Here is a 138496-nt window from a genome sequence, read left to right as displayed (position 1 = left end):
GTGCAACCCCATGCCACTAAGGGTGGAGGTCACTCACAGAGCTCACTGCTGGCATCATGAGGCCGACTGGGATGACTTTTCCAGCTTGCATCCTACAAGTGAGTTTGGTATTCCTGATATAGGATTCACAAAACCAACGATTATGTCAACTGATGACTCTAGAAGGCAGAGCTCTCTAAACTACCCAGCTGTCCTCCTTCACTGATATCCTTGTCTAGTGGCTCCCGAGACCCTTCAGAGCTAGTTTTGGGGATGGCTGCTGTAAGTTCTAACATTCCTTTTCTCTTGAAAGCGCATGAAAGTCCATGTTTGTTATCCAGGGCTGCCGCATTGCAGTACCACAAACTGGGGGGCTTCAGATAAGAGAAATGTACTGTGTCATGCTTCTGGAGAGTTCTCAGTGCTCCCTGCCCTGCATCATGCTGATCTCTGGCTCTGTGATCACATGGCCCTTTCCCTATGTGTCTGTCTTCATGTGGACGTCCTTCCTCTTCTTATAAGGACACGAGTTCTATTGGGTAGGGCCCTCCCTAATAATTGTATCTTAACTGGATTCCATCTGCAAGATCCCATTGCCAAATAAGGTTGCATTCACAGGTACTGGAAGTGAGGAATTCAACCTATTTTTTTTTTTTTGGAGGACACAGTTCATTCTGTAACCATCCATTTTTATTTCAGTTTCCCTTCTGAAGAGCCCAGTGTAGGGATTGCATGTTGAAGGTGATGCATGGTTATAAGAGCTAGAAAAAGAGCAGGTTGGGGAGCAGGGCAGAATGGAAGCAGAGTTGGCTGGCCAGTGGGTCATCTGTCACTTGGTCTAGCAAGATTACTCCAGCTCCATTCTGGGATTCAGTGTGCAGAGGCTGGGGACACCGAGGGAAATGTGTACGTGCCCCCCGGAAAGAAGAGAGAAGCCAGAGCCAGGCCCACAGAAGGAGAAGGGGACAGAGTGGCAGGGGAGTGTGAAGGGATCAAAGGGAAAGGCACATGGAATAGAATCGCTTCCTGAATGTAAGAAGTCTCCATTAAGTTCTGAAAAGAACAGCTAGGCGCCAAGTAGCAGAGAGGAAGCAGGAAGCCATTCCAGACAGGAAGAGTGGCCCAGGGAAGACCACCAGGCTGAGCACAGACAAGAGCTCCCACTAAGTGGGCGGGAAGCCTGGAAGGAGGCAAAACTCTGCCTGACCAGACAACCACATCCTCACCCCACAGACATGGGGGCACGGGCCCTGACACTCCAGGTCTCTTCTCTCCTGCCCTGGGTCTTGACTCTCTCTCTTCTCTTCTGGCAGCTGTGGTCACCTCCACTGTTTCCAGCGGCTACGGCGGCGGCGGCAGCCTTGGAGGCGGAAGTCTGGGTCTCAGTGGGGGCAGCGGCTACTCCTTTACCACCAGCGCTGGGCACAACCTGGGCTCAGGCCTGGGCAGCTCCAGCTTCAGCGCCAGTAGCAGCCGGGGCCTCGGGAACAGTGGCTCCAGTGTCAAGTTTGTCTCTACCACATCCTCCAGCCGGAAGAGCTACAAGCATTAAAAGCAGCCACCCCACTCCCCCATCCCTGCCCGGAAGCCTGCCCACTTGCTGACCTGGCCTGTCTATACTCACAGACACGATACCTGGGTCCTTCTCCTTCTTCTCCCCGGCCCATCTGTGCTGCCAGGAAGCAAGCCTGGCGTCCTGGCTAAACCCCATTCCCCAGCTTAAGCTAGCCTCTGCCCTCCTGACAGTCCCCAGAGTGCCCCCCCACCGCCCTCTCTGTGCCAATGCCCTCCCTCTCTCAACATTTACATATGGCTTATCTTGCGGAGACCACCCCCCTTCAACTCCTCCTTCTTCCTCCCCACCTTCCAGATGCAAAGATGGGGAGTGGGTGTTTCCCAGGCCATCTCAATGCCAGGTTGGCAGCCCACCTGTCCCACGATGCTTATAAGCTACCTGCTGGGAGTGAGAGCTCTCTCTCTTCCCTCCCGGGGATGCGTCTATTAAATGCATGTGTAATGTGTTTGGTGTCCAGCCCTCTGTCTGGCGTGGTTATGCAGCACAGAACGCTTCTCCTCCTCCCCAGGCCACAAAGAGCCCAGGGCACATCAGATCTTCCTCACTTCGCTCAGAATGAAGAATGCTAGGCTGGGGAGATGGAGGGATGGAGGGAGGCCGACTGCCAGCCAGACTCCAGGCTGGTGTTTCTGCCCACTTCCTCTTGCCTCTTGTTGGAATGCCTTCTTTGAGAAGCCCGAGCCCCTGGGCAGCTCTGTCTGTCCTCCCAACTCTGTATGTCATTCAGGGTGATACCATCCCCTCCCAAACACAGACAGTTTTCTAAGGACACTGACGTAGGGTGGGCAGCCCAGCCCTTCTCCAGCAAAGGGGCTGATTGTTCCCTGACAGCTTCAAACTTGCAGACCTGAGCAAAGAAATAACAGGCCAGGAGAGGAGTTAAAAGTCAGCCCTGGGGGCAATGCTTTCAGCAAGCAGAGGAGCCGCTGAGACCCATAATTGCAGGGGGCAGTGAGGCATCCAGGAAGCTCCCACATTCCTGAGTTTATAGTCTCCAGAACCCCTCCCATAAGGCAAGAGCCTGGCATCACCCGGACTGGGGACCGCTCACGTGGGTTTAGAGGAAGTGGGCTCAGCGCTCAGGACCTGGTAGGAACCAGAAACTAGGACCAGGACTCTGAACCATAACCAACCAGATGCCATGCAGGAAGCTAAGTGACAGGCGGGGAGAGGCCATGAACAGAGAGAAGATGAGTATAAAACCAGGGGCTAAAGGCTGGGAGGGGTGGCAGGAAGGAGAGAATTGAAACAGTGGGTAATCATTAAATGCCCCTGGTCCCCAGGGACAAGAGGAATAGAAGGGATAGGAATTTTGAGAAAAATCCTGAGTCTGCCACCCTCAACAAACCACATCTCCTCCACCAGCATCAGGTGCAAAGATCCTGTGGTCAGACCACTGCACCCTAACATCAGCCCAGCACCCACTAGCCATGCGATCGCGGCCAAGTCTCACAACAACTCTATGCCTCAGTAGCTTCATGAGCAAAACAAGAGTAATAATAGCTACATCATGGTGCTGCATGAAGATTAAATGAGAAGACAGGTGAAAAGCAGCTACCTATCATAGCTGCTCAATAAACGTTGACAACTATTACTCTCCTCCTTACCCTCACCAAGTCATTATGTGAATTGAATGACATAATGCTTGCAGCTGACCTGCCTCATGGTCTGGCAAAGACTGAGTCCTCAGTAAATGAGGTTTCTCTTCTTTTCCCAGCAACAGGAAGGGCATAATCCAGTACTTGGGTTCAGAGTCCAAGACCTAGGAATCCAAAGAGAGGAACAGCTTAGGAAGAGTGGGAGTGCCTGCCGTGTGAGCCTGAGAACCTGGGTGGGCGGAGGGCTCAGGACCCACGCCTGCCCCGGGCCCGAATCCCCAGGCCTGGTCCTGTCCTGGGTAGGGTGTTCCCCGTGATGATTAGGGGGCAGGAAAATGGGTGCTGGCCAGACATGCCATTGAGGTGAACTCAACAGAGTGGTCTTTGATCTTCTCCGGCCAAGCCCAGTTCTTGAAAGGGATAAAAGTCAAGGAGAGTCTGGGACAGCTAGACTTGGAAGGCTCCTCATCCCTTTGACACTTGTGCTCCTCTGACTCTCTGACACCAGCTCCCACCATGACCCAACGATCTTCTGTCACCATCAAGTCAGGAGGCACTCGGAACTTCAGTGCTTCCTCGGCCAGCCTCCTCCCAGGCTGCCGGCCAAGCTTCAGCTCTGTCTCTGTGTCCCAGGGTGGGAAGAGCTTTGGGGGCAGCTGTGTGGGTGGCTTCGGGACAAGGAGCCTCCACAGCTTCGGGGGTAGCAAAAGAATCTCCATCAGTGGAGGCTACCGCTGTAGCCGGGCCAGTGGTGGAGGTGCCGGCTATGGGCTGGGGCTTGGAGGCATGGGCTACAGGGCCGGGGGAGCCTTCGGCGGGTATGGATTTGGAGGTGGGATGATGTCTGGCTCCGGGGGCATCCAGGAGGTCACTGTCAACCAAAGCCTCCTGACCCCCCTCCACCTGGAGATCGATCCCTCCCTCCAGCGGGTGCGAAAGGAGGAAAGGGAGCAGATCAAGACCCTCAACAACAAGTTCGCCTCCTTCATTGACAAGGTGAGAGGCAAGTGGGATCCCCACCAGAAAAGCAGCAGGTGATTGGGGTATCTCTACTTTCTGTGCTTTTCTGAGGTCACCTGGGACTTGCCCAGGACCTGTAATCCTGAGGGCTTGAAAGACTGCTGACTTGGTGAAAGGAGTGGTTTCCCACCTTGTTGAGGTGGGAGCAGAAAAATGTTCATCTCCACACTCCAGAGCTGTCTGACCTACTGCAAGGCCATTGCTCTTTTGATGGATAATGAATGTGTACTCAAGTCAGACAGCAAAAAGGGATCATTTTGAAGGCAAAGGAATGAAGGAATGAAAGGTTATGAGAAGCGTGCTGGGGTCACTTTTTCCTGCAGTTAATAGGGGCAAGTCCTCCTGTGGTGACTTCCCTGGTGACTTGGGTATGTCGGGGAAGCTGAGTGGTTGACAAGGGGCCGGCTTTCCCACTTTTCTTCTAGTGAGAGCTGACCTGTGATGTCAGCCCCGAGGACGCCTGTGGAATGACCTTGTCCTCCTAGGGATTTCCCCAGGTCTGGGAAGAGAAGCTTTTCTCTTCTGTTCTGCCACTGGTTCCCCCGTGAGCTTGTTGCTTTGTCTGGGAAGAACAAATTCAATGATATGACTTGTTCTGGCTCCATATATGAGACCTGGAAAGAAGAGTGCTAGACTCTTCCAACCTAGATTCTAGTGCTAGGAGAACATCCCCTAACTTCTTGGGCCTTGGTTGGGTTGGACAGATAGACTCCACGGTGACTCTGCAGGTCTAACAGGCTATGGAATGTCTCATCCATATCTACGAATATGCCAGTCTAACCAAAGGGACCGTTGAGCAACGGGTTCTTCCATTTGATCATCCATGTCACCCCATTTGGCCTGGTATTTGCACCAACAGATGTGAGGTTTCCAGGAGACTGACTCTGAGAGGAAAAGGCAGGCTCTCCTTTGCTTGGTTCATCTGGAAAGGATGTGGGGAAAAGGAGATGTGATAACGAGGGACTTGAGGCCGGGATTACCCCTCTTCTTTTAACAACAGAGAAGAAAGGTAGGCAGGGCAAGAGGGGCATTTGTTAAAGGCCCTCTGGAGGCACACTGCCATCTCCAAAGTTATGGAGGCTCCTTCATTGCTTCATTCGGAGGCTGTGTGTCATTCCAAGGGACCCCAAAAGAAAGAATTTGCATAAGGAGAAAGGTTTTGCATACTCCCAAGGCTGCCTCCCAGATGCAGGAGCAGATAGATGAGTACAACTCAAGCAAACCAGACTAGTAGCACAAGATCACAAGGGACCCAAGAGAGCAGAGGATGCTTCCTAGGTCACACAGCAGGCCAAAGACATGGCTGGCATTGTGGCCAGGTCCCCCAGTGCAACTTTAGAGTGACCCATTTCGGCATTCCTGGACTGTATGGACAACTGAGTCCAGGTTCTAGATCTAGAGAAATCATGTGGGAAAAGAAATGGACAGACTAAATTTTCTGCCAAGAACTTCTTACCCATTTAATGGGAATCAAAATCCCACCCAGCCAGATGACAGTGGAGTGTTTTTTCCATCAGCATTGTTTGGTGGATGCAGATGGTTTCTAGCCCCTCTGGTCCCAGTCCTCCTTAATTCTCCCACCTCCTACTTAAGCCACTGCCTGTCTCCCAGGCCCATTTCATCCACATTTGTGTGGTTCTCTATGTTCCAGGCTCCTTCCAGGATGACGACAAGGGGGAGACTGCCACCTGGGCTCCAAGCTCCTAGAGAGCCTCCCTGCATTGTTGGGGGGCCCTGTGTCGCAGAGCCCTCTGGGAGGCTGCTGCAGGGCAGCCCTCATGGTCTCTCCCCTCCGGTCTGGGCAGGTGCGGTTCCTGGAGCAGCAGAACAAGGTCCTGGAGACCAAATGGAGCCTCCTGCAGGAGCATAAAACCACCAGGGCCAACATCGAGCCCATGTTTGAAGCCTACATCAGCAACCTGAGACGGCAGCTGGACTGCCTGGGTGGCGAGCGGACACGGCTGGAGACGGAGTTGAAGAACATGCAGGACGTGGTGGAAGACTTTAAGAACAAGTGAGTAGACGCTCAGCCAGCTCCGGCAAGGGCCCTGCCCCGAGGGTCCTGGGGAGGCCCTGTTCTCTGAAAGTGTCCAGTCTAGTGGAGCAGTGGGATGCACACTCAGGGCAACGAGGCAGAATCAGATAAAGAACTGGGACCCTGTGGTCAAGAACAATGAGGCTTTGGGGAGAGGTGGGGCTAGAGATGATGATGACCTGCACGGGCACCAAGAGTGGGTTTTGCACAACCACCGTGTGAACTCTGCAGATGGGGGCAGTGAGGCTTGGAGACAGCCCCTGACTTAGCCAACGTTGTGCAGGTGGCAACTCATGAGTTCAGAATCAAACCCATAAACTCTCACTCTCACATCTGTTCAACTCAGCCCCATTGCTAACTCACATGAGGGCACACACTCATCCCAGCCTTGGCCAAGGCCAGGAACAAAGCAAAAGGAGACAGATTTGCTGCCTTCTCTGCGGAACCACACACACACCCAGCCCACTAAACATGATGGCATGCTTTTGCCTATAGATTCAAGCAGCTTCTTACTTCTGTTGTTTTAATTTATGTCTAATGCTCTTGGTCGAAACAAAATAAGGGAGTTGATAAGGAGTTTCGGTTATAGTTTGTATAATGTTATGAGAATTCAGGTTTGAGATTAATTTAAATGGTAGCCACCACACACCTGTGGCTGTTTAAATTTTAATTAATTAAAATTAAATAAAACTTAAACATTAGTTCCTCAGTCACACTAGACCCATTTCAAGGGCTCAGTTGCTACATGTGTCTGATGGGGCCCAGACTGGATATAGATATAGAACATTTCCGTTGCTGCAGGAAGTTCTGTTGGGCAGCACTATGGAATCTTGGCTCCACTACTTACTAACTGAATGACCTCAGACTCCCTGAACCCTAGTTCCTTTGTCTGTTAAAGAGCATATTAATAGTGTCCACCCTGTAGGGTTTGAGAATATTATATCAAAATTTGCATGTGAAATACTTGGTAGGGTGTCCAGTGCCTAGTAATTTTTTAAATAAGTGTTAGCTATTTTTATTATAGGGATGACTGTGTATTTAATGATGCAGACACAGGCAAGAGAAACAAGGATAATTTATAATATGTATGCAACATGGAGTAACAGTGTTTCAGTCTAAGAAGTCTTCCTGGAGGAAGAGACTTAACACTCAAGGTGGAGAAAGACAGAGGCACCAGGGAGGACTATGGGGGGATCAGTTGAAGAGTATGTCCTGGTTAATGGACAGTGATATTCCTGGGGCAGGGACCTTAAAAGACCCATGCAGGAGGAGGGACTGTGAGACAGAAAACACAGAAGGTGAGGACAGTTACATGGAGTTGGGGGAGGAGAAGATTCAGATTTTATTAAAAGGCAGCACAAGGAAACAATAAGGAAAACCACATCTGCTCTGGAGAAGAAACAGTACTGAAGATTCAGTGGCAGGAAAGGGCTTTTCTCGATCCTACTGGACAGTGGAGGCAACACAATATACTTAGTGTATATACTTATATATACACTATGTATATATACCACATATACTTAGTATATATACCACATATACTTAGTGTGGGGTAGTACTTGGTGGTTTAAAAAATAATAATAACAAGCCATTCAGAGGTGAAAAAGAGCCTCTGAAAGGTTAAGCGACCTGACCCAGTTTACTCTCCTGGGAGGAAGAAGAGACAAAGCCCAAATCCCAACCACCCAGAGCTGCTAAGAGGGTAGGACTCGTTGATGCTTAGGAGGGTTGGGGAGGAAATGGGTCACCTAGAGCAGAAGGGAAGCTTCCTTCCCAGAGCTCCGTGAGCAAAAGTGCACCTCCTCATGCCCCTAGGGGGCAGGAGGGGAGAAGGGCTGCTGTCTAGGGGCAAATTAAAGAATGAGAAGCCTGGGCAGAGGGGGAGGGAGGACCCCTATTAGCCTGAGGATGGTTCCCTCTCTATGGTTCGGTTTAGCTAAGACCAGTGCCGCAAGACAATGTGAGGGTACCACGGGGTGCAGGAGCCAGCCAAGGCCTGGGACTGTCTGCCTCGGGCCAGACCACTCCTGTGTTCCTTCCTTCTGTTTGGCTTGGGGTAACACCAGGGGAAAAAGGAAGGCTGCTGGCCCCCTTATGGAGACATCAGCACTCTATGGAGCAAAGCCTTGAGAAAGACAACCTCAGAAGGAATGAGGGTGGTTCTGCTTTACTGTTGTTTTAGGCTTGAGTTGTATTTGGACAGAAATGGTTGTGTGATTGATGGGGCATGGGGGAATACATGTACAGTTGCTCACTTTCCATGGTTTTCCTGGAGACCCACACCGCCTACCCCCCCATGGCCCCCACTGTTGGACCTCACTCCCAGAAACCTGCTCCTAACACCCATCTGCTTTTTTGTATTGATTTATGATTGGCCTACAATAGGAGATTCATTTCAGGTGTCCAACATACTGATTCCATATTTTTATATATTATACAATTATACAATTGACAATCCACTTCTTGATCCTTCCCACAGGTATGAGGAAGAAATCAACAGACGTACAGTGGCAGAGAATGAGTTTGTGGTGCTCAAGAAGGTGAGGTGACAGAGTCGCTCCCTCCTGGCTCCCAGGCCCAAGGAGCCCCTTCTGGGAGTGACGCCACTGAAGCCAGCGACCTGGCACCTTTTAATTCATGTAGTTGATCTTTGAAGCAGGTTTTACTCTAGAAGTGCAAAAACTCAGGTTCAGGGAGGTTAAGTAAGTGGTCCAAGTTTACCCAGAAAATCAGAAGTGAGTCACGATCTGGGACTCCAGAGTCCAGGCTATAAATCATGACACCAACCTCTCCCCACATGGAGTCCCTGCAGGGAGAAATGAGCAAAATGGGCCCTGTGCTGAGCTAAGGCTCAGTCAGGCTCAGAAGGACAGGGGCAGGACAGGGAATGGCTCCATGGAGTGGTGGGCCTTCCTACTGAGCAGGGTCAGGCAGAGGGAGGGGAGAGCAGCTGGGGAGGGAGAACGGAGCAGCCCTGTGTGCAGCCTAGGAAGGGGCTGAGAGTGTGAGGAGGAGGGCCCGGGGAGAGGCTGGGAGAACCCTGGGCAGCCGAAACCCACGGACCCAGGATGGTATTGACCTCACCAGTGCAGGTGACCTAAGATCTATCCATGTAACACGAGCTAGGGAGCAGGTGAGCATTCCCTGACAGCCCTAGTCCCCACATGGTCTTCGCCCCCTTGCAAGTTCCACTCCAAAGCCTGGAACAGAGAAATGCTCTCATCCCATCCCTGGGCGCTAACGTTCTCCAGCCTAGCTCTCAGCCAGATGGGCTGGCTGCCGCATCAGGGATGGGCCTCAGAGTGATAGCATGTTCTGTGCCCAGGATGTGGACGCTGCCTACATGAACAAGGTGGAGCTGGAGGCCAAGGTGGATGCCTTGATGGATGAAATCAACTTCCTGAGAGCTTTCTATGATGCGGTAAGCAGTGTCAGGGGCTGGGGGCCTAGGCTGGGCACACAGGCTGCCGGCTCCTTCCCTCATCTCCTCTCTGCTCCCCACCCTGTCCCCAGGTTGGAATTCATGGAGCATATGCTGTTTTCCCTACCAAGGAACAAAATGAGTTTCCCTAGAGCAGCTGGGGGGTCAGGCAAGATATTCACCTTGACCACTTGGACCATGCATGTGCTATTGGTTAGGCAGAAAACAAAGCAAAACAAAACAACAACAACAAAAACAAAACAAAACAAAAAACTCCTGTTGATGAATTGCACGTGCTTTCCAGAGACATCGCTGGGCATCCTGGCTCACCCAAACCCAGCACAAATTTACCAGATACTCTTCCTAGAGTGGCTGCAGAATGATGCCATTTCACAAACCAAGTGGCAATTAGTGAACCCTCGGGTGCTTTTAAAAGCACCAAGGGCAGATGTCCAGCTCTCCTGAAGACACGTATCATTTGCAACTCCATATGCCAGACACTGTCCTTGGGGCTGCAGGGGCAGTGCTGAGCAGACACAACAAAGTCCCTAAGTTCTTAGAGCTTCTATTACAGTGGAGCAGCACAGAGAGGATGGGATAACTATGCCATTTCAGGCATAGTTGGGCTGATGGAGAGAAACAGGGAACGGTGACAGGCAGGAGGTGGGTGACAGCTGACAAGAAATGGGAAGAAATGAGGATTCAGGAATGCCAAGAGGAGGTCAAGGTGGCTGGAGGAGAGTGGTCAAGATGGCGTGAGAGGTGCATTGTGTGCCCCCCAGTAGGCCTGATAAGGACAGGTGATATGCCCATGCATGGTGTATGTTTGGGGCCCAACAGAAGTGGGTTATGTTCCGGGAGCAGGAGCATGGGCTCCATGGCTTTGGACAGGTGCAGTGACCACCTGCCACCCACATAGGGACAAAAAAAAAAAAAAAAGGCATCATTTTTCTCTGCTTGTTCACTACAAATGCTGACAGCTGTAAGCATGTGGGCTGAGACAACCCCCCAAGTTAGACTAGGTCAGCTACCAGGAAAACTATGTAGGAAAAACACATTGCAAAACAACAACAAAATAATAATTGCTTGAAGCAGGGAATGCATGAACCAATCCTTAATAAACAAAGGAAAGGAATATTTTTACTTAGATTTGTGCTGTGGACCAGGGATTCTCAAGTTTTAAAGTGCGTCAGAATCTTCTAGACCACGTGTTAAAATACCAGTTCTGATTCGGTGAATCTAGGGTAGGAGCCAAAATATTGCACTTCTAACGAGTTCCCAGGTAATGCTATTGCTGTTGCTGGTCTCAGGATCCAGCATCCTTAGTGGTGGAACCGACACCTTAGATGATTCTGGAAAGTGATCAATAACAAATAATTTGTGGTTTACTGTTTCAAAAACAGTGTTATGTAGACATGAATTGGTTTAATCCTTGCAGAAAGCATGTGAAACAGTGCTAGGACCAGCCCCCCTGAGACTCAGAGAAGTGATCTAACCCAGACTCCAATGCTTTGCTCTGGTGCCCTTTCTGCTGTCTTGAGCTGATTTCCATTTCCCATCCCTGAGGAACAGGGAGGAGCCAAGTTGGGAAACAGGATTGAGGTACAGCAGAGCTTTCTGGCTCCTTGTAACTCAGTTTTCTGTCACAAGAGGATTTCTTTATTTGGTGTGAAGGGTTGTGTTTTCTCAGAACCTGAGACAGCCCAGCACTGACAGGTCACAGCAAGGTGCACTCCCTTGATAGCGGCAGTGACTGCTGGAGGATGCCGGCTAGAGTTCCCTGTGCGGCTGCTCCCCACATGCAGATGAGCTGATGATCAAGTCCGGGTGTAAACTCAGTGACCTCCCTAATGTCCTTCCCAGCCCTTTGGGCCAATACAGAGGACTGCACCCCAACAGTGCAAGTAAGGTCCTTGACACCAATGTCTGTTTCCTGGGCCTGGCCACTATCTCCCAATACACACACACACACACACACACACACAAACACACACACACACACACACACACCCTGCTTCAGCTGTTTTGTTTGGCCCCCAACACAGGAGCTGGCTCAGCTTCAGGCCCAGATCTCAGAAACCTCCGTGGTCCTGTCCATGGACAACAACCGCAAGCTGGACCTGGACAGCATCATCTCTGAGGTCAAGGCCCAGTACGAGGATATTGCCAACCGTAGCCGGGCTGAGGCCGAGTCCTGGTACCAGACCAAGGTGAGGTGTCAAGGTCAAGTCCATGGAAGTCTTAGAGAACTGGGATTTCAAGGGCAAATTAGGTAAGAGCCTTGTCCTGTCAGGTGTCCTGTTCAGATGCCCTTTCAAAGGGATATGAGTTCAGCCTGAGTTTACCCTCTGTCAGAAGCACCCCTTGGGCAGCACCATCAGGATCCCGGGGCAGCAACCAGATGAAGTAGGAGGTGGTCAGTCCTCTGCAAGGGGGAGGATGGACACACCTGAAATGCCCTATAGAGGCCAGCAAGGGACAGCTAGACAGCACCAGCCAGCAGGACCCAGAGAGGGAAGGTAGGAACTAGAGCAAGGCTCAGCCTCCTGGATCCGGAGAAGGGAGGTACAGCGGGCAGTGGCTGAGGGGCTGGGAGCAAATCCAGGGTCGACATGGGCTACACAATGAGATTTTCAGATTAGAGAAAACACTCTGAGCGGGGGAGCCACAAATATGAAAGAGCTTAAAAATCAGAGAGTGAAAAGCACCCCTGCGTGCTGCTGAGCTCATGAGGAAAAGATAACCTGATACAGAGGGGGAAGGATGAGAGACCAGACACAGGGCGGGTCCAGCTGTGGGGTAGGGTCAGCGGGCATGGAGGGGGCAGAGCCGAGAGACAGTGCAGATGGAATCTGATGGAAGGCAGCAGTGGGGACAAAGGTAGGCACTTCCAAGCAGCACCCTAGAAGACTGTCGGGCCCTGGGAAGCCACAGCCATCTTGCCTCTGGCCTGACCACGCACTCCCCACCCCACCACGTCCCCCCAGTACGAGGAGCTGCAGCGGTCAGCCGGCCGGCATGGGGATGACCTCCGCACCACCAAGATGGAGATCTCCGAGCTGAACCGTGTGATGCAGAGGCTGCGCTCTGAGATTGATAACCTGAAGAAGCAGGTAGGGCTGAGCTCCCAGCAGACATCCCACCCGTGCCCCTGCCCACTGGCGGACCTGGGCCTGGTCCAAATGCTGCCCATGCAGAAAGAAACCTCCCCAGATGAGGGACCATCCAGGATTGTGACTGTGCTGTCTCCCGCCCTACCAGGGAGGTCAGGACGTTCTTTCTGAAATCTGCCCATCAGTTGCTCCTCAACAGAAGGGTCTGCCCTCTGGGGACATACAAGGCAAAACTATGCAGAGAAGTGCAGCATCAGAAAGGGCCATCCCCCCAAAATCATTTTCTCCCTTATGGTTAAGTCTCAAATTATCCAAGGAGGACAGAAATTAATCTTTTATTTATTTATTTATTTATTTATTTATTTATCTTTATTTGACAGAGAGAGAGATCACAAGTAGGCAGAGAGGCAGGCAGAGGGAGAGGGGGAAGCAGGCTCCCTGCTGAGCAGAGAGCCCAATACGGGACTCAATCCCAGGACCCTGAGATCATGGCCTGAGCTGAAGTTAGAGGCTTAACCCATGAGCCACCCAGGTGCCCTGATTAATCTTATTTTTAAAGATGATGAAACTCCAAGTTCCTTTGCATAAATCCATTTCAGGAAATTCTCCCATATGTTTAACCTTAAATGCACATCTTACTCCGTTCTCTGGGGGCGACCTTACAAAATCCCCTGTGCCCCTGGCAGTGTGCCACTCTCCAGAACGCCATTGCCGATGCGGAGCAGCGCGGGGAGCTGGCCCTCAAGGACGCCAAGAACAAGCTGGCCGAGCTGGAGGACGCCCTGCAGAAGGCCAAGCAGGACATGGCTCGGCAGCTGCGCGAGTACCAGGAGCTCATGAACGTCAAGCTGGCCCTGGACATCGAGATCGCCACCTACCGCAAGCTGCTGGAGGGCGAGGAGTGCAGGTGGGGGGCTTTCCCCGACCATGGCTGCTCAAGAACCTTGGCTCCCACCGTGGCTCAAACAGATGCCACAGACACCAAGAGCCCCAGTGTCAGGCCCCAGAAGAAATTCCAAAGGCAGAAACAGAGTTAAGATGCAGCCTTTCCCCAGAGGCACCCTATAGTCTCAGCCTCTCCCACCAATGCTACTGGACCCGGGGCAGAGGATCGGGGTGATGATGTCAGGCAGAGGTGGCCCAAGACTACTTGGAAGGCCACTGGCAGAGCCATTCCTACCCAGCCCCCAGGCTACACTGGGGATGGGCCACTGGGGCTCTGTGCTTGCTGGAGATGCCTACAATCAAAGTGTCCCTCTCCACCTAGCAAACACGCATCCCTCTCCCCATTTCTATGTATTTTGATTTGGTCTCTCTTCTAGATTCCCCTCGCAGGTTCATATTAGCTAGATGAAAGTGACAGCTGGAGACACAAGAGCCCAGGGCTCTTCAACTTCTCAGCAAATGAAATGTCTCTTTCTCTCCCCTCTTCCCCCCCACAACAGACTCACTGGGGAAGGTGTCGGACCCGTGAATATCTGTGAGTAAATGTCTTGGGATAATAAAAAAGTGGGCATTGAAACAGAAGCAATAGCATCACTAACAACAAGGTGTTGGGGATAGATGTGGGCAGAGATGTCATTAAGACAGAGAGGGGAGGTCAACGAGGCATCTTCGAATGTTTGACAGGCTGTGGGGAGCTGTGTCCCATGGTAGTGAGCTCCCTGTCACTGAATGTAGTTAAGTGGACACTAAAAACCATTGCATCTCGGTGATATGTCAGAACGATTGCAGTTGGGGGACACCCACCCAGGTGACCCTCCGGCCTCTTCCATTATGGGAGCCTATGCTCCTGCCCAGCACACGAGGCCTTGTGCTCCATCCAGTACAAGAACCCTGTACAGCCGAGAAATGGACACAGCAAGTATGACCCTGGACTTGCCACCTGATGTCTCTGCACCCCCATTCTCCCTCTGGAAAGTAGAGGTGATGGTAGTAATGGGTGTTCTCTCGGCCTGATGAGACCAACATGGTCACAGCTGTGAAAGTGCTTTGAAAAGTGCAACATCCTCTACAGACGCTCAGGAGGGGGGGGCAGCATGTCACGGGGATGGCGAGTCCATGCCCACCCTCTCAGACCCCGGCCCCTGGGTCCAGGACATTCCTGTTCTGGGGGCAGGGCGGGGAGCCCCCCCCCAGGGAGGGAGCTCCTGGGGACCCAGAGGAGCCTACCAACATGCCCTGTGCCTTGTCTCCACAGCCGTGGTCTCCTCCAGCGGGGGCACTGGCTACAACTCAGGCGGCGGCCTCTGCATGTCAGGAGGCGGCAGCTACAGCAGCAGCCTGGGCTACAGCTCCGGGGGCGGTTTCAGTTCCACCAGCAGCCGCAACATGAGCGGCAACAGCTCCAGCATGCGCATCATCTCCAAGACGTCGTCCACCAAGAAGAGTTACAGGAGCTAAAGGGCCCCACCCTCCAGGCTCCCGCCTCCAGACTCCCCTGATCCCCCACCCTAAGGCCTGCCGCTTTGCTGATGCCACATGCACAGAATCAACAGCAGGAGGCGTGGGAAGTGGCCTTTGAGTTCTAAGATCATCTTGTCCATCCCTCTGCCTCCAGATGCGTCCCCACAGGGATACCCCCCGCCCTTGCTCCTTATCCCAGGGCCCTCCAGGGGCCCCAGGCATCCACTTCAACTAACGCCCACTCAACTCCTCTGTGCCAAGACCTGGGCTAGGACTTTGCCCGTCGGCAGCTCCCAGAGCTGGAGCACCGTAGGGTCATCCTCCCTACCAGAGCCAGATCCATGCCATCCAAAGTCCTTTATGGGGGAGGAAGGAGCTTAGAATTGACCTTGGTGCCCCCAAAGAGGTTGCGTGTAGTATAGACTAGAGTTCCCACGCATGTGCTCTCTCGCCGCAAACAAGATCCTTTCCTGCAAGCCCCTCCAACCAGGGAAGTCTGCAAATCTAAGCAGGATGTTGTGTCCTCACTTCCTCCCGTCTTGTCCCTTGCTGGGCCCCCAGCCACTTCCCCTGACCACTCTCCCACCATCAGAATATTGGAATAAGGAATCAACACCCTTTGAAATATGACCAACTCAATTATTCATACTAGAATAGAATGATTTTTATCAAGAAGGCAAAAGTTCTCCATGGCCTGGGGCTACACTCCGTGATAGTTCATAGCCGAATTCCTTTCAATTCTGCCTCATTTAGGCCACTATTAGAATTAGCATCCCACGCAGAACCGCCCTACTGCTGAGTGGGAGGGAGGCAGGCTAACCCGGGTGTGGGAAGGTAGCCGGGCAGCAGATGACCGGGAAAAGGAACCCAGTCAGCCTGTGTTAGAATGGCCCTGGGAGAATCCTCCCACAGAAGGATTCAGGAGACTTTCTCCTCGCTCCTTTCTCCTTGCTCTGTGGTAGCCATATCTCTTCTCTGGAAAGTTCTCTTTCCTTCTTACCTTGCTCTTTCTACCTCCCTCCTTGTTCTGCTCCTCCTCCGCAACCCTGTGTGTCTCCTCTCTTCATCCCTCCCCTCTGCTCCTTTATTACTCTCTTTTCTTCCCCTCCCACTCATCCATTTGGCAATATAACCCCTGTTCCCTCTCCCCTGACCTTTCTTTTTCCATCTCCCTGTCTGTGACATGTCTACGGTGTGGATTTGCCTGTGCCCCAGGCCTGGCTAGAACTGCACTCTCAAGGTAGTCCACCAAACCCTATGCCCACAGGGAAGGCCTAAGAGGGCAGACTCGGGAGAGAGACAGTCCTTCCTCTGACATCTTTGCTCGCTCTCAGAGGATGCTTGCTCGGCCCGTGAAGGAAGCAGAGGTAGAGGAGCGGTGGAAGAGGGGAGCTGCATAGGCCCAGAGATCTTTCTAAGACCTGCCTTCACAGAGTGGTTTCCCTACTTGAGGATCTGGGAGCTCTCAAAACACCCGCCATGCACTCAAGACCAAAATGAATTCCAAAGGCAAGCCGGGCCTGGCTGTCAGCTGTGGACATGAAGCCAGGAGAGATATGAAGCCAGAAAAAAAGTCACCCTGCTCTGATTATCTCAAACCTTCCCAAACTGCCTACTTCCCATGCCTGCCTAGTTCCTGAAACCGCTTCAATAAAGTATCACTGAGCTCTTTAGGTCTTGGTAGAGTCTGTGTCTTATCTCACATTCAGAGAGCAGCCTTGGAACCAGTGTTTTCTGGGAGTAGGTGCCTTCTGCCTTCAACAGATCCAGACAACAATCCCCTACTCTCCGATCCCCAGCTCTGGTCCCGGGCTCCCGGGGACCCAACATGTCACTGCACCACGCTCTGGCCTTGGAGTGGTGGGGGACTGCTCTCCGGTCTGGTTTCTTAGTGTCACTATCCACTCTCACACCATCTCCTGGGCCAACTTCTGTGACGCTTACCCCAGGGCAGAATGGGAATCCCCCTCTCCTGCCATCATGCAACAAGACCCACCCCACCTCACCTCTGCCTACCACCATTGCCCTTGGCCTTCTGCAACACCCCTGACCTCCCCAAACCTCAATTTCCCTCCCCAGCATTTTAGGACCCAAAGTCAAGACTAGGAAGAAGGGGACAGTGAAATAGCACAGTTAGACCAAAACTATAGAGCTCCAGGCTCCTAATCTTCAGGTGGAACGGAGAAGACATAATGCATATTGGCGGGAGACTCACAGTCTCAACCAGGCTTCTCTCCACCAGAGCGGCAGAGCATGGTGCTGACAGAAAGAATAGGACCGAACCCCAGTCTACCACGGATGCGCTGTGTGGTTCAGGTTATTTACTTAATCACTCTCATCTATAAAACAGAAACTACATCATGGTGCCGTCAGGCAATTAAATGAGAACGTGGGTGTAGAGCTTGAGGTGGTCCCAGCACTCAGTAAACGCCCAATAAATACTAATATTATTATTATTATTATTATTATTTTGGCTTAATTGTGACCTGGAAAAAAGCAGTATGGCAGGGAAAGACAGTCAGCGACAGCAGAGGTCTCATGGAGGGAACTGATGGAAAGGGAGAGGGAAGAGAATTAGGGGCGGAGGCACTTCAGGCATCTCCAAAGAGCTATGACCTGGGTGCTGGGGAGAAAGCTGGTGTCCCGCATCCATCTGAGCAATTCCTAAGGGCAACAACAGTCCCTGGAAATGTCCTCAGGTTAGAGCAGGCTCTGTCTACCTTGGGGAGGCTGGGGATTGGGTAGGGACAAAAGGCAAAAAGCTAGTGACAAAATAATGTCAACCTAATGGCTATCATCAGCGCATCTTTGGGGGGCCAAGGGGTCCTGGGGAGAACATCTCTTCCTCCCCCTCCTCTTGAGTCCTCTGCAGGCATTTTTGGGCTAAACGGGCCCCAGAGACAAGAGTCCGTGTCGGGAGCCCCAGAGGTACTGAGCCAGAGCCGGCTCCCACCTGGCCTGAGGAGGGGCAGGTCCCAACCTGCTTGTGGGGCCTCTCCCACCTCAAAATCCTCCCTCCCAGGGAGCTTCTAGAAACACCTAGGAGCCTACGGAGGGCCCTTGGATCTGGCACATCTTCAGAAAAGCAGCTTTGGGGGAAAAGAGCATCCCCAAGCATAATTAATTTGGCCTCTAGTCTTGGGCAACCAGGGTGTGTAACTCATGACTCTCTCCTCACCGCAAAATGGCATAAAGTCCTAAATCTCCCTTTCCTTGAGGCTGAGCCACCCAATATGCCAAACGTCTGTCTGGCTGGCCGCTTTCATTGCCCCCATAAACGAGGAAAGAGGACAGCAGCACTGCCCATTGGCTCCCACCCTTTGCTCTTTGCTACCCTAATTATCCACCTTGGTACTTAGCAGCTGCCAATAGACCAAGCTTATAAACCTGTTAATGGTGATTTGGGGTTTTACTCTGCCTGGCCCTCCATCCCCAACGAGATAAAAGGTGGAGAAGCTGGGCTGGCTTGATAACTCGGTCCTCCCGCTGTCCCCGTCAGCCGCCTCTCTGCGTCTCTCCCACCATGTCGTGTCGCTCCTTCCAGCTGGGCTCCCGATGCGGTGGTCGGAGCTTCAGCTCCTGCTCAGCTGTCCTCCCCCGGATGGTCACCCACTATGCCGTGAGCAAGGGGCCGTGCCGGTCCGGGGGTGGGGGGGCCCTCCGCGCCCTGGGCTGCCTGGGCTCCCGGAGCCTGTGCAACGTGGGCTTCGGGAGGCCCCGGGTGGCCTCCAGGTGTGGCCTGCCCGGCTTTGGGTACCGAGTGGGGGCCCCCTGTGGGTCCTCGCCCTGCATCGCCCCTGTCACCATCAATGAGAGCCTGCTGGTCCCGCTCGAGCTGGAGATCGACCCGGCTGTGCAAAGGGTGAAGAGGGATGAGAAGGAGCAAATTAAGTGCCTGAACAACCGCTTTGCATCCTTCATCAACAAGGTAACAGGGAGGAACCATGCTTGGGGCTGGGAGACACAGAGAGCACTTTGCATCAGGGCCAAGGAGAAGTTGGCAGCTGAGAGGCCGCGGTGGATGACGCCCCCAAATCGTAGAAAGCTGCTTAGATCCAGCTCAGTGCTAGACATTTCTTCCTGCTCATTCTTTTTTCACTCTCTTGTCATCTCCCTTTGAATATTAGCTGAGAAAATCACCAGGGCTGTGTGAGGTCAGACTCTAAAAGGAACTTCCAAAGCAATGATAGCTACTGAAAAGAAAAACCAATGAGGCAGAGGAGGCTTTGACAACAGAGTCGCCTTCTGAGGGCCTGAGCTGGGGTGAGAGCATTGGGCCTGGAGGCAGGGATGAGCACTGCAACCCCAGATTTGCCCCTGGAGGAGGCCTGGTGTAAGGAGAAGGTAGAGCAGTCAGCACAGGGAGCACACAGTCGCTGTCACCAAAACCCCAGCTCCGAAAGGCTACAGGGAAGGGTGGTGTGCAGCCTTCGAAAGGCCAGTTGGGAACCCAAGCAGCTGCCTTTGCATCTGTTTCCACACCCCAGGGAGGCTCTTGGGATCAGGGGCTGAGCCAGTGTTTTTGCTGACCCCTGGCTATAGGGCAAAGAATCCAGAGTCAGAAGTCAGGAGGCCTGGGCCCTGGTGTTGGCTCCAGTCCTGGCTGCTCCCCTGAGGTCCTGTGCAAACGTCTCACTTCTCAGCCTCGGGGCTTTTGCTACCTGGTGGGGAAGGGGGCTTTGGTGGTGGGGAGTCAAAAGAAGTAAGATACGTAAAAGGGCTCCAAAAAGAAACTCATTTCAGTAAATGGGAACTGTTCCACTTACAGTTTTATTTTTAAAGCTCGTTAAGTTCTGGGCTCTGACTTTCCACAACATCACACCACCTTCGTGAGGCTGGGAGCCTCTTGGTTATGCGGCCGTTGCCCGGAAATAGGGCAACGTTTCTCCCTCTGCAGATTTCTTTCAAGGATGGGATGCTGGTTTCCTCTGCCGATGGCTAAGAGGGGTGGCCGTGATCAGCTCACTGAGCTTCTCCTCTTCTCGGTTCCTAAGTCACCAAAACGGAAAAGCCAGCCGGGAGCTCTCCATGTTCCCATGATGGGGATGTTTTTTGGACACAGCCTCGCAGGGTGCATCAGAGTCAGGGGAGAGAGCTTAGAGTCTCAGGACCACGCTTTTGATCTGACCTCCCCTGAATGCCCCCAGGCTGGGACCAGAGAAAACCTGAACTCCCAGGCATCACGTCACCCACTTGCATTAATATGAAGAATCCTGAAGAGCTTCCCATGCACAATACAAACCTTAGGAAGCCGAGAGGCTTGAAGGGACAGGATGTGTTGGCCGAGGTTGCAAGGCTCGTGGGAGGCCGACAGGCAGGGCTGGGAGGGGGACCTGTCCCAGACCTCTCGGGACACTACTCCTCCCATGACAACGTGCGACCCCTATGGGAGTAAGTGGGGGTCTTATAAAAGCTCCCCCAGGCAGGGGATTCATGGAGACAAATCCTCCCAGGCCAGTCTACGCAGGGAGACTTACCTGAAAACTTTAGCACATTGACAGCAATGTGTTGGGATTAAGAGCACACGCTGATTCCATTGGCCACCCAGCCCATCACCTGTTATGGTCCCTGGGCTCCCTGCTCTCGGTGACTCCCTGATCTGGATGGCAGGTGCGGTTCCTGGAGCAGAAGAACAAGCTGCTGGAGACCAAGTGGAACTTCATGCAGCAGCAAAGGTGCTGTCAGAGCAACATCGAGCCCATCTTCCAGGCCTACATCTCTGCCCTTCGGCGGCAGCTGGACTGCGTGGCAGGGGACCGGGCCAGGCTGGAGTCCGAGCTCTGCAGCCTCCAGGACGTGCTGGAAAGCTACAAGAAAAAGTGAGTGTGGCCTACTTTCAGCCCACCAGGGAGCCTGGAGCAAGCTCCATCAACAACCTGGGCCTCAGTTTCCCCATCTCTACAGTGGGAGGCCTCCAGCTTCGTCGATCAGGTAGCAGCAACAGTGTGGTGGGGTAACACAAGAGAGCAGCTAGGACACTGCCCGTTGGGCACACGCCAGAAGCTCTGAAATCGTGTATTGATCTTCACCTCCCTTCCTGCCGCCCTCCCTCAATAAGGCCCTGTCCATGTCCCTGCAATACTAGCTCTTTCTCCTGCCATTCCCCGCCCTCCAGGGCTCTGCTTGGCCACCTGGTCTGCTGTAGCTTCTAGCAATCCCCGTTCAGATCCGGAACCATATCTTATTCCCCAAACAGGAGTCCAAACCTTCTTCCCTCCGTGCTTTTCCTCCCACTGTCCCTTCCTCCTGATACACCCCTCTTGGCACCTCCTGGGACTGCATCCAAGCTAACCTGGCCCGCGCTTTTCTCTCACTCCCCGATGCTCAGATCCCGGACCTCAACCTCAGAGTCCACAGCTGGAAGCCATCCCCCTCCCCACGAGCAGGGCTCTACGTCCCCAGCGCTTGTGGTTAAGGTCAGGTAGCCTGCTAGACTTGCCCTCTCCAAGGGAAGCTCCCAGTCTGCCTCCCAGGAGAAGGGAGCCAAAACAGATGTTAACTAGGAGCTTGCTGGCTACTAGGTCTAGCGCCTATAAGAAGCTTGAGGCCAGGATACATTGCCTCACAGGTCCTAGGTGGGTGTCTCTGGTCCAGGGCCCCATGGGAGCACATGTTGGTGGGTGAGGGTTGAGAGAGACACATTTCCACTGACAAGCAGCAGTACAAGTAGGCTCAGAGCCACAGTCCCTAAGGGATGTGCATCAGTGGAATAGAGCCACATGGTGGTCACTCATGCTGCAGGGGTCAGTCCTATGCCTTCCTGATACCAGACACTGTGCCAAGCTGGCTCCCGCCCTCCTAATGCCCCAGTCCTGCACAGACCTCCACGCACACCAGCCAACAGCTACGATGGGGTACGGGGCAGAAGCAGAAAGGAATGCCAGGACAGTGAGGGCACAGACAGGGCCCAGGAAGGCTTCCTGGAGGAGGTGTCATTTTGCTCAGGGCCATGATGAAGTTTCATTCTAGTTGGGCCTTACAAAAGGGGAGTCTAGAGTAGATTCCAGGGAAAGGGAAGGGGTGGGAGCAGGGGACAGGAAGGGCCAGAGTATGCCAAGTCAGAGAGGACCACTCCAGCAGACCACAACAGGTGAGATGTAGTGAGCCTAGCCCTCTCGACCAGAACAGTGCCTTTCTTGGTGGGTAACATACAAGGTGGGCAGGACACATGGTTTGCAGCTCATGATGAGGACTTTGGATTGGGCAAGTGGGGGTAGAAGGATGAGACTAAATGCTGTTTTGATAGTAGCAGCCGATACTTATGAAGCCTCTGCTCCATGCCAGAGGCCCAGTGCTTGGCGGACGCTACCTGTGGCATGTGTTAGCTCACTGCAGCTACATGAGGCTGGACCAGTGTCATTCTCATTCTGTACACAATGAAGCTGAGACACAGAAAAGTCCCCCACCCCGGACCCTTCCCCAAAGTCCCAAGACTAGCACCTGCCCGAGCTGGGATTCCCGCCCAGGCAGAAGTCTCCAGCTCCCAGGGCCCATGCTGAGGCCGAGGTCTGCTGGAATAAGGAAGGATGGGCGTCAGGAAGCGCAGAGAGGCTATTAATGGATCAATAGCACTCATCAGACTGAGTCATCCCCGCCAGACTGGACCCCCTGGCCCTGATTCCATTGCCCAGAGGGACAGGGAGTGGGCGGGGAGCTCCTTCGAAGCCTGGAGGTGGCCAGGCTGTCTCTACAGCTCTGGTGAAGTGGGTAATTGCTACCTCGGCAAATAGAGGCCAGGCTTGGACCTCTCCTGGCGGGGAGGGCAAGGGGCAGGCTGAGGTTCCAGTGTTTGCAGCCAAAACTGAGAACAACTCAGAGAAGGCAGCCAACTCTTTACCACCTTCCCAGAGGAAGCAACTGCATGACGTGGGCTTCCTTAGCAGCAACAAGGAAAGGAGGTGGCCTGGAGAAGGACTTCCCAGAAGATGATAATCACAGGAATGGGCTACCTGGGGTGGGGAGGGAGGTCAACACGTACAGTGGCTAATGAGAGGCTAGGATGACAATCGTTTGTCCTGAGTGGTCAGAGGAGCTACAGGTGTCTGATGATGATGAGGACTGGGCCTGGCGACTCCTTAGGGCATTAAGTTACTGAGAGGCAGGTTTGCTCCCCAGTCTCCCTCCCTTGGGCCACTTCTGAACCCCCAGGCCAGACTAAAATATTTCTTCCTGCCCATCCACTAGGTATGAAGAGGAGCTCTCCCTTCGGCCCTGTGCTGAGAATGAGTTTGTTGCCTTGAAGAAGGTGAGGGAGGGCACAGGGAGAGAGAAGGCCCCCCGAGTTGGCCCAGGTGGCCTCACCACACTCAGACACTGACCAGGTCCAAATGTGTCTGCAGCCCACCCACCCCCGACAGGGCCTCTCGGATCCCAGGGCCAACCTCACCGACCCTGGGAAAGAGGAAAGCCAACCTTCCCCCACTTCTTGCAGAAGGGCAGTGATTGACCTGGCCTCCACCTCCCAACGCATGTGGGCCTGACCTGGTTAGGGTTGTGTCTACACCTGCCCGAGAAGTTGGAGGTAGAGCTAATGCCAAACTGAAGACCAAACAAAAACTCTGACTCTGACACAAAAGAGGAAAACAAGAGCGATGGTTTCTCAGATAAACACCAAGGTATTCTATGGCCTGTGCACCACACAGCGGGCTCTGAGAACCTGCACTCAAGGATCCTTCAAAACCTACTCCAACAGATCCTTCCCCATCAGGGTGCCAGGCCCAGGCATGTGGTCCTGGGGTTGGGGCCCCTCCCCTCCATCCTTGGCTTTGTCACCTTTTCACCTCCACATGCGCCTACACCTAGGTCCCTCAGCTGCCACCAGCTTGCCTGGGAGGGGACCCAATGAGAGGAGAGGGTGGCCTCACCTGTTCCCTGGGCCCCAGATTATGGTTGTCCCTGCTCTGGCCGCAGGATGTGGACACAGCCTTCCTGATGAAGGCTGACCTGGAGACCAACGTGGAGGCTCTGGTCCAGGAGATCGACTTCCTGAAAGGCCTGTATGAGGAGGTACCTACAGCCCCACTGCCCACAGATGCTCGGTCAGGGGCCAGTTCCATGGGCACGATGGAGCGGGAGGGCTTCCACTGGCGGGTATGGTCCAGGGCAAGCTGACTCAAAAGTGAGCATGGGAAGAAATTCTCAGGCAGTGAGACTCCCAGAAGTCAGAGGGCCCAGACGTTGGCTCTTGAGTCTGTGCAACTAGTGGGGGGATGAAGAACAGGTTGGTGATGGAAGACTCAGGACAGCTATGCAAACTCCTATGCAAATCTGCTATGGGAAAGTCAGAGCTGTTTCCGTCCTCCACTCCTCCACTTTGGTCCTCAAAATGCTCACGCATTCCCACGTGCCCCCCACCCAGGAGATCTGCCTGCTCCAGTCTCAGATCTCTGAGACCTCCGTCATTGTGAAGATGGACAACAGCCGGGAGCTGGATGTGGATGGCATCATTGCTGAGATCAAGGCCCAGTATGACGACATTGCCAGCCGCAGCAAAGCTGAAGCCGAGGCCTGGTACCAGAGCCGGGTGAGGACCTGGGCAGGGCCTGGCTGGGACCCCAGACCCGCCTCCCCTAGGGACTGAGTGAGATGATAACAAGGGCTGTGTCACACCACAATCACAGGGAACCCTGTAAACCCTGAGGTCCTGTTGTTTCTGCCAGGTCCCTGCAGAGCATGTGGGAGGGGACCCCACGGACAGCCCAAGCCTGTCATCAGGGTGCTGGGGCTTCCCACCTTTACCCACGCACAGACACTGGAAGTATTCCTTTAGGCTTCGCTCGAGAAGCACTAATTGCCAATGACTGCAAAGAGGGCCCTGGGCTTCAAGGCGTGAAGGAGGCTAATGGTGCAGTGGGCACTAATGGCAGGGCAGGAGCGGTCATTAAGGCGGCCCCAGACTTAGGCAATTAGGGGCTTGCTGGGACAGAGATGGATACCCCCAAGGGCAATTTGATTTTGCAAATATTATCATCTCTGTCTCACCGGTCCTGTCTGTGAAAGGCACCATGCATTCATTCACTCAGTCATTTATTCATCCAACGACTGTTTATTGAGCATCCATCACACTCCAAACACTGTTCTAGTTGCTGGATTCCAGCAGGAGACAGAATAGACAGCAAACCCCGCCTTCCAGTCACTTTCATTCTAGAGGCAGGGTGGGGGAGGGGCGGACGATACACAAGGTATTGAATCAGTAATCTTGGGGTACGCTAGATGGTGATGTGTGCTTTGAATAAAATCGATCAGCATGAAGTGCAGGGAGTGTTGTGGGAATGAGATTTTGAATAGGGTCGCCAGGGAAGGACGATCTTATTGAAATGTGTGGCACCGTGAGGGTACTAAGAGTCACACCATCCCTGTCCTCAAAGAGGTTACAGAAACAGACTGCCCACAGATGATACGGGGGTTCTATGTTCCCATCAGGGACACAGGCTTCTTCTCGCTTTCTGTTCTGCTATCCTTAAAATTGCAGTAATCCTCACGGTTGCCTCATGGCCCAATAAGGCTGCCTTATCACTGATCTCACATGTTCATTCCAAGCAGGAAGAACACAGGGCAAAAGAAACATGCCAACTGGGTCATCCCCCACTTTAAACAGCTTTCCTGGAGTGTTACCCATAGATCTCATTAATGAAAAGTCCAATAAATATTCTCTTATCTGGGCTCACTGCCACCCCAAATAAAAGCAGAGTTCTGTTGGAAGACGAGGAGAGTGTGTATTGCTAAGGCAACTGCAGGCTTTGTCACAACAGCCAAACAACAAAAGAGCCAAAGAGAATGATTTTCTTATCACTTGTTTTGCCTTCTCTATGTGGAAAATCTAAAGTTAGCTACTTGTTTTAATCTATAGATGTAAATTAATAAAACGTTATTCAGAAATTGAATTTGGAGCTGCAAAGGTAGCAAAGTTTTTTTTAAAAATGTTAAGTCAAAGTAGGAAGCAGCATTGCATATTGTTTTCTATTGTTTTGAAGGAGAATGTACGAAGGTACTCACCCTAGTGAGGTAGACATGGTCTGTCCTTACTCCCAGATCTGTCCGGCATCCCAGACTGAGCACAGAAACCCCTTCTAAGATCTGGAGGGAACTCCAAAGGGGAAGGAGCCCTCCAGAGACCCTGGGGCTCTGGGCTTGGGAGAAAAAGATGAGCCACAGAACAGCTAAACAGAGAAAAGGAGAGCTTAGAGGAGCATTTAATAAGCCTGAAGTTTTAGGGTTGGGGAAGGAAATAAGAAGCAGCCCAGAAAAAGACCCCAAAATTGACAAGAAATGGAAAGGGGATGGAGAGTAGAACAAGCATAAGAACCCAGAGAGCCCTGAGCTAGGAAACCATTGGAGGAGAGACCCTGGACGGTGAGAACAGGGGTGGCGAGGCACCGTGGTGCAGGTGCCTGAACCCAGGGCTCTGACCTCCCTGTCCCGGTCCTGGCAGTATGAGGAGCTGCGGCTGACAGCTGGGAACCACTGTGACAACCTCCGCAACCGCAAGAACGAGATCCTGGAAATGAACAAGCTGATTCAGCGGCTTCAGCAAGAAATTGAGAACGTGAAAGCCCAGGTGAGACGAGAAAGCCATGGTCCTGAGGCCCCATCACAGGCTCCTCAACAACTGGTCCTGGGGGTGGGTCCATTCTCCCTGGGAGCACTTGGAAGTGGGAATGAACTTGTGCCCCTTGCTTACGAGGGAACAAACCCTTTCTAAAAACGCTGACCAACAGCGGGAGCAACCTAAGGAAACAGCAAGGTCCCGACAGACACTAGGTCACCTTTGGTCATAGATGAAATAGCAAGGGTACCCCCCTCAATGGGGGCACAGAAACGATGGTTGACATGGTTGACATGGTTCCTTTGGACCCAAAGACTCCAGTCCTGTGATCCTGAAATTCCAGACGACTCCCAGGAGTCCATAAATGCAGACCCACTCTGTTCTCCCAGGCTGATGAAGACCAGCCAGACGCTTCCAATCTATGAGCCCCCAAAGAAATCGCTCAAACCTCCTTGAGCTGTTATAGACAGAAGTTGGTCCGACATCTCAGGAAGAAACAGATGTCACAACCCTGGGCTGAAAGGTTCAGCAGCTTTGAATCTGGCATGGTCCCATGACTGTGAAGGAAATCTCCCTCCTCCTATGTGTTCCCATGAGTGTCACCTTCCTCCCACACTCACAAAGCTGCCCACCCAGGCAATTATACCACCCCAGCTGGTGTCCTACGGTTCAGCTCAACTCAGACACTATCTACCTGGAGAGAGGGTCAGATCCCACTGAGTAAGGGTCCCACCTCACTGCCCCTACTTCACATGCCGACCGCAAGTCCAGGTTGTGACCCCTCAGCTATACATCGGAGGTTCCCGTGATCCCCTCTTCAGGTACGATTAATTCACTAGAATGGCTCACGGAACTCAGGAAACAGCTTACTTACTGTTTAGCAGTTTGTTATAAAAGGCAATGATAAAGAACACAGATGAACACCAAGTTGGAAGAGATGCACAGGGCAGGGTAGGCAGGAAGATCATGGAGCTTCTATGCCACGCTCTGGGCATGTGAGCGTCCCACCACCTCTGCGTGCTCACCAACCTGAAAGCTGTGCAAACCCCAGACTTTGGGATTTTATAGAGACCTCCTCTCCTGGGCATGATCAATGATTAAGTCCATTTCCAGCCCCTCCCCTCTCTCCGGGAATAGGGGGTGGGGCTGAAAACCCCAAGCTTCTAGTCATGACTTGGTCCTTCTGGCGAGCAGCCCTCATCCAGAAGCCATTGGAGACTCAGCCAGAGTCACCTCATTAGAACAAAAGACACTGCTACCATCCAGGAGTCCCAAGGGATCAGAGAACTCTGTGTCAGAACCCAGGGTCAAAGACCAAATATGAAATCAAAGGATGCTCCTAATGCTCTTTATTTATCACTTGTGAAATTACAAGGATTTGGGAGTTCTGTGCCAGGAACTGGGGGCAGAGATCCATATATGTATTTTTTATCATCTCACAATGACCATGTTCTCCCTGCTCTTCTGAGAGTCAGCCTGGCGCTCCTGGGGACTCCAGTAACGCCTTGCTGTGCCCTCTCCCGCAGCGTTGCAAGCTGGAGGCTGCGGTGACCCAGGCGGAGCAGCAGGGTGAGGCGGCCCTCAGTGACGCCAAGTGCAAACTGGTAGGGCTGGAGGAGGCCCTGCAGAAGGCCAAGCAGGACATGGCCTGCCTGCTCAAGGAGTACCAGGAGGTGATGAACTCCAAGCTGGGCCTGGACATCGAGATCGCCACCTACAGGCGGCTGCTGGAGGGCGAGGAACACAGGTGGGTCAGGGCCATCCATGCTCCAAGGGTAAGTTCACCTGCCTCTGGTGGCCTCTGGTCACTGCTGAGGCTGCACTGCGACGGCCCATCCCACAGTCAAGGAAAGTCCCAAAGAGCCAAGAATCCTCAGGCCCTCCTCCTGAACACAGCGGTGGGGGCAGCGGCCTGGGCAGGAGGAGGGGTGCCCCGTGTTTATCGGGCTTGTTCTCTCTGATGCAGTTACCCTGTGTCTTCTTTCCTCTTCCTCCAGGTTGTGCGAAGGCATCGGGCCCGTGAATATCTGTGAGTAGTTGTGTACTCCCCTGGGGCTCTGGGGTCGTGGGGGCTGATCCACCCGACAAGGACAAGACCACAGCACCCTGGCCCAGACTTCCGCATGTTTCCCCCACCCCAAGAAGGAGCTTTGTCTGCCAGGAGCTCCCAGTCAGATGGAGGGGAAGTCAGAATTATGTGAGGAGCAGAGAAGCAACAGGGCCTCAGGGCTGTGGGGCCCCGGAAGCTGCGGGGAACTCTCATGACAAGAGACTGCCTTTCTGGAGAAAGCAGTTTCAAAGCAGATTCAGACAAGTAGAAACTGAGGGCATGAAGCAGAAACCAAGGCTGTGGGGAAAGAGGAGAGCTTCTAAGCACTTTTTGTGGCTAGTGTGGGAAGCGGGTGGCTGGAATGGGGGTATGCTTGTCAGTGAGCGGCAGCAGGTGGGGACACGGTCTGGCTGAGAGGTTTGAGGGCCATGCCCTTCTAGCCACACAGTAAGGGACCCTGAGCCTCACTCCCTGTTTCCACAGCCGTGAGCAGCTCCAAAGGCGCGGTCCTCTACGAGCCCTGTGTGGTCAGCACCCCCGTGCTGAGGACCGAGTACTGCCCGGGGGGCACCAGTGTCCTCAAGACCAACGGGGCCTGCAGCGTCGTGGGCACTGGTGAGGTCTATGTCCCCTGCGAGCCCCAGGGGCTGCTGAGCTGTGTGAGCACGCGGAGTTCCTGCATGAAGCTAGGGGCCGGGAGCAGCTCCTCCCACAAGTATTAGCACAGTCCGGTCCCCGAGGCGGGAAGCCCAGGGACAGGGTGCCAGCACCCCTCCACCCCCAGCCTAGATGTTGTCCCCCGACCAGGGCTGAAGACAAGGATATTCCCAAACCCCACTTTCCTGTATTGACCAAAGCTTTCCCTCAGGTTTTTTGCTGAGAGGCACCCCTCAGGCCTCTCCATGGGTCACCTTTCACTTAGCCATGTGCGGACCCCAAGCTAGGCCCTCGGTGGGGAACACATCAAAGTTCCGCTCTGTGGATTATCCCCTGAAAGTTTTCCCACAAAGCCAGGATCCCACTCCTAACCCCTGAAGTTCCCCACCTCCCTTACGTCTGGCTCTCAAAGCACCTAAGAAAAATGAACTTCTTTTAACATCTGGCTAACACATGCACTATTGCAATGATCAAAAAGAGGTACTCCAAAAATACTATTCTGATTTCCAAAGCCAAGGGCCAGCATTTCAGAATCACTTGAGATCTGTTAAAGGTCCTCTTGATTGGCACGCAGAATCCAGAGGTGGTCTTTGGGAAGTAATTCACCAACTCAAGTGCTGAGCTCACACTATGAAAATACATCTTTTTTCCTGAGCCCCATTGACGGGGAAACACCAAAACAAAGGCAAAGGGACTTGGAATACTTCCTGGATGGAGAGACAATCACAAGCTGATATCATCTGCTCAATGGAACCAAGCTCCTCCCCCACCCTCTGTACATAGCCCTCCCCACCCCCTCCTCGCTCTGGTCCTGCTCCCCCTCCTTTTAGGTCCTCTTGCTTTGGATCTGATGTGAACATGTTTTCCCAGCTACAGTGATGTGGGGCTACCTCCAAACTGGGAGGCTTTGGCTCAGGGGTTGCAGGGAAGGATGTGTGGTGCTGACCCAATCTCCCCAGAGGCTCCTCATGCAACCTCCTGCAGAAACCCCCCACCCCACCCAGGGAGCCACCATCTCTGCCATAAGCCTCTGGTCTTGTCTGTTCCCAATAAACTGACCGTTCACGCGCTGCAGGAGTCAAGATTATTCACTCAGCTCCGTAGGGTACAAGAAGGCTGGAGGGGAACCAATGAGCAGCCTTTGGGAGCTGGGAGCTGGGCGGGCTGGGGAGTGGAAATGAAGGTCATCATCCACATGGAAAAGCTACATATGAATGATTTGCAAACAGCCTGTGGAATAAATGTGGATCCATACAAATTGCATTTAAGACCTGCATACCACACCCCGATAGACAACAAGTCACTCACCATGTTAAAAACCATGGCCTTATACACATGGGTCTCCTCACCACATGGTCCCTTGCACGTGTCCCAGAGAAATCCTGTGGGGCCCCGATCATGTCAGTACTTAGCAGCCTCCAAGCCCCATGTTCTGCCTCCCCATCCTGGACCAGTCTCAGGATAGGTCAGGCGCAGGGGAAAGCTGTGCAGACAGGGAGGAGAACTTTCTAGTCCCCCATCCCTCTTAGGGAGCCCTGAGGCCAGGAGATGAGCCTTGGTAGTAGCAGTTCTGCCCCAAATCCTTCCTGTTGCCTCACTGATCCCCTAGAACACTTCCCCATGACAAACCCCCCTTGTGGCTCCTGTGTGTTGGGGTACAACTTCCCTCTCCCCACAGTCCCATGCAGAGCATTTATTCTGTGCCAACCCCTGCATTAGAACCTGGTGATACAGAGGTGACTAATACCCTCTCTTAACCCCAGAGGGACTTTTGGCCTCCCAGAGGAGTCATAGATAATGAGAGGCAGAGAATATGGGAGCAACCAGAAAAGGCAACTAATGATTATGCCCGGAAAGGGGGTCAGAGCGAGGTTCACTGAGAAGGTTGTAAGGATAGCATCTGGGCGGAAGTCGAGGGCAGTATAAACTGAAAGGGTGCCATTCATTCACCTTTTCATTCATTCACTATGTATTTATCAAGCACCTGGCATGGGTCCGGCCACCCAGAGGCGAGGGACAGTGACAAACAAGACAGCTCCAGTCAAGGCAGAGTTACTCAGACACAGGACCTAGAGCCCACGGTAAGGAGTGTGAAGCGTTGCAGCCACTTTGAAAAACATTCTGCCGGTTCCTCAAAACGTTAAACAGAGAGCTGCCATAGGACCCAGCCGTTCCACTGCTAGGTATACAGCCAGGAGAAATGAAAACATGCGTCCACACAAAAACCTGTATGTGAATGCTCAGAGCAGCGTCATACACAACAGCCAGAAGGTGGAAACCACCCCAGTGTCCCTCAATGGATGAGTGGAAAATCAAAATGTCATAGAGCCCCAAATGGACTACTACTCCATCATGAAAAGGAATGAAGGACTCACACATGGTACCACATGGGTGATCCTTAAGAACACTGTGATAAGTAAGAGAAGCCAGACACAAAGGTCACATATTCTATTATTCCATTCCTATGAAATTCCAGAATAGGGAAATCCCTAGAGGCAGAAAGCAAATTAGTGGTAACTTAGTGCTGGAGGGAGATGACGGAATGGGGGGGGGTGGCAGTAAAAGTTTCCATTTGAAGTGGTGAAAATATTCTAAACTTGACGATGGTGATGGTCGCCTATGTCCAAGCATATACAGGAACCACCAAACTGTACATTTTACTTTACTTTTTTAAAAAAGATTTTATTTATTTATCTGAGAGAGAATGGAGGAGAGAGAGAGGGCATGGAGGGGGTCAGAGGGAGAAGCAGACTCCCTGCTGAGCAGGAAGCCCAATGTGGGACTCGATCCTGGAACTACAGGATCATGACCTGAGCTAAAGGCAGTTGGTTAACCAACTGAGCCACCCAGGAGCCCCCGAACTGTACATTTTAAATGAGCAAATTATATGGGTGTCTGAGTGGCTCAGTTAGTTAAGCATCTGACTGTTGGTTGCAGCTCAGGCCATGATCTCAGGGTCATGGGTGGAGCCCGGAGGCCCACTCTGTCCTCAGCGGGGAATCTGCTTGAGATTCTTTCCCCCTCTGTTTCTCCCCCACCCCACCCCATACTGGCACACTTGCTCTCTTTCTAAAATAAAGAAGTTTTAAAACTTTTTAAGAATAAAAATAAAAAATAATGACCAAATTACATAGCATGTGAACTCTATCTCAACCAAGCTGTTTGTTTGTTTGTTTGTTAAATGGGGCCCTGGCCCCAATCCATACCTCGCAGGGCTTACAGACCTACAACGGGGAATGACTGATGGGAGGATTGCTGTGAATCCAATGTAACTGAGGGTCCCACCTAGTCCCGGGCTTCGGGAAGGTCCCCAGGAGGAGGGGCAGGCCTACTGGATGGCGAAGGGCAGCAGGACTCAGGGGAACAAAGCCTGCTGGGGGTTCCAGGCTGAGGAAACAGCAACCGTGAGTAAGACCGCACTGTGGCCCCGCCCGTGAGAGTCTGGAGTCTAGGCCTGCACAACCACACAGAGGCAAGGAGGGGGCAGGAGAGCAGGGCCTCCCAGCCTCAGTTCCCACCGCAGCCCTGTCACTCTGGACCTGGTCCTAGAGCCAGTTAAGCTCCTTGCTGATGAATATGCAAAGCTCTGAAACTGATAAGAATGCTCTGGCCTGGAGTCAGCAGAAACAGAGATTCTAAGAGACCGCCCACCTCTAGCCCACAGAGAGCTACCTGAGGCCCAGGAAATAGGCCACTGGATTAAATAAGGAAAGGGAGGGGAGATTCCCGACCCTCACTGGGAGGTGGGCTCCGGCTTGCAGAGAAGGCTGTCTGAACATTTCACTAAGCAAAACTCGCCCCCAATAGTAGAGGGACCCAAGCTTGGTCCTGGGCGTGAGCTTGGAGACCTGGGCAACATCCAACATTGGGGGGTCCCTTTCAGTGCTGTGCAACAGCGCCCCATTCTCCCTTCCTCCTCACTAGAAGCTGACTCTAGTCAGATGAAACAAAAGTGCCTCCTAGTGGTGGCCTGGTGGCACATTCCATCCACCAAGGCCAACCTCTTGGAGCTGCCATGGGGGCCAGCCCCATGTGGGGTGCAGGGCGCTAGCTACGATCCAGAGAGGACCGGCTTGGCCCCATGCCCTCAGGAAGGAAGTCAGAGCTTCACCTGCATTCCACTGGGCCTCAGGAGTCCAAATCCTGGCCCCCTCCTGGACACCCCTGTTGGGACAAGAGGGGCACAGCCCCAAGAGGCCTGGGGAGGATGGAAGCACCCAGAATGGAGCTCCTCGTTTCTGCATCTGTCTCTCCAGAATATCTTCCATTTCCTTGTCCCTCTTCTCACCTGGGGCCTCTCTTCTCCCCATAAGGCCCTTCTTGGCCCCACTGCCCCCTCCCTCAGGGGCCCTCTGCCTCCAACCCTCAAAGGCCCTTGTCTTGCCAGAACCCCTTCTTCATCCCAGCCACCTCCGTGGCCCCAGGTGCACCCACCACTGCCACTCTCCAGCCAGGGCTTGAGCTGGGGGCAATGGCTTCAGAAGAGGCACTGTGACCAGAAGAGGGGAAACAGGATCACCGTGTCTGATGGAAGGGGGACAGCTGCGCCCCGGCCACGCCAACAACTAAATGCAATGCCAGGCACACAGCAGCACCCGGCAAGGGTGTAGAAGCAACCTGACCTGTGCACCTTGGAGGACCATCATTTTCACTCTGGACAGGTGACAGCTGCGTGGGCCAGGTGAGAAAATTGAATTACACCTGAAAAAACACTCATCCTGCCTGGAAGAGTGGGGATCCTTGAACAAGAGGGGATGCTCTATTTCTCCTGGGGAGGTGTTTAGCTTCCATCTTAGCATCATTAGTCTGAGAGGGCAGAGAGGTGGAGGCCCTAGGCAGGAGTGGGCTCAGACTCTCCCCACCATCCCCCTCCTTCTGCTGGGGGACTCCTGAGCTTCCCGTCTCACAGCGGCAGGTCTCAGCATGAACGCCTCCCAGTGAGTGTCTCTTTCCAGCACAGACTTGTCTCCAGGCAAAACAGAAACACTCTGAAGATGGCGGCTTTTAGCAAAGCCTCTCAGCACCTGGGATTCCCCCATCTCCCTCCTCCCCTCCCACGCACACACACACGCACATACACACACAGTCCTGTGTGCCCAAGGTTCCCAGACCCTGCTTAGCCACCCAGGACCTGGCCTCTTCCTACCCTACCACGTCAGCAGTTCCGCCCCTCACCCACACCGCACAGACAGCATCTCGGGGAGCCCAGCCCCCAGATGTCCAGATTCCATCCAGCCTGACCCACAGCAGGAAGAAGAAACTGTCAGGGCAGCCAAAACTCCAGTCAGCCCAGAGTTTCCAGGCAACCCCTCCCCTCTTCCTATAGGCCAGCCCCGGGGGAAAAAATGGCTGAGGCTTGTGATATGCATCGTCTGGCGAAATGATGCCTCAAAACTAGAAACTGCTGATGGTGAGAGTTCATCCCAGAACAGGAGTTATGCTTGACTGGTCCCGACTGCCCCGCCTGGTCAGTCAGGCCCCAGGGAAGCAGGGACTTGGGACAGCCCCAGAGCCGCTGGTTGCTGATGAAAGCACCGCTGGGGCGTGGGAGGAGGCGGGTGCTGAACAGGAACCCAGCTGCCTGCCTAGAAGGGAAGGGAGCCTTGTGCAAAAGAAAGGGGAGGGGCGGGAGGGTGGGGGGAATGGATGGCCGTAGCCGCACCATCTGCCACAGCTGCACCCCAGACACTTTCACACTTATCCTTACGATACTGTGAAGGAGAAGCCGGTGTCAGTCCATCTTACAGATATGGAAACTGAGGCTTAGACAGGTTAAGAGATGTCCCCAGGTCACCGGTACCCATGGAGGGGGCATGCTTGCTACCTCCCACTGTTCAGAATGGCCGGTGGACAGTGATAATAAAAAGCAGACTGACTTTCAGTCAGTCGTATTATCATTTTAAGTTCTCGGCAGACAAGCACCCGGAACAGAGCCCTGTCCCCACCCTGGCCCTGGTCCAAGGTCACTCTGCTAGCAGGTGGCAAAACTGGGACTGAACCCAGGTCCATCTGACTCAAGGGCAATGTCAAGTCTCTGTCGTTGGCCTGGCACCCTCAGTGTTCTGGATGCCTCTCCTTCCCCTTTCATCTCCCCAAGGATCTGCCAGTCGCCTTCCCAGTCTCCTGGATCCCCTTGCCTGACCCTTTCCTCCAAACAGCCAGACTCACTGCACAAGAGGCCAGTCTTGAAGGGCAAACTGTGCTGACTTCCTGGTGAGCACTTGGGCTTCTGCACCACTAGCATCTTCGAGGCCGTGCCTGTCCATTTTGGAGCCTGGAGTCTCCTCTTCGTGACCTATCTCCAAAAGCAAACGCTCGAAATCCTCTTCTTTTCACTTCCTGCTCCTTTCTTCTCCCTTTTCTCCTGCTTTGCATCTATGATGTGTATCCATGCATTCTACAGAACAAGCTAGCATTCCCTCCACATGTCCTGCTCTACCAAGCACTGGGGGCACAGAGAACAAAAGACACGAAGTGTCTGCACCCTGGAGCTCATATCCCAGCCTGGGAAGACAGAAGGCAAGCAAGCAAATCCATGCAGGAGAGGACCACTAATGGTGACAACTACTAGGGGAGAAGGGAGAGGGAGGACATGGGGCAGGGAGGTTTAAATAGGGGGTGACCTATAAGCGAAGACCTGGAAGAATTGAGGGACCTAGCCATGCAGCTATTTGAGGAAAACAAGTTTCTGGCAGAGAAAATAGCAAGTGGGAAAGTGTCTGAGGTAGGAGTTTTCCTGCCTATTTGACAGACAACCAGGAGGTCAGGGTGACTGGAGTCTGTTAGGATGGATAGAGGGAAATAAGGTTAGCGAATGTGGGAGAGCAGGCTGTGGAGGGTCCAGGATGCCACTTACTCTGAGTGGAATGGGAAACCATAAGAGCCTAGAAATGACATGATGGAACATGTTGTTAATGGATCACTCTGCACTGTTAAGAAAAGACTGAAGGGGAAAAGGGACACTGGCTGGAGGACACACCAATGGACCCTGTGAGAAGTGATGAGCTTGGGCAACATGGCAGCAGTGGGGTGGTGAGAGCGAGTAGGAGCCCATATACATTCTGAAGGGGGTACTTGCCAATGGATTGAATGAATCCATTCAGTGAATTGAAAAAAAACAAAGGAACCAAGGATGACTCAGAGATTTTTGGCCTGAGCTACTATAAGGATAGTGGGCCTGGCAAGAGAAATGTATTTAGCAGGAACAATTAGGAAAACGGTTTCAGATACGTTAAGTTTGAGATGCCTATTTGATACCCAAATAAAGATGTTGATTAAAATATACGTGTGGATAACAAAAGGTATGTTCACCAGAGTGCTATGCCTTGGCAGTCATCACTGGGGATAGACAGTATTTAAAGACATGAGATTGTGTGATGTCACCAAGGGAATGAGTGAAGATAAAGAAGTGAACAGGTACAAAGATTGGGCCCAAGGATGCTACAGTGTGTAGAGGCTGGGGATACGAGGAGAAACTGGTTAAGAAAACCCAAAAGAACCTGCCAGTAATACGGCATGAAAATCAGGAGAGCATGGAGTCTGGAAACCAAAAGAAGAAAGCGTTTCAAGGAAAGGGGAATGATTGACTATGTCAAACACTGCTGAGAAGCTGAGTGAAGGCTGAGGACAAACCACTGCAGTTATCAACGTGGAGATCACCCACGATCTTCACAAGACGGATTCTCTCATTGTTACTTTCCTGCTCTCTTTAGTCATACACCTGATAGCTGGGTTTATGGAAAATAGCTGTAAACTAGGAACAGAGGGAAACATCCTCAATTTAATAAAGAACATCAACAAAGAACCCACAACTAGCATCCTACCTAATGGTGAAAAACTTGAAGCTTTCCCACTAAAATTAAAAATAAGGCCAAGACTTCTGCTCTCCCCACTGTTTTTAACATCATCCTGGAAGTCCTAGCTAATGCAGTAAGACAAAAGGAAATAAATGCTGTAGAGACTGGAAAGGAAAAAAAAGAGTTAATACCCAAGCCCCATAGCTTAGGTCAAAAGCACACACCCCCTTCCTTCCAAGTAGAATCCAAGCATCCCAAAGGATCCCAAGCATCTAGTCAAGTACAAGTTCCACCAGGCACAAGACAAGTAGGATGAACCATGTCACGCACTAGAATAGAAAAGGCAAACACCTGTCTCCGGGTCCTGAAGTATCTGCCATATGGATAACAATGATAATATCCAGTTGCTTAGAACTTTTCCTTTTCTATCCAGATGCTTATTGCTTTGTCTCTCATTCAAGTACTAACCAGGCCCAACCTTGCTTAGCTCCCAAGATAGATGCGTTCAGGGTGGTATGGCCATAGAACAGATGCTCATTGCTTTGCGTCTCTCTATCCTAATCAAGGATTCATCAGTAATGCAAGAAACCTGCACAAAAGCCTATAGATCAACCTTGATGTGTGTTTTGGGGATTCAAAACCATGTGGTTAACTTTCCACACAGGTACATGATCAAACCATTGGCATGCTTTGGCCTCAAATTACACCCCGGAAGTATTGACCAGAGGAAGTCCTTAAGATAACTCTTCCTCTAGCATAGAGACTGTCTTCTTATCTCTGTACCCTCAGCACCAACCACACTGCCTGGGACAAAGCAGGCAACTGATAATTGTTGAACGAAGTAATGAATTCATGAGTTAATCTCTTCTGAGTGTCTCAAATCAAACATGTGTCTATACTAACCCAAATGAGCTTTACCGAAGATTCGACTTTTAGTTAACAGCCAAACCAGAGCACGGAAGACGGATAAGACAGTACAGAAGGTTTTTGGACTACTTAATCCATCTACAGAGATGCAATAAACCGTATTCTTGCCGTATCATTTCTTAATCAGAGCTGTGCAGAATCTGACCCTTCTGTATATACCCCTCACGCCACCATCTGTTTAGGGGGTTATAGCTGTATGGAATCACCTCTTTTGAGCCTCTGCTAGAGGCTACGTTCCTAACTTTCTGGTGGTTAGCCACACTTGTAGTGAAAAAGTCTATTGGATTTATGACCAAAGCAAATTTATGTCCCCATAATGGCAATTGTGGTGGACTTGTGGGGAAAAAAAGGACCATAATGTTTATGTGTTTATGTGTTTTTAATATTTATAGGTTTGATGTTATAGCCCTGATCCTGAGGAGAATAGGTGTGTCTGAGATTAGCTCATTATTAACAAAGTTACAGGCATGAAGAGTTTCTGCTAACTACCCAAGCTCATAAATGCATCCAAATGGATCTTCTGAGTTTTTATGGGGCCAATCCTCAGATCCCCAGACACATAAAAGGGGGAAAGGGATCCACTAGCCTCAGAGGGACTCTCAGCTCCAGCTCGACCCACTCTGCAATCCCTGCTCTTCACCCAGGAAACCATCATGTCTTGCCACTCCTACCGAGTCAGCTCTGGGTGCCGCATGGGCAACTTCAGCTCTTGCTCTGCAGTGAGCCCCCAGAACCTGAACCGCTTCCGGGCCAGCTCTGTCTCCTGCAGGAGTGGGCCCAGCTTCCAGGGCCTTGGCAGCTTTGGTAGTCGGAGCGTCATTGCTTTTGGATCGTGCTCACCCCGGATAACAGCTGTGGGCCCTCGTCCCATCCGCTGTGGAGTTGGCTTTGGTGCTGGCAGTGGGATGGGCTTTGGCTTCAGTGATGGGAGTGGTGCTGGTCTGGGCTTTGGGTCCAGCAGTTGTGTTGGTCTGGGATTTGGAGCCGGCAGTGGTCTTGGCTATGGCTTTGGCTACAGAGTTGGAGGATTTGGAGTCCCAGCGGCCCCATCTATCACAGCAGTGACTGTTAACCAGAGCCTGCTGACCCCCCTCAACCTGGAGATTGATCCCAATGCCCAGAGGGTGAAGAAGGATGAGAAGGAGCAAATCAAGACCCTCAACAACAAATTTGCCTCCTTCATTGACAAGGTACCTATGACAGCTCAATCTCTGGGTCTGGGATGATGAGAGCTAAAATGCATTGGGGTGTCCTCTCCTTTAAGAAGAAACATCCCAGGCCTGAGGCATTAGCCTTGACCCACATCCTTCAGGCACTGCAGTAAGATTTTTGGGTCACTCTGCTACAAAACAAGGACAATCCTGAGGAAATGCTGCATGGTGGGATAGACAAAGACAGTGGTTGTGTCTTCTGGAGGAAAGAAGAACATCCAGCCAAATATAAGGGCATCTGGACAAACTAAAACCTAGCACCTAGTCACTTAGAAATGTCTCCCAAACAGGCTAGAAACATTAGGACTTTGGGCAGATGTTGACTATGTGTTTAAAGGGTTTTATCCTTTGAGATCTTCCTGCTCTTTTTGAGATTGTCATAGTCTCTCAGACTGGGTAACCACATCTGTTCAGGCTCAGGAATGTAGAGAATGGAACTGAGTAATTTTTGCACAAAAGAAAGAATGTATACTCCTCACATGGAGTACCCAGATTGAGCTGAGTTGCCTAGATTGAGGAAAATAGTAGGAAAGCACCATGGGAAGTCATCTTCAGACTGATGAGAGAAATAGTGATATGGAAATGACATCCCACAAACCATGTCTCCATGGAGCAGGAATCCTCTATATCTGAGAATGGAAACTCACCTCTGTGAGCTTTAGGCTCCTCATTTCTGAAATGGGGGGGCGGAGCTAATGATCCAAGTTCTCCTCCAGCTCTACAATTCTCAGCTGATGGAGTATCGGGTGGTGGATATGACTTATGACCTGAGAATTTCCACTTCCTAATACCTTATCTCCCACCCCAAAATACTTTACTCTGCTCCTCATTCCCTGTGAGGGACGGCCAATTAGTTTTTAGATATAGGCAAATCCCAGCTCAGGTAGAATTAAATTTTCCAACTTCCCAGTGGACTGGCTTACACCTTTCTTGGAGGGTAGAGGGGAAATTGTACCAGAATGTTTTGGTTTAAAAGCTTCTGCAGTCGAGCCTGGCTGAACATGAGGAGGGGGTCACAGACCTAGTCTTCCAGCTTCTACTGAGTTAGAGGAGAAATAAAAGTCAACAGACAAGAGGACAATGTCAGCCTGAAGCTGAGAGTCATCTCTGGCCACCTGAAGAACTTGTTGACATGTAAATGACCTGTCAAGCTCTTCAGGTGTCATTTCTTTGCCCCTGTGGATTTAGGTGCGGTTCTTGGAACAGCAGAATAAGCTCCTAGAGACCAAGTGGAACTTCCTCCAAGAGCAGAAATGTGCCCGGAGCAACCTGGAGCCCCTCTTCGAGAATTATATCACCAACCTGCGGAGGCACCTGGACCTAGCAAACAGTGACCGGGCCCGGTTTGAAGCTGAGAGGAACCACATGCAGGATGTCCTTGAGGGTTTCAAGAAGAAGTAAGTGGCCTCTGGACTGCATAGACCAAGGACAGGCAGGGTTTGGTCCCCAAAGCTGCTGCTATGCTCAAATAACAGCAGCTGGTTAGACCGGGATTGAATGCTGGTTTCAATACTTAGCTTAGAGATAGGAGGAGGAGCGATGATATGTAAGGAAGGAGGAGGTGGTGGAGGCCCTCTGTGGGTCCTGAGTAAATAGAAGTCTTGGAATTGAGCATGTGTTGTCCCTACTCTTGTCTGTGGGAATGGGCAGTGAACTGCAGAAACAGCCCTCGGTTCTGAGAATAGTGTTCAGGCTCAGCAGTGAGTTGGCTCCTATTTTCTCTATGTTCAAGTGAAATGACTCCAAGTCTTTTCTAGCAGAGGAGCATAGCAATGGTCCACGTTTTCAGACCCCAAATTTAATTTGAGAAAGTAAAAGGGATTTGGAAAACTTAGGGCCACCGGCTCATAAAACGTCTTAAAGTAGAGTTACAAAGTAGATGAAAATATGTAGGTGGCAATAGGGACCCATGCTCCTGGATGTAGCAGAGATATCTTAAGAAGCTTACTGGAGAGTTGGGAGTAATTGCCTGCCAGTTCAGGTAAGAACTCACCCTCTCAATCCTTTTCATCCAGGTATGAAGAGGAGGTGGGATTCCGGGCCAATGCTGAGAATGAGTTTGTGGCTCTGAAGAAGGTAAGGGAAAGCAACAGGTCCAAGCAAGCTTCTCCTCCAGACAAAAAAAGGTTCCCAAGACAAAACCCACCCCCGAACCCCCACCTGAAACTGCCCAGGCAGCCCCATGGAATCTGGGGCCACTCAACAGAGTGGAACCTCTAAGGTCATAACAGGTTCCCTCTGGAGTTCTGATTATTTAGGATTGGGTCTTCACCAGAGCAGAGCTCTGAAGAGATGACTTTTTAAGAGTCTCAGATTTTTTTTATTAATTTCTTTTCAGCGTAACAGAATTCATTGTTTATGCACCACACCCAGTGCTCCATGCCATATGTGCCCTCCATAATACCTACCACCTGAATCCCCCAACCTCCCACCCCCCACCCCTTCAAAACCCTCAGATTGTTTTTCAGAGTCTATAGTCTCTCATGGTTCATCTCCCTTTCCAATTTCCCTCAACTCCCTTCTCCTCTCCATCTACCTATGTCCTCCATATTATTTGTTATGCTCCACGAATAAGTGAAACCATATGATAATTGACTCTCTCTGCTTGACTTATTTCACTCAGCATAATCTCTTCCAGTCCCGTCCATGTTGCTACAAAAGTTGGGTATTCATCCTTTCTGATAGAGGCATAATATTCCATAGTGTATATGGACCACATCTTCCTTATCCATTCGTCCGTTGAAGGGCATCTTGGTTCTTTCCACAGTTTGGCGACTGTGGCCATTGCTGCTATAAACATTGGGGGACAGATGGCCCTTCTTTTCACTAGATCTGTATCTTTGGGGTAAATACCCAGTAGTGCAATTGCAGGGTCATAGGGAAGCTCTATTTTTAATTTCTTGAGGAATCTCCACACTGTTCTTCAAAGTGGCTGCACTAACTTGCATTCCCACCAACAGTGTAAGAGGGTTCCCCTTTCTCCACGTCCTCTCCAACACACGTTGTTTCCTGTCTTGCTAATTTTGGCCATTCTAACTGGTGTAAGGTGGTATCTCAATGTGATTTTAATTTGAGTCTCCCTGATGGCTAGTGATGATGAACATTTTTTCAAGAGTCTCAGATTTTAAAAGGGTGGAGATCTTAGATTATCCATATTCTCCTTGCTTATAAATAGGCATTCAAAAATGTCCAGGAGCCCCCAAAAGAGTTTTCATGTTATAGTAGGAAGAAGAACAATCATCACTAAAGTGCATTCCAAGGACACTCCCACTAATCCCAAAGCCTGGCCTGGCCCTGTGGGGATTGGCCTGATATTTCCACCCACCTCCAGACCCTGCCAAGTTTAAACAGAGCATAAGTAATGACCATTTTCACTTCTCTCTTTTATACAGGATGTGGATACAGCTTTCTTAAATAAGTCTGATCTAGAAACCAATGTGGATACCCTAACTCAGGAAATTGACTTTCTGAAAACTCTATACATGGCGGTAAGAATTCATCCCCTCTGAGACAAACAAGGAGATCAATGCTTGGCCTGGACTCTGGGGGGCTTCGTCTGGACTAGCATAATTTCTAACGTTTAGTATTGTACATCTTCTTCCCATTCCAATCTACTACCCTGTATATGATGTATCTACAAATAGAGAAAGGAAGGTAAGCATGTAGGCTTCTCAGCAGGTCTATGAATAAACTCCTTAGATCTATGATCCAACTCCTCGTTGACCAATCCAAAGAGGGGTCTAAGAGCATCACTTCCTCTCTACCAATCAGAAGACTCTGGAAAACTGATTTGCTAGTAGGTGTAAGAAAAACTGTGTTTTACCTAATTAGCTAAGTGAACTAGTTATCTTTGGTAAGTGGTCTGTTTGGTCTGGTACAGAGCCCACCAGAGCTAATGTCTGGCTTTGAGCAGAAAGGCATCAGAAAGTTCCCTCTGGAGCCCCTGGTTCTATTAAGGACTTGAGACAGAGGAATTCCTAGACCATCATGTTCTAGAATATTATCAACTCTCAATGATCCATGACCAGCACAGTCACTTTGTGGATAAGCCAAGGAAAACTTCAACCCTAGCATGGTTCTCATTCTCCTCTGCCAAGTTCCTAGGCCCCACATATTCACCTAAGCAAATAAGGAGTTAAAGGACTGTCTTCGAGTATATAACAAGGGTTTCAATTCACACTGAAATGGTTCTCGGTTCATGTCTTTTTCTTTGTCCTCGGTTTGGATGGACAGCTCCATCACTTTGCTCTGAACAAATGAGCAATGCTCGCTGCTCCTAAAGACACTCCTGGGGCCTCTCTGGCACAGTCCTGGCCACTGATGGGACTCTGAGCCCAACTGTCTTGCTCATCTTCCAATACAGGAAATCCAGTTGCTGCAGTCACACATCTCAGAGACATCAGTCATTGTGAAGATGGACAACAGCCGGGACCTGAATGTTGATGGAATCATCGATGAAATCAAAGCCCAATATGAAGAGGTTGCCAGGCGCAGTCGGGCTGATGCTGAGGCCTGGTATCAGAGCAAGGTGGGAAGAGGTTTGGGGGGCTAAGGAAGGGGTATAGGCAGCTCTAGAGTAAGACTCTTGGATGACAGAATAGACCCAGTGGAAGTTGAAGGCCACCAAGTCAGTTGGGGCTGTGGTCTTCACTCAAACTTTGGACCCTCCTAACATCTCCGTCCCCCACCCACAGTATGAGGAGATGCGGGTGACAGCTGGCCAACACTGTGACAACCTGCGCAACACACGGGATGAAATCAATGAGCTGACCCGCCTGATCCAGAGACTGAAGGCAGAGATCGAGCACGCCAAAGCTCAGGTAGGCGAAGGAGAGGAGAGAAAGCCCCAGAGGGAGGAGAGGTGGCTGTGTTTCTAGCCCCAACCAGGGATCCCCAGTCCCTGCCAAAGCCCACCTGCATGCCACCCTTCCTGCAGCGAGCCAAACTGGAGGCTGCAGTGGCCGAGGCAGAGCAGCAGGGCGAGGCGGCCCTCAATGATGCCAAGTGCAAGCTGGCGGATCTAGAGGGCGCCTTGCAGCAGGCCAAGCAGGACATGGCCCGGCAGCTGCGCGAGTACCAGGAGCTCATGAACATCAAGCTGGCCCTGGACATCGAGATCGCCACCTACAGGCGCCTGCTGGAAGGCGAGGAGATCCGGTGAGAGCTCTCAGGGCAGCCAGAGGGAATGAGGTCAGATGTGGGCATCAAGAATAACTAAATTGGGGAGGGGGCCAGGTGAAGAACTGCCAGCTTGAGCCATCTCTAGAGGTAGTAGTACCTTCTCTGCAAACATTACTCAGGTTGCCCTTCCCAGGGAATCAGAAGATGGTTCTAGGTTTTTGCCTCCAAAAAAAAAGTTTGTAGACAGGCTTCACCAGAATCAAAGGATATTTTGCATGATTGGTTGTCTGTTTAAAAACAATAATAAAACCACATTTCCTCCAATATTTTGATTCAACAGTTTGGGGGCAGAGTCTAGGAATGTGTGTTTTTTCAAAGCTCCCAGGATGCTTGTAAGCTAGGGGTAAGAACCAGCAGTCCACTCTGCCAAGAAGTCCCTTCTTATAGCACCAGATTTTCAGGGAATGACACTGCTTGTGATCTTACTTATTTCTTTCTCTCCCCAGAATCTGCGAAGGTGTTGGACCAGTAAACATATGTAAGAAACTTAATCTTTTTCCTCTTCACATTCCTCTCCTCGGGCTCTGTAGATTTCCTTTAAACTCAGGCTCGTGTTGGGATCAAGAGCCCATGCTGGGCTTGCTAGCCATGACAGTCAAGGGAGCAAGGACCATCTAGCCCCTGGTCTGGGAACATCCCTTAGCTAAGGTCTGAGATCTCCCCCAGAGCCTTCATTTCCTAGAGAAAACAATCACAAAGGTTTATAGGGCAAAATAGAGGGAAGAGAGTTCCAGAAGAAAGTCAGATATTTTCCTTTAAGTGGTCTTGTCCTTCAGGGACAAAGGCCAAAGAAGGAATGAAAAGACCTGTGCCGAGGAGTTACCCCCACACCCATGACAGGGGATGGGACAAGGATGAGTAGAAGTCTCCCTTGCTGCTCCCTTGCTGCCAGACAAAATATTGTTTGTGCCCAAAGCATGCAGGAGATTATGCTGAGCACTGAGGGACATGGGGTGGGGGTGGGGTGGAGCTAGGCACAAGGAAGGCAAGACCAGCCCCTGCTCTCTAGAATTAAAATCATCTTGAGGTGAGCCCTATCTATTGTCAACCTATCCCTCAAAGCCCTGAAGAGAGGAATAAGCATTAGCACCCCCTTTAAAGCTCACGTAGAGAAAATAGCTTGTTTACCAGAAGTCCCAAAGCTAGTCAGTGGCACAGTCAGAATTCAAATGCAGCCATCTGGTCCAAAAGTACAAATCTACACGATGCATGGTGCAGCTGTGTACCATGGTGGTACATAGTGGGCCAGGCAGTCAAAGCTACTCATCCTCGGATGACCTGCCCTCAGAGAGGGGGAAGCTGCAGGGAGTGGCTTTCTGCATGAGATCAAGCTTGAGTGGAGGTCACAGATGGTAGAAAGGATTCTGGTAAGAGGAGAGGGAAGGACAGGGGGACCCTCCACAGACAGGGCTGGTCTAAGCAAGCTTTAGTGGGATTGGCTTCCTGGGGTATGGAGGTATGCCCAGTGGATACCAGAGGGCTACAGAACAGAGACATCAATGGGTCAGGAGAGAACGGGCAAGGGACTCCTTTTGGAGGGACAATATGGGGACCCCCAAGGAGCATGATATGATCAGAAGAGAGAAGCCCCATGGCTTCATTGGGGCTACCACTCCAGTTGCCTGGGTAATCCAGCTCACCGCCCAACCTGACTTCAGCCATATATAAATGACAGTCAAATATGACTATATGCGACCTGGGGAATTGGCCAAATTCTTCCATTTTCATCTGAATGTTTAACTTTAGTGGAGTCACGGCCTTTGAGTGACCCAGACAAGAGAAGGGAAAAGTGGGTGTTGTCTGTGTAGGCAATAGGAACCACTTCCCCTGGTGACACCAGTCCTGTCCCCTCCACCCCTGCTGCCAGCAGTGAGCATGGAAGATTGGCCCCCAGGTGTGGGCAGCCTGCCTCACTGACTGTTTCCTCTCCCTCCTGCAGCCGTGAGCAGTTCCCGGGGTGGTATAGTGTGCGGGCCTGAGCCCCTGGTCGCCAGCTCCACCCTCTCCCGCTGTGGAGTCACCTTCTCAGGCAGCAGTGGCATCCGGCCCAGCGGCACCTGCAGCTCCAGCCTGGGTGGGGCCCGGGTCATCAAGGCCAGTGGGGACCTGCTGAGTGCAGGCTCCCAGGGTGGCTCGGTGCTCATGGGCGAGGCCCCCAGCATCCCCTGCCCGCTGCCCACCGAGAGGAATTTCAGCAGCTGCAGTGGGGGCCGAAGTAGCCGCAGCTCCAGCGTCCGCTTCGTGTCCACCACCACCTCCCATCGGACCAAGTACTGAAAGGCCAGCATCAGTGAGCCACCGCCCAAGGAAGAGCCATCTCAGTGTCACCTGCTTCTGTCCCAGAGACGTCTAGACTCTGGGCCAAAGGGAGATCCAGCTACCACACCTGTCAGGAAGGCAGTGCAGCTCTCCCCAGGGATGGATCTGCCTGTCCCCTGTCCTTAGGGGGATTTTTTTGCCACCTAGATGCTCTGTCTGCAGCCCCAGTAGACTGGCTTCTCCCTGACTCCACATTTCTGCTCCTTGGGTCACTCTTCACCGTTCTTGAACAGCCTGAAGAAAGGTACATTCCATACAGTTGCACAAATCAGTGCACCAGGGAGAAAAAGAACAGTTCAAAGCCAAAAAGAATGTGCTTGGGCTCCATTGCCATCCATGGCTTTGGATTAATTTGGAGAATGGAGAGTTGACTGCCTACACTGCAGGTGTCTTTAGCCCTTGCCTTTTGCTTCCTTCTTCCTTTCCCTGACGGGAGAAGATTCTTTCCTTTTCTTCCTCACCCAAAAGGATCCACAGTCCTTGGTGGCCCAAGGAATCCCTAAATCCTGTGAGATGGTTCTTCTCTGAGTGGCAAATGTCCTTGTTGCTTCTTTTCCTGCATTTTTGGTTTAGTGTGCATGTGGGTTCACAGTACATGTGGGGCTGGGGAGCAGATGGAGCATGAGCTCTGCTCTGCTGCATGGACCCTGTCCCTGTGGTGGTATAAAGGAGGCCTGACCCTGTCCACTGCAGGGGGGTTTATGTCTGCAAGCTCCAGTGAGGTCTGGGTGGGCAGGGTGCCTGTTTGTACTGTTCTTTGCATTGCTAGGTTTTCAATAAACTTGTCAAGCTAACATCACTAGGACTCTGGCTTCTCCTTCTGGTTCACACTGCCCATAGGAGAGATTGCCTTCAAGACTCCACCAGCCAACCAGCTCATCCCCCCACCCCATCCTGCCAGTGACTTGCCAAGGGCAGAGACTGGACAAAGGGGAGGCACGAAGTGCTCAGGCCCTTCCCTGCAGGGGCTCTCAGCTCAGTGGGGGAGAGGAGAAATGCGGCAAAGGCCTTGAGAACAAGGACGCTGCAGCCCACTCCTCTCCAAGTGTTACCCCATACCAGTTGACCAACACTCATCCTTCTACCAGTTCCCTAGGTCCTTCCCTAACCCAGCTTCCTCTGGGACCATTGCAGGATACTCATCCTTCTGCCCTCAGACTTGTCTCCATCCAGCAGACTCACCATGATGCTGTTAGAAAGGCCTTACATAGAAAACTGATCATGGCTCTCCCCTACCTGTAACCTTCAGTGGCTCCCCATTGACTTCCAGAAGAACCCAAATTTCTTAACATGGCATACAAGCCCTGAGTGATCTGCCCATATACTTCTACCCCATGACATCCCTCCATGCACCCCACTGTGGCCTCTCATACTTTACTCATTCACTCATTTCATTGTGAAATGCTTACTATATACCAGGTATGATGCTGGGAAAACATCAGTGAACAAAACTTGGTCCTTGCCATCCAAGAGCTTACAGTCCAGACTTGACAGATGGATAGTTAGACAAGCACTTACGTCCTGATATGCTAAGTACTGTGTTAAGAGTAAAATTGATATAGCAATGCATAGAGGAGAGGCCCAACCTAGACTTGAAGCATCATTAAGAGCTTCCTGTAGGATGTCATGTCACAGCAGAGACGGGAAGGATGATGAATTAGCCACACTAAGAAGGAGGCAGTGCTCCAATCAGAGGATACAGTTTGTGCAAAACCAAAGAGGCTGGAGAGAGCATGCCCAGTTTCGGGATCTCGCTGGGGCTGAATATAACATAGCTTCCAAATGATAGCTCATATGGGGGTAGGAATCAGCCAAGGGGTGCTCTCGACCAGCACCCAGGGCACTGCTCCGTCAGGGCACATGTCTCACACAGCAACTGTCTGCCGCTCTGCTTCACCTCTAGAGTCCTCCTCAGAGAGCAAGAAGCACACCTTTCATCTTTATGGATTCTGCCTTGCCCACACATCAGCCTGAGAATTTACAGGTTTCTCTGCTCACAGCCTGAGGCCTGCCCGACCCTGGACTCACTCACTCACTCCTGCTTCTGGGAGCTCCACACTAGCCACCTTATCTGCCATATGTGAAGTCACACACACCCCTCTAGTGGCAGCAACGTCAAGGCAGCCCCTGTCTGGCCTCGGTGCCTCTCCACAGCCAGACTTACATCTATCCTGTGCCGGTTATCAATTTATTGCCTTAGTTCCAAATTCACCCTTATTGCTTCCCCTGTGAAAACAGATCTCATCCTTCTAGATATTTTCCTTTGCTAGCTGGCAGATGCTAATTAAACCTCGTCGGTAGGCATTTCCCAGGATGATGGAGAGACACTGCAGGAGTAGGATTTTCCTTCCATTGAGCTCTCTCAGCAGTGTCTCTACTGCCAGATTCCTGCAGCACAGACAACTTCTATAATATCAGGCCCCCACAATGCACACAGCAGCACCCAACAGCACCCAGCAGCCAGCAGCTTCCCCAACACCCCTCTTGGGCAATTTCATAGTGCGTGCCTCCAGCAAATATCTCTTTGTGAAGTGCTTTCTCCAGCATTCTAAAGGGTGGATTTCTGGTAAGCTCTGGATGGGAGGTTCCAGCAAGTCCACTGATGCAGCATCACAGTGATTTCTCTGGAATCCAGTGAGCAATGCTGTGCCCTGTCCAGTGAGACTGGGACCTTAGTCCTGTCTCTTCCTTGGGCCTTAGAGGTAGGGACTGTCCCTTATTATCTGTCATTCTATACTCTTTAGAGTTCTCTGGACTTCTTACTCACCAACCTTTCATGACTCCAACCCCAATATTAACTGTATTAAACTTTCCCTGTTCATTCGCTGTGTTCTATTATCACCTGTCAGACCCTGACTGACACATACCACTTGGGCAGCATTGCTTCCAGCCTCTAGGGTTAGACAGCAAGCCAACACTGGAACTCTTCAGGCTCCAGTCATTAGTTTCTCTTCTCTCTTTGTCCTACCCCATAGGTGATCTCACTCAATCAGTGTTATGGCTTTACATGTCATCCATAGGTCGATGACTCCTGAGTTTGTTTCTCCAGCCCAGACCTTCCATTAACTGCAGACTGGTATATACAGACACAGATCATTGACATCTCCATTTGTAAAGCTAATGGGCATCTCAAACTAAACATGTCCAGAAGCAAATTCTTCACCTTTCTTCTTCCCCATCTATGCTACTCCTTCCGTATTAAGGGCATCTCCATTCAATTGTGTAACCCAAAAAAACACTTCAGAATCATTTTTAAAGATTTTATTTATTTATTTGACAGAGATCATAAGCAGGCAGAGGCAGGCAGAGAGAGAGAGAGAGAGGAGGAAGCAGGCTCCCTGCTGAGCAGAGAGCCCGGTGCGGGGCTCGATCCCAGGACCCTGGGATCATGACCCAAGCCGAAGGCAGAGGCTTCAACCCACCAGGCACCCCGCTTCAGAATCATTTTTAAACCTTCTCTCATCTCACAGCCCCATATTTAATCCATCAGCAAATCTCATTGGGTTAACCTTCAAATAATATCTAGAATCCAACCGCGTCTCACCACCTCTATGACTACTGCCGGGGTTCAAACCACTACCACCCCTGCCTGGACTGCTGCAGTAGCTTCCTATCTGGACCCTCTACTTTCCTCTTACCCTCCCTGAGCATGTTTTAAAAAAACAGCCATAGTGATCCTGTTAAAACTAAGTTGACTTCCAGTTGCATCCATGATGGAATAAGCTTATTATAGCCTGTCCCTCCCACTGATTGCAATGAAAAACTCTGCATAAAATCCAGCACAACCTAATATTAGAGGACTCTAAAAAGTAAGTAACAGCTGGTAGATCATGATGGGAAGAAAAAGCTTGAAGAAGCAACCATGTATTTCTGTTCCCTCTGCTCACACAACAGGCTCCATGATAAGGCTGTGAGCCGTCAACATGATCAACTAGAACTCTAATAAAAATCCCATTTTTCTAACCAGAGGCAGCAGGAAAGGGGGCCCCAGTGGGCTGGAAAATATAGGCAGGGAATCCTCATGTTTTTCTCTTTTCTTTCATGGCTTTGCCCCGAGAGCAAATCCCAGTCACAAAGCTATGCAGCAGCCATGATATGGCAGCAGAAATTTCAAGACAAACATGATCTTTCTCAGGAGGAGCCAGAAAAAGAGACACCCCCACCCCATGAGGGAAGGAATGAGAGAGAAAAGTGGAGGGGCAGATTCCTCTGTGTGTAAATCCACACACGTACAAGTCCTGGGCTCTCCCTTGAGCCACGCATGCATGAGAGACCCAAATAGCATGCCAAAGCTTTGAAAACTGAAGTAACGTTTAAGTCACTACCCACGTTACAGAAAAACCCTAAGTGGAATAGACACAGGACAGACAAAAATCACAAGGAAAGAAAGGCTTGAAAATTGAAATTGAACTAAGTTTCCCACAGACAAAGAATTTTCAGTCTGAACCTAATTAAGCAGATTCCCTATTAGGCAAACAAAACAAAACAAAAAATTCTTCAGAGGATTTTAGCAGGACCAAGAGTTTATATGTCATAATATTTTAAATGTCCAAGATACTATCTAAAATGATTTTGACATCAAGGAATCAGGAAAATGTGATCAATTTTCCGGGGTAAAGAATATCAACAGATGCCAGCCCCAAGATGTTACAGATGTTGGAGTTATCACACAAAGATTTTAAATCACTATTAGTATTAAATCACTATTACAATCATGTTCCATAGGATAAAGGTAAGAACATTTGAAGTGAATTAAAAGGTAGCACCTCTCAGCAGAAAATAAAAACTATAAAACCAGAACCAAATGGGAATTTAGGAACTAAAAAAATACATTTAAAATTTAAAAGTCATTAATGTGCTCTATAGCAAAAAGGAAAGGACAAAAGAAAGACAAAAACTTGAAGACAGAGCAATAGAAATTGAAGAATAAAGAGAAAACCTGAAGAATAAAGAGAAAAAAAATTGAAAAGAATATTTGAAGATAGAGAAAAATGATACATTATGTATATGTATACCAGATTTTTCATCAGAAACTATAAAAGGCTGGGAGCACCTGGGTGGCTCAGTCAGTTAAGCATCTGCCTTTGGTTCAGGTCATGGTCTCAGGGTCCTGGGACTGAACCCCAAGTCAGGCTCCCTGCTCAGCGGGGAATCTGCTTCTCCCTCTCCCTCTGCCATCCCATTCATGCTCATGCACACTCTGTCTCTCAAGTAAATAAATAAAAGTTTTTTAAACAGAAACTATAAAAGGCTAAAGAAAATGAGCAACTTCTTTAAAGTGCTGAGGGGAAGGTTTGGGGAGAGGAGGATTGCCAACCCAGAATTCTATAGCCAACAAAAGTATTCTTAAGAAGTATGGAGAGGGGGGGAATAGAAAGACATTCTCAGATGGAAGAAAACTGAGGGAATTTGCCATCTGCAAACCTGCTCTAAAAGTAAGGCTAAAACTCTTCAGTATGAAATGGAATGGGGCACCTGGGTGACTCAGTCAGTAAGGTGTCTGCCTTTGGCTCAGGTCATGATCTCAGGGCCCTAAGATTGAGCCCTGCCTCAGACTCCCTGTTCAGTGGGGAGCCTGTTTCTCCTTTTCCCTCTCCCTCTGCCCTCTCACCTCCCCTCATGCTCTCTCTATCTCAAATAAATAAATAAAATCTAGAAGAAAGGAAAGAAGGAAGGAAGGAGGGGGGAGGGAAGGAAGGAAGGAGGAAGGAAGGAAAGAAGGAAATGATACCAGAGAGAAACATAGAACTTCAGGAATAAAGGAAGAGCAACAGAAATGGTAAATACTGGATAAATATAAGACTATTTTCCTTCTCTTATATTCTTTAAAATATATATCTGACTCTTAAAAACAAAAATTATAACATTGTCTGGTGGAGTTTCAGTGTATACAGATGAATATCTGCAACAACTATAAAATTTTTCATGAAGTAACAAAATATTCACTCTAGGTAGACTGTGAAACATTAGATTATTTACATGGTAATCTCTAGAATAACCACTAAAAAAAAATACGAAGAGAAATACTCTTAAAGAGTAAAAAAAAAACAAGGAATACTGCCATCAGTAAAAAGATATTATATGGTTAAAGGGGTCAATTCAACAAGAAGACCTAACAATTCTAAATGTGTATGAACCTAACAACAGAGCTTCAAAATACATGAAGCACAAAGTGATAGAACTGAAAGGCAAAACGGACAAATCCACAATCATACTCGATTTAAACACTTTTTTCTTAGTAATCAACAGAACAGGTAGACAGAAAACAATAGGAATACCTGAACAGAAGACCTGAACAACACTGTCAGTGAACCTGACAACTGACATTTATAGAACATTCCACCCAAAAACAGAAAAATTCACATTTTTCTCAAGTGACAAGAGGGAACATTCACCAAAATAGGTCATTTCTGGGCCACAAAACAAATCTTAACAAGTTTAAAAAACTCAACCCCATATGAAACATGTTCTGTGACCATAATGGTACTAAATTATGAACCAATATCAGAACACTACCTGGAGAATATCCCTAAATACTTAAAAATCAAGCAACATACTTCTAAATAACAAACAGATCAAGAGTAATCACAAGGGAAGTTAGAAAATATTTTAATTGAGTCAAGTGAAAACACCGCATATCAAAATTTCAGGATGCAGCTAACAGGTATTAGAGGGAAATTTATCACATTGGATACTTAACTTAGAATGGAAGGAAGGTCTCAGATCAATTATTTAAGCTTCCCTTTTAAGAAATCAGGAAAAGAGGGGTCCCTGGGTGCCTCAGTTGATTAGGTGTCTGACTCTTGATTTCAGCTCAGGTCATGATCTCAGGGTTGTGAGACTGAGCCCAACGCCAGGCTCCACGCTGGGCATGGAGTCTGGTTGGGATTCTCTCTCTCCCTCTGACCCTCCCCCCACCTCTCTCAAAAGGAAGAAAGGAAGGAAGGAAGGAAGGAAACAAAATGAAACTAGGAAACAAATAGCAAGGTAAACACAAGGCAAGCAGAGGAAAGGAGATAATAAAGAAAAGAGCAGAAAACAATGACATTAAAAGCAGACAGACAAAGCAACACAACTGAAAACTGCTTCTTTCAGAAGACTGATAAAATGGGTAAACCTCTAGCCAAACTGAACAAGGGGTGGGGAAAGAGAAGGCAAAAATTAACACCAGCAAGAGCGAAAGAGGGACATCTCTACGGACACGGCAGATATTAAAAGGATAATAAAGGAATACTACAAACAGCTTTATGCAAAAAAATCTGGGAACTTAGAGGAAATGGATTAATTCCTTGAAAAACACAAATTACCAAAGCTTGTTCAAGAAAAAAAAAAATAACCCCCCCCAAAAAAAGAAAAAAATAACCCAAATACAGGGCCGGCTTTATGGGCATGTGTGATACTGTGATTTGTAATCAGAAATAGATATTCGGTTTTCGTCCTCTTCCTGGCACAGGGGTCCTAAAACCCTTGTAATTTCCTAAGTGGGGAGAGTGATAAAGTTGTCTTTCGTTATATTAATAAGCTGACTTTTAGACTGTACCTAAGGGGAGAGGCTAGTTGGGGGTAGGGAGAGAGGGACACACCTAACCAGTGATTAGAGGGCTAGAACTTCCCAGAGAGGGGAGAAGGGCTGGAGGTTGAACGGATCAATCATGACTACATACCGAAGCCTCCGTCAAAACCCAAAGGGACTGGGTTCAGAGCGCTTCTGGGTTGGTGAACACATGGAGATGTGGGGAGATTGGCAAGTCTAGAGAGGGCCTGGAAGCCACACACCCTTCCCCACACCTCTTCCTGGGTTACATCCTTTTATAATAAACCAGTAATCTAGTAAGCAAAGCATTTCTCTGAGTTCTGTGAGCTGCTGTAGCCAACAGATAGGATCCAGAGAAGGGGTCTTTGGAAGCTCCAATCTATAGCTGGTAGCTCAGCAGTCCAGGTGACAACCAGGGGGTGCGGGTGGCACGGAGCAGGTTCTAAAGGACTGAAGCCTTAACTCATGGAATCCGATGTTATCTCCGGGTAGATAATGTCAGCATTGAGTTGAATTGCAGGACATTCAGCTGCTGTCCAAGAATTGCTTGTTGGTGTGGGAACCCCCTGCGCGCACACACATCAGAATTGTGACCAGAACTCTTAGTGTGTGTCCTGTGCAAAATCACCCAGGGTCCTACGCCACAGAATGCCCCACACATGGTTTACTGACTACTATCATTAAAATCTTGAAATCTGAAATTTTTGAAAATGCTGAAAATTCTTAATTTTCAACAACAGGTCACCCTGAGCCCCATAAATTGTGTAACCAGTCCTACCTGAACGGCTGTAGGTCTACTAAAGGAATTGAATGTATAGTTTCAAATCTCACAACAAAAAAGTCAGGCCCAGTTAAGCATCTGCCTTCAGCTCAGGTCATGGTCCCAGCGTCCCGGGATCAAGCCCCGCATCGTGCTCCCTGCTCAGCAGGGAGCCTGCTTCTCCCTCTGCCTGCCATTCCCCCTGCTTGTGCATGTGTGTGCTCTCTCTCGCTCTCTCTCTCTCTGTCAAATAATAAGTAAATAAAACTTCAAACTAAATAAATAACATGCTTTAAGTATTACTTACAATAGCACCCCAAAAGTGACACCCTTCGGTGTAAGCCTTCACCAAGTGTAGGAAGGACCCCGGTGCTGAAAACCACAAGCAACAATGAAAGAAGTCAAAGAAGATGAAGAAATAGAGAAGACTCTTTTCAGGAACTGGAAGATTCAATATTGTTAGGAGGTCAACTGCCCCCCACCAGAAACCCACCCCCAGTCACAACATGGGGTTCAAACCCAAGGGCTCCGGTGTGGGCAGAACCCCATCAGATCCCTGGCCCTCAGCTTACTAGTCCTGAGACCAGAGGTCATAAAGCCTAAGCAGCCATGTTTCATGCTATAACTCACTTGCTTCTTTCAATGACCGTATGCAAGAGGTACTTTTATTCTTCCCTCTTAAGAGTCCTTTATTATTAACTTGACAGATGATGAAACCAAGGCCCAGAGAGGCTGAGTGGTGGAAGCAGCGGCATTCAGACTCCAGTGTCTTACTTCATCCCTTCATCTCACTAAGCCTCTTACCTGTCAAGTGGGGAAATCGCTCCTACGTCAAAGAGTCGCTGTGGAGATGACACACAGTGACATAACCCAGGTGCTCAAGGCCCAGCGCAGTGCCCAGTTGGGTACGCAAATGTCTGCTATTGATTTGGTCATGGCAACGGTGGTTCTAGTGTTTCGGCTGATGCAGACGAGCTGTGTTCGGCAGCCCCACCCGTCCAGCAGCAAACAGGGGCGGATGCTGAAGTGTCTGCAGACTGTTTCTGGTATCTTCCTCCCCAGTCCTGAGCACTGCATCTGGGGCCACCCGGCCAGCGGTGGGGGTCTGCTGCCCCCTGCTGGCCGCCGGCTTCCCGGAAGGCCCTACCCAGAATTTTCCAAGTACACGGACTGATGCTGCCGACAGCTTAGAGACTTTTAAACCAATTTTTTCTCCAAAATTGTGCTCAAGATACAAACATTGTAACAACGAATAGAAAATTTGAAAGAAAAACCCTCTGTCTCACCAGACCCAACACAGCCCTGTTTCCACCGTTCTGGGTTTCCATCGGGCTTCGTTCCCACAGAGGCTCCCCAAACCACCACCCTCACACAGGAAAAAGCTGCGGTGGGCTCTGAGTCCCGAGGGCTTGAAACTGGGTGTGCTCCTAGGGGCCTGGGCCCAGTCTTCCCACAAGGTGACATTTTCTGCCAACATTAAATATCTAAACTGTCGGAGATTTCCACTCACTTACACATGTAGTCACAAACAAATATTTACTAAGCATTCCCTACATTCCCAGTACTGTCCTAAGTGCTTGGGAACCATCAATGAACAAGGCAGACAGGATCACTGCTCCTGTGGGGTTTTATTTCATTTTGGTTTAATTGGATGGGGAAAAGAGGAAAGACTGACAATAATCAATAAAAAGAATAAATAAGTCAATTATAGAGTATGTTAGAAGGTGTTAAGTGCTAAGGGGGGAAAAAAAAAGATCAGAGCAGGATAGACCAGTTGAAGAATGCCCTGGGAATGGGAGGCCAGATTGCCATTTTAAAAAGAAGGGTCAGGGAGCCTCTTTGAAGGTGAGAAAAGACCCAGAGGCAGTGATGGAGCCAGCCATGTGGCCGAGGGAAGAGCATGCTGGATAGAAGGGACAGCCAGTGCAAAGGCCCTGAGTCAGGAGTGTTGCAGGTGTGTCCGAAGTGCAATGGGAGGCCAGTTTAGATAGCTGCTTTTCTCCTGAGATTCAGGGAAATGGTCCTAGTGCTTAAAAAAAGACAGGAAGAAAAAAGCTTCCAAACCATTACTAAGGTACAATTCTGAAATTGGATGCCCTGTATTAACTGATCCATTGCTCTGACCCAGAGATGCCACAGACAACAGCAAAGCCACCAGGGAAAAGTGCCTGCAGGAAGGTGGACAAGTAGTGTTCAGGGAGAAACCAGAGACCTTCTAACAGTTCCTGGTGGGGAACCCCATGAGAGCAGAGGTGGTGGGGCCAGATAACAACTTGGCTGACTGCAGGGGGCCCTGCCCCACATGCACTGGGGGCAGCCCAGGTGTTCATCCAGCTCCTGCCTGTTGCTCAGACCTCACTCCTCTTTCATAGGGTCATGAGTCATGCCCAAGTTTTATGAAAGCCAAAGAAAGGGTCACAGGGCTGTAAGACCCTTAAAGAGCTGTGTCCCAGCCCCAGGACGTGGTGTAGATTCAAAAACGAAGAAGCATGGAGAAGATCAGCTGAGATGATGGGTGCTGCTCAAGTTGAATGAGCTGTGCGGGAAGCCACCGAGGCCCTCTCAGGACAGGTCTTGTCCATGGAGAGTCCATCAGGGCTGATTCTGGAGAAGCAGTCAGCCAGGAAGGATGGAGAAATGGTCCATGAGAGCTTAGACAGATACAAATACGAACCCGCAAGAGTCGGCAGTCAGAAGGATGGGAGGGGGTCAGCGCACCTTTATCTCTGGACAAATCCAAAAAACCTTCCTAGAAACAGGGAAATTTTAAGCAGAGTAGAGAGATCAGAAGGGAAGGGAGGTAGAGAGCCCTGGGCTGGGGAAAGAGCAGGTGTGCCCAGCAGGCATCCCATAGGTAGCACGCAGGAGAAGGATGGCCCATCTGTGGGGAAGTATGTGGGTGACAGATCTCTGGGGAAGCCTGAGGAGATGGCAACCAGGAAGGAAGCAGAGTCAGATGGAGCCGTCACAGCTGCCTGGGTCTCCAGGGTTGGGGGAAGAATCTCTCTCAGTCTGGGGTGCCCGGATGGCTCAGTGGGTTTGGAGTCCAACTCTTGATTTCATCTCAGGTCGTGGTCTCAGGGTCATGAGATTGAGCCCCACAGAGGACTCCATGTTGACCAGAGTCTGCTTGGGATTCTCTCCTTCCTCTCCCTCTGTCCCTCTTCCTGCTTGCTCTCTCTCTCTTTCAAATAAATAAATCTTTAAAAAAAATTCTCTCTCACTCAATTAGCTCTTGAAGGCTTCCTGGACAAAGTGCCCTCTTGGGAACATTGTACATCTCAGGAGGGACGTGGGTTCTTCAGCGCACATTCCCAACACAGGGCGTGGCCTTCAAAAGATACGGGGGCAGGAGGGGACGGCACCAAAGTGGGTGATGGATGACAGCACCCGGGATAAGAGGGTGTGGAAAGAGATAATTGGAGTTACCTGGGAAGCCCCGGAAAGGACATTTTATGAGCTGCCTGCTGAGACAAAGGAGGAGAAATCACAGCCTCCCTCTGACTAGTTCACAAAGGCTTCCTGGAAGAGGTGGCCAGCCATTCAGGTACATTCCAGGCAAAGGTGTGCCCAGAGAGGAGGCTTGGGCGTAAGGAGAGGGGTGTGGGGAACCTATAGGGCCTAGTGGCAATAAATGAGGAGGAGGCCAGGAAAGAAAGGTCAGGCTCCCACCCAAGAGTTGGTCCCATGAGCAGAGGGGTGGGTAATGAGTAGAGCCAGGCATGGGGCTATGGGTTCCCTGTCTCCTTCTTCGGTAGGACTAGGCAGCAAAGGCCCAGTTCCTGTGCATCTACACAGATCCTCCAGGGCAGCTGCGTCAGACTGGCCTGGTCTGTGAGTTTCTAACCTGCCCTGCACAACCTGGGAACAGCCTCATGAAGGACTTAGCCTCCCTCTCCAGCCCAGCCCCTCCCATCCAATGCACCATGCGGACAGCCTTCCTGAGCAGCTACCACTAGCCCTGGGCGCGACCACCATTTGCCACCGATGTAAACATCACCCAGCTCCCATGAGCCCACTCTGTGCCAGGTTGGGGCCCTCACTTTTGCCCACTCAAGCCCTTGTTTCCCCAGGTTTCCTGAGTCCCCTAGCATCATCTTCCCCACCCTCAGTGCCCAAGCCCATGCCCAAGCCCGATTCGAGGTAGAGGTTTAGGAGGGTGTGTGTGTGTATGCGCACGTGTGTGCACGTGTGTGCACGTGTGTGTGTATTGGAGGCAAGGAGAACAAGTAACTCAGAAGCCTCTCTCTGGGATGAAGCCTCCACTCCCTCCTGCCCCCAAGGAGAAGCAGAATCAGATCCAGCTCCAGCCTCTTCAGCAAGCTGAAGGAGAGCAGAGGCTGATGGGAGCTGAGGAGAGGAGGTCTGTGGGCAAAGGGCGCACCCATCTTCTCTTCCCATGCTCACCCGGTCTCTTCCCCCTGCCATGTTCAAAGGGCCCAAATCCCTTTTGGTCCCCAGCACACAAGCACCGGGCCCACACAACAGGCTGTCAGGAGCTCACTGTCCAAGGCGCCAGGAGACATGCCTGGACCCAGGCCAACGGCACCCCCACTAAGGAGTGGGTGCTGGGAACCCAGCCCCCGCACTCCTAAGCCTACTCTCTCCACCCCCAGACTCCACCCCAAATTTTTATACTAGTGAAATCAGGTTAAAGGAAACATTAAAAGCAGTCTTAAAAGGGTAAAGAAGTCATAAATGTGCAGAGGATGTGAAGACCACGGGTGGGGCAGGGAGTACACCCACTCCCTGCTAGGAGAGCGCTGTAAGGTGTGGTAGAGGCGTTTCTAATCAGAAACAAGAATCCCTTTCCTTTATACAGAGTGTTCTGGTCCCCAAAGCACAGCTTGTGTATTACCCACATAATCCTCTCAATAATCCGGGAAGGCAAGGATGAATTCCACACCACAGGCAAGCACACAAAAGCTCAGAGAGGCAAGAGCGTTCCCCAGAGTCACACAGCCAGGAAGCATCGGAGCGGGCCCACGGACCAGGTCTTCTGACTTTGATTCCATTGCCCAGCTTGACTGTGATCTGAAGATCCTTCGAGGCCAGCTGGTGAGGCTGCCTGCTTCTCCTCACCAGCCGCCCAAAGTCTCCCTGCTCCCCTGCCTTGGAAGAACACATGTGGAGTGTGGAGACAGAAACCAACCAGCCTGCTTCTGGGTGAAGAGCTGCAGGGGGCCCAGCCACGGAGAGGAGGGCAGAAGCAGGATAGAACATCAGGCGCGGGAGGAAGGATTCAGGCTGTGGCCCCACAGTGGCAGTGTTTGATTCTGGAAGGCTCCCCAGAGGGTCTGTCCCCCTCGGAGGATGCTCCTCTGCTCTTCTTCCCTTCTCGAAGTTCCTAACACCTTGGGTGTCTGGTTAGCCTCCCTGGAGGCAGAGACCACATCTCCCAGCTTTGTGCTCAATGACCATTAAAAGAATAGCAATCATTATCCTAATAAGTAGCTCCAGGACACACGGGGAAGCAGGGACATTCTGAGGAGCCAAACCCCCAGAACCCCCGGGAGCCAGAAATCACAGCATCCTCAGACAAGAAAAAGCCACTTTCCCACCCCCGTCTCTAAATGTTCCTCTAGTGGAGACAGTTTGGGGGCCGGAGATATGCCCCTCCTCTGGCTGGTTGTCTTGGAAGGAAGAGAGACAAACAGAACCTATTTCTTCTTTAAGAGCAGAGGGAAAGTGCCCAGAGCAAGTTCACAGCAGCTAGGTTATCCCAGGATTCAGTTCTTCCATCCTTGCAGCCCAGTGGGAGAAAGTGGTTAAAGGGGGAGGCTTCCCATTATCCTCAAGTAGCCATTATTGTGGCCACTGAGAGTGGAGTGGTTTGCAATTTTGCTGGGTGAGAAATGAAAGCTCCAAAACAGAGCCTCTGGGCTGGAATCCAGAAGGTTCTAAGATCCCATGTGCTCCAGCCCTCTGTCCTGCCGGGAGCATGGTCAGAATGGTCCCACGGACCGGAACCACCTTCCAGGCCACGGTGCCTGGCTGGATCTGGACTTGCCTGATCCATCAGCCTCTGAAATATGATAACTTACTTGAGAATATCTCTTGCACGAAGCCAGGAGGACAGAGGTAATGCACTCTCGGGGTCTTGCCCAACCCGGGACCCCAGAGCTTCCCCCGCGAGACAGTGGCCCAGCCTCTACCGCGACCCCAGCCAGCTCAGACTGTTGCGGAGTTCAAATCCATCTCTGGCTGTGGGTTGGGGCCATCCTACAGGGAGACTGCGAGAAAATTAATTGCTTAATGTATGTAAACGAGCTTTGAAGATGAAAAGTGCAAACACAGTGTCCCTAATAATATCTTCAATACCTTTACGGAGGCCCCGAGTCGCCGCTGAGCTCACCTTTAAGACGAGTCTTTGGGGAGTTGCTGGCAAACTCCCCAAGCCAATAAACAACATAAAATGGCTTTTCACTCCTTTTATGCGGCCAACCCCAGCTCTCCTCACCCTTAAAAGGACCAGGGAGGATCAGAGAGGCCAGAGGATCCTAAGCAGCGCACCTGAAGCCTTCACTTACTCCTGCCGCACTCAGCCTCTGCTCAGACCCGCACGATGTCCTGCCGCTCCTACAGGATCAGCTCAGGCTGTGGGGTCACCAGGACCTTCAGCTCCTGCTCAGCTGTGGCCCCCAAAACTGGCAACCGCTGCTGCATCAGTGCCGCTCCCTACCGAGGGGTGTCCTGCTACCGGGGGCTGACGGGCTTCGGCAGCCGCAGCCTCTCCAACCTGGGCTCCTGCGGACCTCGCATGGCCATGGGCGGCTTCCGCGCCGGCTCCTGCGGCCGCAGCTTTGGCTACCGCTCCGGCGGCATGTGCGGGCCCAGCCCGCCCTGCATCACCACCGTGTCCGTCAACGAGAGCCTCCTCACGCCCCTCAACCTGGAGATCGACCCCAATGCGCAGTGCGTGAAGCATGAGGAGAAGGAGCAGATCAAGTGTTTGAACAACAGGTTCGCTGCCTTCATCGACAAGGTCAGTGAGGCCTGGGATGGTCCGGAGAAGGCCCCGGCCAGCCTTCCCCTCAGGAAGGTCCCGGTGTGTTGGGGAGACAGCATGGAGCCAGGCCTGAGACAGCACAGGGAGAGAAACACAGGCTAACATAGGCAGAGGATCCGTTTCCATCTTTTAATTCCAGCAAAGTGCACAGAGGGCCCCGTATGGTCCAGAAATGGAGTCTGTGGTCTAAAGGGTGTGTGTGCTTCTGGAGACAACACAGGAATATCAGAGGTGCCCCTGGAAAACTGGATTGGGCACTGGGAGCTACAAGAGTGGGCCATAATGGGAAGAGTAAAAGGCTCGTGGCTCCCAGCCAGGCAGCTTGGGGAAGTGGGTGGGCACGGCTCAGAGCCACGCTGCCTCCCTATCATTGTTCTGCCCCTGGGCAGCGTGAGACCTTGGGCATGTCACTTGTCTGGATAACAGAACCCGCCTCATATATGCGTCGCAAACATGGATGGATTCATGCTTGAAAAATGCTGGCACACAGTAAATGCTCAATGAATGTTCACTGTCAGCATGATTCTCCCAGGGCAATAGTGTGACAGGAGGTGTGACAGTAAACAACCCATGGCCAGCACAGCCGCCTTCATGGACGGAGGGCTGGGAATGGGGAAGGGGGAGGCCAGGCTGGGGGTAGAAACCCAGGGATGGAGACCCCCACACACACGGTGGGTCTGCCTCCCAGGCCCCCAGTACCCTCCCTGCATGTCCACGAGGCCTCGCTCTGGCAGAATAGATAGATCTGGCCTCTGGGCTTGGGTTCAGGAGTTTTGTTACCATTTTCTTGTTAGTGAGTTTGGTTCATCCTCAAAATGACCCAATGGGGGAGACATTAGTATTTCCATTTTTTTACTATCAAATTGAAGCTGAGTTTAGATGAGCTGCTTAGACGTACCGCCGTGGGCAGGCGAAGGGGACTCAGGGGACATCAGATCCCAAATCTCACCAACTATTTGTGTGACAATGAACAAGTCATCTCAGTTTCCCCCTCTGTGCTATGAGGGAAATGATACCGTCCCCCACCGGAGGGTTAAGAGAATGGACTGGGACTGATACGTGGGCAGAGACAAAGGGATAAAAATAGAGATACACAGTTCACCCTTGAACAACACGGGTTGGAGATGAGCAAATCCACATCTACAAGGACTTTTTTCAATATATACAGTACTATAAATGTATTTTCTCTTCCTTATGATTTTCTTAATAACATATTTTCTCTAACTTACTTTGTTGTACAAATACAATACTCAATGCCTAGAACATACAAAATGTATGCTACTCGACTGTTTAGGTTATCAACGAGGCTTCCAGTCAAGGGTAGGCTATTAGCAATTAAGTTTTGGAGGAGTCAAAAGTTATATGGCGATTTTCAAATGCGTGGGTTAGGGGTGGGGGAGGGGGGAGGCGTCAGTGCTCCTCACCCCCGCATTTTTCAAGAGTCAGCTGTAGAAATAGATAGATGTGTGTGTATCTTAGCACGGGCCCTCATAGCACACAGTAAGGTTTCAGTAAGTGTCCCGTGGATTAAAAAATGAGGAACTGCTAATTATTGTCATAGTTAAATTTGTCAAGCATTGACCATGTGTCGGAGATGTCCTAAGCATTTTCCATGTATTAACTTGTGCAATCTTTACAACTCTAAGGGAGGCACTATTTTCATCTCTGGTTCAGAAATGAGCACCCAAAGGTTAGACAGCTTACCTGCTCCAAGTGGCAGAACTGGACTTGAACCCAGACCTCTGGACTTAAGCCCAGGGCGCTTTCCCCCACAGCCACACTGCCTCCTAGAGGACTGGCAGCAAGGTCCCTTGCAGCACAGACACTCTCAGCCCCATGCTCCTGCCTTGGTGGGCCCAGCTCCTCGGTGAGCGCCCAGGACAGAGAGGGATCTGGAGGAAAGGCTCCTCCCGGGTTCCCTGCCCCCCCCCCCCGCCCAGTCTCACCCTCCCACCCTGAACGCAGGTGCGCTTCCTGGAGCAGCAGAACAAGCTGCTGGAGACCAAGTGGCAGTTCTACCAGAACCAGCGTTGCTGCGAGAGCAACATGGAGCCCCTGTTCAATGGCTACATCGAGACTCTGAGGCGGGAGGCTGAGTGCGTGGAGGCTGACAGCGGGAGGCTGGCGTCGGAGCTCAACCACGTGCAGGAGGTGCTGGAGGGCTACAAGAAGAAGTGAGTGTGGCCAGACGCAGGGCACACAGGGATCATGGGAAAGCTCCGCCCTCAACCTTCTTAAAGCAGCTGAAGTTTCCTGCCTGTCTAGGAGCAGGGGCTGCCTGGAACCCAGCGGCTACCTGGGGCTGGGCCTAGATGTCTTAGATTCTTTGGCCCCACTCTCCCTCTTGGAGGCCCTGTGGGTCTTAGAGTTGCTTTCGCGGGGAATGAGGAAAGGCAACCCAGTGGAGTTCCAGAGCACTCTGTGGTCCTACCCGTCCATCTCAGCTCACTTTATGATGCTCACTCTGTGTTTTTGCCACCGAGGGCACTGGCTCTTTTTGGATCTGGGATGCACAGAGGACTTTTGATTTGGGGAACAGAGCGTGCATTCCCTGATCTCATTCCAGAGGCAGCGGGACCAGGGTGGCCTAAGCCAGGCTGAGGCAAGGGCTAGGCCAAGAATAATGCACAGACTAGACCACAGAGAGGACAAGATAAGAATCGTAGGGACTCCATTCCTTTGGACCCCTGGGAAGGCTGGCTCAAAAGCTGGGATGATGTCCAAGCCCCCACCTCTCAGCTGCAACCTCTCTCTCCCCGCAACCCAGGTATGAAGAGGAAGTGGCTCTGAGAGCCACGGCAGAGAATGAGTTCGTGGTTCTAAAGAAGGTGAGGGGGCTGCTCATGGGGCAGGAAGGGAAGGGTACCCACCCAGACAGCCTCCAGTGGGGGCCATCACCACGTGGACCACAGAGGCCTCCTCCCACCCCACACGCTCTCCTCTTCCCTCCACTGTCAGGACGTGGACTGCGCCTACCTACGGAAATCCGACCTGGAGGCCAATGTGGAGGCACTGGTGGAGGAGTCTAGCTTCCTGAAGCGTCTCTATGACGAGGTGAGGGGCTGCCCCTGGCCAACCAGGGCAGGGAGAGGGGAGGCGTGAGGACCTGAGCAAGAGGGGAGGGACTGTGTTGTGTGTACATGTTTGCCCGTGTGTGCAGTGTGTGCATGTTTTCTCATATTGCACGACTGTGTTAGACACAAGAGGGTCAGTTGCACAACTGTGATAGACAAACATAGGTAGGTGCCCAGGGAGAGCCTGGCGTGCTTGTTCGAGGACCGTGGAGCGTGGCTGTGGTTCTCCATGTCCATGAGTGCCTGTGTATGTTGCAGTGTGTGTGTGGCTGGTCTGGGGATGTGTCAGTCTGTACCTGGGTCAAAGGTTGGGGCCAGGGTGAGTCTCTGGTTAGAGAGGGGTCTTAATTAATGGACACATCACTAGTCCTGGCATTCAAACCCCAGCTCCACTGCTAGGTGACTTGGAGAAAACCTAGCATGAGGTTGAGTCTTCCCATTTGTTCATTCAGAGACCCCTTCTGGCTTTCTTATTTTATGATGTACCTATGTGTGAGCGAAGGGGGAAATGGAGCAGGTGGAGCAGGGGTCATGTGACATGATAACCAGCGCCCATCCAGGGAGGGGATACTGCCTCTAAAGGTGGAGCCCATGGCCCAGACCAGGCACCAGACCCAAATGCATTGGCTCTTGGCCCCCAGGAGCTCCAGGTGCTCCACGCCCACATCTCAGACACCTCGGTCATCGTCAAGATGGACAACAGCCGGGACCTGAACATGGACTGCGTTGTGGCTGAGATCAAGGCTCAATACGATGACATCGCCAGCCGCAGCCGGGCTGAGGCTGAGTCCTGGTACCGCAGCAAGGTGAGGGGTGTAGGACACCTGCCTCTTAGACATGGCAGTTGGAGGGAAGCCAGGTGTATATTAAAGAAGGCCTCTTTTGTCTGGGGATTTTGATTAGTAGGGATGGAAAGAGGACAGACAGCTCTCAGTCTGGGTGGTAGAGCAGGGCTGCCATGTATAGTTGCACAGGCTGAGCACTGTACAACCTGCAAATCCTCTGTGATGTCCAAATGGGTGGGAAACTGCATCTTGAGCCTCAGAAACATCTCTGCTCCCTGCCCCCACAAAGTGTGAGGAGATGAAGGCCACAGTGATCCGGCATGGGGAGACCCTGCGCCGCACCAAGGAGGAGATCAACGAGCTCAACCGCATGATCCAGAGGCTGACTGCTGAGATCGAGAATGCCAAGTGCCAGGTAGGGTACGGGGAGGGGTTTGAATGCCCAGCACAAGCAGACTCTTTGCCCCCAGGAGGGCAAAGGCCTGGCCCCCATCGGGCTTCACAGTGTGCCTGTGAGGAAGCAGGGACCCAAACAACTCACACAGCCCTTGAAGTAGGATGTACCATAGCACCAATGTCACTCCTGGGCCACCCTATGACAACCACCAAGGAGAGACAGTGAAAGCCCCCATCTCCTCCCTCATCTTCAAGGTCTCATTAAATACCTGGTCCTACATAGTTAACCTAACTTCTCCCTGGAGCCCTCTCTCCCTGGCCCAGCTCCATGAGCTCAGATGAGCCAAGCTGCACCTTCTTTCTCTCATCCTTGCTCTCACATCCCCTTCCTCATAGCGGGCCAAGCTGGAGGCTGCCGTGGCTGAAGCAGAACAGCAGGGCGAGGCAGCCCTGACCGATGCCCGCTGCAAGCTTGCGGAGCTGGAGGCCGCCCTGCAGAAGGCCAAGCAGGACATGGCCTGCCTGCTCAAGGAGTACCAGGAGGTGATGAATTCCAAGCTGGGCCTGGACATCGAGATCGCCACCTACAGGCGGCTGCTGGAGGGCGAGGAGCACAGGTGGGGCTAAGGAGCATCTCCCTTTGTGTAGAAGGAGGCCCTGGTCCTCTGGGACTGTGTTTCCCTGAGCCCCAGTGTGAGCTAAGTCTCTAAGCACGGCTAGTGCAGGTTAAGCTTCAATAATAGTCATAATTTATCAAATACTTACAGGTTTGACCTGCACTGAGCACTCATTTTAATCCTCACAATCCAATGAGGTCGGGTCTCATTTTTCACAACCAAAGATGAGGAAGTAAGGCTCGGCTTACAGTGACTTTCTCGTGGCCTCAGTTAATAAGTGCAAGAGGCACAACGTGTCCCCCAGTACTTTCTTCTGGTACCTCCTCCCCACCCCCCACTCCCTAACCCCAGGAGGCTGCAGCTTGACCTGCCACACCAGATCCCTTGTGCCCTGTGAGGACGGTGTGCCCCATATATGCCAGCCCCTCCACACTCTCGTTTCTCTGAGCCCGACCAGCGAGACCTAGGCCACGGGGTCACTCAGATGGGCAGGAGCTCAGCCATGCGTGCCACCTCTGCTTAAAGTCAGAAGGCTTTCTCTGGTCAGAGAATGGTTAGAGAAAGGCGACCATGTAACCCAGACTTTGGGGCATACCCCTCCCACCTTTTGGGGGGAGGAGCTATACACAGAAGGGCCCTCTCTGTCGCCAAGCAACAACCTGCTTCGGGGATCTGGCTGGGTTGTCCAGAGCTAACAGAGCTTTCTTTTCCCACAGGCTGTGTGAAGGTGTGGGCTCCGTGAATGTCTGTAAGTGTCTGCTTAAACAACGGCCTCTCCCCCTAAAAAATGGCTTTGTTGGTGGGTAAAGCTGAACCTGGAATGCTTCCGAACAGAAGGCCTTTCCTCCTCCCCTGGCTCCTCACTGGAAAACACCATCGGGTTTAGGGATGGTGGTGTTGAGCGCCCTCCACTGGTGGTGATGGGAACTGCAGACTTTGCTCTGCCCCCTCTGGGGGAGGGTCTTCACTTCCTTCCTATCTTTGTCCCCTGGAAGGACTGAGATGCTGGGAGGAACAGGGCCTGAATTCTTAATCACTAAACCCCTTTCAGGAGGAGGAAGCTTCTGCTAGTCAAAAGCCCCTTGGGGATTATCACAAGGTTGGGGAGATCAGGGCAGGCCACCTACCCACTTTGTCCCCTCTCTCCCCCTACAGGTGTCAGCAGCTCCCGCGGGGGAGTCGCCTGTGGGGGCCTCACATGCAGCACGACTCCTGGGCGCCAGATTGCCTCTGGCCCTGTAGCCACCGGTGGCAGCATCACGGTGATGGCGCCTGACTCTTGTGCCCCCTGCCAGCCCCGCTCGTCCAGCTTCAGCTGCGGGAGCAGCAGGTCCGTCCGCTTTGCCTAGAGTCCCAGGCCACCTGTGTCCCCGTCCCCAGAGCACGGAATGGTGTGTGAATGGAAATCGTGTGCTTGCTTCCGGAATCTTCCACGTGTTCCTACAGAGGGAAAGACCCTCGGCCACGCTCTGGCACCTTCTCATTCTAGGGAGTTGTTTCCTGGTTCTCCTCTGGGCTTCAGTTAGAGAGGCATTCCCAGTCCTTCACCTAACTCCGGTTTGACTCCAAAAGACCGTGGCCAGTTTGTATCATTCTCCAAGCTGTCTGGAACACTACCGGTCACCCAGGGTGGCTGGACATCATGGGAGCTTGGCCTTCCCGGGAGACAAGGAGTGAGCCTAACTCCCCGCCAGGTCTCCTACAGGCTGAGAGTCTGAGAGGAAATCCTCCCTCCCAGCAGCAGTCCTCCCTCTCTCCTGGCTGGGAGTTCTGCAGGAAGCATTGGCCCAGGGTTATTCTTGTTTGTGTTTTGCTTGTCTCTCTAACTGACTGCCTTCTTTGGGTTAACCTGTCCCAGCCAAACTCCTCATGTGAACTCCCAGTTGAGGGGCTCATTACGGAGGGGAATCCTTTTGACTTGGCACAGGTCTTGCTATTCATTGCACCTTTATACATTTCAAAGAAAACTCCAAGGTTGCTCCAGACCTCCCCCTGCGGGTGCAGGTGGGGTGTGTCCAATGTGAGCCAGTGGGATGGAGAAGGTTAGGCCACTTCCTGAGTCTCCCTCTTGTTACGACTGTCTGTGGGTGCCTTGCCTTCTGGGTTGTCTCAGTCTGTGTTTCAATAAATGCTGCTTTGATGCAAGGATATGTGGTCTTGTGAATGACAATGTCTCTGCCCCTTCCCATTGCCTTATGTACAACCCTCAGCCCCATCCCCAGCTGGCAACACTTAACCAGATCCAGGCGGTGTTTCCCTAATCCTCCAGTGATTGTACCTCTTCTTGTCCGCTTTATCGCCTGATTCCAGCTCAGCTCTCCTCAGTCCAGTCTGGCCTGGACCACAGCTCCAGCCCCCCCAATGACCTTTTATTCCCTACCTCCATGCACCCCAAGCAGCCTAAAATCCCACCCCCAGATCACTCTCAGCCCCTACGACCTAGTTCAAACCAGTTTCCAGCATGTGCCTGTGTTCCTGATGCCAGTCACCAGCCTCCCTCCATCTCCTCCTTCCCCACCAGCTCCTCAGCCCTGTGCAACCACCCTCTATCCAGTGCCGATCTTCCCAGATGCAGACTCCACCCCATGGAGAGAAGCCCACCCTCTAAGCCCCAGGACCATCCCACAGGGACACATAAGCCATCCCACATCTCTCCTCCATTTGCCCTTACCCAGTGCTCTCTCGGTTCTTCCTACCTACACTCCTTCCCACATGCACAGTCCCCCAACCCCTGCCCCACCCTGTCTCCAACCCTGAGGATCTCAGGTTCTAACTTTGTGGCTCAGGGCTCAGGATGTGGCTGGGTGTGTATGGAGCCTGGATCAAGCTAGAAATTCCTTGGGAGCAGAGGTATCTCCTCCTGGCTCTGAACACCTCCCCGCCCCCCCCCCCCACACACACCTCACACCCAGGATGGAGCTGTAGGACATGTCAGGCCTGGGATGGTTGGATGAACTCAGGCAGCTGTAGAACAGGAGGAGTAGATATCAGCCCTGTTGGACTCCCCTCCTTTTCTCCACTGGGAAAACAGACCTGCTGTCACCATTCTAGGTGGACATCCACCTGCCAGCCCCCTCTGCTGCCCCATCCCCCAGCCTTTCCCTGAGAAGAGAAGTGAAGGCTCTGTGCGTTCTGATGAATCCTTGCTTTAGACCCAAAGGGTTGCAGCTCCAATGGAGGGGGTGGGGGTTGGGCTGCCGCTGGCCTCTTCTGGGAACTCCAGCTGCTGCTGTTTGAGCTTTGCTGGCTGCCAGTAGGCAGGTCTGCTCTAAATTTCCCACCCACCTCCCTCCTTTCACTCACCTCTCTGCGCCTCAAGGGTATGGTCTTAATTGCAATAGGACAAAGTTTATACATTTTTATTTATTTTATTTTATTTTTATTTTTTATTTGACAAAGAGAGAGATCACAAGTAGGCAGAGAGGCAGGCTGGGGGTGGGGGGGAAACAGGCTCCCTGCTGAGCAGAGAGCCCAATGTAGGGCTGATCCCAGGACCTTGAGATCATGACCTGAGCCAAAGGCAGTGGCTTAACCCCACTGAGCCACCCAGGTGCCCCCAAAGTTTAATTTAGGACACATCATTCGTCCACAGGAAAGGTTAAAAGTCAGGGACTGAAAATCAAAACCTGAGCATGAGCTCTGCCATGTCTCAGTAAGTCATGGGGCAGGAAGTGGCCTTCACACTTTTTACATCAACCTGGGGATCTGTGAGCTGAGCGTTCCTCAGCTCTGCTACCTCCCGTGGTTCTGGGTTGCTGGAGTGAGTCTGTGGGGGAAACACCTAGATGTTGCCATGGGTCTGGGCCACGCACAACTAAGACGCCAAATCTGGTATCCCCAAAATAGGACATGATGGACTGAAAAGTCAAAGAGCCACAAGCTGGGAGATAATAATAAGTTTTTAATGAGTTTCCATGCTTTGTGCACAAAGACCAGTCAACGGACTGGGCCAAGCAGAGGTGTCATAAGGATGAGATCTCCCCTCCTCCGTCCTCCCTGCTGCCAACAGGGGAAATGCAGCGTAATCTCCTCCAGTTCAAAGGATCCTGGGGCTCCAGGGCCCTCTCCTGATGCAAGAACTACTCTCCACACAAAGCAAAAGATATAATCCAAGGACAATGGAGGATTAAAGTTTAATTAGAACAAAAATTTTAAGGAGAAGTCACGTGGTCTGAAATCAAGAGATCAGGTAAATTCTAGAGCAAGTGACCCAAACAATAAAGTTGGCCCATGTGGGTGATTCCAGAGTTCTTTCCTGGGCTCCTTTTCTCTCGAAACTCCACATGCCAAATAAGACCTCCATCAGAGAAAAATCAGACCTTCTGTTTGTATTCTACCCTTATTCAAATATTCACTCCCCCCAAAATACAAGGGTCTCCAAAGGATGTGGGAAGTATGGATTATAGTCCTTTTTTAAAAAATCAGGTCAGGCTAGGCGTTGGCATCTTCTCTTTCTTCTCTGAGGCCACAAGCTCCCCTTCACCGAGTCTCAAATACCTTCCGTCTGGACCATCCTCATAAACACCCACTCCCAGCCCAGCCCCTTCAACCCGCCCAGTGTCGCCAACATCCCTGCTTCAGTCTTTGGGATCCCAGGAAACGCGGATGGGTACCATTACTCACCTGAACCAAGCACAGTGAGAAGTGTAAACTAACCACATGAGCAAGGAAATCACAAAGCATATTGCTCTTTGGAATAGACAAAGACACTAGAAATGGCAATCGGGGATTACCCCATCTGCATATGCAAGCCACTGACACTCTCTGGGAACATGACTATTAAGAACAGGTTGCATTGAGAGTTTTGTTCATTGAAAGGTAGAGCAGTGAGGACACATGAACAAGGTGGTGCTCTCTTAGGTGAGGGGGACTTGCACTGGGGAGTGGCTGAGTTCTCAAATGCCTCACACCACTCACCTGCCCCTCCCCTGACTGTTACCAGATGCCCTTTGTGCCCCTTGGAAATCCCTGCCCACTTCCACTTTGTTCAAAAACAAAAGGTTCTCCAAAGTGCCCACTCTTATTCTCTTGGTGCTATTGGACAGGAGTGGTGGGAGGTGAGTAGCCAAGGAATGAGTGAGGTGAAGGTAGTGCACAGACGATGAGATTTTTTGAGAGAGAGAGAGAAATAGCAAATGGCAGGGGGCAGGGAGGGGCAGAGGGAGAGAAAGAATATCAAGCAGGCTCCACGCTCAGCATGGAGCCCAACACGGGCCTTGATCTCATGACCCTGAGATCCTAACCTGAACTGAAATCAAGAGTTGGATGTTCAATGGACTAAGTGCCCCAAAGATGAGCTTTTGCATTAAAAATGAAGAAAACACCAGAGACACAAAAATATGTCTCCACACCCTCCAACACCACCATCAGAAAGGAAGGGCAGACCCTCCTTCATTTCATCCGCTGTTCTGCCGTAGGGCAGCAGGTGCCCAGTAGGTCTCCCTTCCCTCCTCAGAGCAGATCCAATGGCCCTTCGACTTGGTTTTACCTCCACTCAAACTCGGTGGGATCCTGACTGTGGTGTGCCCAGCATGCAACTCCTGTGGGACCCTCCAAGGCCAGGAGGCAGAGACTAGGGGAGTAATATACTAAGAAAGATCTTGGTCCTCTCAGGGTCACAGGGGAATAATATCCCCACTGCAGACACATTCTGAAAGCATCAGAAGGACTGCATTGCCCGAAGAACTGCTCATAGCTTTTCTTATGCCTTGAGATCAAATATGCATTCTCATGACAAAATAGCTTCCACCCATTTAGGTTGTTTTTGAATCTTTTTTTTTAATCCAAAAAAAAATTAGTAAATAAAGTGGAAGAAGTGGAGTTCTTCCCATAAATCAAATGAAAGAAACTTGTCCATCAGAAACCCCTCTCTCCACCTCAGCAGGGAGACACCCCTTGCCTCAGAGGGGACTCCAAACAGATTTCTCCAGGTGGGACTTCTTGGGGAATATCAGTTCAGGAATAGGGCAGAGGCAGAGTTCCCCAATCAATTGCCCGGTCCAGGCCATCAGGGAAAATGTCCTCCAACTAGAAGTCTGGGTTTTACTTCTGCGATAATGCATAATTGGCCTATATTAACTGTCCCATAAGAAGATCTGTCCAAGATTCTTAGAGAGCTGAGACTATGGGAGTTGTTTCTACAATAGTTCGAGAAGGTCCCTTTGTGTCATCTTCCGTGTCTTATTCTGAAGTGTCTGACTAGCAAGCAGGGTCAGTTAGAACCCCTCCTCCAGAGACAGTCCGATGAGCCAGGATGTTTAGTCTGAAGGAACAATTGGGGTAAGACAGTGGAAAGTATGTGAACTTTGGCATTCCCTAAACCTCAGTTGGAATGCTGGATTAGCTGTGTGACCTCAGTAAAGGTACTTAACTTCTTTGGGCCTGGACTTCCTTATCTATAAAATGAAGATAATAATGTCACTGCTGTGAACAAAGAATGAAATACACACACAGAGTCCCTGACACTTAGCAGGTACTTGTGAATACAGATTCCTGTCCCTTACCCTCTTCCACCTTCGCCTCCACCCCACCCAGGTGTGGGGGGCCCAGACTGGCTCTGACCTTTTGGCAAAGTCAAAAGAGAAATGCAAAGAGATGAACCTGATCCTGTGAGAGTCAGAGAGGAAGTCAGTTCCACGGTCAGAATTACCTGACCCTCCTATTCCCCCTGCCCACATAAGCCAATGGTTCTCAGCTTTAGTTCCTCTAGGAATCACATGGGAGCTTGTTTAAACTCAGATTCCTGGGCTCATCCCTGGAACTTCTGCTTCAGTAGTTCTGGATGGAGTCCAGGATCTACCTATTTAAGAAGTCCCCTCCACCTCCCATCCCTAGGGACCCTGATTTGGTGGTGATCCATGGAACTACACTTGCAGAAGCTTTGAGACGGTCAGGGCTTGGGGAAGGGTGGGGGGTGGGGGCTGGGGAAAACCACAGAGGAGGCAGGCATTCATTTGTTTACTAGAGAAAACTTTTGTCATCAATATTTAATCACACACACCCAAAGAGAAAAGGAGCCATAACAGGAATCATCCAAATACAAAATACAAAACAAAAACAAAAACAAAACAAAACAAAACCCAACCACCACCATAAGCACCTCAGCCATTAGCTTCAGTCAGCCTTTCCATCTGGACATATGAAGAGCTGGGGACAGTCGGGGAATGCATAGTCTCTCAGATCAGTGAGGGGCCTCCTGGACCTCTGGTCCATTCCCCTACCGCGCCCTCAAGTGCTGAGGTGACATACCCCCACCCCATATCTGAGGGCAAAGCAGAGGTTGCCTACCCATCCCCATTCCCTGACCCAGCTCCTTTCCCAGAAGGCCTGGCACACGGTCAGTGTTTAGTAAATGTCTGCTAACTTGAAGCTAGTTGGGGAAGAAAGTGGCTGAGCAGCTTCTATCAAAAAGCTGGACCACTGGCAAGAGACACTCAATGGAGGTGGCAGTCCTGCCATCCCCAGGGTTTGCCCTTGAAGGGTAAGTCATAACCGCAGTAAGGAGGAAACTGGAGAGTTAGTCTGGGTTTGCAGCCAGGGGAAACTCTTACACTGACACTAGGATCTGAGAGAGCAAAGATTTTCCCTCCTGTCCCCACCCCTGCGCCCAACAGACCCACGCCTGTTACACAAACCGCACCGATCTGACACTGGAACAGGTCCCCACTACGGAAGGGGAACAGAGGAGGGCACTGCTGGTGGGACCACGAGGGACAGTGGCACTGAGGTCCCCACAGACCATGCCGCCCTGGGAACGGCTCACACCTGTGGAAGGAGACACTGAATCATAATTCTCTTCCATTCCCAACATGACATGACCCAGAATTTCTTGGAACCAATGGTTTACTTTCCTCACATTCAGAGGGACCAGCAACATTAATCTTTACAACTCCAGGCAAATTCAAACCCTGGATTTGCCTCTGGGCAAATGTGCTTCTGGAAGGAGTGTGTTTAGCCAACAGGACACCTAACTCTACTTAAACCAGACTAATGTTGAGATGTGTTTATAGAGTCTTTGAGCAAAAACTGATGGTCACAGTGGAGGAATCATCTAGAAATATGGTTGCTGCAAAGATGAGAAGAATGGACACCTAGCCCAGGAACTACATACACATTGGATTATTAAAGGTAAAGACTTAAGAGTTGCCTGCAGTGGCCCCAAATGATCAGAATAAACATCTCATGTTTCTTATCAAAACCTTGTGCCATTTGAGGAACATTCTGTGCGTAACTGAAAAACTTGGGCTATTTTTGCAGAACCAATTAGTGGGGCAGAACTTGTCACCATCATTAGCTCAGGTTTCACGCATGTTCCAGATGGATCTGCATGGGGGCCAAATATTCTTGACCATCCCTTTGTCCAGATCCCAGAGACCTCAGCCCCCTTCTCCCCCACCCAGTGCCCCACAGACAGAGATTCAATCACCCATTAGATGCAACCCAATATTAACACCCAAAAGAACAATGCCCATGACAGACACCCAACTTACAGATATTGACGGAGCCCACGCCTTCACACAAGCTGCAGGGGGGAGAGAGAGAGAAAGAGAGAGAAAGAGAGAGTGAACATTTAGAAGGGAGCTCCCTGCTCCTTCTCAATTAGGTCTATTCTGCTCCATCCTGAGCAAGGGGACCAGAGCTGAAGGGCTGAAGGCATGCTTCCTACCCACTGCAGAGAGCATCAGTAATGTCCCTGCTCCCAGGGATCCCGAAAGAACAGGGAAATGTTATGTTGCAGGACCTAAAAGGCCACTTTATGCCTTGTTTGGTTTTTGCCCATGGGAAGCTGGTATACTGAAAGGGGGACATGGGTTACAGTGAGTGTTATCCTCCTTGTCCCCTGGCTGGAAATTCCAACATGGCCAAGTAAGAGATGGGAACAACCACTACCTAACTGGCCACCTCTAGGTACCAAAAAGCTTGCCTCCCTTCTAATAGATCCATTTTCATCCCATGAGTTTACATGCTACCCCAAATATCCACCTGACTTGATAAAGGCAGAGGGAGGCAGGAGGGTATGGTGGTTAAGAGCCTGGACTCTTGGGCACAAATCTGGCTGAGCCATTTACTAGCTGGGTGACCTTGGACAAGTCACCCAGGTTTTCTGTGCCTCCGTCTCCTCATTTCTGAAACAGAGATGATCATACAGACTTTCCAGGATTGTGGTAAGCTCTATATTGCCAAGCACCTACAAATAGAGCCTGGTACCCAGTAAATTCACTGTGTTTGCTATTAACATTAGAAACATCTCGTTGATGGTGGGACACTTACATCAATGCAGTGGGCCCCCTTCTCCCTCAGGGCCACCTGCACTTTCTGCTCTATGTCGCCCTCTTTGTTAATCCCCAGCCTCAAACCTGACCCTCCAGTAAAGCTCTAGTCTGAACCCTTCTGCCCGACATGGAGCACTTGTAGACATCTATGCTTTGGGCTCACTTTCCAGCCACATGACTCTGACTCTACCACAGCCTTGGAACTGTGCCCTTCCAGAAGATTCTACCCATTATACTGCCTGTGGGACCACATTGCTAGCAGCAGCTGTCTCTGAGTTGAGTGATGATGGTTGCTTTTATTTTCTTGTTTTCTGCAATGAGAATTACTGGTGTAGTCCAATTAAACTTGTTAAATGCCAAGAAGAGAAGATCGTTAAAAGGTCAATGGCCATGATAGGCAAGATGCCACACACTAAACCATCCTTTAAAATCTCATGTGTTGGAGACAGTGCCTCATTCGTTATATGGTGGGGTTATTAATACACTAACGATGATGATGATTACAATGAAAGTAAGTTTCACTGCACAAATGCCCAGTGCTTCACTGAGTGTAAATGAGTGGGTTGGGGGCGTAAGTGTACAAAGAAGGAGGCAGACTCTGGTGGGCTGAGGACATGGACAGAAAAGTTGACCCGCTTTGGTCATGCATGGCACAAATCCAGCAGCGTGCCAGCTGCCTTGGGTGTCACACACGTCAGATTTCTAAAACTAACCTGGTTAATAAGGAACCTCTCCATTGTCCAGCCCTGCATGGCCACCTAGAGAGACAGATTCTTATTCTAATCGTAACCTGCTCCTACTTGTGCTTACTATGCACATTAACTCATTTAATCCAACATCTTAAAGTGATGGGTTTTATGATTATCTGTTTTACAGATTAGGAGGCTGAAGCATAGGGGTTCAGAGCTAGTAAGGGGTAGAGCTGGTATTTGAGCCCAAGTGGTTTGTCTCCCAGCCTGTGATCTTAACCTTTATATTCTACTTCCCCAGTCTAGCCTGCTTACCAGTGATGGGACCCAACTAGGAGGCCATAATGATGTGGCCACCTCTAGGCTAGGGGCCCCATCACTACCCCGTGTGTAAATCCACATTGCTCCTCCCTTATTTACTTCAGTGCCCCGATTCTTGGCTCAAACTGTCAGCACAGCTTGATGTCTCCTGTCCCTTTCCCACGCCATCAGCTCTTCTACCTCCTCTTCTGAGAAGCCTCCAACAGCCTCCCTGGGACACTAACCCTGGTCACCTGGAAGATGAATATATGTCCAATCCTGTCTTCCCCTGCTAAGTAAGGACACTGAGCTGCTCATTTCCATTTATTGGTCCTGAACATGGGACTACAGGGCTTCTTGCCTGTGTACCCCAAATCAAATGACCTTTAACAAACCACTGGAATGATTCCAGCTTCTGCAATCCACTGAGATGTGATTGCAGAAACATCCTTTCAGCCAATGGGATAAAGCAGTTGTCTTGGTACAAGCTTGATGTGCAGCCAGAGGGACGTGTAAAAGGGCAAAGATCACTGGAACACTAACCAGCAGGAGATCGATGTAAGCAAAGACACTACCTAGCTGTGACCTTGAACAAGTTCCTTCTCCTCTCTAGGCCTTAGTTTCCCCATCTGAAAATGGAGAATTGGCTGGACTCCATGATTTCTAGAGTCTTTCTTGAGTCTTTCCCAGTTTGAATGCTCTCTGCTTAGAGGATTATAGTTGAGCAAGGCAGTCTTCAAGCCCTCAGTGGGGATGAGAAGTGACCCTGAACCCCATCCTCACCGGCTCTCCTCGCCCTCCAGCAGCTTGCGGTAAGTGGCGATCTCCACGTCCAGGCCCAGCTTGGAGTTCATCACTTCCTGGTACTCCTTGAGCAGGCAGGCCATGTCCTGCTTGGCCTTCTGCAGGGCCTCCTCCAGCTCCGCAAGCTTGCAGCGGGCATCCCTGAGGGCCGCCTCGCCCTGCTGCTCCGCCTCCACCACAGAGCCCTCGAGCTTGCAGCGCTATCAGGGAGGAGAGGAGGGAAGGGTTTAGAAGGGGTTGCAGGCTGTGGGAATCCTGGTGAGTCCCCCATGGCCTCAGTCAACCCCATTCAAATTGGTCAACTTGCAAATTAATGAGGCAGGGAAATAATGGCGCTTTGGGGCTTTCTTGCTCCATTTTTGTACCACTTTATTATAAAATTCAAGTCCCTGGTGAGCCGTTAGGGAGCAATGGAACAGGGCTGGTAATAAGTGGTGATACTATCTGATGTCTGTTTACCGTTGTTAGTTTACAAGGTACTTTCACAGATCTACCTTACCCGCCTACAGTTACTCTGTGAGCTTGTCAGAACAGGCATGGTTATTCCCATTATGCAGATGAAGAAACTGAGACTCAGAAAAGCTGTGACTTGCCCTAAGCTACCAGTGTAATTAGTGTCAAGCCCAGGTTTTCATAGGCCATTCTCTGACCCACTGAGATCAGCATGCTAGAAGAAGTCCCCACCTAACCACCCACCGTACTAACTGCAGCCCCTCCCTTCTACCCCACTTAAAACAGAAGGAACTCCCACAACTCAATAGTAAAAGCAAAAACAAAAACAACCCTAATAATTGGATTTTCAAAATGGGCTAAGAACTTAAAGAGACATTTCTCTGAAGAAGACATATAAATTAAATGTCTTGCAGGTACAGAAGAAAATGCTCAACAACATCCTTTTCAAGGAATGGCAAATCAACACCACCATGAGAATCATCTCACACCTGCCTGGTGGGCTATTATCAAAAAAATAAGGTCAGTGTTAATCAGGATGTGGAGAAACTGAACCCCTTGCAAACTGTTGGTGGGGATGCAAAAGGGTGCAGCCACTATGGAAAACAGTGTGGAGGTTCCTCAACAAATTAGAAATAGAACTGCCCTATGATCCAGCAAACCCACTTCTGAGTATTTATCCAAAATTATTAAAATCAGGATCTTGAAGAAATATTAACATTCCCATGTTCATTGCAGCACAATTCACCAAAGCCAAGTCATGGGAACAACTTAAGTGTCCATCTACAGATGAACAGATAAAGAAAACGTGGTATAAACATACAGTGGAATGCTATTCAGCCTTTTATTTAAAAAAAGGAAATTCTGCATTATACCACAACATGGATGAACCTTGAATACATTATGCTGAGTCTAATAAGGCAGATACAGAAAGACAAACTGCCTGATTCCACTTATGAAGTATCTAAAATAGTAAAATTTTTTAAAATTTAAATTAAAATTAAAAAGTCAAATTTATAGACTCAAGCAGTGGGATGGTGGCTGCCAAGGACTGGAAGGAGGGAAAATACGGAGTTACTAATCAATGGCCACAAAGTCTCAGTTAAGCAGGATGAATGAGTTCTAGAGATCCGCTGTACCACACTGTCCACAATCATGTATTGTACACCTAAAGATGCACTAAGAGGGTGGATCTCATATTAAGAGTTCTTACCACAATGAAATAAATATTCTTTAAAAGCATATTAGCATGCAAGCGAGGATAACTTCCAATCTTTTCTAATTTCACTTCCAGTACCATTCTCCTATTTTATTACCTCAGCTATGAATAGCAATAAATTAATTGTGATACATCTTACACAGTGTTTAAGAACCACGACACAGAAGGGAGAGGACAGAAATCGAGCCACAGATATGTGAAAACTCAGGGTTGGGGCAGAGGTAGTATCACAAACCAGTGGGTAAGAAACAGATTACATGATCCATTCTCTTCCTACCCATAGAAACAAATTAGCCTAAACCTTACTCCTTGCATATACAAAAAATAAAGTTCTGACAGGTTAAAGACCTAAATGTGAGAGGTAAAACTATAAAACTAGTCGAAGACAAGAATGCAAGAGGATACCTCTGTGACCTCAAACCTTCATAAGTATAAACCATTAAGGGAAGAGCTGAAGGGTGTGGCCACATCCAGGTTAAAGATTTCCTTTCAGGAAAGCAAACAAACAAGGTACAGCCTGAGAGGAGCTGAGCTGCAACAGGCAGAACTGACAAAGGGTTCCCATCTAGACATAGTGGACAAGGAACTGGGGCAAACTGTCAAGAAAAAAGACAGGAATCACCATACAAAAATGAGTGGATGATAGGACTAGGCAGTTCTCAGAATGGGAAATGCAAATGAGTAAGTAAGCCTATGAGGAGACGTTCGACATCACTAGTTAACCAGAGAAATGAAAATTTAAAAAACAACTTGTTACTAGTTTACACCTATTAGATCCACAAGAATTGGGGTCTGATCATAGCGAGTTTGAGCCGAAGCTGCCACCTGCCTACGGTGGGACTGTGTGCGAGCACAGGGCTCTGAGTGTTCTTATGGGAAGTAATTCAGTGAATATCCTACAACTCAACAATTCCATTTCTTGCTTTATACCTTCAAAACATCTCTCATGGAGATGTATATGGAAGCACACACACATGTATAAAAACATTAAAAATGTTCATGATACAACTGGTGGCATAGCAAAGACTTGGAGGCCAACAGAGGGGACATCCATAGGGGAATGAACAGGAAACTCTGGTTTATGAATATTAATGCATTCAATGCACAGAAAAGATAAAACAGATCATTTAGAGCAACATGCATGGATGTCAATGACTTTGAACTGGCAACAGGAAGAATCAGATGAGATTAATGGCATAATGTCACGATGTAAATCTAAAACACTAAGAAGGGGTGCCTGGGTGGCTCAGTGGGTTAAAGCCTCTGCCTTCAGCTCAGGTCATGATCTCAGGGTCCTGGGATTGAGCCCCACATCGGGCTCTCTGCTCCGCAGGGAGCCTGCTTCCTCCTCTCTCTCTGCCTGCCTCTCTGCCTACTTGTGATCTCTGTCAAGTAAATAAATAAAATCTTTAAAAAAAAAACAAAAAACACTAAGAAATCTATATGAATTTATTTTGAAGGATGCATATGTATCTATGTATGTAAATATATGTGTGCAAGAGGGATGTATATTAGCTGCATGAGAATGAATCTGGGGATGGAGGAGAATGGAATGAAGATGAAGGAAAACCCATGCTCAGTTGCAGAGATGCACAGATGGTGGTAGTGAATGGCACTTTGAGCAGAGTGGCGTTGGGTCAGTTCAGGTCTGTGCACCTCAAGTCCATCCAGAGAGGCGGGGAGAGAGACAGCAGGACACAACCTGCCCTAGACCACGTTGTCTATGTTTAAAGGAGAGAAATGGTAAAGGGAGAAGAAGGGAAATAAGAGCAGAATTCAGAGAAGGTAGACAGACCAACCCTCCCTCCCCCTAAAATGTTTTGTGCAAACTTCAGAGGCAGGTGGTTAAACTGTAAGCCTCTCCAAAAAGAGCAGCAGTCCGTCCAGGTAGGAGGGAAGCAGAGAGAAGATCAGAAGCAGCAGGTACACGGGTGAGGTCTCAGCGCCCCCTGACCTGCTGCTTGGCATTCTCCACCTCCGCTGTGAGCCTCTGCATCAGGCGGTTCAGCTCGTTGAGCTCATCCTTGGTTCTGCGGAGGTTCTCGCCCTGCTGGCTCACGGTGGCTTTCATCTCCTCACACTGTGGGTTGGGGGACCAATACTGAGAAACAGCCAATGGTTGCAACATTGCGGGAGAGGATGCTGGGAAGAACCCTCTGTTCTTCCATGGTCCCACCTCCCACCCCTGCTCTGCTTGGGTTTGTGCTGTGGCCCCTCTCAGTGCATGGGCACCTGTCCCAGGAAGCTCTGGGTTCCAGCTATCATCCTTGCCCAATGGGCAGCCTGGCCCTCCAGATCACCTTGGTTTGGTACCAGGACTCAGCCTCGGCCCGGCTGCGGCTGGCAACATCGTCATACTGAGCCTTGATCTCGGCCACAACCGAGTCCATGTTGAGCTCCCGGCTGTTGTCCATCTTGACTACCACCGAGGTGTCCGAGATTTGTGACTGAAGAAGGTAGATTTCCTGTGGGTGATAGCAACCAGTGTCCTCAGCTCCAAATCCCCCTCCAATTCCCATTGCTGGAGGTAAAAAAACAGTCCCCATCTGAAGCTTCAGGAAGTAAACAGGAGAATTTCAGAGGGGATTTTAAGAGAAAAGGGCTGGAATCTGGACCATGGCCTCAAGGCAAAGAGCAAGGTGGAATTCCATTAAAGCCTGGATCATCCGAGGCTAATTTCTAGGGATAGAGACAAAGGGGGTTACTCCACCTGGGGCCCCAACTATCCATATCAGCTCTAGTTATCTGCATAAACGTAATCAACCAGATAATGAGTTTTCTAATTAAGTTTTCATACTACCTGAATTAATAAGATATTATTATCTCTATATATCTATATCTATATTCTCAAATCTCTACTTCATGTTGTACTGTGTAGACAGGCAACGAAACATAGTCTTTCGAATCATTTTAAAGGAAGGACATCATCCGTTTCCATTTTTCAAGGAGGCCTGAGCAAGAGAAATCTCCTCTGGTCACAGAAGGTGGTTAGGCCCTAAAAGAGTTAGGGATGGACAACCCTCTCTAGAGCCAAAGGGCCAAGACGAGCCACAACCCAAAAAGCCCTCCATCCTCTCCTCCCTCACTTGCTCTTCTGGAGATGGGAAAGAAAACTCACCTCCTCATAGAGGGCCTGCAAGAAGCCCATTTCATCTCTCAGCGCCTCCACGTTGGCCTCCAGGTCAGCCTTGCGCAGGTAGGCACAGTCTATGTCCTGGTGGACACACACAGGAAAGGAGGAAACATGGGGTCGCTCAGTGCCACTGGACATCAGCACTCTATAGGGGGCCTTGAGGCCATGTTGTGGCCCACTCTTCTCCCATCACAGGAACATCCATGGAACCAACTAGGAATAGGGAGTGGAGAGAAATCTGACCCCTTACAGACTTTTTTCTGATTCCTCCAGGATTGGAAATCTTCCTGAAGTGGGTAGCTTAGAATCACAGCCCAAAATGTCAGACTGCTACCACTGAGCCAGACTGGCTGATGGAGCATGACCATGTGGTGGCCACAGAGCCTTGAGTATACACCCCAGCAGGTCATCCTTGGCACCCAGGTCAGGTGCCACCTAAGCAGCTGGCTCTCATGCCTGAGACCTCATGGTGCTGCTGTCCAGCTCTCTGCAGATGCTCTGATCAGTTCCCATGGTCACTTGTAAATCAATTTCACTCTCACAGGGACATTGCCAACTAATTGGCCTCCATCTGTTAGGGGACTCGAGTGCCTGGCCATGACCACTAGACTGACATAAACTTGGCCTCCAGCATCCAAGATTTCATTCCTCTCCGTGTGGGAAGAGTCACTCACCTTCTTCAGCACCACAAACTCATTCTCAGCTGTGGTCCTGAGAGCCACCTCCTCTTCATACCTGAGGAGACACAGCACAGGTGGAAAGGCCCTTGAGGAGGAGGGCTTTGGGCTGGCCAGAGAGCCTGAGGATTTCAAAACTCCTTGGTTCTACCCTTCACTTGCTGCATGCTTTGCAAGAAGAGGCGTGGCCTCTCTGGGCTTCTATTCTTCGGTCACAAGGAACACACCAAGAAGATACTGGACACGGAGTTCAAGTCCCTGGTTTCTGGTCCAAGCTTGGACTGAAGTGGCTGCAAAACTCAGGCAAGTCATTGAATCTCTCTGCATCTTGGGTTAAATTGACTGGTGTGCAGGAAGTTTCTCTGGACTTATTTGTGGAATGAATGGAAGACGGATGCTCCTGGGGCAGGGTCTTTCAGCCCCAAAATTGTACAAAACATAAAGCTCCCTGAAGCCATCCCCGGAACGTTCTCTTCCCCTCCCCCAACATCCAAGGACTTGACATTCTGGAAGCACTCCACTGTGCCCAGACTGCTGGGGGACATTTCCACCCACCTCTCCACCTGCTGGCACATCGTCCTACTCCTGTCCATGAGGTCATTCCTGCAGCAGCCTGGCCCAGCCAGCAGGAGAACCAGAGTTCTCACGGCACGCTTTCCACAACTTTTTAATAACAGAGTAATTTGGGCTTCTATAAACTCTGAGCTGTGTAATTACCGGCCCTCACACTCACAGAGACTGGGAGACAGACGTTGCCACCTGCAGAGTTGTGCCTGCCTCTGCAGTTACTTCCAGTTAGTATTACCAGGACTGATTATGTCAGAATCGCCCTTCTCTCTGTCCATATCTGCCAGATATGGACAGAGGGGCAAATTAGCAGTGACCCAGTGAATTTTAACAAGGTAATGGCCAAAACAAACAAGTCAGGTTAAAATGGAAGATTTACATGGACCTTTGAATTGCAGAGCCTTGCAGAACAAGAGCCCAGTGATTTATCTACTGAGTAAATAAAGGAATTATCTGAGCTCATCAGATACCTTGAATGGCATTGGCCAGATCATCGTTGAGCTATATCTATCTCCCCAGGGACATTTCCTTTCTTCCCATCCTAGCGCTGACTGCTCCCAAGTTCTTCCCTCCAGCCCCGTGATCTCTACCCTCCTATTTCATCATTTCTTTCTCTGGATCTCCCCAGGACAGGGCCCACAAGGGCCGGGAGTGGAGACCAGGTGGAGTCAGCTGAGGAAACAGAACCATCTGAGTGGTCGCTTGAAATGACCCTGACCTTCAGCCATCTCTACCTCCAGGATAGTTGGGGGGGGAGGGGCAAAACCTGCTCCATACCCATAAGTACGCCCGGCCAGGCTGCACTCACTTCTTCTTGTAGCCCTCCATCACCTCCTGCACGTGGTTGAGCTCCGAGGCCAGCCTCCCGCTGTCAGCCTCCACACACTCGGCCTCCCGCCTCAGTGTCTCGATGTAGCCCTCGAACAGGGGCTCCAGGTTGCTCTCACAACACTTGCGGTCCTGGTAGAACTGCCACTTGGTCTCCAGCAGCTTGTTCTGCTGCTCCAGGAAGCGCACCTGCAACCCGGGGGGGGGGCAGGAAAAAGTCTCAGGGGGAGCCCAGGGTCCCGGAGCCCTCACTGCCCTTGGGGAGAGCCCCTGACCTGCAGCAGCCTGTGACCTTCCCCCAAAGTCCAAATCATTTGGCAAAGCCTGGAAGCGCAGGTCACAGCTCTTTCCCCAGTCGTGTTCCCTCACCCTATCCCCATCTCCCCGTAGAGGAGTGTGATGTGGTTTTCTGCGCAGAACGAAGTAACATCTGATCCTGCAAAAATACCCCGGGCCAGGATGGGGGCGAGGGCGCTAAATCAAAGAAGGTCACGTCCTAATCCATGGAACCTGGGAATAGGTTACGCTACATGACCAAAGGGACCGTGTACTTGGAATTTAGGTATGGCGTTGAAGATCAGGAGATCTGGAATTATCCAGATGGCCTCGAGGGACCAAATGGGCCTTTTTTAAAGTGGACAAGGAAACAGAGAGTGGAGAGGGTCACGGAAGGAGGAGGTGGACGAGAGATTCAGAACCTGAGACAGCCACCACCGCGGTCACCAGCTTTGGAGGTGGAGGGAGAAAGGGCCTGAGCCAGCGAATGCCAGTGGCCTTTAGAAACAGAAGCAGCTCTGGCAGCAAGCAGCAACGGAATGGGGACCTCAGTCTTACGATCACGAGGAACTCAATTCTGCCAAAAGCCTGCACGTCCCTGAAAACAGGTCTCCCCTAGGGCCAACAGCTTGATGTCGGCCTCAGGAGATAAGAAATTCGTGTTGTTTTAAGCTACTCAGTTTGTGGGCATTCTTAGGGCATTTAAATATGCATCCACCATACTCTTCCTCACTCTGATCCTGGGGTGTGAGAGCCCAGCTGCGGGGGCCCTGGACCGGGAGTTAGGAGACCTCCCACAGGCTGACTCTGCCCCTAACCAGGTCCCTGTGCCTCCTTCTCTCTGAGCTTCACGGTAAACTGAGACAGCGGCCGTACATCAGCAAGATCACACAGGGAGGCCCCAGGCCCTTTCTGCCCTGCCCATGCATTTTATCTGACCGGCAACCTGTTTTATAGAAATTGAATTCATTGCCAACATTTAATAACTGAGTAATTTCAGGCGAGAGTCTGGATCTCCGTGACCTTAACAGACCAGAGGCTCAGGTGTGCTGGGCGTGGGTCTGAAGGTGGGTCTCAGCGGCTCCCCCTCCAGCAGGCATGCATCTCAGCTTGGCTTCATTCGGGTCCTACCAGGCCCCATGCCCTTGCCAGCCCTACACTAGGTGATCTCCTCCCAAGCCGTAATCTTCTGGGGGCACAAACCTGGAAGAAAGCACCCCTCAACTGCCTATTATTGTGGGAAAAGAAACCAAACCTTAATTAACCAAAGGCACCTGCCCTGAGTGGCCCCATGCAGACCCACTCTCTGGCTTGCCCACTCTGCAGGCTTAAACCACCCTGGGCAATACACTTTGCATACCCAGAGCTCATTATGAAAAGGAGGGGGGGCTGTCGGCCACCTCAGGGGAGGGAAAGCCAGCCTGGGGAGGGAGTGTGACTGGAACGGACTGCTTACAACTGAGACTGCACAGCTGGGTGCTGCTGCCCAGAAGGCCGTGAGCAAATGTCCGTGCGTGCTCAGGGCCCTCACTGTGCTTTTGAGCAAAGTAGGCAAGGAGGCCGCTCCAGGCAGATGCAGCCTCCTGCCAGGGTACACAGCCCAGTGAGCAGAGCATGGGCTGGATTTCAAGTCCCCCCACCACCCCACACCCTTGGTGTATGTCCTTGTGAAGTGAAGACCCTGCATGATGTGCTGATAACAGGGGAGAGCCGGCAGTGTGTTAAGAATAGATGTAGGGGGCGCCTGGGTGCTCAGAGGGTTGAGCCTCTGCCTTCAGCTCAGGTCATGATCTCAGGGTCTTGGGATTGAGCCCCACATCAGGCTCTCTGCTCAGCAGGGATCCTGCTTCCTCCTCTCTCTCTGCCTGCCTCTCTGCCTACTTGTGATCTCTGTCAAATAAATAAATAAAATCTTCAAAAAAAAAAAAAAAGAATAGATTTGGGGCCCCTTTGCTTACAGAGATGCCCATTCCTGATGGTGGCATTTGTCTGAAAGCAAAGCTCCCACGCACCATCACCCTGTGTGCGTCCACCTACGAAGTCCCTGGCATAGACGGGCACACCATTCAGCCCCAGAAGATGAGCCTTTCCTCCCCAGGACTTCAGTGGCTGCCCTCCCACAGAGAGGCTCTTAGAGCACCACCGAGTCAGAGGAAACCAGAGCCCGGCATCCAACCAGAAAGTGGGCTCAGAGAGTGCACCATCAGGAAAGCACAATTCCACAGCCCCTGCTGGGGCTTCCCCTGAAGTTTCTCAAGTCACTGTCTTTAATCTGTGTCCGTATTAGGTGGGGAAGGGCACCCAGGGCAGAAGTCATGGAACTCACAGCCTGCCTACCCTGTCCCCACTGGAAGGAGCAGGAGATGAGCTTCTGGCTCCTCCTCTTCCTGGCTCCCCTGTCCACCCTGGAAGTAGCGGCATCTCCTCTAGGAGGGGGGTCAGACCCCAGCCTAGCAGACATGCCCCCCACGCCTACCACTGTGTGATGGTTGAGATCCAAGAGATGGGGCCACGGACATACTCTCAGGTCTTGCTGGGCAAGGAAGCAGCTTCAGTGGAAACCAAGAGCCCGATTCAGTCATGCTCTCAAGGCCACCTGCTGATGGGTAGCAGGCCTGGGGCACAGAGTGAACCCAGCTCATCTCTGGGCTCCAAGTCCTTTGCCCATTCCCATGGCACTTCCCCAGGGTGCAGCCCGCAGACCCACCTTGTCGATGAAGGCAGCGAACTTGTTGTTAAGATTCTTGATCTGCTCCTTCTCCTCGTGCTTCACACACTGCGCATTGGGGTCGATCTCCAGGTTGAGGGGTGTGAGGAGGCTCTCGTTGACAGACACGCTGGTGATGCAGGGCAGGCTGGGTCCGAAGAGGCCCCCCACCCGGTAGCCGAAGCAGCTCCCACTGCGCAGGGGCCATCCACAGCTCACTGCTGTCCTCGGGGACCCCATAGCACACAGGCTCCGGCTGCCGAAGCCCCCCAGGCGCCTGTAGCTGGGACCTCCAGGACTGCCCCCGCGGGAGGCCAGGACACCCGTGCAGCTACGGGCCGAGGGCTTGGACACGACCACAGAGCAGGAGCTGAAGTTCCTGACCCCGGAGCCGGAGCCGAGACGGTAGGAACGGCTCGCCATGCCTCCGCCGTGCAAGGCAGTGCGGGGAAGGTGGAGAGGATGGAAGCGCTCAGGTCTCACGCTGGAGACCTGTCAATGCCCCTGCCTTTTATGGGGTAGATGACAGGCCTCCCAACAACATAAAAGGCGGGAGAAAGTTATTAATCCCATTTATGAGCGTGGGAATCTCCCGCTAGGCAGACCAAGAAGGAAAGCTGAAACTTGTCTCCTTTAATAAGCATGTGGAGGAGACCCCGTGTCACAGTAAACCTGCCCCTTGCTGCCTTTTCCACCCCACAGGCCTAGACACGGCTCTTCAGCCCCTAATTCCCCTCCTACCCTGTGAGTCCACTGCTGTCATTATCCCACATGGGCAATTGGGGGCTTGGGCAGATAGACATTCCTGAGACGCCAAGGGTCCCGTGTCCCATAAAGTCGACGGATCCATCCTCCCAGCAGATTACACGTTTCCCTCCAAGAGGCCACGAGGATGCCTGGCTGATCTTTCCAGGGTGAGCCTGTGTGGAGTGAACCCTTCCAGCCTTTCCTGTTACTGCATTTCCTACATTCTCAGAGTCTAGTCACTGGGGCTGGTACAGCCCCTTGGTGCAGAAAGCATGCCTTATCAACATCCATAGCCTTCACGGCAACCAACACATACTAGGTCCGCAGGAAGCGTTGTTGCAATTGAATAGACTGGACACAGGAAGGAAGGGCCAATATCTGGAGAGTGTCTTCATCTAGTCCACAAATACTAATTGACCCCTCCACTGTGTGCCATGCCCAGGAGCTGTCCCCAAGGAGGTGCCTTCACTCACAGGCAAGTGCTTAGGTCCCACCAGAACAAGGCCCTAATCTAGATGCCAAGCACACTGGAGCTGGACGGAACTTGCCCTTGAAGAACCTGGTCTCCTGGGGACACCAGATAGAGGCAGGAAAGATCCAGACAAAAGAAGGAAAGACAACCAGTCAGGTGAAGGGAATGTTCTTGGCTTTCTAAAGGAGGCCTCTCATGGCAGGTGGAACATCACAAAGGAGGTGGGACCTGAGGTGGGGCCTAGAAGATGACAGGACGTGGCAGAGAGAATAGAAGTGGGGGTGCCAGGAGAGCTACTGAGCCCGAGAGAGATTGCCTGGCTCCTGAGATCCTCTGCCAAACCAAGCTTTCAGCCAGAGCAGCTCACCCAGATGTCACACCCCGGAAGGGCAGGATGGAAAAGGGACCCAGGGGGAAAGCCCCTCCCTGCAGTCCCGACTCTCATGATGCCTAAGCCTCCAGCAACCCAGTCCTCGGAGTGAAGCTCTCATTACAGAGAACCTCTGCGTACAAAGACAAGAACAATGGTCTTCCAGAACACCCTCTTGGGGGAAGAGGCTTGGGAAAGGGGCATAAGAAAAGAGCCACACAGAACAAGAGAGAATGGGGAGGGTCCTTCTGCTTGCTCACTCATTCTCTCTCTCATGCACCCACGCACACACACACACACACACCTCATAGCAGGAGGACAAGGAGGATAGAATCGCACTCTACGTGGGGAGCGTAAGGATGGATAGAGGGAGCAGGACCTGCCCCAGGAGCACCAGTCTGAGAAGAGGCCCTTGTTCCTGCACCCGGAGGACAGAGCTGCAAGGCTGAACCAAGTCACGCGGTGGGCTGGGGAGAGACCCCATCAACCGATTTTCTGCAGAACCAACTTGCCCCAGCCTTTTACTCTTGTGGCCACAGACGCACACACTAACCCTAACTGGCAGGAAGGGGAGCTGGGTGTGCTGAAAGCTGAGAGGGCCCCTCCATGGTGGGCAGGCAGAACAAGAGAAGCAAAACAGAAACCAGACCTCAAAACCAATGCTCTGGAAGGGCCTGCCTCACTCTGGGCTCTATTTGTTTTTTTTTTTCTTCATTCAGCAAGTACTAACTGAGTACCTGTTCCACGAACTTGGCATACATCAGGGAATAAAACATACAAAGGTGTACGTTTTCTTAAGCTCCCATTCCAGTGGGAGAGATCGACCATAAACTTGGGGAGGGAGTCAATTATCTATTTGATGGTGAAACATGTCAGAAGAAGAAAAAACTGAACAAGGAAGGGGGACTCAGGAGAAGTGGGAGCGCGATGGGGTCCAATTTTAACAAGATGGTCTCCGTCAGCTGCCCCGAGAAGGGGATGTTGAGCAAAGGTTTTGATGAGGTGAGAGGATGAGCCAGTGCAAAGGCCTGAGGTGAGAACAGGCCCAGTCTGAGTAGGGAGGCCCTGTGGGGTTTGAGCAGAGACAATGAGAGGGAGTCTCGAGTACAGTGAGTTTGGGGGATACAGAGAGGGAGGGGAGAGCGCTGTTGGGCCCTGTGGGATGAAGCCTATTCCTCACTGTGTTCTATTGCTTACCTGGGTGCGCCTGAGCTACTTCCGGTCCCAAGCATTGTGTGGGGAAAATAAAAAGCAAACCTACTTTGGTGCCTTTGGAATTGAAGTTACGCAGCCCACCTTCACATGGGGTCATTCCAGAACGTCCGGGAACTCACGGCAGAAGCCTTCCCACTGCCAAGGACTGGAAGCCTCTCTGGTGACCAAGGTGTGGTATCACCTCAGGAATGGTTCCTGCTGCCTTCTCTGAGGGGACTTCCTACGGATATTCCCCAAGATAGAGAACTGGGGTGGGCTCGTTCATCAGCACCCCATTTGGAGCACACCTGTTGGGCAGTCCCTCAACAAGTCTGGCTCACTCCCCAATATCCAGGCTGGCTTTGGGTACCTTTGGCCCAAATATGAATGTCTGGCCTAATCTCGCTAATCTTGAGGCCAGGGTACAGGGCACAAAGGCAAGCTCCAGGGACCTCCTTCCCCAGAGGGGCCAACGTTCTGGATGGGCAGAACTTCCAGGCTTACTAAATGTGTTCTTGTATTCCAGTATCATAAAGTATGCTAAAGCTTTCAAAAGAAAACAGTGTAATGGCTCTAGTGAGGTGGGGGCACCGAGCAGGCTGGGGGAGCTGATGGGGAAGAGGACTTTATCACTGACATTATTTAGAATCGCTCCTGCTAGGTGACCATAAAAACAAACTGATTTCTAGTCTGCTTTATTGTTTTTAAATTCTCTACCAAAAAATGCATCCCTAGGGCCCCTACCCAGGGCAGACCGGTCCCACTGCCCCCCGACCCTTTCCCATACATCACTGAATGGCTCAAATACAGCCAAAGGTTATTTCCTGCTCATGGAACACTGCGGAAGGGGTACATCAGTGCGTAGGACAGCTTTCCTCTGCGCAGTTACCCAGGGACCAAGGTGCTGATAACTGCTGTGATCCCCCATCCTGCTTGGTATACATAGAGCTAGCCTCTAGGATGCTAGATGAATCACCAAAGGAAAACTGGGGATCTCCTGTTCTGGGCTCTGGAGAGTAGGAGATGTACTAAATGGTTTTTCTATTTTGCTTCCAGCTCAAGGACGATTGTTTTTCTTACCGATACCACCAACATTATGAAGTTGTCCAAAAAAAAATCCAGAAAGGAGGATCTCGGCTTGAGTCTTCTGCTGTGCCCAGCTCCTGAAGGAGAATTGGCAATTCCTGGCCAGAATCTTCAGCTGGAAAACCACCAGGGCCGGGAGTGTGGGGGAGACCCCTGAAAACAGAGAATAGGGCTGTGGAGGGAGCCCTGCTCTCAGCCAGCCCAGGCTGCCCTGCCTGCATCTGTCTTTGGCCACAAGACTTTCCTGAGCACCTACATGCATCTGGTGAAGGCATCATGACCGTGCTAGCTGATGCTCTGGGGACCAGGGGGTGGGGGTGCAGGGTGGCCATTGAATACCCATCCCCCCCCCCCCAGTCTGTGGGTCCCTGGCCCAGCACACCCACTCATCCACTTGTTCAGCAATTGCTTATCAAGCACCTGAGGGTCATGCATTGTGCTAGGTGCTGGTGACACCAAGCTGGGCAAAAGCCTGGCCGTGCCTTCCAGAGGCTCACAGCCTACCAGTCACAGTGGGAAGCCAGGCTTCTACAGCACAGAATGGTAACAGACATGTGCAAAGATGCCACACTCCTTTTAAAGGAAATGGTCCCTGAACCAAGTGTGGAGATGCTCAAAGCCAGGGGACAGTGTGTGTGAAGGTATGGAGGGACACCCACCCGGCTGAGTGTGGCTAGAGGGCAGGGCCTCCCCTGCGGGGTGATGAGGAAGCAGGAGGAGGAGGAAGGAGGGTCCAGGAGTTTCCCCCATCCTGTCAGCAGCAGAGTTTCCTCTGGCTTAGAGAGGCAGGTGGGTGGGACTGCGTGGTGATGGATGGAGTGAGTGGGTGGGTGGGAGGAAGGTGGCTGGATGTACATTGGGATCAATCGAGAAGCAGGGCGAAGAACAGATTGTGAGAACATGATAAAAGGCAGCAAATCCAGCTAGCAAGCTATGGCATGAAACAAAACGAGAAATAACACAGCCGGAGCTCAAACCGCATTGGAGGGGATGGAGAAGAAACGGAAGGACCACGAAGAGTCAGAAGGTCTTAGTAACTGGTTGGATGTGGTATAAGCAAAATAAACGTCAGGATGGCCAAGAGCAAGGAGCCCTACCGCCCCCCTCAGCCGGGCATCAAGATGCACATGAGCCCAGACCTGCCTGAGTGTGTGGAGAAAATTAACAGAGACAGTCTCCAAGAGCACTTAGCACAGCCAGTGGCTCACTCTCGACACTCAGCCATGGTCACTCTGGCTTTTCATCCCCCCTTGGGATCCCGAGCCAGTGTGTACTAGAAAATAGCACAGCCCATGGGGCCTGTCAGTGCAGGGACAGACGGCTGTGCACATCACACGGTGTCCATGTGTCAAACTTGGGGTTGTTGTGCAGGTCACATTAAATACAGTATAAATCCACAACGTGCCCCGTGGAGCCCTGCCTCAAGGAGCACAGTTACTATTCGGCTGCAAGCATGAGGCAGGGACATGCCAAGGGCAGAGGGCCAGCCTCACGGCCAGGAGGGGGACTTCCCCTTCCATCTCAGCCTTGAGCTGGCCATGGGGCATGAGGACAGGAGGGGCTGTTCCTATAACCCTGAGCCCCTAAGTCAGCTTCACATCATGTCTGATGCACTTTGCTGCAGCAGGAATGTCAGGGACAGACTCTAGAAATATTTCTGTACATGTGGAAGTCTGGGGTCAAACTTCAAGTATTAAAAATTTTACTAAGAGTGACACCTCTTTCCCTCATGATTCCAGACTAGTAGAAGGTTCCGGCCCCAGGATTAGATCCCTGCTTCTAAGATGCTCTCAGGCTAAGTGAGGGAAGAGGACAGACAGCCCAGCGCAGAATAAGAACCTGGAGCAGGACAAGAGGACAAGAAGGGCAGGGATGCAGTTGTAGCTAGGCACAGGGGAGACAGAAACAGGATTTCTGGGGCGTGGGGTCATCAGGAGAGCATATGCATCATCAAGGGAGATGTAGGGGAATTTGGAGAGAACAGCTTTGGGTCTCCTGCATCTGACAGGGGAGGGAAACTCAGGCTCTTGTGATTTCTGGGGTGAAGTAGCCACTAAAAAACCATGAGACTGATGTACAATAAACTAAGATATTCACTGTGGTGAATGGAAATCTGGCAGATTTTTCCTGTGGTCCCAGAATGACAGCCAAGTCCCAAAACTGAGCACAAAAGGGCATCAGTCCCCCAAGTTCTAAGAACCTATACACCGTAAATGGCCACCACCTGTCATGGTGACCAGCTTTGGTGGGAGGAGAGCTGAGATGGAAGGGTCGGCCTTGCCAGTGTCTGGTAGCGGGCAAGCCAACATGTGGCCAAGCATCACAAGGCAGCACCGTGTGTGGGGACCTCACGGGAACCAACCCTTGAACAAATAGGCACATGAAGCCACCACCCCCATGGTGGCCATGGAGTGCCCCCCGCCTCCATCAGCTGTCACCTAGACAGAGCCCTGCTTGATGGTGACCCCTCTGACACATGTTGGAAATCTTCAAAAAGAAGGAGGTAATGAAAAGACGAACCAAGACATAAACACACGAGCTAAACCCAGGCTTAGGGGCAGAGAGAGAGAAGAGGCTTGAGCAGACTTTAAGACTAAAATTGTATCGGGGCTCCTGGGTGGCTCAGTCGGTTAAGCGTCTACCTTTGGCTCAGGTCATGATTCTGGGGTCCTGGGATCAAGCCCCACATTGGGCTCCCTGCTTAGGGGGAAGCCTGCTTCTCCCTCTGCCTGCCATTCTCCCTGCTTGTGCAATCCCTCTCTTTGACAAATAGATAGATAAGATTTTTTTAAAGGTTAAAAAAAGCTGAACTTGTATCATGAATGCAGGACATCTTCAATTCTGGAATAAGATGATTCTAATGAGCAAGTGGTCACAAACTATGACATCTAGCCAAGATGTCTGTCCCCGTAACTGCAGCTGTGTCATAAACCACCCTGCAACTTAGCAGCTTTAAAAAGCAACATTCAGGGGCGCCTGAGTGGCTCAGTGGGTTGAGCCTCTGCCTTTGGCTCAGATTGTGGTCTTGGGGTCCTGGGATCGAGCCCCACGTCGGGCTCTCTGCTCAGCAGGGAGCCTGCTTCCCCCTCTCTCTGCCTGCCTCTCTGCCTGCTTGTGATCTCTGTCTGTCAAGTAGATTAAAAAAAAAAAAAAAGCAACATTCATTTTACTCAAGAATCTGCAATCTGGGCAGGGACAGATTGGATCTGCAATCCAGAGGGACAGCTCATTCTTCTGTCCCAAGGAGCTCCTGCCCTATCAGGCATCACCTATGGACACACGGAGCCCAGGGCAGGGAGCGCTCCCGCCCTCTGCGGCGCAGACCATGTAAGCGGGAGAGTAAGCAGTCCGAGCCCCCTTGAAGTGCTGACCAAGACACACCTGGGGGTGTTCAGGCACCCAGGGCCCAGAGACCCAGCCCTGTGTGAGTCTTGAAGAAGAGGAGGTTGTCTGTTGGGGTGGCGGGAAGAGTGGCGGGCACGTGTGAGGCAGCTGTACCCACAGACACCGAGTAAGGCTGCCAGGAGGCAGGGCTAATGTCACAGGATGCTCAGAGAGGACCATCAGAGGGCTGCCGTGACAGGGACTCAGCTTTGGGCTCTATTTAAGGGCCATTCCCAGAGCTTCCTAATACCGTCCACGGAACAGGGAGGTAGCTACCTGCCTGGAGGGCGCGGTAGGACACAGTGCCCTCCAGAGTCCACGAACTCCAACAGCTCAGAAGCCTTGCCAGAGAAGGACTTTCAGGAGACAAACAGGAAGAAAACTTGGCCCACAGACACCTATAATTACCCCTTTCCTGTGTTCTTCCAGGAGCTCATCCAACGGCATCACACCCACACAACGTGCAACCCATTTCACAAACCAAAACCCTGAGCGCTGAGGCTCAGAGGAGCCTGTCAGGCTGTGTGAATCACCCCTCTGCCTCAGAGGCACCTCAGAAAAGATGCTCCCGGACTGCCTGAATTGCCACGCTGTTCCACTGGAGGGCACCCTAGCCTGGCCACAGAAAGCACCTCAGCCTGGCACGTGGAAAGCCTCATTCCTCCAGGAAGCCTTCCTAGGTTGATCAACACAAAAGTGTGGTTTCCTTGGCTCTTCCCTGCCTGGATTTTTCACTCTCCCAGCAGCTTCCCTGAGAGCGCTCGGCACACCATGCTGTACCCTCCCTGGGTGGCCGGCAGCTACCACCCCACCGTGTGTTCACTTCCTCACAGATCTATGTACCAGGCTTCCCTCCTGCAATTTATTGTATGCCTTGATGGTCTTTGCTCCCTAAAAATCTGCTTCCAAGACACATCTGCCAGGTCACCAAAAGCTGAGAGGAAGGCATCAGAAGGTTCCTCAGCCCAGCCTCCAGCAGGCCCCGCAAAGCCCATCTAGCCCATCTCCTAGGCCCTCCCTACTCTCTTTATTGTATCTTCTGTTTTTCTTTCCAACCTCTTGGGCAGAGAGCTGAGTCTGTCACATGCTCCAGTTCTTGGCGCAGTGTTCCCATGAGCCCACAGAAGCCACTCTCTGTTTTGCTCCTCTGTTCCCTTCATTTTGTACTCCTCCTGTCCCTCTCCTCAGCTCAGCCAACGCATGTGAAAATCCTCACACGGGCACTCACGCCTGGAAGCAGCAGTGTTCAGGGAGTGTGTCTGTTTTATCTACTGACACGGTATGGTTTTGACAGGTTCTAACTCGACACTATGTCATCTATAAGTATGACACCGACTGTGTGGCTTCCAAGTGCCTTAATCTGCTTTCATCCTCTTCTCCCTGTCTCTGTCCAGTCTGTCACCTGGCTTGCCCCAGCTTCCTCCTGCAGCACACAAGGCCACCATGAACTGTCTTGTCCTTGCAGGAGAATGGCTTTCAGGAGGAGGACTGGGGGCTCACAGGGTTTCCACCCACCTAAATTCACTGTGTAATGCTTTGCTACATTCCAGAACATCTTTCCATCCCCTGTGCACGGGACACCACCCTCCCACCCCACCCCCTCCCCTCAAACCCGGTGCATGGGACCCCACTTTCCCATACCCTATGCACAGGACCCCACCCTCCCACCCCCATGTGCATGGGACCCCACTGTCCCACCTCCCTGTGGAAGAGGTCCCTGTCCCCCCAGCTGCCCACCCACAGTCAGTAACACCCACGGTCTGATCTTCACCATCCCGATGATAGAGAGGCACCTCACGGCTCACGGTTTTCGTTTTCGTCTGCAAGCTTCTAAGAACGGGCAGGGCTCATTCCCGGCTCCCGTGCTCATTGGCCGCTAGGTCTTTCCCTTGGCAGGCTGCTCAGGCTCAAGCTGGCTCCCTGCTGGGCCTCCTGCAAGTCCCCTGCTGTCCCATAGGGTAGATGCTGTGCTTTTCCCAGGCTGTCGGTCATCTGTTCCTGTTTCCTCCTGCAGTGAACTGGAATTCTTCATTTTGATGTGTTCATGTCAATCCTTTTTTTTTTTTTTTTTTTTTTTTTTACCTTGTGGTTTCAGCTTTTAGCATTTGCTTGAGAATTCTTTCTCCGGCTCTTAGTTACAAGGAAGTTCTCTCACACGTTCTTCTGTGTGGTTCCTGTCCAGGCCTTCCGATTGCTGGGGGTGTCCCACTCCAGCTGTCCACTTTCCATGCAGTGAGTCTCGCCAACTGAAGAAATGGCCCTTTGCTTGTTGCCATGACCTTTAGCAAATACCAAGTTTGGGGGTGCCTGGGTGGCTCAGTGGGTTAAGCCTCTGCCTTCGGCTCAGGTCATGATCCCGGGGTCCTGGAATCGAGCCCCACATGGGGCTCTCTGCTCAGCAGGGAGCCTGCTCCCCACCCCCCCACCCGCCTGCCTCTCTGCCTACTTGTAATCTCTGTCAAATAAATAAATAAATAAATAAATAATCTTTTTTTAAAAAATAAAAACAAAAGTAAAAAACAAATACCAAGTTTACCTTTTATTAAAGGGGCTGTTTTGCGCTCTCTGTTCTGTTCCAGGGGCCCCTTTACCCATTCCTGTGTAAGTATTACACGTTTTTATTACTGTGGCTCTCTGATCCTCAGACATCTTTGCTTTCCTCTCTCACAACAGACTTTACGATCAGTGGATTTTATTCCTTCGTATAAATTTGAGATTGGTTTTATCAAGCCCCTCAAACGAAATCCAGCTTGAGTTTTTATTGGGTTTGCCTTGCACTTATAAATAAACTTAGAGGGAATTTGTATCTTTGGACTCAGGTCCAGTTACTCCTGAGTATGATATAATTCCACTTAATCAGATGTTCTCGTATGTTTTTCTCATAATAGAGTCTTACCTACACTGCTCTCCAAGATGATCTTGTGAATATTTTGTTGTTCTATCGTAAATCCTTCACTGTTTTTTAGCACTCTTGGAAATGGCATATCTCCACTTTTTCTGGTTTTTTCTAACTGATTAGCACCAATCCAGAAAAACACTTGGGATCACTGTAAGTTGACCTTGAAATTAATTGGCTGCTCATCCCATCTTGTTATTGGGATAGTTTATCAGTTGATTTTGTTTGGTCTTCTATGTAGCTGTGCAAACAATCCCAATTCTCGTCTCATGCTTACGCATATTTTTGTCCTGAGCCGGGAATTCCAGTACGTGAGGCATGGCATGGACAGCAGGCATCCTTGTCTTGTTCCCGGCTTTCTGAGCGTGTGTCCGACACTCATCCTTTAGGTGCGACACCCCGCCCCCCGCCCACAAACTCCCCCGGTGCTCACCCACTGGCCCTTGAATATTCCTGGACTCTTCTGCCATCCTCGGCCTGGCACCGCCTCCACCTTCCTGACTTTCCTAAGCCCTTCCCATCTTTCAAAGTCCGGCTCAAGGCTGACCTTTTCCATGGTCTTCCCGGTTGCACTGGCTCACAGAGAGCTCCTCCCTGGGCGCCCGAGATAAGACCCACTATGTCCGTTGACAGTCCTTCATGAACTGCCCTGGAAACTGTATCTACTACCTATTGAACTTGTGCCTATTTACAGATCTACCTGACTAAGCAGTCAGCTCCTCGAGGACAGGGGTGTATATTAAATTCTTCTTTATACCCAGAAGCACAGAGCACTTGTCTAATAAATAGTTCTAGACCCCACGAAGCAGCCACATTTCATTGGCTCCTGCTCACAGACCTGTGTGCTGTGAGTTCAAGGCCAGAAGGCAGAGCTGGAGGCAGGAAGGTTGGAGGACAAGGGCAAGCAAAGGCACAGGAGGTGCCCCACCCCGGCTAGGAGGTGGGTACGCTCTCAGCCTCCGCCTCCTGTGTGCCTACAGGTGCGCCCCCTTACTTGGTCTTCATGGGGCCCAGGAAGCCGATATTCCAAACGTGCTTTGCCGATGACGAGACACAGGACACAGAGATGAGCTAACTTGTCACACAGCTAGTGGATGTCATTGGCACCCACACTTCCCGGCTTCCAAGTCCTACTACTTCCAGAAGCAGCCTCCCCACAGAAATACTACGTCCACAGCCAGACAAGCAACAAGCCAGGCACAACCCAGGCCAGGACAGTCTCCCTGGATCCACGAATCTCACCTCCAGGAATTTATGTTAAAGACATTAGTAGAGATGGGCGTTGAGATGTATCTTATAAACGTTCATCACGAAGTCATATATCCAAACTCCATTAAGAAAGGACAGGGGCACCCAAGTGGCTCAGTCCGTTGAGCAGTCCATTGAACATCTGACTCCTGACTCTCAGTTTTGGCTCAGGTCAGGATCTCAGGGTCCCAGGATCGAATCCCATGTCGGACTCCAGCCTCAGCAGGAAGTCTGCCTGAGGTTTCTCTCTCTCCCTCTCCTTCCACTTGTGCTTGCACGTGCTCTTTCCCTCTCTCTATACATATATATTAAATAAATAAATAGATAGATATTTTTAATAAAAATCCATTAAGAAGTAGCGCCTGGGTGGCTCAGTAGGTTAAAGCCTCTGCCTTCAGCTCAGGTCATGATCCCAGAGTACTGGGATCGAGCCCCGCATCAGGCTCTCCGCTCAGCGGGAAGCCTGCTTCTCTTCCTCTCTTCCTTCCTTCCTCCCTTCCTTCCTTCCTTCTCTTCCCCTCTCTCTCTCTGCCTACTGTGATAGATCTCTGTCTGTTAAATAAATAAATAGGAAAAAAAATCCATTAAGAAGGGACCAAAATTAAAAGGCCCTTCCATATGAAGGCAAAAAGACAGGACAAGAGAATCAGCGGGTCAGCATCCAAGCATACGGCCAGCGCCCACCAGGAAACCACCATGATGAATAAGGCCAAGGGACACTGGCAGTCCCAGCAAGGCAGGCAGGAAACTAAGGACCAGAACAACAGGGCAATCAGTCCCTCCAGGCAGCAAGGATAAGGCAGCCCCCAGGCCGACCCAGGCCAGCCGCGTGAAGGGCAGGCTCAGGGTGCAGGCCTTGGCAACGGACCCAACTTGGGGCTCAACCAGAGCCTTTATAGCCCACGGTTGGGGTGGGAGCCAATCCAGCCTGGAGCCCAGGTGGAAGGAAGCAGGATATTGGGCTGCTGAACCCTTTGTCAGCTTCCTGTCTAAGTGTGTTTTCAAGGGCTCACCCAGTTTGCCATTCTCTTTGTTCTCAGCCACTTACAAATAGGTGCTCTAATTAAGGCTTTCTGATGTGGCCGTGATTGCCTTGTAAAGCTGTTGGGCTGTTTTCTGCTTACTAAGAATGGTACTGCCCAGCCTGTGCACACTGTCCCTCTGCAAGGCTCTGAGGATCCAAGACCAGTCACCTGGTTAGTATGGGGTGAAGGGAGTGCATCTCCCCCTCCAGGCACCCACCCACTGAATCCTCCCAACAGCTCAGCAAGGCATGGTTTGCCATGCATAGAGTACAAGTAGGGAAACTGAGGAAACAAGACTTGCCCAAGGTCACAAAGCTGGTCAGTGGCAGAGCCGGGCTTCAAACCACACCTTTTTATCTCCAGAGTCTCCACTAGCATCATCTCCCATCAGGACAGGGCCCTGGGCATGCTCACAGCATCCCTGACCCAAGGAAGTGGCCATATCTACACAGAGACCCTCAGTGAAGCATGCAATTTGATACTGTGCCCATTGGGTTGTGACAGGTGAGCAAGGACAGAGGGCAGAGGGCAATGACCAGCAGGGTAACAGAGAAATGATTCCTGAAGATTCACCACCTTTCATCCCTCAGCGTTTTACCAAGAAATAAATCCCATGTGATCTTTGGACAACCCATTGAGAACCTTCCAGGTGCTCACCAGTCCCAGCTGAGACAAGAGGAGAGAAAGAGTTGGTTCTTTCTTGGCTGGCTGGCAGATATATGACCCAGGAAACACTCAGCCATGCCTCCCACAGAAACACTCCAAAATCCCACCAGCCGCTCAGCAGGAATCAGCCCCTCCCTCGCCTGCCGACTTTGCTCACCCCAGAGGTCCCTATCCCACAGCCCATACCCACAGAGCTCCCACTCCACACATAAGAGTCTGTGAAAATTTATTCACAGGGCCCAAGTGGAGGGGCTGGAAATGTCCCCTGCCCTCCCAGAAAGGACGGGCCCTCTCTCACCCTGGGATGTAAGTGGCTCACTCACCCTGAGAGGAGTAAAGAGGGCAAAAGGTGAGGCCCAGGGAGGGTGCATGGAGGGCTATTTTTAGCCCAGATTGGGTCAGCATCTGCTTGTGGCTGGTTAGTAAACAGGACCATCAAAGGAGTCATCCTTAAGTACAAAGGCAGTCAAGAGACTTGTTCTTGGAAGGAAGGGTTTACAGGCTCAGCTCCACAGGTTCGAGGCACCTCCTAACTAGGTCCCACTGTCTACCTCCCACAGTTATCCCTGGTCCTAGCCCAAAAAGAGGAGGGGGAAAATCACAACAGCTTGGCTGTGGGAATGACCATGTGAGCTCCCCATCTCCTCTCACAGCGTGGATCCTCAGAGTGGAGGAAGCAATGTCATTTCAAAAACTGGTGACCTCCCTCCCCTCATCTCCAGCACCTCTCATCCTTCCTGGTGGGTGGGCACACACCAATATTCATCATTCAGCTTCCCCGCTGGGACACTAAAGGATGGCACATTCCCATATCAGATCCCGACTCAGCCTAGGCATCTTGGGACCTTTTCTCCACCTGTGGCTTCTCCCCCTTGCCCACTGGCCAAATTTTGGCACCCCTTTGTGCACACCACCCTCTCCTAACCTCCAAACACCTCAGGTCTCTGCTGGATTCGCAGAACCCAGCAATGCACAGTTGGGACGTGGTAAGAATTTTCTGAATGAATGAGAAAACGCATGATTACATAAACTGGCCTCCAAATCAGAGCAGACTCCTTTCTCATCTCCTCCCAACCCTATCCGCAACCTACCCCAGTCCAGCTTCAACCCACCTCCAAGCAGTCTTCCCTGATTCATCTCTGTAGCTCTGGGTTATTCCACACTCCTGATCCTTCCCCCGAAGTCTCCCAGCAACGAGGCCCAGAACTCTGGAGAATAGCCCCGGTTCTCTCATGAACTCTCTGACTTAGTTTCTCCCATGTCCCATCTAGTGTCCCATAGCTTGTCTTCCTAGGAATACCCAAAGTGCGGAGACGACGCTCCCTCCCAATTCCTTACCCCCACTACCATCCCTGACTAGGCTCTGGGTAGGAACAGGCCAGGAAAGGCTGACACTGACAATGAGAAAGGGACATGCTTTAGAGAGACAGGGGAAGGCAGAGAAGCCTCCTAGAATAACAGATTGTTTGGAACACAGCTCACTGGTTGGAACCAGCAAGCCATCCACCCTGAGGCCAGGTCATGGGTCTGGGACCCATAACCCGGGGATGCCCCTTCCAGAAAAAGATTCCGAGGGTAGGCTCCACCCCAGGTCGCTGCACCCCATTCCCAGTAGTGAGTGCGCGGAGCCCAACTGATGCTTCCAGGACCCCTTCCCTTTCTCCGCTTCCAGCAGCAATGGGAAGGGGAGAGGCAATGAGGAAGCTTGTTAATAGCTTTGAAGATGAAACAGGCCTGTGGCTGCAGATTGTTGACACAGCTACCCTGAAGAGGCAAGCTGGGTTGGCTCTTAAGAGGCCGGGATGATGCCAAGCCAATAAAATGCAGCTATTGTCACTCTGCTGCGCCTTTTAATGCCAGCTGCCCCTGGTGCATAAAAGGGCCTGCCACAGCCCAGGGAGCACAAGCTTCCGACTCCGTCCTCGGCCAGCTTCTCCACTGTCCAGACACCTTCCTATCTCCAAAATGACCTGTGGCTTCAGCACCGTGGGCTGCGGATTCGGCCCCAGGAACTTCAGCTGCGCCTCAGCCTGCGGACCCCGGCCAGGCCGCTGCTGCATCACGGCCGCCCCCTACCGCGGAGTCTCCTGCTACCGCGGCCTCACTGGGGGCTTCGGCAGCCGCAGTGTCTGCGGGGGCTTCCGCGCTGGCTCCTGTGGCCGCAGCTTCGGCTACCGCTCCGGAGGCGTGTGTGGACCCAGCCCACCCTGCATCACCACGGTGTCTGTCAACGAGAGCCTCCTCACGCCCCTCAACCTGGAGATCGACCCCAATGCACAGTGTGTGAAGCATGAGGAGAAGGAGCAGATCAAGTGCCTCAACAGCAGGTTCGCTGCCTTCATCGACAAGGTGGGTGCCCTTGATCACACCTTTCCTGAATTCCTTCCATGTTCAGAACTCAGGCTGGGCACTGAGGAGGGAGTCGGAGGCCAGCATTGATTTGCCCACAGAAGCCACTAGTCCATTCCAAAAGGAGAAGCAGCCATACCTCTAGGACACAGACAGAAACAAGATAGCATAAGGAGCTGCCAATCTGATGGGGAAGACAAAAGGAAAACCTAGAAGCAGGAAGTAGAGGCAGAAACCTTAGTGCTGAGAGCTAACATCTCTTCATGAACACAGGGCTGCCAAGTGGGTATTCAATGCCTTTGAAGTCAAATAGATACTGACATGGGAAGGTGGTGCTCCCTATGTCAAGGGCAGGCCCATGAGTGTAACATTGGAACAACGCCACAGATCACACAGAGCTGTTTCTCTGCCAGGTGGTTCCTTGGCTGCTGAGCAGCAGCCAGAGTGCTTGGTCCAAGTCTGGGCCTCAGGATCCAGGGATGAACAATAGCTACAGTTCCCACTCTCTGGGCCTTGTGAGGAGACAAGGTCTGGACACAGCATAAGCCCTCTGCCCTTGGCAGTTTCTGGCTCAAGTCTTCAGCCCTCTTCCCCATTGGATTCAGTGGCAGGAGCACGAGGGGACAAGTGAAAAGACTTCAACCAGGAAGTGGCTCTGGGTCTGGCAAGGGCTCTCTCTCTCTCTCCAGAGCCAGCCTTGAAAGAAGTCACACTAGAGAGATACCCACCAGGAAGGACCAAAAAAAGTCTGCAACTCCTAACAACATGAAACACCAAGGCTAGCATAGGAAAGGACTTACCAGGGTTGTGGTGAAGTTTCTAGACAAGGGGATCTGAATGAGGACACAGGTCAGCCAGGCCAGCCTTGTGGCGGGAGAGGGACGAGCAATTCTCCTGAGGCCCAATAGTCTCTCATCATTACAGTGAGAGACGAGGCCCCCCGTGGAGCAGAGGCTCAGAGTTTGAGTCTTTGCTCTACCACTGTGAGCTCTCAGGCAGTCAGGTACCAACCCTAGGCCTTCAATTCCATATCTATAAAATGAAAGGGCTAGAGCACAGAGCATGCCTGCTAATATCCCAGGTGACTATTATTCTAATTGCATTGTTGTTGTAAGGTTTTAATAATTGGCACAGACTTCATTTTTCACCTTTTGCACTCTGCCTTTCTAAAATGGTCAGCTTGCTCATTTGCACACTGACAATCACACCTGACTTGGTATAGTAGCTATCCAGCACGCGGGCGCCCTTTCGTGCCAGGGCTCATTGAGCCCTCTTCGTGAGGCGAGCATTAACCTCCCACTTCACGAGGGAGTGACACGCTATGCCCAAGGACATGTTATTAACAAGCAGCAGCAGAATCTGGACTCAGCATAGTTTAGCCCTTTCTGTGGCACCAAGTAATTGCCTAGAAAAGACTATAGCGAGCTCTCAGGAAGGACTTCCAGGGGACCCGATTAAGCCCTGGTATGGTTTTGACATAACACCCACCAGGGAGGACTCTGGGTCTGAGAGTTGAAGACCTGCAGGCCCTGGTGCTGGGACCACCACCACCTACCCCCGGCCCCCACCTCTTGCCTCTGATCCTGTAAGAAGAGATTCTAAGGCTCTGCCTCTGTGCGGTAGGTGCGCTTCCTGGAGCAGCAGAACAAGCTGCTGGAGACCAAGTGGCAGTTCTACCAGAACCGCAAGTGCTGCGAGAGCAACCTGGAGCCCCTGTTCGAGGGCTACATCGAGACTCTGAGGCGGGAGGCTGAGTGCGTGGAGGCCGACAGCGGGAGGCTGGCCTCGGAGCTCAACCACGTGCAGGAGGTGATGGAAGGCTACAAGAAGAAGTGAGTGCCAGAAGGTGCTGGCTCAGGAAAGTGCTTGAAGGAAGCTCCCAGGACAGGGGCGTGTCTGGGTCTGTGTCTGGGACTCTGCCTGGAGATGGGGAAGGACCTGTGGGTGGGTCCTGGCCCCTGGGGGATAGAGTCCACCTCGCCTTCCCATCAGCAGGTGAAGGGAATGATGTTCTCTCCATCCACCACACCCTTCTCTTAGGCTCCCAGAAAAATTACCACTCCTGGTCCCTTTGACTCTAGCCTTCAAAGTCCTGGACATTCTTCTCAAGTTTACTTCTTTACTCAACTCACAGTTTCTAAGTGCCCTACTGGGCACTAGCCAGGGACCAAAAAGGGCTAGCGATCCAGCACCAAAGTGTAGATGTCATGCTTGTCCCTGGGGGGCTCCCAGTCCACTGCGAAGCAGGCATGGCCCAGTCACAGACACAGGCCATCAGTTTTAAAGTGTGACCCACGTTGTGGAGAGTGCCCCAGGGTCCTATAGGAAGCTGGTGTCAAGGGGTAGCCAGCCTCCTTCAATAACACTCAGCCATGAACTTCCCAGGCCGCCATACTCCCGGCTCTGGCTCTGAGCTGGTCTGCCCACGAAGCAGGAGGAAGTAGCAGACTTAACTCCTGTTGGCTGAGTCCAGGAAGGGAATGACAGAGAGGGAACCCCACCACACATAGCAAAGCCAGGGGCAAGGGGCAAGGGGCAGAAGAAAGGAAAATGCAGACCAGAGTGCAAAAAACAAGCACCTCCCACTCCCCTACCCTATGCACACACAAGCATGCGCGCAAACACACACACACATGCACACGCTGAACTTCCAGATCCCGCCTTCCCATCGGCACTGAGAAGCTCAGGGGTGATGTGAGAGTGGGTTCTTCAGCTCTCCGGGGTATCTCAGTAGGCCTGGACAGGCAGCCTGATTTGGTCCTGCCCCATTTCGTTTGGATGCAAGGGGACAAGCAGGGAGAGGGTCAAGCTCATTTGCATGCATGCTTCACGGCCAAGTTGAGAGAGGCTCAGGCACGGTCTTGTCCTTCCCACCTACTTCAGGTATGAAGAAGAGGTCGCACTTCGGGCCACAGCAGAGAACGAGTTTGTGGCTCTAAAGAAGGTGAGTGCCCGAGGCCCAGCCCCACCCTGAGTCCCTGGCCACCCCGTCCTCACTGCCCCACCACACTCCAGCCAAGCTCTCACAATGTCCTGAGGACAGCCAGCCTCACAGCCCCTTGAACCCCACACAGGAGGTGGACTGCGCCTACCTCCGCAAGTCAGACCTGGAGGCCAACGCGGAGGCCCTGACTGAGGAAATTGACTTCCTGCGGCGCCTGTATGAGGAGGTGAGGGGGCTCTCGACTCTGGTGGGCATCCCCAACCCCCTGCCTAGGCCCCCAGAGGCCTGCTGACATGGGGACCCAGGCTCGAGGATGGAGGATTGCAGGAGAGCAAGGAGAGGGAAGAAGGGAGGCAGAGGAATGGAGAACTGAAAAAAGCCAAGAGAGCACAATCCCCAGGACAGCTGTGGCTTGGGAGCGAAGCCCACACAAAGCATCACATAGCCTCAAACTGCTTTCTCTGGCAGCCAACAGACTTCCTTCCTGGGGTCTGGTCAGGAGAATGTGAAACAGACCTGATGCAGGGTCTGGGCCCTCAGGAAGCACCCACAGCGAGCTGGTGGTGGGGGCACAGCCTAGGCTCACCTGGGCCTAAATATCCCAGAAGCAAACATTTGAAAAGTGATTGTGTCTTCCTCTAGAAGGAATTTCTTATCTGTACATAAAGTCACACAATTTCATCAGAGAATTATCTGCTCCACACCTGAGACTTCGGCTCCAAATGGGCTAAAGAGATTATAGGCATCAGCATGGGAATGTGAGGAAAAGCCCAGATAATGTGCTGTTTCTTCTTCCCCTACTCTCACAGGAGATCCGCGTTCTCCATGCCCATATCTCAGACACCTCAGTCATCGTCAAGATGGACAACAGCCGCGACCTGAACATGGACTGCATTGTGGCCGAGATCAAGGCTCAGTACGACGACATCGCCAGCCGCAGTCGGGCTGAAGCAGAGTCCTGGTACCGCAGCAAGGTGAGGGGCCCAGCTCCCTCTTCCCAGGATCCCAGCACGAGGGAGGCTAAAACGGCTGTGGTCTTTGTCTAAGTGGGATGGACAAGAGAAGGACAGGCAGCTGTCAGGACATGATAGCAGATGTGCAAGTTGTGGGAAGCAGTGGGATAACATGTCCTGAGTCTCAGGAGCATCTCTGTTTCCCCCCAGTGTGAGGAGATGAAGGCCACGGTGATCCGGCACGGGGAGACGCTGCGCCGCACCAAGGAGGAGATCAATGAGCTCAACCGCATGATCCAGAGGCTGACGGCTGAGGTTGAGAATGCCAAGTGCCAGGTAAGAGTCACCTGGGGCCTCCCCAGGTTATACAGGCCATGTGTGTCCCCAGTGGATCTCACTATTCATGCTCCAGCCCATCTGCGCGACCACGTCCCTGGTTGTGGTCCCTGGGGGAGACTCAGCTGATGAAAGGGAGAGGCCTGCTCTTGGGGTGTTCCCAGCTGGGGGAGGGCTGAGACAGGAAATGGACAGAGAGACCTGGGCCATAACCCACCTTGTTCTCCTCTGGGTCCCCAGAACACCAAGCTGGAGGCCGCAGTGACCCAGGCTGAGCAACAAGGCGAGACGGCTCTGAGCGATGCCCGCTGCAAGCTTGCGGAGCTGGAGGCCGCCCTGCAGAAGGCCAAGCAGGACATGGCCTGCCTGGTCAAGGAGTACCAGGAGGTGATGAACTCCAAGCTGGGCCTGGACATCGAGATCGCCACCTACAGGCGGCTGCTGGAAGGCGAAGAACAGAGGTGGGGGCCCAACCCTGCTGCCCTAGGAATTATACTTGCATAGATCTGCCCACTTTTGATTCCTCCATATCTTAGTCAGTCCTCAGAACTGACCTCAAGCTAGACTCTGGGGTCTTGGAATCCCAGATCTCAAAAGAATGGAACTTGGACATAGTATACAGAGGAAAAAAATGAAGGTCAGTGTCACTGTGAGGTCTAGAGTTGCAGAGAACCCAGGTCCTTGCTAGGATAGAACCTGGACACCCATTCTCTCAGTTTAGAACATCCTCAAGTCATTCCATCCCCAAGTCTTGCAAGATACACTCCCTGCCTGGTTTCTAGGAGGTCACCTTGCCCAAAGATAGAGTTGCTAACCAAACTGTGACCTGGCCTCGTGTGACTGCCCAAGACTGCCCTTCCTAAAGCTGAACCTATCCAAGTATGCCACGTGTGGCTGTTCAGGCTGGACACTGCACAAAGGCAGCCACCTGAGGAGCAAATAAGAGGTGAAATACAGCCCATACTCTTCTTGCCAAATAGGGTGGCCTGGCATTGTTGCAATAGCCAGAAAGGAACTTTTTAAAGTTATGCAAAGGCATAAATATAGGCCAGAAATACACCTGAGATGATCCATTCCAGCATAAAGGAAATCTGAGAATCTCATTCTGACTTCTTATCTCTTCCCCTTTCTTACCTTTTTCCCCACTCAGGCTGTGTGAAGGTGTTGGAGCTGTGAATGTCTGTAAGTATCTTGAGCCCTGAAAAGGAAAATTTTATGTTGGGCAACAAGAATTTTCTGGCTATGAGTGTATAGAAACACTGTGTGTGTGGAGCGGGGGGCGGGGGGGGCAATAATTCCTCCAGTAAATGGGAGTAGGTTGGTCATGCAGCAGGAGAGACTGAGTTTAGCTCTCAGGAACAACTGGACAGCATAAAGGGGGTTAGAAGAGGAGAAAGAATAACAGATCTCTCCAGGAAGGACCCTGGGCTGTCAAGCTGAGGCCACGAAAGAGGAAGGGGCTTGCCCAAGGTCTAGCCTCAGAACCCAGGGTTCCTGGCTCTCAGGCTACGGTTCCTTCATGCCTTCAGAACTACAGCTGAAGGCCCTTTGTGTCCTTTCCCGGAGGCTTACGCGGAGCAGGGAGGCCAAAGGAAGGAGCTCGAATGCGGCGGCCAGCAGCCAGCCCTCCTGACTCTGCCCTTGTTTCTACAGGTGTCAGCAGCTCCCGAGGCGGGGTCGTCTGCGGGGACCTCTGCGTGTCGGGCTCCCGGCCGGTGACCGGCAGCGTGTGCAGCGCCCCCTGCAGTGGGAACCTGGCGGTGAGCACGGGCATGTGCGCCCCTTGCGGCCCTCTCAACACCACCTGTGGAGGGGGTTCCTGCGGCCTGGGGAGGTGTTAGGCAGCCCCAAGAGAGAGCCAGAGAAGCCCTTCTGCCTGCCAGACGCGCCACCGTCCCCACCTCCAGCTGAGAACAGCGGTGCCTCGGTAGCTCTTGCCCTCGTGTTCTGAGAATACACCATATGCGGCTCATTCCCATCAGCCCCTCCTCGGCTCCTCTTGTCCTACTGGAAGCGGCTGCTGCCTGGGACTGGACCCTCCCCTTCCTCTGTGTTGGCCTCTGGCCCCTCCCACGGAGAAGGGCCCTCCTTCCCCGGAAGGGGCGCTGCTGGATGCCTCCCCCACCTCTCTGGTCTTTCGTCTCCTGTTTTCCCAATAAACTGGGGGACCCGCTTTCTGTGCCGTAATGCTTGCTTTCTCGGAATGAGCCCATGTCCCCCGACCGCTGAGCACCAGCAGCCCAGCGAGATGAACCGAGGACTGGGACGGTTCTGGCTGGTCTCAGCCCGGACACCTGCCGGGCCCATCCCCACATAGTGCCATCATCTCCTGGCCCAGCAGTGCTGACCACGCTCATGGTGCCTGGCACCTGAGTCATGCCTGCCAGTCTGAGGTCGTCTGGGACTTACTCCTCTGACTGGTTCTGAAGGGACCCAAAGGAGGTTGCGGGGTCTTCTGGAAGGCAGTGTGTGCATGTGTGTGGTTTTAGCCTCCTTCCCTCACACGTACACCCCATTTTCTCGGCACACCTTCCCTCTGTCCCCTCCCCACCACCACGTATGGACCACAGTAACGACTGCCAAAAGCGCCCACAGCCCCCTCAGTGGGCATCCTGTGTCAGTCTGGACCCCACCCCATCCCCTGCCCACTGCTGCCCATCAAACAAGGGGGGATGAGATCCCTGACACCCACCTCTTGCCCATCCTTCCGCCCCCCCGGAAGGCACTCCTGGGATAGCCTACTCGAAAGCCTTGTAGCAGGTAAAAGGATACCCTCTACTCACTTTCTCAGGTCTTCCACCGCACTGCCCTCATCCTCAGACACCGCAGAGCTTCAATCCCAGGGCTGAAAAGGCTTCCCTGGCCCCTGTATGGCCTGAGCTCTCCTGCGCAGTTAACTCCCTTCTCACTGACCCTCTTCTCCTCTCCCTCTGCCCCAGCCCTACTCAACCCCCATGCTGACCCCCCATCCTCCAGGCCCTGCTCCTTCCCACCCATCTCCCCAAGCCGTCGTAGGAGGATCTGCTACCTTCCCTCACTTCTTCCTAGAATCTCTAGGGAGCTCTCAGCTCCTTGCCCTCACCCAAGCCCCCTCGGCTCCCTGTGACCCTCTGTCCCTCCCCATTCCTGAGCCCTGAGTCTTGGGCCTTCCACAGCCTTGTTCTGCTTTGTTTGGCCTTGTTCTGGGTTCTCAGCTGCTCCCAGGCCATCCTGCTCCCTGCTTATTTCCTTCACCCAGGCAACCTCGCCCTTGAAAGTTCAAGTGCCTTGGGGCCCTTCTCTCACCTCTCTGCACACACCGCCCAGGCAATAACATCAGTCTCTGGCCTTTGGTTTCCACCACAGTTAATGGCCTTCCTGGTTAAAACCCTCCAACCTCACTTTCGAGCCTGATGACTGTCGGGATGCTTGACCTCACCCCCCAGCTTCAGACCCACTTGCCCCAGTTCCTACACAGCGTCCCCACTTGGCCGTCCTGGAGACTCTTCTAATCCAACAGACTGTCCTGTTGAACTCACCCTCCCACGCTCTCTCTACCGGAGCCTCCTCTTTGTCCCCTGGCAAGATCATCACCCAGGTCCATGGTCTCCCCACGCCTGCACCCCCATCCTCAACACTAATGCTTTCCTTTCCTACCTCCTTAGTACCCCCCTAATCCGACTCTTTCCTCTTTCTCTGCGACCAACACCCACATCCCGGCCACCACCATCTTGCCTGGAGAGCTGTTCTTCTCCCTTTCCAACCCATGCAACATGGCAGGTGGAGGTCTTTAAAAGACACAAATCTGACCTTTCAGCGGGTCCCCACTGCCCTCAGGATGAAGCCTGGACTCTTGAATATAGCATCCCAGTACCATATATCTGGCTCTGGTTGGTCTCTGCCTCTCCCCACTCCCCACCCCCTCCACCATCCTCCCACCTCTGTCTCAAGGCTCCCTGAATGCATGTCCAAGGAGGGCTGGCCCAAGGGCTCCACACCTTTCCATCCTGACCCTCTTGGGCAGTGACTCTGAGCTTGGCTCCGGAATCGCCATGCTCCCTGCCAGCCTTAGGAGGTCATCCAGGTGCCACCAGGGAACCCCAGGGAGATTCCATGCCTCTGTACGTGGTGCACCTTCCTTCCACCCTACCAGCTTGAGGCACCAGGCAGGACTGAGGCTGCATACTCTCCAACTATTAGATCCTCGTTTCTGAGTCCCTGAGCCCCACCTGCTCGGCCTCCACAGCCGCCTCTCCATCAACAAGAGGTGCAGCCACCAAGAGGTCTGGGCCTCGGTACTAGGAGTAAAGGAGAAGTGTGGTTGGAGAATTCTTAACCAGGGCAAGCTGGTTACCTCCTGAAGGAACTAATACTGAAGCTGAGGCCTAAAGGAAGATCAGGAGTTGATTTATTCAATCAACAAATAATTATTGAGCCTCTGACCTGTATCAGGTACTGGTACATAAGCCTGAGTTCATATAAGTGAAGGAAATAATCACAGATGCCTGTCCTACAGGACGTTTATATTTTATGGCAAAAAAATAACATAACTAAGGAGCTAACAAGGAGGAAGAGATGTACTCTGGACAAGGGGAAGAGCATATGAAGAGGTGGGGTGGAGCATATGAAGAGGTGGGGTGGAGCAGGAGCATGGAAACCTCCAGGAACTCTGTTAAGTCCTAAGGCTGACGGGGAGGAGGGGGACTGCTCTCCAGTGCCCTCGAGAAGCTTAAGATGAGCCCTTCCTAACTATACTCTCCTACCCCCAACCCCAACTCCACCTCCAGAAAAGCTTTCCGCACCTGTGGTCAGGCAGTCCTCATTCCTGCTTCCTTCCAGGCACTTTCCCCAGCATCCTGCAGAGGTAGACGGTCTGGCCCAATTTCAGGCTCCAGGGAGAGCCACGTGCCTCCTCTCTAGAAGGTTCCCATTGATTGCGAGGAACATGAGTGATCTGGATGTCAGATCCCCGTGGGCCAACAAGCCTGAGGCAAGGTAGGTATGGGTCATGACCATCCCCAGAGTAACAGTCCCTCACCGTCTGCCCAGCACTGCCTGACAGCAGATTCAGTTATCATCGCAAAACATGGAGAAACTGGGGTTCCCAGAGCTGCAGGGCCTTTACCACGCACTTTTGGTGACCAAACCAGGACAAGAACCCAAAAGTCCAGACTTTCAATACCCATCCTTCTTCTAACCACCCCCTACCCACTCCCAGCTATTTCGACACTTGGAACGCTGTGCGGTTATGATACCACAGTCATAGTAATAACAATCATAATAGCAGCTTCTGAATATGAGTTATGTGCCACACTATAAACTTTTATCTGTAGGGTCTCATTTGATGCTCCTGTGGTAGCTGTCTTCAGATGCGGCCCCCAGCCATCCCTGTCTGTGCGTGCCACTCTTCACCTCCGAGATGAAGCCCATTTCCCCTGGGTCTGGGCCAGGCCTTAGGAGGACTGGCAGCACCTGGAGAGAACAGAGCCTCCTGGCCTTCAGCCCCAGCTGAGCTCTCAGCCAGCGGCCAACACCAAATGCCCCCCAGGAGAGCGAAGCCGTTGTGGACCTATGGGAGTCACAGCCAATAACATGAAACAGAAGAACCATCCCTCCAAACTACACGATCGAGAAAAATAGTGTTGTTTGAAGCCGCTAAGTTTTGGGCTAATGTTTGTATGGCAACAAACTAGTGTAGAAATCAGTACCTAGAAAGAGCCGCTACTGTAAGCAAACCTAAAACCTGTGACATCGTGAAACCATGCCCCGCAGAGTTCACGAGATTGAAACACACCAGAAATGTAAAGCCTGTTTTTCAGAGAACAGTTTCTCCCTAATCAGCTACTGTGTCTTTACAGACCTTACTGACAAATCCACTAGCTGTCCTTACAGAAACCTGGTCAACAGATATGGTTCCAGCCCGGAAACAAAGCAGGGGCCTGCCTTCCTTGCAGAAGACAAGGAGTCCATCCAGTATGAACCGGCTGGCAAGGCAAGCCCATAGACCCTCCTCCTTGTCCCAAGATAACTGCTTAACGCTTAATGGGGGGGCAGAATTTTGCCTTCTTTGGATATTAAGTGTCCGCCCCAAAGTGAACATAGTATGTTTGTTACGAATATGTTTGCTCAGTGCACGTACGCCACCTGTTTTCCTGAATGCTCGTAAGTTTCCCTGCCCTTTCCATGAAGATATTTATAATATCAACTCCTGTGACTGTAAACAAACTTGTTCTCTCCCCTTAGAAAAGGGGGATTGGAGACTTACCATCCTGTCTCCTCATTTGGCTGCCTCTCGAATAAACCTTTTCCTTGCTGCATACTCGATGTCTCAAATGATCAGTTTTGCTGCACGTCGGGCAAACAACTTGGATTTGGTTACAACTGATTTGGGGACCAGGCATCAAGCAGAGTCTAAACGTCCTCAAGGAGGCCATTAGTGAAGGCAGGAAGGACAATGAGGAAGTTATTAGTAGATGCTGTAAGAGGTGACCTGTATTATGCAGTGGTGACAAGTTCGGCAGGACTATCACCTGTGGCGACAAGGAAGACAAAAAGGACGTCTAATGGATTTGTGGACCTGGCTGAGGTTTCCAGTTAGAAGGATGAAAATGCCACTGGCTTCTCCTAGCAGCTTATGATAAATACAAGAGGAGAGAAATGGACTAGGGAAGGAAATGTTCGGGTTTTTAGCACAATCCAGAAGAGATAGGGACCGTCTTTCCAGTCAGCAAAAGGTTCTCCAATTAAGAAATGGCCTCAGAGCAAAGATCAAACGCAAAGCACTGCTAGTAAACCATGCTCTCAAGTAGAAGTCATATGAAGACCACAGCTGTTAGACCCTTTACTGAGATCTCAGATTTAACTCAGAGTCTCTTAGACTCACTCAGCTAACCAAAGGTATTCTAAGAATCTTAAAGGCAACTTCATAGTTGTCTTTAAGCAGCGATTCCAAGAATCTTCAGTGTTGTCCCAGAGCATAATGACTCACAGCCCAAGGGTGGGAGGAGCCTGTCCCAAAGATATTTATAGGGATAGCTTTTGTCTAACAAAGTCCATTATCATCTGATACACCAAAAACATTTTAAAAAGAATTATAGCAGTTCTCACTAAAAGGAATAGAGATGGTTCAAAATGAAAATGGCCTCTGGGCCCCTGACCACCCACAAACAGGAAGCAGGCTAAGAAAACATGGGTTATTTATCACAAAAAAGAAATAACAACCTTGAAAACGGAACCAAGATCCCAAAGGATAGCGCCAAGAACAGAGGAGAACCACTTCTAGGGAGTAAAAGTGGGCCCCAAAGAAACACACCCACTGCCTCGACCATGGGAAGAGTTAGCCTGCCTGACTGTACTTGGAATTGTTTTGACTCAGTGACTTCTAAATGCTCCCAATTTTTCCTCCCCCTGTGGAAGTGCCTGTTGTGGCTATCCTGTCCCTAACTCGTCATTGCATGACAGGTGTGTGGTGGGCATAAAAACACAGGTCTTCTGAGTGAGGTAAACCATGATGGGTTTACCCGTGGGGGAGCTGCCAAAAAGGAACCAGGTCCCAAGCCTTGTGCATACTTGGATCTGATCCAAATAGTGAGATCCTGAACTTCAAGCTGATATCATGAAGCGATGAAATTCTGAGGTGTTTTGGGAGGGGAGAGCGCATGTTCTTTGGCAGGAGATGCATGAATTGTTGTGGCCAGCAAGGGCACATTTGGACCAACAATCCTTTCCTCTCGGTACGTGAATCCATCAAGAGAAGGAGCCCGATTCTCCTTCTCTGGAATCAGAGTTGGCCCTGTGACAGGTTTAGTCAGGAGAATACGGCAAAAGTGACCTTCTGAGGTCAGGCCTAAAGAGGACTGGCAGGTTCTTCCTCCTTCCTTCATTCTTCTTAGAATGTCCTGAAAAACCTGCCACCAGGTTGTTGAGAAAGTCCAAGCAGCCACGTGAGAGAGGCTCATATGGAAGATAACCAAGTCTCTGTATGCCACTTATCAATTTATTATCTCTGACCTCCAGCTTTATATCCATCATTGCCTGCTCTGTGAAAATTTAGAGGGGCCCTTTAAATGTTTGTCTGCTAACGCAATACTGAGTTTTGTCAGTAGAGGGCGGTGGAGAGATATTGCAGGAGAAAGGGGCTTTCCCTCCTGGTTCCCGTGTCCTCTTGGCAGATTCCTGTAGCACCACCGTTCTCCAGAGCTCAGTTCTTGCATAGTGATCAGCACCATTCTGTGGACAGCAGCCTCTGGTGTCCTTCTTGGGTGGCTTTGAGGTGGTGACATGTATTCATGAGCATCTCTCCCTACCAGCATAGAAGGCAGAACTCCAGCAAGTTCAAAAGGGTAGATTTCCAGCAAGTCCTACCAGTATAGCACTGTTATGTTCTATGAATCTTCGACTAGATCTGGACCTCCGCCACAGGGTGTCCCCTTCCATGGATGCACTTTCTCAGGACTGAGGGTAGGGGCTGTCCCTTCTATCTGCAGCTCCTGGACGCTTTAGATTTCTTGCTTTTCACTAGTCAATCTCTCATCACTCTAATCCCCTGTTATAATTAATAATTCTTTATATTAAACTTTACCTGGTCACTTTATTATCTCCTGGTTAGACCCTGACTGGTATGCCCTGACCAGCGCTCTAGCTGGTCTCCCATGTGAAATAAGCCTGTTTTGGACCTCACAGACACCCTAGCGCCCATACAACATCACAGAAAGTAGAGAAACTTCTCCCTAAGCCCACAGAATCATAACCAATGGAGAAAAACAGGTTTCCCTGCTATCCGAACATAGAGCATTCCTATGAAATATTTCATAAGCTGATATGCCATTAAGTGAAGAAGTGTTTACCATTAATTTATAAGGAAAAATTTTGTGAGCATCCCAGGCTCAAAAAACATCTCCTCTTAGTCTTTTCTGCTACCTTAGGACACATCTTCCTAAGAGCACAGAAAATAAATAGAGAGAAGACACAGACGGTCCCAGAAGCCGTTCAAGGCTCTGGCAGCTCCATGTTGAGATGCTGAGTGTAGTTCCCAGGGAAAGCACTTGGAGGCGCCACTCTCACTGCTGGACTGTGGGGTGTCTCTGTAACAGCGGGCTGCCAAACAGATGCTGACTGCTCTATTGGCTTTTCACCTCTTTTAGTAAAAGGGAAAACCCTCTTTTGATTTCTTTCCATCAATGAAAACGGGTACTACAGTCTGTGTCTTTTGTAAAAACCAAAGTGGTGTAACGCACACTTTCAAAAAGCAGAGGATACCTGTATTGTTTTAAGCCTCTAAATTTTGGAGTAGTTTGTTACAAGCAATAAATATCTGACTACAACCCAGTAGACGCTGTTATTCCATTTACAGATGAAAAATCTAAAGCCGAGTGAGAATTAGCTCCTTGCCCCATTACAGGGGAAGTGAATGGCTGACCCAGCATTCAAACATAGGTTTGTAGTAACAGCACCCTTTTAAATACATAATCTCACTTAGGAAGCCAGAAGGGACCTTAATTATCCAACCTCCTTCACTCCATACCCGAAGAAACTGAAGCTCAGACCAAGGAAGGAGTTGGCCCTAAGTCACACATCTGGGAAATGAGAGGGTCCGGGCTCTGAATTAGAAGCAGCGGACTCCTGACTCTAAGCCCAAGGCCCTTCCTCTCCCCCACATTGCTTGTCTCACACTCTTTCCTTCCATTCTCATCTTCGCACCTTTCCTCATGCTTCTTCCCCTCCAGGTTTGACCCTGGGGGGCAAAAATCACCCTGGTCCAGACTGCCTACAGCATATTTGGTCTTTTCTAGAGACATCTTTGGTTGTCACAATTTGGGGCATCTGGTGGGCAGGGTCCCGTGATGCAGTTAGTGTCCTGCAATGCACAGGACAGCCCCCAACAAAGAAGGCTCCAGCCCAAAACATCAATGCTGTTGAAACTAAGACACCTTGGTCTAGAGAAATCCATGACCACACAAGATCTCCTGCGTCCATGGGTCCTCTTTTGCTTTCCCAAGGCTGAGGTTGCTCAAGGCCAGCAGGACAACACCTACCACCGTGGTCCTAACTGGGGGCGGGGGCGGGGGCGGGGGGGGGGAGTGGGGGGGCGTTCCTGAGGAAATCTGTGGCAGGGACCCCCTATCAGAGGATGGCCCCAGCATTTTCAAGACTCTGAGGCACCAGGCTTGATAAGCTACAATTAGTTTATTGGAAACACAGAATGAAACAAAGGCAAAGAAACAGACTGGCAGTTGAGCCTTGGGCTTTGTCGAAGCCTCTGCAGGCAGCGCTGGAAGGAGGTGCTCTTCCCTTCCACCGCTCATGTCCCTCACAGAGTTTCAGGAAAGCCACCATCATTGTCCCCCACCTAAGTTCCACAGGTAGGAGCGCACTGGCGCATTCCCAGGAAGTGCAGGACAGCGGGGATTCTGGGGCTCGCCCTGTCCCTGCAAGCTGGGGTGAAGGGGTCAGTCAGGACGCACGAATCCAGCGGAAAAAACAGAAGGCAGAAGAAAGGATGAATCCTGAAGACAACAAAGCCACTACTAGGAAAGGCTACGGAGAGAGGCCTAGGGGCCGCCCCAACCTCCCCGGGGCTCAGGGCGCCTGGGGGACGGCACACGGGAGAGGGAGCAGGTAGGGAGGATGCGCAGAGTGCGCACACCTAGCCACCGGCTGGGGGCGGGAGGGGGGGCCGGCAGCTGGCGGTCGTGGAGCGGTGGCGGCGACAGCGGGGCGTTCGGGGTGCGGGAGGTCCTGGCCGGAGGGTGACGCGGCTGCGCGCTGGTGGCGGCGGCGTTCCCCTAGCACTTCTTACAGCTCCCGCCGCAGGTGCTGGCCCCCGAGCACGGGGCGCAGCAGCTAGTGCCCACCACCATGTTGCCGCTGCAGGGGGCGCTGCAGACTCTGCTGGTGACAGCAGGGGCAGCACCGGAGGCGCAGAGATCGCCACAGACGACGCCACCGCGGGAGCTGCTGACGCCTGAATGGGGGACAAAACACATCAGGCGCGGCCACAGCGGGCGGCTCTGGGGTTGGGGGGTGTCAGCCAAACCCGCCCTCCCCCAAGACAGGGGCCCGCCCCAGGTGGAGAAGGGGAAGGCTCCGACTACTTACACACATTCACTGCGCCAACGCCCTCACACAGCCTGTTAAGAAAGGAAAAGAGAGAGGTCGGTGCCGCTGGCCAGCCGCGGAGCCCACGGAGCCAAGGTGAAGGGGAGGACCGTGCCCTCCTCCGGGGCACTTGCTGAGGGGAAGGGGTGGAAAACGGCCCGTCTGGAAGCGGGAGACACAAAGTCCCATGTGCCCCGCCTCCCTCCTTAGCCCTGCAACCTCAGATTTGCCCTGCCTGGCTCGACCTCCCTGCTCTCCGGAGTATCTAGAGACCCCGTGGGCATGGAATCCATGACCCATGTAGGGGCTTAGTGCCTGCCACAAGGCAAGTGCACTTCACACCTGTCGGCTACTGCTATTTCTTTTTTTTTAATATTTTATTTATTTATTTGACAGACAGAGATCACAAGTAGGCAGAGAGGCAGGCAGAGAGAGAGAGGAGGAAGCAGGCTCCCTGCTGAGCAGAGAGCCCGTTGTGAGGCTCCATCCCAGAACCCTGGGATCATGACCCGAGCTGAAGGCAGAGGCTTTAACCCACTGAGCCACCCGCCCCGGCTACTGCTATTTCTGCTGGTTCTGATAGACTTGTAAACACACATTTCGGGGGTGCAGATTTGACTTCCTAAATCTGGCCTAATCGGGGTCACTAAAACCTGGGCTTCAGAAGGGGAAACCTTTCCATCTTGCTTTTTCCCCCGCGCGGGGTAACTAATTGCCTAAAACAATGTTTGTCTCCACAAATAACTTAGAACCCATTTAGAACAGGCTCAGAGACTGTCTCCACGAGTTCCCTCATTTGACAAATGGAGAAACTGAGGCCCAGAGAGAGGAAATACCCAGTGACAGAGGCGGAGCTGTAATTTAGAGCACCTAACTCCACGCAGCAGCCCTCACACCCCTTCCCACACAACACATCTCTGAGGGACGTGAGTCCGTCTGATAGCACTGAGGCGAAGGGTTGAAAGCACCAGCTTCAGACACGAGGACAATCCACAGCCCACATGTACTCATCCCACGCCCGGGGTTCACAGGTAACCTGCACCAAAGCTCCTGAGTTCACCCCAGGGGCCCTATGTGGCATAGGGGTGGGCCGCTCAGTTTCCAGTGCTATCTCCTGGCATCTCTTGAACTTACAAACACAGTCTTGAAAAATTCTTCATTCTGGAGGTCTCCGCTAATGAAACTCCCCAGGCTCAGTGAGCCACAGGGCCTCCGAACTCTCCAAAGCAATTACCTGAGGCTGTGGCAAGTCTCACCATGGGACCATTTTGATTCCAACTATCAAACCTGTGTCCCCATCTCCCCACTGCCCAGAATGCTCCCTGTGGCTCCCTCTGCCTCCTCACCCTGCACTCTCTTCTGCTTAAGAGGAGGGGCTTAGCTTTACACAAGACAAGGGAGGCTCAAGGAGTGAGCATCTGACCAAGCCAGGGTCAACATTCTGGAGGGGTTGTCCTCATAGGAGACCATCAGCTGCCCTCCAGCCATGCATGGGACTGGGTCTTCCCCACCATGTCCAAAACTAGCAATTAGCAAAAATGCTAGAACGGGACACAGGTGCCTCAAGGGACATGTCTCTGTTGCCTGTCTACCCTCAGTCCTACCTGCTGCGATGGCAGACCACTTAGGGGGACCCACAGTAGTTGGAACATATAAGAGTGAGTTGATAAAATTCCCTGTGGAGCCAGTCATTGTGGGATAAATACGAACTGCCAGGGCTGGGCCCATGGCCAGCCTTGAGAAGAGAGCTAGAGCCTGGGTTATGTGCAACAGGGGCCAGGAAGGGGAAAGCACTTCCAGAGGAAGGTGGTTACAAGCCCAGGCTAAGGTCCTCAGAAACAACAATTCCTATGGCCCGACTCCTGGCTCTCAGGGGCAGGTTTCCAAAAGGTTCCAATCCCATTTTAGCACATAGGTGGGCATGACTAACTCAAAGAGGGCTAGAAACATACCGAAAGGACTTACTCATTACCTGGAAATGCAGGATGGGGAGATTTGGAAATGGGAGTCCAGTGATGCCAGGAGGCACATGGCACGCTGGGAACCCAGGCAAGGCTGGGAGAGAAAATAAGCTACAGTACCCACCTCTGCTCCTCGCCTTCCAGCAGCCGCCTGTAGGTGGCGATCTCGATGTCCAGGCCCAGCTTGGAGTTCATCACCTCCTGGTACTCCTTGACCAGGCAGGCCATGTCCTGCTTGGCCTTCTGCAGGGCGGCCTCCAGCTCCGCAAGCTTGCAGCGGGCATCGCTCAGAGCCGTCTCGCCTTGTTGCTCAGCCTGGGTCACTGCAGCCTCCAGCTTGGTGTTCTGGGGACCCAGAGAAGAACAAGGTGGGTTATGGCCTGGGTCTCTCTGTCCATTTCCTGTTTCAACCCTCTTCCAGCTGGGAACACCCCGAGAGCAAACCTCTCCCTTTCATCAGCTGAGTCTCCCCCAGGGACCACAACCAGGGACGCTGATCATGCTGATGGCCTGGAGTATGAATGGTGAGATACACTGGGGACACACATGCCTCTGTGACCTGGGATGCCCCAAGTGACACTTACCTGGCACTTGGCATTCTCAACCTCGGCCGTCAGCCTCTGGATCATGCGGTTGAGCTCGTTGATCTCCTCCTTGGTGCGGCGCAGGGTCTCCCCGTGCCGGATCACCGTGGCCTTCATCTCCTCACACTGGGAGGGAAACAGATGCTCCTGAGGCTCAGGATGCAGTCTCCCACCCACTCAGACACCACAGACCATTGCAGGTTGTACAGTGCTCAGCCTGTGTGACTATACATGGCAGCCCTGCCCAGAATCTATAACCTGAGAGCTGTCTGCTCTTTTGTTACCATCCAAGGGATCAGAATCCATGGACAAAAGAGGCCTCGTTATTAGACACCCGCCTTCCTTCCTACTGCCATGTCTAGGAGGCAGGTGCCTCCTCACCTTGCTGCGGTACCAGGACTCAGCCTCAGCCCGGCTGCGGCTGGCGATGTCGTCGTACTGAGCCTTGATCTCAGCCACAATGCAATCCATGTTCAGGTCCCGGCTGTTGTCCATCTTGACGATCACCGAGGTGTCTGAGATGTGGGCGTTGAGAACGCGGATCTCCTGCAGATTGTGGGGGGTGAGAAGATGGAAGGATCTTATTTACATCCCAGCCTCACTCACCAATCATCCCCGGTCTCCAGACCCTGCTCGCATGACAGGCTCATGGACTACAGTGCCCAACCCAAATCCCTGGCCAACTCTTCATCTAGGCTAGAGCCCCACTTCCAGGCCAGCTGCTTCTTTCTGCCTGGACCACAGCCCCTCACCTCCTCATACAGGCGCCGCAGGAAGTCGATCTCCTCGGTCAGGGCCTCTGCATTGGCCTCCAGGTCTGACTTGCGGAGGTAGGCGCAGTCCACATCCTGGAAAGATGGGGTGTCTTTGAGCGAAGAAGACCCATGGTAGTCATCACTCCAAACTCCTCTCTTCTCCCCCATCCATGGAGGCCAGGGGGAAGGATTCCCAGCATTCCTAATCCCATCTCATCTCCATACCCTTCTGGCCTACCCAGGATGGGCTTCACAACCTCTTGCTCTTCTGAGAATAAACCCCTTTGTGCTTGGAGATGGGCCACCAGCCTCTCCTCCTCTTACAATCCCAGCTCTCTTTTTTACTCTCCCTATTCCAAGAAGCCCATCAGATGGACTCCCTGCTTGGCCACCTCAACCCCTCCCAGGTCTTCCCGCAGTCCTCCCACACTCCACCTGGCCACTCCTGGTTCTGGTCCATCCTCCCCCACACCCTGAGGCTGTACCCCTCCTTTTGGTCAGACTTCCCACAATTATAGACAGGTCACTGTCCCTCAACAAAGAGACTGTAGCTATTCTGCCTCCCTGGGACCCCCAAGAGAGACCACGACCTCTGAAGCAGAACAAGACATCCAGAGGTCAGCCCAGCCATCCCCCTGCCCCAGGGCAGGGTGTTACTGGACATCCCAAGGTTATTGCCCTTCATCAGCAATCTGAATAAGACTTTCATGATCTGATCTCTAGGGTTTCCCATCCCAATGTTGTCAAGTCATGTACCCCACACTGAGGTTGAGACCCTCTGGGTCTCCCCAGGAAGAGTCTGTCATTCCAAGATCCCTGGTGGCTTTGCTTCCAGATCCCATGTTACTCACCTTCTTCAGGGCCACAAATTCATTCTCAGCTGTTGCTCTCAGAGAAACTTCCTCCTCATACCTGAGGCAGAAGAGGACAGAGAAGGAGGTCAGGGAAGGGCAGGTCTCCCCAGAGGCCGTCACCACTTCATATCAGTGATATCAGGAACTTTCCAGCAGCTGGGACCCCCACAGCTCTGCTGGATCCTTTCTTTCTGATTGGATCTGGAAGATGTCTGGGATTCTCTCTCCACTTTGAACTGAGGGGTCTAGAGAGCCTATGTCCGGGACCCCATAGTCCATTCCCAAAGCTGCCATGAGGTCCCCTCAGGACCCAAATAATGACTCAGCATACAGGCCCGGGCTAGGATTGCACAGCAGCTCCACTGGGACACTGTGGCACCAGTATCCCTCCCATGGGTGTCCATCCTAGCACAGGCTGGGGGCCTATCCCACCCATTACTCACCTGCACTCAGTACCCTAGGCAGCGGGACACCCAGAGCCCCAGGGCCCATCAGCCTCAAGGGACCAGATACTCAGGTATTATAGGCGGGAACTGAAAGGTCAGCGGAAAAAGGCCTGAAGCCTGCAGAAGCCCCCTGTCCCCTGCCCACTGGGCCCAAAGTGGGCCTCCAAGAAGGGAAGACCAAAGTTGGAGAGACATGTGTGCTGGGGGAGTCCTGGGTTGGCATTCAGGCAGGCCTCTGGGCACCAGTGGCACAGATGATAAGATCCTTCTGCACACTACCATCCCCTCCCCGGCCGGCATGGGCACTGGCCCTTCTGGAAAATTCTTCTTAAGCCTATCCAATGGGCTCCAAGTCAAGTCCATTTCCTGTGCCCAACGTTGCTCCCAGCCACACTCACTTCTTCTTGTAGCCCTCCAGCACCTCCTGCACGTGGTTGAGCTCCGATGCCAGCCTCCCGCTGTCGGCCTCCACGCACTCAGCCTCCCGCCTCAGCGTCTCGATGTAGCCCTCGAACAGGGGCTCCAGGTTGCTCTCGCAGCACTTGCGGTTCTGGTAGAACTGCCACTTGGTCTCCAGCAGCTTGTTCTGCTGCTCCAGGAAGCGCACCTGCGTTCAGGGTGGTAGGAGCTTGTCAGGTGGCTCCTGGTGTCCCAAGGCCAGTTTGGGGGTGGGCCCGACTGCTTTAGGGTAAAGTCCCAAGCCTGCAGCTCAGCAGAGATTTGGCAGAGAAGGGCAGTGGGAGACAAGGTGACTTCCGGCCTTCCTGACTGTCATGCGTGTCTGCAGTGTCCAATGCAGGGATGGGAGCCAGGGTTGGGGAAGGTCAGTCCCTGCTCTCACGGAAATGGACTGATCTGGACCTGGTGAGTCCAGGTGGCATGTGGGCTGAAGCCAGCCAGAGGTGTCTATTTTGCCTCTGAATCCGTGCCCAGCCTGGGTCCTGAGCATGGGTGGAGTACAGGAAGGGTGTGGCTCAGGACACCTACCTAGAGGATACCCCTGTGGTCCTCTTCCTAGTTCTTCTGTTCATTCTTGTGTCTGTGTGTGCAGACTGCCCTCTTGCTCTGGCCTGACAGTTCCAAGCCTGTCCCTGTCTCTGTGGGGACCTGCCTGAGTGGAGGTCTCCTGTACTAGCAACACTGTGAAATCAGGAACCTCTGCTCTACGTACTGTTGTCTTTGGTCCACATGGACCCTGGGTGTGCATCCCTCTCCTCCATCAGACTGGGAGCTCCCCTGGGCCACATGTCTCCTGACCTCAACCCTCCTGAGTGCCTAGCCCAGGACCCAGAGGTTCAGGAAGGGTGTGATCAAGGGCACCCACCTTGTCGATGAAGGCAGCAAACCTGCTGTTGAGGCACTTGATCTGCTCCTTCTCCTCATGCTTCACGCACTGAGCATTGGGGTCGATCTCTAGGTTGAGGGGCGTGAGGAGGCTCTCGTTGACAGACACGCTGGTGATGCAGGGTGGGCTGGGTCCACACACGCCTCCGGAGCGGTAGCCGAAGCTGCGGCCACAGGAGCCAGCGCGGAAGCCCCCGCAGACGCTGTGGCTGCCAAAGCCCCCAGTGAGGCCACGGTAGCAGGAGACTCCGCGGTAGGGGGCAGCTGTGATGCAGCAGCGGCCTGGCCGGGGCCCGCAGGCAGACATGCAGCTGAAGGAGGGGCCAGCACAGTAAGATCCACAAGTCATGGTGTTTCTTGGGGCAAGGGAAGCTCTGAGGAGGGAGTCGTACTAATGGAAGGCACAGTGGCTGAAGTGTCTGTGTGTCGGACATCTTTGGGCCTTTTATATATACGGAGAGCCTAATGCGTCCATGGATTAGGGGCAATTAGATGTTTTTATTGGCTTGGGTTGTTTAGCTGCCTTGGCTCCTCCCTTAATGTGCTTAATTGGGGGCCAGATGTGGCCAAATATTTATGGCCTTTTACCCTAAAATCCACAATGTTTATCTTCAAAAGCCCAGCTCACCTCCCCCACACGCTCCCCACAGGCTCTCCCATACACATGTGGCGGAACTCAGGGATTCGAGGATGGGGGGAAGCAATGACTCATTAGAATGGAGGGAAGAGAAAGGCGGGGCTAGGGCTCCTCTACCGGCCCAATTTAAGACGTTTATGCTGCTGTCCGTGGTGCTGATAGTACCAGCCTTGGGACCCTGGGAGACTATGAGATTAACAGATGATTTGAAACGGGGTGTGCCTGATGGTTTCCCACACACCCTTAGCGCATTTCTCCACCGCCAAAGCTCCAACACCCCACACCTGCCCAAAACCCTCACCCACACCTATCAACATACTCTTTCTTTATGACTCTCCCTCTCTCTCTCTTTGTCTCACACACACACATACACACACGCCATGCATTCACATACTGGCCCTCCCACCCACAATCTCACACACACATACTCACCTTCTCATGTGCATTCTCACCTACCTTGATTTGCACACAGACCAGTCCCTAGGCGAACTTATTAGACAGTCCTGGACAGCCTATGCTGAGAAGAGGCATTCCCTTCCTAAGACTCTTCCATGGGGCCTAAGGGGGCACATAGTGGTTTCACTGGCTTCAGGAATGCCCAGCTTGGGTGCCTAGGTGGCTCAGTTGGTTGAGCTACTGCCTTCAGCTCATGATCCTGGAGTCCCGGGATTGAGTCCTGTTTCGGGCTCCCTGCTTAGTGGAGAGTCTGCTTTTCCCTCTGACCCTCTTCCCTCTCAAGCTCTCTCTCTCATTCTCTCTCTCAAATAAATAAGTAAAATTTTTTAAAAAAAAAGGAATGCCCAACTATTTCCAACAAGGCCCCAAGAAAAGATAGCATGTCTGGATTTCATCTCAAACGTCCACTTTCTTCCTGGGTCCAGAAAGCTTGGAGTAGACACTACTGTTATGAGTCTGGATAGCATTTAGCTCAGAATACAATATAGACAGAGAATAGAGATAGATACAGAATACATTTAGCTCAGAATAAAGCTAGATAGAGCCATGAGGAAGGTATCCTGCCCCTTGCCACCACCTCCCCCTACCTCAGATCTGTGCCGTTTCCTGCGCTATACCAATCCTATAACCCCCTTCCCTTTACAGCAATCTGTCAGTAACCTTGGCAGATGTCAAAAGAGATCACAGACCCATATGGGTGTGTGCCACCCGTAGTGTGTATAGTGTGGGCCTTGAACTCAAAAGGTTGGATGGGAGTCTGCCATGAATAGCTCTGTGTGATATGAGGGCAAGGCACTTCATTCCTTTGGGAAGTATATTAAGTCTTTCCTTTGGGAAAATTACAGAGATGTCCACATGCTCAGTAAACTCCAGAGCGCAGTGCAGATGTTCTTTGTTCAAATAATTAAGAAGCTGTGGTGCTTTTTTAAAAAATTTTCTTTTTCAGAGTTCACATTGATTTTTTTTTTATTTGACAGACAGAGATCACAAGTAGGCAGAGAGGCAGGCAGAGAGAGATGGGGAAGCAGGCTCCCCGCTGAGCAGAGAGCCTGATGCGGGGCTCAATCCCAGGACCCTTGGATCATGACCTGAGCCAAAGGCAGAGGCTTTAACCCATTGAGCCACCCAGGTGCCCCTCACATTGAATTTTTAAAATTTTTAAATTTTTAATATTTTAAAATATTTTTTAAAAATTTTAAAGACTTTATTTACTTCTTTGAAAGAAAGAGAGAGCACATGAGAGAGAGAGTGCACTCACAAGCAAGGGGTAGGGGTAGAGGGAGAAGCAGACTCCTGACTGAGCAGGAACCCCCACGTGGGATTTGATCTCAGGATCCTGGGATCATGAACTGAGCTGAAAGCTCAACCGACTGAACCACCCAAGCACCCAGAAGAAAACAGAATTTTAATGAAATAGATTAAAACAAAATCAAGTAGAGTAGAATAGAAAATAGAATAGAGTGCATTATATGTAGTAAAAATAAGATACCATTTCCTTTTTGTTTCAATTGTATGTGGTATGTGTGTATGTGTGTACCTTGTCACTACACAAAATTATTTCTTAATATGATTGAGAATAAAAAAGTTTAAATACACAGCATATCAGTTAAGAACACAGACCCAGATTCCAAACTGCCTAGTTTCAAAGTCCAGCCCTGCCACTTTCTAGCTATGTAATCGCAGATAATTACTTAACCTCTCTGTACCTCATGTCATGATTTATAAAATGAGGATAATAGTATCCACCTCATAAAGTTGTTGTAAGGATTAAAAGACTTAATCCGTGTAAAGCACTTAGAACAGAGCCTGACACACTCTAATTATGTAATCATATTAGTAGTTGTTATTGCTGCTAATGCTGCTGCTGTAGATATACCAGTAGGTTTGATGGAATATACCTACCCACATTCCTAAACCACCTATGTAAAACTCCCATTGATGGTGTCTATCTAAAAGGACTAGTAAAAGGATTAGATTAAATACATGGATAATGCTTAACACAGTACCCGGGACGTAGCAAGTGCTCAGGAAATGCTATGTACTTTTATTCTACCATGGGGTCAGTCTAAGGAACAGGGAGGACCTGAGACCTTTGGCCATGGTCACTTCTTGTATCCTGGAAAAGAATCCAAAACCAAATGTCCCTCCTTCAATCCCCACTCTAGCCCAACAGTCCCCAGGGAAGGTCCAGTGATATCTCTCCTCTTAGGCAAAGGGAAAATGTCACCAGTCCTTGGACAACTGCACTACTGGATAAAAAGAGAAACTTGGACAGTCCAAAAAGTCTGTTATCTATTAATAATTCATAAATTTGTATTTCTTCTTTGGCCTTAACAGACCACCAGAAATCTTCAAGCATTAATCAATGACATACTCATTTTTCTTGCTTTTTGCCTGATCCTAAAACCTCCTGATTTGTCAGTAGCCCAAGGATATCACGAAGTTGAAGGCAGGGGATATGCCATCCATCCAGGTACAATGGAACTCCAAAGAGAACAAGAGAAGTCAGATTTCACTACAGCTGGACAGGTGGAAGTTGGAATTGAGGAGAACTTCCCAGAAGGAGAGCAGGTAGTCATTGTTTCCTAAAGGAACTTGCATTATGCCTCCCATTTAGGGAAGCTTTATGTAAGAGGGAAAATTGTTTATTCTGGAGCAGCCACCATGTTTTCGGAAACAGGGTAAATGAAAAAACCTTCAGCAATGAACCCTCACAGCCTGGAGGAGGTGCAGAGTTTGAACCTAATTAGTGGGATGGACTTCACCCACTGACTCAGACTGACTTAGACTGACTCAGAACAAAAAAAAAAACAAAAACAAAAACAAAAACAAAAACAAAAACAAAAAACAAAAAAAACCTTGCTGATCTGGGGTTACAACCTCCTTTTTTAGCCTAAGTGGATCTTGGTTCAAGGGACACCCGAAAAGAAGGGGCAAATCTGGTGGTTTTAACATTAGGAAGCTCTTGTTCACACCTCCCTTCAGTCCATCCTTCTCCTGTGAAGAATGTTATAAGGCAGATTCCCCCAAATGGGTGGTGGGTTAGATGAGATAACATCTTGTTGGGGAATTCAGTGATTATGTGATGGCTATATCCCTGCCATATGCTGAAGCCTGTCTTAATTTTGGAAAAAGGGAGGAAGGTGCTAAAAGGAGGAAGGAGACACAGATTCTGGAACTCCCAATCTGACAGGGAAGACAGACCCACATTCATGAGAAAGTCCAGACGTCTGAAGAGGGCTGCTTTTCAGTTATATCATCAGTTGCTCAGGAATGCAGTGCCTTCTGATAGTGCCCATTCTGGGGTGATGTAGAATGCAACTAATCTGATGGGAAAGGTAAGAAAGGCTCCCTGGAAAGGGTGAGAACAGACATCTGTAATGAAGTAGGTGGGGCAGTATTGGTGAAAAGGTGTGCACAGAGGTATTTCAGAGAGTGGACAGTAGGGAAACCTGAGCACCCTTGCAGGAGAGGCTGGAACTGTGAGATGTTGTGATAGTGGAGAACCAGTTGAGGCAGGGACCTCAGAGGCAGGGAGTATTGTCTCTGGGATTCTGTTTCAAAGCTACAGGGTGGGAGGAAGCCTGTGGACTCTATATTTGAGGGTACCAAAACATCTACACACTAGGCTTGCAGGTATCCAAAGGACTGTGCCCTTTCTAACCTTGCAGCTCATGCTTTCTATTCACAGAAAGCAGATGCAGGGCAGGTTTCAGTGAGGGGAGTTGATGGGAGAAGGAGAGGCTATTTATAGAACACTCAGGCTGTTGAGGGAGTTGACCCTAGGCCAGCTAACAGGCAGGACAACTAGATTCATGAGTTGAGAGATCCAAGTCAGAGCCCAGCCTCCTCAGCCAAGACAGCCTGGGACAGTGGCCAATTAAGCATGAGAATTCACCAGAGGAAGGAGGGGCCAAAGGCCTTTGTGGGTAGCCTGGGGGAAGAAGGGAAGTGGATGAAGACTGACTCAGAAGCTCTGCCTTTGGCGAGGTCCATCCCACTAATCAGGTTCAAATTCTGCACCTCCTCCAGGCTGTGAGGGTTCATTGCTGAAAAGCCGAAGCCAAGATTGCCCACCTCTTCAGATATGTCCATACCTTGCCCTCAGTGCTGCCATCCCCCCCCCCCCCATCAACCTCCTTTTCCTGTTCTTCCACCCCTGGAGTGTCCCCCCACCATTCTCCCATGGGTCTTCTAGTTTTTCCTCCATTCTCCTCCACTTCCCTCCCCTTCCCGCCATCTCCCCCAATCTCCCCTCCCTTCCGTTCTCTTTGCCCCTCCCCCAGATGGTCTTTGTCCTTCCAAATAGCTCTAGAGAGTACTAGTCTAAGACCAAGCATCTTCTCCCTTTTTTTTCCCTAGAAATCTACCTCCCATCCACTTCTCTTTTTCCTTCCTCAGTCCTGCCCTCAGTTTCTACTTTTCCCATGGCCTTCAGGATTCTTGGTCTTGTTGGCTGGCTTTCCCTACCACTCCTGTCATCATTCAGGTCAAGGACTTCACTTTGGTCAAGGAAACATCTACTCACTTCATCCCTCCTTCAGGCCTCAGCCAGGAATGTCTCCCTACCCAGCCCCCACTCCCAGGAATGGCTGCCCTCTGGTCTGCTTCATCTGATCATCACCCCAACCTACCAGAAAGCTTTGCACAATTAACCACCAAGCTTTGATGGCTCCATTACTCAGCATTTAATATACAGTCGGTATTCATTTTATTCATTCAACAAATATTTATTGAGCACCTACTATGTGCCAAGCCCTTGGAATATATCCATGAACCAAACATTTGCGTTCATTGGTATGTTGTGAGGTTTGTATTTTTTGTTCACAATCTAGGTGTGCGTGTCCAGCTTTTCTCTTATAACTGGATGCTTACCACAAATAAGGATGAGCTCCCCTCCACACTCTGGTCCTGAACCCTGAGAGCACTGTAAAGGGCCATGAAGAGGATGGGGGGGGGGCTGTTAGTGAGAGTGTGTGTTAACATGCTATATATAAACACTATCTACTGTGTGATACTTCTAATGATGGCAGATGGTGGATAGATAGGAGTGCAATGAGATAAACTCATCCCTTCCACTGGGATCAAACACACCAGCAGACTCTGAGCACCAGATTTGCCACTAGCTATACAACCTACAAAACTTTTAACCTTCTAGGCCTCAGTGTCCTCACCTGACACCTGCCTCAGAGGCTAATTATAAAAATTAAAATTAATGCATGTTGGGCAATTAACATAGTATCTAGTATGAAGAAAGATTATGTTTTTTAAATTTAGAAGAATTCTCATAAAATGGTTTTCTACACTGAGCGTATATTACTTGCATAATTTTTTTTAAATAACCACACACCCTAGAAAAAGTCTTGTGCAAATATACCTGAAGACATGGAAAAGAATGCTCATGACAACTCTGTTCATAATACAAACTCTAGAAACAACCCTGAGGCCATCAGTGTGGAGAGATAAATTGTGGCATTGTACAGTAAGTACAATTCACTGTGAAAATGAACATTAATGCAGCTACAGGAAGCCACACTGAACAAAGTTAACTAGACACAAAAGAATACACATAATATAATCCCATTTATATGAACTTCTAAAACTGGAACATGAGGGGCACCTGGGTGGCTCACTCAGTTCAGTGTCTGCCTTCAACTCAGGTCATGATTCTGCGATGGACCCCTCACTGGGCTCCCTGCTCAACAGGGAGCCTGCTTCTCTCTCTCCCTCTGCTACACCCCTGCTTATGCTCTCTTGCTCCTTCTGTCAAATAAATAAATAAAATCTTTTTTTTTTTAAACTAGAAAACTGGGGCGTGTGGGTGGCTCAGTGGGTTAGGCCTCTGTCTTCAGCTCAGGTAATGGTCTCAGGGTCCTGGGATCGAGCCCCGCATCAGGCTCTCTGCTCAACAGGGAGCCTGCTTCCCTTCCTCTCTCTCTGCCTGTCTCTCTGCCTACTTGTGATCTGTCAAATAAATAAATAAAATCTTTAAAAAAAAACTGGAAAGCTAAATAATTTATGTTTTAGAGAGGCTTACATTGGTTCTAAAACTGCAGAGGAAAGCAAGGGAATGAGTCAACAAAAATCCTAGAGAGGAGTTGTCCCTAGGCCAGAAAGAAAGGAAGAACAATCAGAATGAGGCTCCTAGGAAGCTCTTAAGTTACACATTTGTGTTCTTTCTTCCTATAGGTGGTAGGTTCATCCTTATACATTCTTTTGTGTGGGTGACCTATAGCACAATTTTACTTCCTATAAATCTCTTATAGCCAGAGCAAAAACTACAGTGGGGATTTGGCCAACCCTCCTCCCTTCTCTCTTCCCCCTCCCCCTCCACAAGTCTTTTTACTCCAATTAAACATACAGATTGAATGTCCTTTTAGGTCTCCAAAATATTTCAGCTTGCAGTTTAGCAAAATTTTGTCACCTTTGAATTTTTTTGTATCTTGTTTCTTTAAAATTGTTGAGGAAGGGCCAGCCATTAGTAATTAGCTCATGTTTATGCATATCATTTTTTTATAAAGAGCTACACTGGGGCAGAAGGGAACACATGTGTGAGATGTACCTTGACTCATGGCGCTTCTCCTCAGGTCACCAGCTGACTTGCAGGGAGCACTGGGGCTCAATTGTGGGCAGTGCCCAGAACTGTGATGAGGGTATAAAGGGTCTCAGAAGTGTTGGCCCAGCTCCCCAAACACATAAAGTGACACCAGGTGCCACACCCTCCTCTGGATGGCCGGATGGCTGACACAGTCCCTGGGCCCATGTTTGTCCTGTCACAAGGCCTCACCCCTGAATGTTTCACACAGGCACCCCTCCCCCAAGCCCTGGTCTGCTCTCCTACCTTCCCTTTTCCCATCCACCCCACCCCTTCCTCCTTCCCTAAGCCACCCAGCCTGCCTTTACCCCTAAGATACAGCAGCTTCAGGGGGCTTCCAGCCCCATCGTTTCACACTTCTCTTTTCTTCTCTTTGACTTAATGCGGATCTCTGTACTTCGTGAGCTCATTTTTCGAGACCTGTTCTATTGGAGTGGGGTGCTTCATAGGTAAGGAGAACACAGTACTCTCTGTCAAGACACCAACAGTACACCAGATGTGTACAAATAACTACACCTGCTCTTTTCTGGGGACGCCCGGGTGACTCAGTCGATTAAGCATTTGCTTTCGGCTCAGGTCTTGGTCTCAGGGTCCTAGGATCAAACCCCGCACCAGACTCCCGGCTCATGGCAGAGTCTGTTTCTCCCTCTCCTTCCCTCTCTCTCTCTCTTTCAAATAAATAAATAAATCTTTTAAAAAAAAATTTAGGGACGCCTGGGTGGCTCAGTGGGTTAAACCACTGCCTTCGTCTCAGGTCATGATCCCAGGGTCCTGGGATCTAGTCCCGCATCGGGCTCCTTGCTCGGCAGGGAGCCTGCCTCTCTCTCTACCTCTGCCTGCCTCTCTGCCTGCTTGTGTGCTTTCTCTCTCTCTCTTTCTGACAAATGAATAAATAAATAAAATCTAAAAAAAAAATTTAAGCTGCCTTTTTCTGTCCTTTCCTTCAGTTCTCAGCCACGTGTCCTACAGACACCTCCAGCGCCAGCCTCACATTGTCCCTGTGCTACACTCCCACCCCCCCGAGCCCCTCCCAATTCTAACCATCCCAACCCCCTGTGACTCTGTCCAGTTCCTTAGACTGATTCTCCTCAGTCATAAATCCACAGATATCCCTCCTAAACAACTTTCTCTACCCTCTTGAAATTTTCCAGAGATTAGGAAATCCATGTGTTGTCATAGCTTGTAGGTGAGAAGGCATGGCATCTCCTGGGCTCCAAAAAATTCAAAGGTAACTAGCTAGGAGACACTGGGCAAGTTACTTAAGCTCGCTGAGACTCAGTTTCCTTTCTTATAAAATGGGGATGATGATACGTACTTCATAGGGTTAATGGAAGAATTGGAGATTGTTTATGGCATGTATGATATCATATAGTAAGTGGCAAAAAAAAAAAAGGAGAAAGAAAAGAAAAGAAAATATCCTCTTATCAGAATAGGACCTATGTTTTCCTAGGGTGTTCTAATTATAAATGGGAAATGTGTGCAAGTGATCCGATTTAGCATCACGGATGATGGAACAAGCTGATAATTTGTGCTTCATGGGGTGGTATAATAAGAGTATAGCATTAGTTCTGAAGTAGTCTGCCCAAAAATGCTTAAGTCGAACCCAATCAAACCTCCAGACCAGCACTATCCAGCAATGCTGTTGTGATGGGGGAAATGTTCCTTATCGGCTCTGTCAAAAAGTTAATCGGTGGCTGTGTGGCCATGTGGCTCATGCAATGGGGGAACTCCATTCTGCGCTTATTTAATTTTAACCAATTCAAATTTAAATAGCCACATACACCTACAGGCTACCTTATGAACAGCCCAACTCTAGTGTTAACTTCCAGTTTAAAACACGAGGGACAGAGCCACAAGTTAAGTCACATAAAACCGATTAAAAAAAAAAAAAAACTCTTGAGACTACTAGGAAAATTGAAAATGGAATGGCTAGTCAATGATTCTTTGGAAATATTAATTTTCTTGAATGTGCAATGGGTATGGTCCCGATTTCTGTACGTGTCATACTTCCTGTAACTGTCAAATAGGCAGGCAAGGATGGCACCGTGTTAACCGCAGTTGAATCCAGATAACTAAGGGGGAACATTTCAGGGTGTTTGTTATGCTCTGCTTTCAACTTTTCTATATGTTCGGAAACTCTCATAGTGAATGTTGAAGAAGAATGTTGAAGCAGATATTTAATAATCTGGCAGCTGCTGGCTGCTGGCTTGGTAGGAGAAAAGGGTTGTATTTTAGTAGCCTACCAGACAGATGGAGAATGCAGATATGGGTTACAAATGCACTTCGGCCACTACTACTGAGATAGAAACTTCTAGATGTTATTTGTTAACACCTCAGTGTTTCCCGGGTCCCCTCCCACCTACTCCTGACAATCACACAGGTCCCTGGCTTCTCCCAGAGGCTAGTCTTCATTCTCCTCTCCTCCCCTGGACCCCTTCCCACCTCCCCTGCCCTGCCCTTCTCTCCCCAGTCTCTGGTGAGTGCACGCCTGCTGACAGGGCACTTTGAAGATGAAACATTGCTGAGTCCCCCTGCAGCCCAGAGGCTGGCATCCCATACACAGAGGAGGGTGCGGGCCACTCCACCATTATTAAAGCACATTCTAAAGAGGTGCTGGACTCAACTAACCGCCCAAGCCCATAAAGCACAAATTGACCCAACTGCACAGCCAAGCCCTTCAGATCTGAGCATAAATAGGACCGGGGCACCTTGCAGAGCACATTGGAGTTTCCACAAGACTCCAGACCTCATCCCTGTACTCCGAAGCCCCAACGTCCAGAAGCACCATGACCTGCGGATCAGGATTCTGTGGCCGCGCCTTCAGCTGCATCTCAGCCTGCGGGCCCCGACCAGGCCGCTGCTGCATCACAGCTGCCCCCTACCGCGGAGTCTCCTGCTACCGTGGCCTCACTGGGGGCTTTGGCAGCCACAGCGTCTGCGGGGGCTTCCGCGCTGGCTCCTGTGGCCGCAGCTTCGGCTACCGCTCCGGAGGCGTGTGTGGACCCAGCCCACCCTGCATCACCAGCGTGTCTGTCAACGAGAGCCTCCTCACGCCCCTCAACCTGGAGATCGACCCCAGTGCTCAGTGCGTGAAGCATGAGGAGAAGGAGCAGATCAAGTGCCTCAACAGCAGGTTTGCTGCCTTCATCGACAAGGTGGGTGCCCTTGATCACACCCTTCCTGAACCTCTGGGTCCTGGGCTAGGCACTCAGGAGAGTCAGGGACAGGAGACATATGGTTCAGAGGAGCTCCCAGTCTGATGGAGGAGAGGGATACACACCCAGGGCCCGCGTGGATCAAAGACAACAGCACGTAGAGCAGAGGTTCTTGATTTGACAGTGTTGCTAGTACAGGAGACCTCCACTCAGGCAGGCAGGTTCCCACAGAGAGACAGGAACAGGCTTGGAACTGGCAGGCCGGAGCAAGAGGGCAGTCTGCACACACAGACACAAGAATGAACAGAAGAACTAAGAAGAGGACCACAGGGGCATACTCTGGGTGGGGGTCCTGAGCCACACCCTTCCTGTACTCCACCCATGCTCAGGACCCAGGCTGGGCACAGGCTCAGAGGCAAAATAGACACCTCTGGCTGGCTTCAGCCCACATGCCACCTGGACTCACCAGGTCCAGATCAGTCCATTTCCATGAGAGCAGGGACTGACCTTCCCCAACCCTGGCTCCCATCCCTGCATTGGACACTGCAGACACGCATGACAGTCAGGAAGGCCGGAAGTCACCTTGTCTCCCACTGCCCTTCTCTGCCAAATCTCTGCTGAGCTGCAGGCTTGGGACTTTACCCTAAAGCAGTCGGGCCCACCCCCAAACTACCTTGGGACACCAGGAGCCACCTGACCCCCTCCTTCTACCCTGAACGCAGGTGCGCTTCCTGGAGCAGCAGAACAAGCTGCTGGAGACCAAGTGGCAGTTCTACCAGAACCGCAAGTGCTGCGAGAGCAACCTGGAGCCCCTGTTCGAGGGCTACATCGAGACTCTGAGGCGGGAGGCCGAGTGCGTGGAGGCTGACAGCGGGAGGCTGGCCTCGGAGCTCAACCACGTGCAGGAGGTGATGGAGGGCTACAAGAAGAAGTGAGTGCAGCCCGCAGGGTAGTCTCAAGAAACGAAGGGGGATTAAGCCCAAGCAGGATAGATTTGGGTCAGACCACAAGAGGAACTTCCCAATAGGAAGAAGACAGGGACAGGAAGCCTGTGGGGACAAATGCTCTGGGCGTTTGTTTACACACTGGAGAGAGCGGAAGCTGCTCCAGCTACCTCGTCCTTATGTATCTGTTTCATTAATTCATCGAACGTTTATTGACATCTACTCTAGGTCCCAGGTGCTGTGCTAGGACCTGAGGTGGGATGGGGGAGGGACGAGGGGCACCAGAACTCCTATGAGGTTCCTGCCCCCACCCCAGGGAGTTACAGTCCAGAAACAGAAGATCTACAAAAATGTACAGGGCACCTCCACACACCCACCACCCACATCAGGAAAGAGAGTCCCTGAAACCGGAAGTCCCCTGGGTGACAGGTTGGATGGAGCTCCCACAAGAAAGGGATGGACAAGTTCCCTTCTGGTCCAGCGATTTTTGATTCTATGACTTCCTCCCAATGATCCAGTTCCTGGACTGTGTTTGTCTGGGCCTCCATTCTCTTTTTGTCTCTTCAAATCCCAGCGTATTAAAAGTCTAGCCACTGAACCTTGTGCCCTTTATCTCCAGATACGAAGAAGAGGTGGCACTAAGGGCCACCGCTGAGAATGAATTTGTGGCCCTGAAGAAGGTGAGTGACCCTGGAATACTCATCCCCCAACTCGGAAAGCAGGGCAGAGGCAGGAGGGAACGATCTTCAATTCAGAGAGGCTGAGCGACTTCCCCAGAAGCACATAGAGCAACCCCGCCCTTATTTTCTCTCCCCACCCCCAAAGGCCCCAGTCCTCCCAGGGAGGCCCCCAGCAGCACAGTACACTGCCTGCTTCAAGCAGGGCACTCTCCTCGTCCATCCCATCCGAGATAACTCCCATCTGGCCTATGGCTTCCCACCCGTTCTGCCCTGGGCCTGCCAGAGAGCGCACGTTCCTAACTATGGTGAGTGAAAGAGCCCATGAGTGCTAGGGGACAGCCACATCCTCAGGCCCCCGACAGCAGAGACGCTGGCCTGAGCAGTGCTGTTGTTCCTCACTCCTTACACTTGATCTACCACAAATGCCATCACGCAGACCCCCAGGTCCTTCCCACCACCTCCAGAGGAGGAAGGCAGGAATTACTGTGAGGAAACTGAGGCACTGAGGTCAAGGCTTTTGTCCAGAGTTGCCCTGGTTTGGAAGGGGCAGAATTGATCCCTGAGACTTCTTTTGACCACAGACCTAGTTTTCTTTCCCTGAGGTGTCAGGGCAGAGAGGGCTGGGGTACCATTAGAACAGACCCATTTTATACCAGACCCTAAGTTTCAGTGATAGGGCAAGGTGTGGGTTCTGGAGGGATCATTGTGTAGGTACCAGAGGAAGTGCCTGGAAACCTCACAGTCCCCCTCCCTTACCCAAACCTGCTCCTGACCTTTCTCACTGTATAAAGAACCCCACCAGTTCTAGGATATCAGGCATAAGGAGGGTTTCCAGGGAGTTTTCCCAGCCCAGTGGGTGCTCTCTGGGTGGCAAGAGCTCTGTGTGGCCTTCCCAAACAGACACCTGTGGCCCCCTCTCCCCTTTAGGATGTGGACTGCGCCTACCTCCGCAAGTCAGACCTGGAGGCCAACGCGGAAGCCCTGACTGAGGAGATTGACTTCCTGCGGCGCCTGTATGAGGAGGTGAGAGGCTGTGGTCCAGGCAGAAACCTGGCAGCCAGCCTGGAAGTGGGGGCCTTGGCCTAGAACTGGAGTTGGCCAGGGATTTGGGCTGGGGCTGCAGTCCATGAGGCTATGGTGGGAGCAGGGGCTGGAGACCAAAGAAGGGCTGAGAAGATTGGGACCACACTGGTGTGTGAGGCTGGGATGTAAATAAGATCCTTCCATCATCCCACCCCCCACGGTCTGCAGGAGATCCGTGTTCTCCACGCCCACATCTCAGACACCTCGGTCATCGTCAAGATGGACAACAGCCGGGACCTGAACATGGACTGCATTGTGGCCGAGATCAAGGCTCAGTACGACGACATCGCCAGCCGCAGCCGGGCTGAGGCTGAGTCCTGGTACC

General features: G+C 51.3%; 9 protein-coding genes across 11 annotated transcripts in view; 7 read left to right on the top strand and 2 right to left on the bottom strand.

Moving 5' to 3' along the window:
* LOC111157812 (keratin, type II cytoskeletal 75) overlaps positions 1–1531 on the top strand; it is a 9952-nt gene extending 8421 nt beyond the window's left edge. Inside the window, exon 9 of the mRNA XM_022519473.1 lies at positions 1293–1531. Within this exon, the coding sequence (XP_022375181.1) occupies positions 1293–1531 (239 nt within the window). The remainder of the gene's footprint in view (positions 1–1292) is intronic.
* A 2138-nt stretch (positions 1532–3669) lies between these two features.
* Positions 3670–15145, top strand: LOC111157811 (keratin, type II cytoskeletal 5-like). The gene is made up of 9 exons (XM_022519472.1): positions 3670–4149; positions 5979–6187; positions 8688–8748; positions 9534–9629; positions 11675–11839; positions 12617–12742; positions 13429–13649; positions 14188–14222; positions 14943–15145. The coding sequence occupies exons 1-9, from the start codon at positions 3670–3672 to the stop codon at positions 15143–15145; spliced, it is 1596 nt and encodes a 531-aa protein (XP_022375180.1).
* A 3526-nt stretch (positions 15146–18671) lies between these two features.
* On the top strand, positions 18672–29465 carry LOC111157820 (keratin 82). Its single transcript, XM_022519485.1, has 9 exons — positions 18672–19076; positions 20759–20967; positions 23333–23393; positions 24059–24154; positions 24507–24671; positions 26580–26705; positions 28220–28440; positions 28691–28722; positions 29227–29465. The coding sequence occupies exons 1-9, from the start codon at positions 18672–18674 to the stop codon at positions 29463–29465; spliced, it is 1554 nt and encodes a 517-aa protein (XP_022375193.1).
* Positions 29466–38776: 9311 nt separating this feature from the next.
* Positions 38777–46792, top strand: LOC111157719 (keratin 84). Its single transcript, XM_022519357.1, has 9 exons — positions 38777–39313; positions 40523–40731; positions 41350–41410; positions 42727–42822; positions 43698–43862; positions 44029–44154; positions 44271–44491; positions 44962–44993; positions 46455–46792. The coding sequence occupies exons 1-9, from the start codon at positions 38777–38779 to the stop codon at positions 46790–46792; spliced, it is 1785 nt and encodes a 594-aa protein (XP_022375065.1).
* Positions 46793–61591: 14799 nt separating this feature from the next.
* On the top strand, positions 61592–69155 carry LOC111157720 (keratin, type II cuticular Hb5). Of its 2 annotated transcripts, none has more exons than XM_022519359.1 (9): positions 61592–62113; positions 64103–64311; positions 64905–64965; positions 65096–65191; positions 65853–66017; positions 66286–66411; positions 66789–67009; positions 67726–67757; positions 68165–69155. In XM_022519359.1, exons 1-9 carry the CDS (start codon positions 61694–61696, stop codon positions 68356–68358), a joined length of 1524 nt encoding a protein of 507 aa, XP_022375067.1. In that variant the 5' UTR covers positions 61592–61693; the 3' UTR covers positions 68359–69155. The 2 variants fall into 2 exon arrangements, with proteins under 2 accessions (XP_022375067.1, XP_022375068.1); XM_022519360.1 differs by having other exon boundaries at positions 61694–62113; positions 67726–67761; positions 68172–68358.
* A 5470-nt stretch (positions 69156–74625) lies between these two features.
* Positions 74626–88354, bottom strand: LOC111157721 (keratin, type II cuticular Hb5-like). Its single transcript, XM_022519361.1, has 9 exons — positions 87932–88354; positions 84929–85137; positions 83551–83611; positions 82862–82957; positions 82044–82208; positions 81698–81823; positions 78054–78274; positions 75499–75530; positions 74626–74773 (listed from the first exon to the last, which is right to left on the bottom strand). Exons 1-9 carry the CDS (start codon positions 88352–88354, stop codon positions 74634–74636), a joined length of 1473 nt encoding a protein of 490 aa, XP_022375069.1. The 3' UTR covers positions 74626–74633.
* Positions 88355–102984: 14630 nt separating this feature from the next.
* On the top strand, positions 102985–109442 carry LOC111157835 (keratin, type II microfibrillar, component 7C). Its single transcript, XM_022519512.1, has 9 exons — positions 102985–103368; positions 104992–105200; positions 106252–106312; positions 106443–106538; positions 107122–107286; positions 107476–107601; positions 107842–108062; positions 108752–108783; positions 109255–109442. Exons 1-9 carry the CDS (start codon positions 102985–102987, stop codon positions 109440–109442), a joined length of 1482 nt encoding a protein of 493 aa, XP_022375220.1.
* Positions 109443–118364: 8922 nt separating this feature from the next.
* LOC111157838 (keratin, type II cuticular Hb6) lies at positions 118365–124970 on the bottom strand. The gene is made up of 9 exons (XM_022519516.1): positions 124602–124970; positions 123676–123884; positions 122829–122889; positions 121975–122070; positions 121604–121768; positions 121223–121348; positions 120763–120983; positions 118678–118709; positions 118365–118543 (listed from the first exon to the last, which is right to left on the bottom strand). Exons 1-9 carry the CDS (start codon positions 124968–124970, stop codon positions 118365–118367), a joined length of 1458 nt encoding a protein of 485 aa, XP_022375224.1.
* A 10125-nt stretch (positions 124971–135095) lies between these two features.
* LOC111157833 (keratin, type II cuticular Hb1) overlaps positions 135096–138496 on the top strand; it is a 5104-nt gene continuing 1703 nt past the window's right edge. For both annotated transcript variants that reach the window (XM_022519509.1, XM_022519508.1), the window contains exons 1-5: positions 135096–135464; positions 136187–136395; positions 137028–137088; positions 138016–138111; positions 138340–138496. The exon at positions 138340–138496 is cut by the window's right edge and continues 8 nt beyond it. In XM_022519509.1, the coding sequence (XP_022375217.1) occupies positions 135096–135464; positions 136187–136395; positions 137028–137088; positions 138016–138111; positions 138340–138496 (892 nt within the window). The remainder of the gene's footprint in view (positions 135465–136186; positions 136396–137027; positions 137089–138015; positions 138112–138339) is intronic.

The sequence above is a fragment of the Enhydra lutris genome, unplaced genomic scaffold (assembly GCF_002288905.1).
Source record: "Enhydra lutris kenyoni isolate GAN:26980312 unplaced genomic scaffold, ASM228890v2 scaffoldscaffold56, whole genome shotgun sequence".
Classification (NCBI taxonomy): Eukaryota; Metazoa; Chordata; class Mammalia; order Carnivora; family Mustelidae; genus Enhydra; species Enhydra lutris.
This window is presented reverse-complemented; position numbering and strand designations above follow the sequence as displayed.

Bases quoted from the DNA above. Each gene is read 5' to 3' on its own strand.
- LOC111157811 (XM_022519472.1), top strand. From the start codon at position 3,670: ATGACCCAACGATCTTCTGTCACCATCAAGTCAGGAGGCACTCGGAAC. The intron at 8,749-9,533 runs GTGAGGTGACAG...TTCTGTGCCCAG, and splicing joins AGTTTGTGGTGCTCAAGAAG to GATGTGGACGCTGCCTACAT. The intron at 9,630-11,674 runs GTAAGCAGTGTC...CCCCCAACACAG, and splicing joins TGAGAGCTTTCTATGATGCG to GAGCTGGCTCAGCTTCAGGC.
- LOC111157820 (XM_022519485.1), top strand. From the start codon at position 18,672: ATGTCGTGTCGCTCCTTCCAGCTGGGCTCCCGATGCGGTGGTCGGAGC. The intron at 19,077-20,758 runs GTAACAGGGAGG...TCTGGATGGCAG, and splicing joins TTGCATCCTTCATCAACAAG to GTGCGGTTCCTGGAGCAGAA. The intron at 24,672-26,579 runs GTGAGGACCTGG...CGGTCCTGGCAG, and splicing joins AGGCCTGGTACCAGAGCCGG to TATGAGGAGCTGCGGCTGAC.
- LOC111157719 (XM_022519357.1), top strand. From the start codon at position 38,777: ATGTCTTGCCACTCCTACCGAGTCAGCTCTGGGTGCCGCATGGGCAAC. The intron at 42,823-43,697 runs GTAAGAATTCAT...CTTCCAATACAG, and splicing joins TGAAAACTCTATACATGGCG to GAAATCCAGTTGCTGCAGTC. The intron at 44,155-44,270 runs GTAGGCGAAGGA...CCCTTCCTGCAG, and splicing joins TCGAGCACGCCAAAGCTCAG to CGAGCCAAACTGGAGGCTGC.
- LOC111157720 (XM_022519359.1), top strand. From the start codon at position 61,694: ATGTCCTGCCGCTCCTACAGGATCAGCTCAGGCTGTGGGGTCACCAGG. The intron at 62,114-64,102 runs GTCAGTGAGGCC...CCCTGAACGCAG, and splicing joins TCGCTGCCTTCATCGACAAG to GTGCGCTTCCTGGAGCAGCA. The intron at 66,412-66,788 runs GTAGGGTACGGG...CCTTCCTCATAG, and splicing joins TCGAGAATGCCAAGTGCCAG to CGGGCCAAGCTGGAGGCTGC.
- LOC111157721 (XM_022519361.1), bottom strand. From the start codon at position 88,354: ATGGCGAGCCGTTCCTACCGTCTCGGCTCCGGCTCCGGGGTCAGGAAC. The intron at 75,531-78,053 runs GTGAGGATGGGG...TCCCCCCTGCAG, and splicing joins CTGGAGGGCGAGGAGAGCCG to CTTGTGTGAAGGCGTGGGCT. The intron at 74,774-75,498 runs GTAAGTTGGGTG...CTCCTTCCACAG, and splicing joins CGTGGGCTCCGTCAATATCT to GTGTGAGCCGTTCCCAGGGC.
- LOC111157835 (XM_022519512.1), top strand. From the start codon at position 102,985: ATGACCTGTGGCTTCAGCACCGTGGGCTGCGGATTCGGCCCCAGGAAC. The intron at 106,539-107,121 runs GTGAGGGGGCTC...CTACTCTCACAG, and splicing joins TGCGGCGCCTGTATGAGGAG to GAGATCCGCGTTCTCCATGC. The intron at 108,063-108,751 runs GTGGGGGCCCAA...TTCCCCACTCAG, and splicing joins CTGGAAGGCGAAGAACAGAG to GCTGTGTGAAGGTGTTGGAG.
- LOC111157838 (XM_022519516.1), bottom strand. From the start codon at position 124,970: ATGACTTGTGGATCTTACTGTGCTGGCCCCTCCTTCAGCTGCATGTCT. The intron at 122,890-123,675 runs GTGAGTGTGGCT...CTTCTGCCTCAG, and splicing joins CTGGAGGGCTACAAGAAGAA to GTATGAGGAGGAAGTTTCTC. The intron at 120,984-121,222 runs GTAAGTGTCACT...CTGGGTCCCCAG, and splicing joins TTGAGAATGCCAAGTGCCAG to AACACCAAGCTGGAGGCTGC.